Source organism: Microchirus variegatus, assembly GCF_963457635.1.
Source record: "Microchirus variegatus genome assembly, chromosome: 8".
NCBI classification, from domain to species: domain Eukaryota; kingdom Metazoa; phylum Chordata; class Actinopteri; order Pleuronectiformes; family Soleidae; genus Microchirus; species Microchirus variegatus.
This window is the reverse complement of record NC_139809.1, coordinates 15,542,552-15,686,730: the sequence shown is the minus strand read 5'-3', so window position 1 is coordinate 15,686,730 and position 144,179 is coordinate 15,542,552. Positions and strand designations below refer to the sequence as shown.

The 144,179-nt window shown below is 40.9% G+C and overlaps 4 protein-coding genes across 4 annotated transcripts; 3 read left to right on the top strand and 1 right to left on the bottom strand.

Annotated features, from left to right (window-relative positions):
* Positions 1 to 17,840: 17,840 nt before the first annotated feature.
* Positions 17,841 to 44,230, top strand: sema4ba (sema domain, immunoglobulin domain (Ig), transmembrane domain (TM) and short cytoplasmic domain, (semaphorin) 4Ba). Its single transcript, XM_083893223.1, has 14 exons — positions 17,841 to 18,052; positions 29,212 to 29,372; positions 30,332 to 30,394; positions 31,355 to 31,453; positions 33,342 to 33,453; positions 33,534 to 33,650; positions 33,771 to 33,928; positions 39,678 to 39,859; positions 40,032 to 40,182; positions 41,026 to 41,236; positions 41,337 to 41,452; positions 41,777 to 41,934; positions 42,029 to 42,120; positions 43,116 to 44,230. Exons 1-14 carry the CDS (start codon positions 17,944 to 17,946, stop codon positions 43,877 to 43,879), a joined length of 2,493 nt encoding a protein of 830 aa, XP_083749349.1. The 5' UTR covers positions 17,841 to 17,943; the 3' UTR covers positions 43,880 to 44,230.
* Positions 44,231 to 54,046: 9,816 nt separating this feature from the next.
* rasef2 (RAS and EF-hand domain containing 2) lies at positions 54,047 to 70,754 on the top strand (the record flags this gene model as incomplete). Its single annotated transcript, XM_083893799.1, has 17 exons — positions 54,047 to 54,363; positions 55,847 to 55,999; positions 60,380 to 60,470; positions 60,607 to 60,696; positions 64,189 to 64,266; positions 64,374 to 64,489; positions 64,582 to 64,650; positions 65,372 to 65,453; positions 65,555 to 65,625; positions 66,510 to 66,699; positions 66,795 to 66,896; positions 67,589 to 67,736; positions 67,813 to 67,894; positions 69,036 to 69,150; positions 70,244 to 70,354; positions 70,490 to 70,566; positions 70,652 to 70,754. The coding sequence occupies 17 exons, from the start codon at positions 54,047 to 54,049 to the stop codon at positions 70,752 to 70,754; spliced, it is 1,995 nt and encodes a 664-aa protein (XP_083749925.1).
* A 653-nt stretch (positions 70,755 to 71,407) lies between these two features.
* Positions 71,408 to 105,668, bottom strand: fkbp16 (FKBP prolyl isomerase 16; the record flags this gene model as incomplete). Its single annotated transcript, XM_083893798.1, has 8 exons — positions 71,408 to 71,494; positions 72,826 to 72,963; positions 75,095 to 75,172; positions 75,299 to 75,492; positions 77,249 to 77,466; positions 103,743 to 103,831; positions 105,060 to 105,229; positions 105,302 to 105,668. 8 exons carry the CDS (start codon positions 105,666 to 105,668, stop codon positions 71,408 to 71,410), a joined length of 1,341 nt encoding a protein of 446 aa, XP_083749924.1.
* A 3,393-nt stretch (positions 105,669 to 109,061) lies between these two features.
* Positions 109,062 to 140,898, top strand: LOC310930995 (RNA polymerase II elongation factor ELL; the record flags this gene model as incomplete). The annotated part of the gene is given in 13 exon segments (XM_083894066.1): positions 109,062 to 109,075; positions 109,077 to 109,227; positions 113,098 to 113,145; positions 128,801 to 128,928; positions 130,329 to 130,483; positions 132,667 to 132,908; positions 134,372 to 134,496; positions 136,725 to 136,839; positions 137,704 to 138,178; positions 138,596 to 138,659; positions 139,115 to 139,286; positions 139,421 to 139,465; positions 140,456 to 140,898. Coding segments are annotated over 13 exon segments (1,857 nt in total). The 3' UTR covers positions 140,579 to 140,898.
* Positions 140,899 to 144,179: the final 3,281 nt, after the last annotated feature.

The window sequence follows — 144,179 nt, the reverse complement described above, 5'->3', positions numbered from 1 at the left end:
AAACCTTGTTATGAGTTTAAATCACGTTAGCGGCGGTTAACGGCGTCAAGCTAACACCTGACGTGTTTCCATGACGACTGACTGGAAAAAGACACGCGCTACGTCACGTTTACGTGCCACGGCACCGGAGTCCAGGCAACATTTACCAGTTATCGCTGTTAGCTGCGTTAGCTACGTTAGCTCCTTTAGCGCCGTTAGCGTGCTCACAGTCGAGCTGGAGCGGTCTGTTTATTAAACGAAAAGAGCAGCGCTGCAAATAACCAGTGTACCTGTGTACGTGTGCCTCTGTTTTTAAAGTTTTGCGTTACTTTAGAGACTTTTCTCTGGTCAGTCATCATGTCTGCAACGTTGACGCCGTTAACGTGCCCAGCACTAATTTAGCGCACCATGGTTATGACTTGATGCACTTCTAGGCTGTATATTTTGAATCCCAATTGTTTCGATGACCAGTCATGTGTTGCATCCCTAATATGTTCCTCAAACTGTGACTTAACTGTGCTCAACTTTGTTCCAAGAATTAAATGATTTCCGTCATTGCACAGTGATTTAAAAAATAAATCATGTGATGGATGCGGATGGGGATTTGCCCGTATACCTGCAGCCAAGCACACTGAACTCTGCAATCTGATAGGTTCCTAATCCCCTTATTATGCTTGTCTTGTTAAATAAGAACGGGCAGTCGGGCGTTAAATCATCCAGCCCGGGGATCAGTATGTGCCCCATAATTGTTGCTGTGTGATACAGGGCACAGACATACAGTATACAGAGGAAAAGGAAAATTAATAAGAGGCCATGAGGAAAAAGAGAAGCAAAAATGATGTAGAAATGGACGCAGTTGGACAAATTGGCTGCATCAGCGCGAGCCAACGCCTCCTGAGTGACATGGACTCGTCTCCCTCGTATGGGTCTAGCAGATGCTCTGCCCTCTCGGGTCAGATGTGGTCGTCTAGGTTGTTAGATATCAATGACTGGAATTTACCCCAAATATTAGGATGTGGGATGGCCCGCATGTCTGAGATACCAACGCTTAAGTGTCTCCAGAGGAGCTGGACTGAGGAATGTGCTGCTCACTATTGATCTTTTTAACTAAGTGAGGTCAGTGCATGTGGGGGGGCATCTGCCCCCACTCTCAGACCCCACATAAAGGCAACAGCCCCTCCCCCCATATGAGTTATTTTAATGTGGCCTATCGGAGGTCAAATAAAAAGAATTTGACTGGAGGGTTGTAGAAACAAATTAACTTGACGCGACCACTGGCATAAGAAAGCTGACGACTCTATCCCTCGGTATCAGTTGTTCATCGTTTGTGCGCTCGTCTTCGCAGACTTGATTTAGAGAGTGTCACGCTGACAGATGCCCGCTGAAGTGCACTGCACACTATCTCCCTCCTTCAGAAGACGTTTCACCTTACAGAGCGTAATAAATCACTATAATGAAAATGATAGTTTGGTTGCCTGTAAGCACCGTGAATGGAATTTTGGACAATATGCAAGTGATGAAGGAAAAGATGTGTGGGGAAAAAATAGGGTTGAGACAAAACTATCAATAATGTGCAATTTTCCTGACTCGCGATATAAGGTTATCAATACACTGGCGCCAAATATTAATAATATAATTTCAAAACCACACAGCTCCATGAAGATGTTCCCGCCAAGTGTCACTACTTGATTTTTTCTCAAGAGGCCTTTTGTATTCTTTAATAACACATAAATCGTCGTCAGTATTCGGGTCTGGGCAGCAGCCTTAGCAAGGAACCCCAGAACCTCAGCTCCTCTGGTGGGATCCCAGGGTGTTCCTTGGCCAGCTAAGATATATAATCCCTTGTCCTGGATTGGACCTGAGGTCTCTTCTGGGAAGGACATACCCAAAACACCTCCCCAGGGAACCAATCCAGGAGGCATCCTCCTAACCAGGTGCCAGAACCACCTCAGCTGGCTCTTCTAGACCTGGAAGGAGCAGCGGTTCTACTCCAGAGCTATCTCTAAGGCTGAGCCCGGCCACCATGCAGAGGAACCTCATCTCGACTGCCTGTAATGCGTGATCTTGTGTTCTTTTGTGTCATTATTTAAAGCTCTTGACCAAAAGTGATGGTTGGAAAGTAGATCGCCCAGTAAATCAAGAGCTTTGCCTTCTGACTTAGCTCCCTCTTCCCCACCGTAGACCGGTCGATCTCCCGTTCCATTCGTCCCGCACTTGTGAACAAGACCCCGAGCTACTTAAACTCCAACACTTGAGGCAGGACCTCTTTCCGCCAGCCCAGGAGTGGGCAATCCACCCCTTTTCTATTGAGAACCTTGGCCTGAGATTTGAAGGTGTCCAATAAAAAAAACAATGCTAACATTTATTAAAGCTGCTATGCTATCTTTAGGCTAAATCCCAGGTAACTTCCTGTCCCCTCCCTCCTCCCTTCACAAACTTACCAACAAAACACTTAACTTTATGAGCAGAAAGCACCACCTCCTCATGGGATTCTGGTTCCTGATTGGACAAACCATTGGTGGGATAGTAGAAAAGTTTCTCTTGGATTTATTCTCAGACACACTGTTACTGAGAGACACCTCGCCAAACATGAAAAATATATTCCGAAGAACATCATAAATCAGAATTACTCTACCCACAATTGGATTAGTCTCACAGGTGTCAGTTTGAATTAGCTTGATTGAGGAGTGAAAATGAAGCTGCTCGGGTGATGAACGCGCTGCTCTCTGAGCTGCCATTGATCTTAAAGGTTAAAAAACATGACAGCTGACCTGGAAACATCACTTTTCATTCTTTCTCTTTTTTTTCTTGTTAATTAACTGCCCAAAAAAATCTGTTTTCATGAATATAGAGTCGCGCGGTTCGACGCGGTTTCATTTTTTTTCTTTTAGCGCGTCAACACCTAAATGACTCTTCACAAGGCTGGAGTGGTTTCAAGAGGCAGCGCCAGTGCATCATTTAAACCAGCGACCCTGTATCTTTATCATGAACGTGTGAAAGTGATTCAGTGTGAGGCTCGCCAATAACGCAGAAACAACGTGTCAATCAGTTTGTTAACTGAGAGAACTTTGACGGTGCTGTGTAAGAACTGTATTATATGAAGACTGTCAAGTTGATGTCAATAGAGACTATAGAGTGCAGCCAATATATTAACAAAGTACATTTGAATGTGTCAGCATCAAACTGTTTCAGTGTTCAGTGACCCCAATCAGAAAGACTGAGCGATACAGAAAATAGAAAGCCCCAGTGCGTCTCTCAAAAATGTCTCAACCAGAGGAGAAGCAAAACACGTGTCTGCAGTGGAGATACGTTAAAATGCTGTAGTGTGTTGTAGTGTAGCTGGATGGTGGAGGAAGACTACGTGGTGTTTTTACTCCATTTGTTTCATAAAAGTCTTTTTCTGGACTTCCACCAAAGTACATTATTGATCTTTCATCAACAACCATTCAAAACCCTTTATGATTTAAAGTATCGTTTTAACGTGATTTTGTCGACCATTTTGATTCTTATCTTGGTGCTTTTGTTGCTTTATTCATCGCTGTTTAATGTTCTGATCATTACTATGATGATTACGGAACAGGATTAGGGCCACATGAAAAAGATTCTGGAATTAAAGTCAGAAAGAATTTGATCCCTTTTTCCCCAAAATGTGAATCTCAGAATTCTGAGTTATTGTCTTTTAATGTTTATATACTGTATATATAAATTTTTTATTAAAATGTTTCTCAAAAATGTATAAATTCTGATATTGATCTATCAATCAACTGATCTTTCTATCTTTCGTACACTTTTTCAGTGGATATTTGATGTCTTTACAGTCTGTTATTGTTGTCTTGTCGTCATCATGATTCTCCACTGCTGCTCTGATGCAGACACACCTTTACTATCTCCCTCTCCCTGTTGCTGACACACTGTAATTAAGCAAGTCTTAATGTTTATGTTTATAAAAATAGCACAGATGGCACAGCATTTATGAATGTGTGTGTGTGCATGAACACAGTGCAGCTATTTTCAGAAATTCTGGCAAAAAAAAAAAAAAACTCCCCTGCAGCGTTTTGATTTGGAATTGTCAGTATTATTAGATGCTAATTTAGTTGCTCTGGTGCATATTTTGCATACATCACATAAGCTGGTTGGTCTTGAGCGTCTCAGACTCAGAACGACGACTCTTTGAGTGGTGCTGAAAGTGGGCGTGCAGCATTTTTTTTTGCATGGCTGATGACCATGTGGCGTTTTATCGGTCTCACACATCAGTGATGGATGTGCTCAGGCTCCTTGTGCCCAGTGGCCTTGTAGTCTTCTTGGCGTGCGTCTGATCCGCTAAGCTAGTGGAATGCGTGCAGCCTCTTTCGCGCTCTGGGACATCAGAGGGAGAACCCGCCACGCCGCTTTGTTTACGGCCTTTTCACGGACGCCACGTCGGCCTAATCGATTTCAAAGAGGGTGAATATTTCAGTGCATTGTTTGGCGATTGAACCGTTTGTGGAGCAGCAAATATTAACGCGGCACGTTAATTCTTTTTTGTTCAGTTATTTGACACAGAATTGCTATAATGATGGTATTTTCTATGGTCGGGTTTGGAATGAATGTTATGTTGGAATAGAAGAAAAACTATTTTATGAACAGAAAACAACGGACACTTCTTAAAGAGAGAATTTGTTTATTGAAATGGAAGGAAATTAGACCACATCATGGATTTTTATTGAATCCTTCTTCAAGAAGTAGTTATATTGCATTTGTTATTATATTGTTAATGGCAAATTCACTTCCATTCAAAAGTTTAGGGTCATCTATGCAATTTTTGTGTGTTTTCCATTAAAAGTCACATTTTTATTCACCAAGAGAGTTGCAAAATGAATAGAAAATATAGTCAAGACATTGATAAGATTGTAATAATAGTGTTGCCTTTTCATCAAAGAACCAGCATCAACAACATCAACATTAACTCATTTGAGTTAAAATCCTTTTTTTCAATGTTCAGTCTAATCTGACCCTTAGTACACCTTTTCTAAAGCATGAATATACACTGCCGTTCAAAGGTTTGCGGTCACCTATGCAATTTTATTGTGTTCCATTAAAAGTCACACTTTTATTCACCAAAAGAGTTGCAAAATTCATAGAAAATATAGTCAAGACATTTTGATTCAAAAATAATAATTTTGCCCTTTCGTCAAAGAACCAGCAAAACTGTTTTCAGCTGTGCTAACATCATTGCACAAGGGTTTTCAAGGGTTTTCTAATCATCCAATAGCCTTCTAACGCAATTAGCAAACACATTAGAACACTGGAAATGGGCCTCTATACACCTATGTACATATTCCATTAAAAACCAGACATTTGCAGCTAGAATAGTCGTTTACCACATTAACAATGTATAGAGTGTATTTCTGATTAATTTAATGTTATATTCATTGAAAAAAAAGTGCTTTTCCTTCAAAAATAAGGACATTTCTAAGTCACCTCAAACTTTTGAAAGGAAGTGTGTCTGATATAATTGTTACGACCGCCTTCACGGACATATAAAATGTATATTCAGAAAGTCCAGCATCGCTTTGCCTGGAAGGTCCAAATTATCTTAAAAAGTTTCCTTTAAGTGGGACAAAGTGGGACAGATAGCGCAAGCTAATGCTAACGTGAGTGAACAGAGACAAACGGGAGTCACTGGGAGTAAAGTAAAGGATAGAAGATGTAGGTTTAATCGTCATCGCCATCAGTGGAAACTTCTCACTTCTCACAGCTGTGACTCGCGGCCAAAGAAAGTGTGACGCGCCTACAGCTCTGTCCAGGCGGAAAAAAGAAAGCACAGCGGCAACATTCCTCCGAGAATATTTTTATGAGGAGACATAAAGCATACACTTTAATATTGTTCACTGCACTGTTTCAAACACAGAGGCCGGGCCGCAGGGTTTTTTTTTTTTTTTTTTACGAGGAGTCTGCTGGCTTCTGCCCGACACAGGTGAGGAGCACTTCTTCAGCCGCGGCTGCTGCTGCTGCTCTAAGTAGGTCAGACCTGCTCAAACACTCACTCACTCGGTTCACATTCAAGATGTCTGCACTTGTGCACTTACACCAGTGAAATATTGACCCTGATGGAGCGGGTGCTGATAACACCGTGTAGACGCCGTGTGCTTTATCTCCACACTTCTCGTTTACCTTTCGCCTGCACGATTTGTTTTTTTGGCAGATAAGTTTATGGCGCGAGTCGATGTGGTTAAAGAAACAAAGAAAAAAACACAAGCATGGATTTGTCACTGTGTAATTGCTGCAGACGTTAAAGGTGCAGTGTGTAACTTCAGGTGATTTTTGCCCGTGCTGGGCACGCTAACGGCGTCCACATTAACGCGTGACGCTAAACGTTAAAATCCTTATTTCTCATCTCGTCAATGTCTTGACTATATTTTCTGTTCATTTTACAACACTTTTGATGAATAAAAGTGTGACTTTTAATGGAAAACACAAAAAAAATTGTATAGGTGACCCCAAACCTTTGAAAGGTAGTGTCATCAGTGAAATATTTTTTGGGTTTGGCATCATATAAGCATCCGAAAGTAGTTTATACAAGCACTTATTTATCACACAGGGTTCCCACGGGTCCTTGAAGTCCTTGAAAGAGAATTTGTGAATTTGAAATGTTATTTTCCAGGCCCTTGAAAGATGTTTAAATAAATCGCCCTAAATAGACACAGGTCGTTAAAAAGTGCTTGAAATTTGTGCACGAAAGAAGTTCAGTTAATGTTTAGTTGTAAATGTCTTCCTTGTTTGTTTACGACGCCACCTACTGTTTCACACCCTGCATTGCATTGAAGAAAAAGTGCCCTTCTTCTACAAGGGCTGAGGTTCTACCTGGAACCATTTGCTTCTGCAAAACCCTTTCCCGAAGAGAGGGTTTTCCAAGGGTTCTTGATAACACTAATGGTTCCACTTAGAACCATTCTGATCCAGAAAACCCTTTAAAACCCCTTACCTGAATAAAGGGTTTTAAAAGGGTTATTGGTGGAACCCTCCAAAAGGGTTCCAGATGGAACCGTTATAAAAAAAGGTTCTACCTGGGGCCAAAAAGGGTTCTCCTGTGAGGAAAAGAACCTCATGGTTGGTTCTACTTAGCACTTTTATTTCTAAGAGTGTAGGAGCCCTGAGAGTATAAGTGATGAACTGTGTTTCACAGATATGTTGAAACACCGTGTTTATAAAATACCTCGGACAGCGTCTTCATCACCGAGGAATCACGGGACGGATCAGTGCACCGAGCGTTTTTAAAAAAAGCCCCAAGGAGGGATGTAGTTAAAGGAAAGGAGACATTATAGATTATAGAGGGGCTTTTTTAGTGTTTGCAGTAGCCGAGTAATGGCGTGTGAAATGGTTCCCTAAGTCGGCGTTTGAAAGGTATAACAAACGATAACAGTGAGCGCTCTCAAAAGACGTAGGTGTTCCCCTCGTCGGCGAAGGGTGTGACAACAGTTGAAAAGAACTAGGCCATTAGTGCGACATCAACAGGACAGGCTGCTTTGGAAAAAAAAAGTGGATCGGCTTACGTTTTTGGATTGTTGGAAACTGGGAGGAAAAGGAGTGCAGGAGACGGTGGAGAGGAGAGGAGAGGAGAGGAGAGGAGAGGGGGGGAAAAGTACGAAGTTCAGCCAATTCCTCATTATCTGCTGTGTCGGAGGCTTTGTTAATGACAACACATGAGTAGCTTTAATCCAGGTTTATGCCTACTCTGATGTGTTTTGACGGGGAGATTTGGTGCCGGGAAAAAAGAACGGCACAAAGCCAAGAGAGAGGCGAGTGACGCTCGGCACAGTAGTCGGGATCTCATTGAGTCTAGTGTTTGTCTGGTGGGATTAGTTACCCTCAGATGATCTCTCCCCCCCCTGCCTCCTTTTTTTATTATGCAAGTTCAGAAATTGGAGTTTGATGAAGGGAAATGTGCTCTTTTCAGGGTTTTAAAGCTGCAGTGTGTAACTTTTGGTGAGTGTTCTCTTCTCTCCTTGACTTTTGATATTATTTTGTACCTGTTTAGGTCTTTGTGTTCAGATAAAGTGTGGTATTTGATCGTGAAAACTGTCAAGCAATACTATCAGCAGCGGCGGGCTGCCGAGGTGTTCCATTATCCTGTTAAAATGTATATACAGAGGCTAGAATTATGTGCAAGAGTGTTGTCTTATATCCTGTTTTTTCAGCACAACCTATAGCAGGGGTGTCAAACTCATTTTTAGTTCAGGCGCCACATATAGTGCAATTTGATTTCAAGTGGGCCGGACCAGTGAAATAAGTATAATAACCCATAAGCGGTAAGGATTTTTCACTTTGTTTAATATTTAATGATGTTTCCTCGAGGAAAAAATGTGTGCAATTTCAACAATATTATGCCTAAGTTGACCATTTACACATGTGGATTACAACGGGACACAACATTTATTTACTAAAAATATACTATTAAATTCTAATCAAATTTTCGCAAATTCATCCTTGTGGGCCGATTGGGCCCTCTGGTGGGCCCGGTTCTGGCCCGCAGGCCGTACATTTGACCCCCCCAATCCTATAGGCAATCTGATGAAAGTATATACATTTTTTTTAATATAACAAAACTAAAAAAAAGTACTCAAAAACAAAAGAAAACTGTCTATTTTGTGACTTGTGCAATAAAATTAAACGCAACTTTGACTCAGGACGAAAAAAACACACGCCCCCAGGTGGTTGTCCATATAAGGAGTTGTGTAGAATTCCCACGGCAATTTAAGCACGCAAGGCTTACGCTGTAATCCAACCTGTTTTCAATCATCTAGCTTTACTAGCACAATGCTGCTATTGCCTCCACCTGTCTTGTTTCAGAGTTGTGTGGTGCAGGTACAGGCTTTATCAGCATTGAGTGACCTCATTGAACAGTCATTTATTTACATGAGGGTTAGGGCTAGGGCTAGGGCTAGGGCTAGGGTTAGGGCTAGGGCTGAACGTTACGTACCACAGCTTTAATGCACTTTTTCTTTCTCATAGCTCCGGCCTTGATCGCAATCGCAGGCTCTGTCACCTTATAAGACATCAGCGAGCAGCAGCCTCTGCTGGCTCCACATCTGCTGTGGACATTTGCACAGAGGGGGAAATGGAAGAGCATTTTAAATATTTTCTCTTCTGAGAGAGAGGGGGGTGGGGGGTTTGATTCAAGCCCTCGTGTCGGGTTTCAAAGGCAGAGGCGGCGAAAATGTGCTTATCCACTTTTACACTTGTACGGCGCTCTATCAATACGTTTTTATTGCTCTAATTGCCTCAAATGTGGGACGTCTCAGGAAGGCAGCAGCGCTGATAACAATTTAAAAACCCCTCTGACCGTGTGTCACGGGGCCTCAGAGGAGAAGAAAGCCTAATGAATTTAACTCCTCGAGTTCATGACGTTCCCTATCTCTGTTCGGCCGCTTTAGTACGAGTTTAATTAAGCAATTAAAAGTCTTTAGAATAAAGCATATAGTCCTAATGAGTGCTGTAAGCTCCGCGTCGCCGCGAATGAGCCATTAATTACTCTTATGTAGGTCTGGGAATTTGGTTTAAAATGGGTCAATCAGAAGGAAAGGATTGAGCTGAGGAAACTTTACCGTATTCTATCAACCTTTATCGACCTTTTTAGATGGCGTTTCCCATGGCAACAGTAGAAGCTTTGAGGCCTGGGATGAGGTCTGTGTCCACACGTGTGATTTCCTCCACATCAAACATCTGCTTCTTCACACATCTAAGACTCTTTGGAGGTGTCGGGGAGGCCAGAGGCGAGGTTGTCTGCTCCTCGCAGGTTGAAGGCCACAGCTGGAAGCTGGATTGTCAGCGTGTGGGGGTGGGTGACGAATTCGGTGGCCATGTGTTGGTGTTTATACGCGTTGCTTCTCGGCTTAAAGAGGTCGTATTTTTCAGCCAACACTTATCCAGTCAACAGGCTGTGGCGTTGACCCCTCCCGCTCCTCCTCGGAACGGCAGATGCTAATAGCGGCGCCACCTGTTCCGCCACCCTGCTATTTATAACGCTTAGTCGTAGCCGTGTACAGTAAGTAGCGCTGTCATTGGCCTGTCTGCAGTGATATAAATATATATATAGCGATGGATTTACAGCTGTGTTACAGGAAGTGGCAGTTTAAAAAGACTTCTGGGAAGAGTTCCTGTTTGGTTAAACATTACAGTAGCTAAAGTGTATTGACGATGACTGAAGGTAGTGGATGAGATGATGAGATGCCCGTTAACATTTCATTTGGATGTTTTACAGTCTGTGGTAAACAAAGCTGTGTGAGTGTCGAGCAGCGTCCAGTTTCACTGTGACAGCGTTAGGTCATCGACCATGTGACGCAGAATCAGTCAATCATTAATAGCGATTCGTCTTAATGTGTTGATGCTCTTTTGCACACATGATGGTTTTTTGTCCACTTTGGGTAAAGATAATCCTGTCTTTGACACTTAAATCATGCGGAAATGATGAGCTTTGGACATATTTAGTTGATATCACATGGCAGAAACACTCAACTGACACTCAAAATCATAATTTTGTGTTTATGTTGTGTGATGGTACACTCTTAGAAATAAGGGTTCCGAAAGGGTTCTTCTACAAGGGCTGAGGTTCTACCTGAAACCATATGTTTTTCAAGGGTTCTTGGTAACACTAATGTTTCCAGTAAGAACCATTTTGATCCAGAGAACCCTTTAAAACCCCTTTCCTGAATAAAGGGTTTTAAAAGGGTTCTTGGTGGAACCATCCAAAAGGGTTCCAGGTGGAACCTTTATAAAAAGCCAAAAAGGGTTCTATGAGGACAAGCCAAAGAACCTTATATGGTTCTACTTAGCACTTTTATTTCTAAGAGTGTAGACATGAACATTTTTGTTCTTTTGTTCTTCCAGACTCTGGACTATTAGAACTTACTATTCTACTATAAAGACATATATTGAGGCAGTGAAGAAGAACCATGTTCCTGGTTCTAGAACAGTTTTCGTTGTTGTTGTTGTTGTTGTTGTTGTTTTACATCTTGAAGTCTTTACATGTTGTCTATGCTATGTTCTTAGTACACTCTTATAAACGTGCTAAGTAGAACCATATAAGGTTCTTCAGCTTGTCCTCATAGGAGAACCCTTTTTGGCTCCAGGTAGAACCTTTTTATAACGGTTCTACCTGTAACCCTTTTGTAGGGTTCCACCAAGAACCCTTTTAAAAACCCTTTATTCAGGAAATGGGTTTTTAAAGGGTTCTCTGGATCAAAATGGTTCTTACTGGAACCATTAGTGTTACCAAGCAAAATGGTTCCAGGTAGAACCTCAACTCTTGTAGGAGGACACTTTAGGAACCCTTATTTCTAAGAGTGTATGTTCTTAGTAGAATCAGGTGCCACAACAATCTCAAAATAATAAATAAAATAATAAAAGTGACAAGAAATGACGAGCTTTGGACATAATTATTTAGTTGATATCACACGGCAGAAACATAAAATTGACATTCAGAATCATATTTTGTGTTGATATGTGATGGTAGGTGTGAAAATGAACCGTTTTTGACTCTCCCAGACTTAGGACTATTAGAACTATCTTTATTTATTTGAAAGAAAGACTCAAATACTATATTTTTCACTTCCAGATACCTGTGTCTAAATGTAAATAAACCTTTATAGATCCACTGTGGTCTGTTCTTGTTGTTTACAGGTTATTATTATGCTATTAGTTTACTCAAAATGAGTTTGAAGAACACTTGTTTCTCATATGGCTGGATGGACAGATGGACGGAGGGATTCTTTATGTTGGTTTAATTGATTAATTCAATTCAAAATGTGGTTAATAAATAATTTATCTATCAGTAAATCCAGACTCAAACTTATATGGAAACCCTTCTGTCACAAGCCAAGTTCCCTTTACTGCTATGGGCCGCCCCTATACATACAGTGTACATATATATATATATATATATATATATATATACATATATGCACCCCCCGTGTGATATAAAGGCATATAAAGGTAAATAATTAGCATACACTTCATGTGGTTGAAGAGTCCCCATACCATAATTGCTTCCCATACGACTAATAAAACCAAACGTGTGTCTTTTGGTGAGACCATCCGCGTTTTATAGCGCGCCGTAAAGATTTGCAATAATTATGTCAAAGTGATACGGCTGATATGTTGCTGCAGAGAGAGAGAGAGAGAGAGAGAGAGAGAGAGATTGGATACTATGGAGAAAGAAAGCGAGAGAGAGAGAGGGAGCACACTATCACGTCTGTGTGCAGAGTGAAAGGGATGATTCAGTTCATGCATCATGTAGGAGAGCGAGCAGTGAAGTGCAGAGTTGCATGTAGATTTCTGCGCAGTCAGAGGGGCCCTTGTTCATTTAGTCATGCCGAGCCAATCCCTCTGTGTGTGTGTGTGTGTGTGTGTGTGTGTGTGTGTGTGTGTGTGTGTGTGTGTGTGTGTGTGTGTGTGTGTGTGTGTGTGTGTGTGTGTGTGTGTGTGTGTGTGTGTGTGTGTGTGTGTCGACCACAAAAAAAACGTGAATTAATGTTAACTTTTTTTTTTTCCGGGTCTCTTCTCTATTCTCTATGTCCGTTATTCCATCTCCTCCATTTCGCTTTACCTGCTACCTCCTCCTGATTCTGCTTCAACCTCATGTTCCTTCGCGGCCTCTCTGGGTCAGCTGATCGGCGGCTGCTCCGTTGTTGTCATGGAAACCAGGTTGAATCTCGGGCGAGGATCAGGCAGGCAGAGAGGCTCCTTCGCCCGCCACCTGTTTTAGAACATTAACGCTTAGCTTTTATCTCACTTTTCTGTGTGTGTGAATAAAGCAGTGTTGACGTATCGGATGAGACTGAACGTCGTCAGACGGTGACCTAACCTGCAGATTTAAAAAGCAGCTTTTCATAATCTCGTCTGCTTTTGTCATTATAATCATTAAAAAAAAGTCCCAGCGCCACTGCTGTAGGTCGGAATACAATTCTCCAGCACAGCACAGACGACGCACTTAATGGTTTTTCCTTTTTATAGATTCGGATCATTTTTCCTGTTGACATCATGATTTTTTTTCATGAATTTCAACTCATTCTGAGAAACTCGAAGAAACTCGAAGAAGCTCTCTGTCAAAGTGCATCAGGGCAATTTCAATTTCAAAAATTCAGGAAAATTATTCTCTAAGATGTTTGCTAATATTTTCAACTGATCCTTGTTCAGGGCGATGCTGACTATTATGATGGTAAATTTCGTGTGATTCCGAGAAACTTTTTTTTTATTATGAAACTCAGCTCGCTGTCAAAGTGCATCAGAGCAAATGGATCATTTCCTGAATTTCAAAAATTCATTTAAATTATTCCTTAAGAGGTTTGCAAATATTTTCAACGGTTCTTTGTTCAGGGCGATGCCGACTATTATGATGGTAAATTTCAAGTCATTCCGAGATACTTTTTGTTTTTGAGACTAAAGTCAGCTCACTGTCAAAGTGCATTAGAGCAAGATCATTTCCTGATGTTCAAAAATTCATTAAAATTATTCCTTAAAAGGTTTGCAAATATTTCCAACGGATCCTTGTTCAGGGCGATGCCGACTATTATGATGGTAAATTTCAAGTCATTCCGAGATACTTTTTGTTTTTTAGACTAAAGTCAGCTCACTGTTAAAGTGCATCAGGGAAGATGGATCATTTCCTGAATTTCAAAAATTCATTTAAATTATTCTCTAAAAGGCTAAATTTGTCCTTTTTCTTCACTAAACATTGCTCTTCAACATTTCTCAGACGTAGTATGTGCCAAACAGTTGTATTTCTCTTTGGGAACAAGAGGAACTCCTTCCTTTCTGCTCCTCCTCCAAATGTCACCCGGCCCCGGACTTCAGATTTTCAGAGACATCTGTGTTTTGCGGCAAACGTCAGACTGCGTATTATTGACTAAGAGTCAGGAGGAGCCCCCTCGATAGGAACCAGGAATAGCTTCACTGGCGGGCTCTTGGCTATTGATCGCTATATACCCCCACATGAAACCGAGCCTCTTGTTGGTTGCACTTAATGAGGAGCTCCCTGTGGCAAGTGTGTAATGGGAGAATTTGCAGTTGGAAAGTGGGGTTTGTCTGTATCGAGTTTCCTTCGCCGCGTTCAGTTAATAAGCGTCAGCGAAACGTCTCATCGCTCAAAATTTCACCGCTATCGCAGTCACAGTATTGCGGCTTTGTTCTCGCGTATCCCTTGTGGTGTCGGCTCATAAAGGTGCAGTTTAAAACATTCATGAGGGGTTTGTTGGCAGAAATTCAAGATACCACTCTATGTTAATGCAAGCGCAATTTGCATTAACGTAATTACGCTACGGTTTGTGCTATCGGAAAGATTGCAACAGTTTCTGAACAGCTGGGGAGTTGCACGTCAAAGTACACGTGTGGTTATTACGGTAATTTCACTCGCTGTTACAGGAAGCCGGAGAATCAGTGTATGTGTCGCCAGAAAGTGGGGTAAAAACACCTAGTTTCAATTTTTTTTGGTCTGTTTTTAAGACGAAAACTCAAACTAAATGTTATTTTAAATATGTTTTATGCTGTTTTAATTTCACATTTAACATGCACAATGTGTTGTCCATGTATAACTATAGTGTGTTTTTTTAAATAACTGCCAGATATTAAAAGTTATTCTGGAAAAAGAATAACTTTCTGGCCCTTTTATGGTTAAAATAAGCAAAATACAGTTATTTTATTTACAGGACATTTATTTTTCTCATTTGTGAGTTTATGCACCAGGTTTTATGTGAGCGGAGCAGATCTCCTTCGATGGCGTTAGGAAGCTTCCGCCTCAGCACACACAACAAGCGTCTGTTTGGACCCTCATAAAACAAGGCCCTTATACCTCAAGTACATATAAAAGTTTTATTCTATGGCTTGTTAAAAAAAACACAACATTTTTTCATATATATATATTTTCTTAAGAGATTATACCCTCATAAAATGATGTTTATGGGTAATATATTCAACTTCTGCAAAGAAAACCCTCCCTATGGAGCGTGCATTTCACTTAGTCCTTATCCCAGGCCTCAAAGCTTCTACTGTTGCCATGGAAACTGCTGTTTTAAAGGTCCAGTGTGTGTTATTTAAGAGGGTTTCTTAGCTTGTCTAAGTGTAATTTCACTGTAAAATAAAACTGGTCTGGTTTTCGTAACCTTAAGCCCAATTTATACTCCTGCGTAAAGTGCTCTGCGTAGGCTACGCAGAGTCCTCTGCGTCGACGCAGAACCTGTCGAAGAGCCTCTGCGTCGTCTCCGGGTGCACGGAATATTTTTTAAGTGTCCGTCACTCCGTCAAGGGACAACGGAGACGGCAAGAGCTGCGCTTGGTCCTCAGGACAGGCCGAGCGAAGCTGCTCTGTGCCGGCTCACAGTGAGCAGCGACCGTCTGCAGAGGGCGGAGCTGATCACCGCCGACTTCGTCGCTGCCGAACTATAAATACGTCATATCTTAACACACACAGCATATTTAGACTCTAAATGGCCAATTTCTCGCCTCAAATTATCTTAAAACTGCGTTCCGGGACACAGAAAAGTGACAAACGGCCGCTGTTTCAACAACAGTCTTTCTCCCTCGGACACCATTGCTCACTGTAGCCAAAAGCACAACAACCTTGCGCAGCGACCCCTACTGATCGGGCGGGAAATTGCAGCGCCTATCCGTCACCACGACGCAGAAGTATAAAGGCTCGAGTGGTCTACGTGGTGACGCAGACGGATAACGCATTACGCAGTCGGAGAAGTATAATGTGGCCTTTACACGAAGCCTTTTATGTGTGCGTTCTTTCGGCAAGGGCCTTGCTCTACGGATGCCGCCATCCATGTCTCTACAGCAGCCAGAATGTACGTTTTAGTTTTTAAAGTAAAGCCTTACTGTAAGGAATTAAGAAAACAGCATACTTTCTGATATTTAAAGGCCACCCTAAAACCCTGATGCACGATCTCGCCATTGGATGTCACTAATTCTTACATATTGGACCTTTTAAAATGGCAAAAACAACTTATTATTGCGTTATTGTTTAATAGATTCGGTAAATTTCAAGTCATTCCGAGATACTTTTTGTTTTTGAGACTAAAGTCAGCTCACTGTCAAAGTGCATCAGGGCAAATGGATCATTTCCTGAAATTCAAAAATTCATTAAACTAATTCCTTAAGAGGTTTGCAAATATTTTCAACGGATCCTTGTTCAGAGCGATGCCGACTATTATGATGGTAAATTTCAAGTCATTCCGAGATCCTTTTTTTTTTTTTTTTTACACTAAAGTCAGCTCACTGTCAAAGTGCATCAGGGCAAATGGATCATTTCCTGAATTTCAAAAATGTGGCTTTGGACTCTTTTACGTCCACATAATATTTCCTCAGGACCACAATTGAGAATAAAAACAGAATTATGGCCGTCTGATGTTACCGATGTTGGAGTCAAATCATTTCACCGAGTCATTGTTTTGATATTTATAATGTGCACACACACCAATTCTCAGCGCACACACAGTAACACAACCGAGAAAAGCTGTGGCTTACAACTCCCCGTAACCTGAGCTTTTATTTCACTCCCCCCTCGTCATTGTCTTTAACCTTATTTCTTTGCTGAGCCGGACACAAACATGGCTGTTCACACTCGGGTGATTACAGCTTTTAAGAGTGTGAGGTTGTTTTGTCAGCGGCCCGAATCGACGACACAACACAACACAACAACGACAAACCCGATACGCACATTTGTTCGGAGTCCTTTGCATCACGTAGTATAGTGTTCAGCGTATTCGCACTCGCGCCACGGAGCAGAAACTAAAAGTAACGTCGTGTTAAATCAGATAGAAGCTGAGCTTTGGCCTCCGTTTGATAGAGAATGTACAAACATACATGTTTAAGCAGCTTCATAGTGGAGGAAACTCGGCCGGATCAGTTTACTAATCTCTTAGGTTATTTGTAGCGCTGCTCTTTTCCTTTAATAAACACACCGCTCTAGTTAACGTGCCCAGCACTAGAAAAAAGACAATATAGCGAAATAAAACTGCAACATTACAACAGATAAACACATATAAAAGCAATGATGACACTGGGTTAAAGGTACGAAGGATAAGAAATTGCTTGTATTATACAGTAAAGTGTGATCCTGGGGGTGTGTGTTTATAGGTCATATATTCAGGCTTTAAAAAATTTGTTTTGCTGATGTGTTGTTCAGTCTTCAGTGTTTAACAGTGATATAAAGTAGCAATAATTGTGCAGAAATCACAAAAAAAGACTGATTTTCTTTTGTGTTTTTTTTTCCTAAAAATTAGCCAAGTGAACTTTGAACGTCTTATCCTTTATTGTTTTAACTTTAACTCCGCGACGTATTTTCCAAATTTTAAACATTTTGAGCACTTTTTGCTCAGGTGTGTTGATATCGTTGGTGAAAGTTACGCATTTATTTCAGGTTGTGCTGAAAAAAAAGGGTAAAGAAAGGATTCTATGGGTTAAAGGGAGGATATTCTTAACTTTGGAACCAAAACAATGTCGTTATTGACGAGGGGAAGACGTGATTAAATCTCGGTGCTGATCCTTGGCTCTAAATTTGCTCGCACGCTCAATAAAATTTTTTGAAAATCTATGTTTGCGTTTGCACAGCTGATGCTTAACCACATCTTTTTCCCTCTGTTTTTCCACAGATCTGCCTCGGAGACGCCGCCGGGCTTGTGTACTCACAGAAGGCTCGACTGGCGAAGGAGGCTATCTGTCTTGTTCTGAGGTCACAGATCATCGTTTTTTCAAACCGGCCCTCGTCGCCTACAGCCCGTGAAGGAGTTCCTCGACTTTACAGCGGCGCATAAAGCCTTCCATTCAACGAGCCCGGAGCTGCAGCCAAGACACAGAGAAGGAGAGCGAGAGGGAGGGGAAAAATAAACACAGGTTTAAAAAGACTCTCTCTCTCTTCATGAATTCCCCAAAACCCTGAAAGGCAAAGATACAGCCAGTTGTTTGGTGGACCCGAGGGAGACGTGGACAATGAGTATGGCTTGGCTCTGTCTCCCAGCCTACACTGTCCTGCTTATAGGCTGCTTTCATACGGCAGTCGCAGAGAGTGATGTCACCCCACGCCTCACCTTCTCCCACAGTAAGTTTTTTTATCCGCTTCTTGACTTAAGAATGGCTCTGACATTGCAGTAAGGAAAGAAAGATGAGTATTACTGTATGTGACACACTGTTCCTTCAAAGACTCAGTCTTCTGAGGACACTGCATTGACACAAAGCTTTATCCCTAACCTTTACCATCACTAGTTGTTGCCTCACCCTAACATTAACCCTTTACAGGGCACTCATAGAGCAATTTAGAACACTGTTTCCCACTCCTGGTATTCGGGAACTCCTGTACCTCCATGTTTTAGATCAGGGGTCTGCAACCTTTGGGATGAAAAGAGCCATTTTTGTCGTCTCTCCACCCAAAAATTCATTTGGAGCCGCAAAAAAACCCACAAGATGAAGATAATAACACATATAAAGGTTTTTATACAGACAAACTATATACGATAGTAATATTCTCTTTCATTTATGACATTTAAGAACTACAACATGTTCAGTTTATACCCAACCTCTAGACCCCGTAGACCTGGTTCTTCCATTGGGACCGTATCTATGTTCCCCGGGTCCTATGTTCCCCGCTTTGTATGTGACTGGGGAACATAGGACCTTAACCCTAACCCTACCCTTTTTCAAAAAAAGGGTCCCATGTTCCCCTGTCACATACAAAGTGGGGAACATAGGACCTTTTTTGGGAAAACGGGGAACATAGGTACGACCCCCTTCCATTGTTTCATTGTTTGTGGCAAATTAAAGAAATTAAAATGAACCCACTTTGAAATAAATGAAGCAAATATTTGGATTGTATGTTGTTCGTGCTCAAGAAAAAACGGTATGTGGATCCAAAGATGGACAGGACACATCCAAACATGTACTGAATATTGCATTTTACGTCGACATTGGATGTTGCACAAGATATTAAAACACTATTATTTGTCGCCTTGATTTCTAAAGCTACAAGGAGCCACTCTGCAGTGGCTGAAGAGCCACATGTGGCTCTAGAGCCGCAGGTTGCAGACCCATGTTTTAGATGTTTCCCTGCTCAAACCCGCCTTCATCAACTTACCGTCGTTAGTTTCTGAGATTTTACCATAGATGTAGAAGAAGACAAAACCGTACAGTATGAACCATACTTTTTGCCTTCTGGAAGTTTTGAGCACTGCGGGCCTGCGCTAATTGGTCAAATTTCACGACGGCGCTTTCTGTGACGTAGCTGGATCTCATGACGATTAATTAGCTTAGTGAAGTCCACATGCTTCTAAGATCTTGCAGACTTTATTCAAAAAAACAAAAAGTGACCTGAAATGACTTGAAATGTTCTATTATAATAATCAGCATCACCCTGAACAAGGATCAATTGGAAATATTTGCAAAACTCTTAAGGAATAATTGTAATTCATTTTTGAAATTGAGGAAATTATTCATTTGCCCTGATGCACTTTGAAAGGGAGGTGACTTCATTAAAAAAAAATATCTTGAAATTACTTGATATGTTCTATAATGATAGTCAGCATCACCCTGAACAACGATCTACTGAAAATATTTGCAAACCTCTTAAGGAGTAATTGTAATACATTTTTGAAATTGAGGAAATTATTAATTTGCCCTGATGCACTTTAACAGTGAGATGACTTTATTCATAAAAACAAAAAGTAACTTGAAATGACTTGAGATTTTCTATAATGATAGTCAGCATTACACTGAACAACGATCTACTGAAAATATTTGCAAACATATTAAGGAATGGGCCCACGGTTGGTGTAGTGGTTAGCACTCTTGCCTAACTCTTTGCAGCAAGAAGACCCGGGGTTCCTGGGTTTGAGCCCCGTTTGGAACAACTTCGGAACAAGGGCCTTTCTATAAGGAGTTTCCATGTTCTCCCCGTGTGTGCGTGGGTGAATTGGTCACTCTAAATTGACCGTAGGTGTGAGTGTGTGAGTGTGTGAGTGATGGACTGGCGAACTGTCCAGGGTGTACCCTGCCTATCGCCCAATGTCTGCTGAGATCGGCACAGCACCCCCCGTGACCCTCTGGTGGAGGATAAAGCGGTAGATAATGGATGGATGGATGGATGGATGGATCTTAAGGAATAATTTTAAAGAATTTTTGAAATTGAGGAAATGTCTTCCATTTTCTTAGCAAAACAACGTAACACCACATTCAAACAAGATGTTAGGCCAAGCTTTGCTCTCAGAGACTTTGTGGTGTTGTGAATAGGTTGGATATTTTGAACTCCAAAGGGTTTTCAAGGTTCAACTTTGAAAATTTCAAACAAAAAATCTTGATTTTTGGATAAAAAGTGACAGCCTTACATTGCAGTTATGCGTCACTATCACGTGTCGTGTATCACCTTCTTCTGTGTTGTCTGAGGCCTCATTTGGAGCTTTGGGAGACCGTTTTCTTCCTTTATCTACGTTTGTAAAGGTTACAATTGGCCAGAGGTAAAACAACACCGTAGAAGCTTATTTTTCTTATAAATATAGCCTTGTTGTGAAGTTGTTTGATTGATGCTGATTGAGTTAGATTTATGTGTATGACCTACATTTCACATCTTGCCTATACCAGACTAATTCCCTGGGTGTTCTTGTTTATTGACTGGACAAAAAAATCTATACATTCACACATGAGTGTTGGCAGGTGTAAATGTCATTAGGACATGAACAGACTTATTGTGATTCAACACAGTCTGTGACAACAAGCTCTCAAATAATCTGTATTCCTGCACAACACTGTACCCTACCTTCGTGTTCATTTGTTTAGGATTTTTTTTTTTGCTAAATTAGCCGTCAGCGGGGGGATTTCTGTGCAGCTTTGGTTCATATTCCCAGAGGAGTATACGATCACTGCTGATTTAATTACCGTAATGATGTGCCGCAGCGCTGCAGTTGACATGTCGGATGCGCTTGTGTCTCAAGAAAACTCAACAAAATGATGGATTAGATGAGATCAATGCGGGATCCGCGGTAAGTCGAAATGTGGCCGGCGACTCCCAATCAGCCGTCATTACGGTCTTAGAAAGTCAGAAAAGCTAAACGCAGATAAATCTGTGATAAAAAAAAAAAAATCCAGTAAGTGGGTCAGCGCCGAGCAGGTCGGCCATCTTTGCCTGCCCGAGCCTGTACCTGCCCACATGAAATACCTGTAAAGCAACAGGTAAATCTCCAGCTTCAACAAAGCCCCACAGCTCAGCCCTGCTGGAGCGTTTCACAACAACACACATCATCAATCACTTACTGAAGATAGAGAGGGAATGAAAAAAAAAAATCACACTTCTCTCTTTTGTGATGGAAAGATTTGCTTTGTGGGCGTGGCCACATGTATTCAGAGTGACTGAGGTGATACGAGTGTGGAATGAGTCAGGGGTTATCTTTAAAGCTAAAATCCTCAGTCATAAGCTTTGTTTTTTTCATCAGATTTGGCCTTTTCCAACAGAGGGGGTCATGTAGGGAACAACCCCAGCTTTAACAACAACAGAGGTTTACGTGGTTACGATCGGCCAATAAAATCTAACAAGTATTCATTTGATCTGGTCCTGATCTGGACTCTTTACTCACTTCGCCAAGTGCAGTGAGTCAGACGCAGGGAATCAACAAAGACTGTTGATAAACCTGATGACCTCTTTTATTTTTTTATCTCCAATGCAAATATGAACCCAACTATATGACTAATATTGACAGTAAACATGCTTTGTAATACATTTTAGTTGGAAACTTTAATAGCCACCCTGTTTTTTTTTTTAATCCATCACAATAATTTGGTTAAATTAAATCAAACAAAAATCTTATGTTAAGATTTGGTCAGGTAGAAACTCGGGATGACTTGATACCATTTTTTTTGTGTTCTTGAGTATCTACCAATATCAGTCATTTTAGACCTTAAACATGACTCAACTAAAATGCTGCTGCTGATTTTTATTAGAATTTTTACACTTGTTACACATAGTGAAGCATGCGATATGTAGTATTTTTTTATTTAGATTTTTATCAGTATCGGACCAATCGTATAGGCTCATCCTCAATGCCAGTGATCCAATGGGTGCAGGTGTAGATCACATGACTGAGTTCAAATACAAAGAATGGCCAAAGAACTCAACTCGAAGCCTCAAAAACAGTGTTTCACCAAACAATAAGTTGACGTTACAGTGGGCAACAAACTAACTTTGAACCACCTGATCAAAGTTAGCTAGCGGACACTTTGACTGAATATGACTTGTTTAGTCCAGGGTTCTTCACTCCTGGTCTTGGGGATCCACATCCCCAGGATCCAACACGCCTGATCGGTTTATTGCCGTTATCGGTTTTTGAAAAAACCTGTTTAACACACGCGGTTTCTGTCAATAATCTGATTTCTTCGAGACATGTATACACTCTTAGAAATAAGGGTTCCAAAAGGGTTTTTCTACAAGGGCTGAGGTTCTACCTGGAACCATTTGCTTCTGAAAAACCCTTTCCCAGAGAAAGGGTTTTTCAAGCCTCAAAACAGTGTTTCACCAAACAATAAGTTGACGTTACAGTGGGCAACAAACTGACTTTGAACCACCTGATCAAAGTTAGCTTACGGACGCTTTGACTGAATATGACTTTATGGCTTTAGTCCAGGGCTCTTCACTCCACTCCAACACACCCGATTCAAATAATCAGGCTTCTGCAGAGCTTGTTGATGACCTGAACAGTTGAATCAGGTGTGTTGGATCCTGGAGATGTGGGTCCCCAAGACCAGGAGTGAAGAACCCCGCTTTAGTCTATGTCTGTTCGACCATGACCAGCATTTTTCCAGCCTCCACCAGAAGAGTCTTTGTCACACAGTTTACATAATCAAAGCAGAACGAAGAGCTTTGGGGGTTTAGGGAGCTGAGCTGAACTTTATTCTGCAGGAACTGGAACTGCTCTCATCCTGGTTCCTGGTCCCTGGTGTCCAATCCCTGGATGCTGGTCATCTTGGGTGGGACACAAGGCCTTGTTTGGCTGCTCCACATCCAGGGGAACTTTACATAGACTGACTTCCCCTCCACGTCTCTCTGTCCCTTGGTCCCCGGCTCTGCCTTAATGAGGAGGGTAATCTTCCGTGAATAATGAATGGGGATTTGTATGTGTTATGGTGTGAACACTTGTCTGGTTCTCATTATGCGCCTATCAGGACGGATCACGGGTCTGCATCTGCTTCTCTCTCTCTCCCCGCCCTTTTGTTCCAGAGCCTTTAATGCGAACCGTGCTGAAGCGGCTTAGTGTGCCGGAACGCTCTTTAAAGGTACACCTATAAGCCGTTCATGTTTGCCCGTCTTTAGCCCCCCCCCGCTGATCTTCTCTGCCCTCTGCGAGACGTCAGGCAGCGGCGGCGGTCACACTCTGATTTCGCGTCGTGGGCCGTGCTGCCCGCGGCCGCCCGCGCTCAAGAATGAAGCTATTCACTCATTTGAAAGCTGTCATGTCCAGACTCTTTGAACGCGGGATCCTCGAGTAATTCAAAATGACACAGGTGTCAAGTGAGATAAAGGCGCACAGGAGTACCGTGTTTAGTGGTGTAAGGAAAAAAACGCTTGTTAAATCCTGTTATTGGTCTACAAAGTACTGTCAGTAAGTACATCTCAGCGTTAGCTACGGAAACATCCAGCCCTCTCAGCTCATCGGGAACAGGTTTACTCAATGTTCTCATCCTGGTTTCTGCTTAATAAGTGATTAACATGCTTTTTGTCAACGTCTAGGCATATACAAATATAATAGAAATGGAATAGAATCGATGACGTAGAGGATGAGCGCGAGTGTAAAACCTTCGTTATTGTTGATCCCTGCTTTAGTTCACATACTTACCACAGTTTCCTGGACAATTACACCGTTTACAGCCTCTTCTCCTTTTTCAAGCTGTGTTGAAAAATGTCCACCATGTCTCATCATCATCATCAGTGTGACGCAGTGGAGACAATACCCAGCTAACCGACACACACACACACACACACACACACACACACACACACACACACACACACACATCGTAGGGCTTCTCTAATGAATCTCCCGCTGAATTGACCCTCGGCCTGTTGCGGCGATGCGTTCCAGATGTTCTCGTGTCCGTCCTTCTTCAGCTTTCTCCCACACGAATTACTACGATTCGGCGGCAGCTCTTGATATAGCCAGTTTGGAAATTGACTTGGGTGTAATTCAGGTTAATGTTTCAGTGTGGGCCTGTTTTCTGTCTCCATGTGACACTATCTGTTCAGATACCGTGGAAGTTTGCATGTTCTTCCCGTGTGTGCATGGGTTTTTTCCAGTTCTCCGTTTTCCTCCCACAATCCAAACACATGTAGATTTGTGAATTAGGCAAATTGGACTAGAGTGTCCCTGTGATGGACAGTCCATCACAGGGACACTCTATATCAGTGGGGATTAGCACTTTTTTATCACACAATTAGAACTCTTTATCTCATAAATTTGACTTTTTGTCTCATAATAATAACTTTTTTATCTCGTAATTTCAACTTTTTATCTCATAAATTTGACTTTTTGTCTAATAATAACCTTTTATCTCATCATTTCAACTATTTATCTCATAAATTCGACTTTTTAGCTCATAATTTTGACTATTCATCTCATAATTATGACATTTTATCTTATGATTATGATTTTTTTAATCTCATTATTTCGACTATTTATCTCATAAATTTGACTTTTTTTATTTCAATTATGACTTTTTTATCTCATAATTTCGACTATTTATCTCATAATTTCGACTATTTATCTCATAATTTCATTGTTTTAATCTCATAATTATGACCTTTTATCTCATTATCGACTTATTTTGAGGACATTTCTTATCATCAAGGCTAAGTTTTACCTCTTGGGGCTTCCATAGATTACTGATCACAGGTGGCTTTGATTAGAACCCGCTAACAAGAACAAGTTCTCCACAGAGCAGAGTCTGATCCACTTGTAAGGAGAGTCTTTTTTTTTGCTGTTTGTGTCAACGATTTCTCGTAGTTCTGCAGAACTTGAGCAGGAACGATCGATTTAAATGCGGTTACGCAATCGTCCGATCTTCTAGGCTCACACAGCTGTACGAGCTGATAAAGGCTTACACTGGAGGCCACTGATTGAAACTGAGATCTCTGTCGACCTTAGGATAAATTACTCCAGAGTTCCTCACTGGAGGCAATTGTTCACACTTTTAATTATCTTTCTTTCTTGTGTTTTTTTTTTCAGATCAGGAAATCAGCAGCGAAAAACAGAGAAGGATTCGTTTAAAAGAGCAGCCTAATTAATTTCTAATCTAAATGCATTCGTAAGACAGTCGACATCGAGTATTGGAGTCCACTTAGCTGTGTCATTTGCAGAAATTGCTTCCAATTACATAATAATGGTAATGATCCCACATTACTTACTTAGAGCCTGAAACCGTGGAGTGTGTTTTTTCTATAAAGAGGTCACAGATGAAGAACCATGTGTTCTCTCTCTCTCTTTAACTAACATGAGCTCTTACAGTGATACAGTGACGTTTGGAATCCTTCTGCCTGAGAGCGTTTGCACCGTTTATGGACGTAGTTTTATTCAACTTGTTGCCAGAGACCGAATATTCAAAATGGACAAAGTCTTCCAGTTTCCACCTGAAGCCAACCGGAATGTACACTCTTAGAAATAAAAGTGCTAAGTAGAACCATATAAGGTTCTTTGGCTTTTCCTCATAGAAGAATCCTTTTTGGCTCCAGGTAGAACCTTTTTTTTAAAGGTTCCACCAAGAACCCCTTTAAAACCCTTTATTCAGGAAAGGGGTTTTAAAGGGTTCTCTGTATCAAAATTGTTCTTACTGGAACCATTAGTGTTACCATGAACCCTTGAAAAAACCCTTTCTTCGGGAAAGGGTTTTTCAGAAGCAAATGGTTCCAGGTAGAACCTCAGCTCTTGTAGAAGAACCCTTTTGGAACCCTTATTTCTAAGAGTGTACGAACATGTTCGACGGAATGTTTGCCTGATTTCCCCAAGGAGTTAATGGCCTCAGTCGCCAGTTTTAGATCTTCAGTCGCACATGATGTCCATCCATTCATTGTCTACTGCTTTATCCTCCACACGAGGGCGCTAATCCCGGTTGACATAGGGTTAAAGGTCCATCGCATGGACAACATTTAAAGACAAACAACCATTCACTCAACCGGCAAATTTAGGAACCTGGAGAGAACCAGAACTTACAAACTCCAGACAGAAATGGCCTGGACTTGAACCAGCAACCTTCTTGCTGTGAGGCAACAGTGCTAGCAGCCACCATGTGCCACTGTTAGTGCTTTCAGACGGACACAATTCTGGTTCTGGTGCCCATTCCAGAGCCTCAGAACCTCGGTGCTTTGTGTTCAGCTTCCAAGTTTAAGAGGAACCAAAGTTGGACACCATGTTTTCCGTCTCTTTTTATCTCATAATTTAAACTTTTTATCTGATAAATTCAACTCTCTCAAGAGAATGAAAACAGACATGGACGGGTAAGCGCATCGTGTTTGTTTGAGCTCCAGTCGATGACACAAAGGTTCACTTGTGTCTGCGACCACTGGGGTTTCTCGTCCCATCTTTAGCTCGTGCTCTGATCTGTTCTGTCTGTTTCCACCACAACATTTCTGGGGCTGCGTTGTCATGAACCGGCTCCTCGTGAATTATTCGACCTCAGACAGTCAAACAACAACAGAGGGGGATTCTTTATTTAAGACGCTCTGGCAGACTCAGAGGGAGGGAGGAGGGAGAGAGTTCAAGTCGGATACGCTCGTCGTCGACTTTGCGATCTCGTTCCCCCCGACCGTGACCTTGTGTGTTCTGTGTTTGAACTTTCTGAGTTATTTGACCCTGGTGTTTGTGGTCTCTGAAGTGGACCTGTGCTCGCGAACGCTCTGTTTTCAGTGTCTCCGCAAACTCCCGCGGGAAAACCTCTGGCTCTGGATGAGAGATGAGTTTGCAGACTGAGAAGTCGTCTGAACAATGAGTTCTCACATAATCATTTTCTTTATTATTGAACATATGAGTTGATATAACTGCTAAGAACAGCTTCAAAATCACTGATTTGTAATGGGAAGAATAGGACTAGGGTTAGGGTTAGGGTTACCAGAAAATTACTTTGGTCGAAGTTGGAGTCACTTTGATGCACATATTGTTTTTTTGATATAAAAGTACTTTTAGAAGTAAAAGTATTAAAGAAAAAGTGGCTCTGCCAATCCATGTGTCCTCTATGTGAATGACAGATTAGGACTGTTTAAGATTGGTCTATACTGGTCCAAAAGCAAGATTGGTCAAATTTGCACCAAATATTAAACATCGGGCACATTAATGCTATATATGTTTTGGTTCTGTCCAAAATGAATAGACTTCTGTCAAGATATATTTAAAGAACATTGATAGAAGGTACCACGGCACCTCCATTTCAATAAATGTGGGAGATAATGATCAATTCATAGATTAGAGAGCTTGTATCGTCTGCATAGAGTGAGAGTATTTAATCTAAACTAAATAGAGGCCCTGAATGAACATGAATTAAGAGTTGTAAACCACCTACACTGACATATGATGAATGTTTTCCTGCCGTATACGTGTCGTACAAGTTGTAAACTCTTTCATTCTATTCACTTAGAGGCCCCTCTTTTTTTTTGATGTGGTCACCGCAGACGACAGCGATGATCTTATTACTAACCGGAGAATAATCGGGTCGATATCCTTCCCTCAGAGCTATTGTTTTGGTTTGGCTTTCTGGCCTTGTGGCTTCTTCTTCTTCTCCTCTACGTATAAATCACAATGAAGTTCACTCGAGTCTCTGTGGGGGGAGGAGCGGAAAATGAAATAACAAAAAAAGGCACCATCATCGCATCAGCACTCCTATTATCCCCTAACGAGCGAGAAGGACGTAGAGCGTCCTCGGTGGGTTTATCACTATTATGTACAGTATGCAGAGAGAGGCCTGGGAGTCCCTGGCGGTTTTCTCACAGACGGATTTAACGACAATATTCTCCGTCGCCGTGGCGACGGGCCGCTATTAACGTGTTATTTACCCGAGGGAGAGGAAATCTCTGAGCCTCCGACTGCACCAACCCGCTGAGGTGAGGTTAAAGCAGGTCGCATGTATACTGCAGGCTACAGTACAGAGTGTGCTTATTATCACTTTAACATCACAACACTTTAGTCCATTAGTGGACTGGATTAGCTTTTATGCTGTGAAGTGAGCAAATTGTAGTTCTAATCCTCTTTTAACCTAAATTAAAGCGGAAGTAGAACTAGACCGGAAGTTCCTATTATCGCTGTTTTTTTGGTGTGTATCTGCGTCATTACCTTGTTTATGAAGCCCTGACGGTTCTAAACAAACAGTTCAGCCACTGCTGAGAACTTTGTGTTTTATTGTAATCTCGGGGCTCAACGAGATCACTGAAAATCACGTAATAGTTACGTAAGCGGTGGTTCTCCTGAACAACCGATCCTCCTGCTCCGGGCACTAGTCCGGGCACATCCGGTTATGTACATTGAACCGCAGAAGAAGAATAACGTCCGTTGTGGAGGTGTTTCACGAGCAACAGTGTCTTCTGACTCTGGGTCTGACTCCGGTTTAAAGTCATAAAAGGGACTGTGGCGGGGAGTCGTGACGAAGCTATTTTTAAACACTGTTAAAACAATGTTTTGATAATGAGGAGCAGTGCATCCGCCGTTCCAGAGGGGGGCGCTGCGCTTCTGAGAACGGATGTGCTGGATAGTACTGGCCAATCACAAGACTCTGTCTTCTGGGGGTGAAAGTTCACTCTGAAATCTCGCAGCAGAAAAAACCTCAGGAAAAGAGGATTTCTATCGGCTAGTTTACAGCAACTAGGAGGTTTTTGACCATAAAAACAAGTTAATATATGTAAGTAGACCTCCATAACTAACATTTATGTGCAACAGGACCACTCTATGTGAGCTTTAACTATATATTCATTCCCTAATACAATATCATTTGTTAAGGTTCTGTTGATTACATGTCGATCAAATGTCCTTATTGGAGATAAAGTGGTAATAATACTCACTAATGTTTTATTTTGTAGTAAACTCTTTTATTTCACAGGTTTCTTGGACACATTTATTAATGAATTTGTTTGATTGTGTCTGAGCTGTTAAAAATCCCTTCACACTGTCATTAAGTTTCATTTCCTCAGGTTCAACTCGAGCTCTTTTTGAATCTTCTTCTTCTTCTCGTCGTGTTTTTTTTCCCGCTCAGGTGCGAAGGAGAGAACCACCAGAAGTTTCTCGGCCCGTGGCGTGGTGAACTTCACCTCGCTCCTCCTCAGCAAAGAGGACGACGTGCTCTACGTCGGCGCCCGGGAGATTCTCTACGCCCTCAATCTCTCCGACATCGGCGCCGGCAAACTTCAGAAAAACGTAAGAGGGGAGACTTGAGTATCTTTACCAGAAAATGACTTGAAATCAGGTTTTTTTCATATTTCTTAAGTAAAAGTACTTAAAGTATTTGACTGTACTATACAGCACTAGTATCAAAAGTCATTTTCTGATATGAGATGTAAATATGTAATATATATATGTTAATAAAATGTAAGTATGTAATATATATATTACACATTTACATGTTCTGATATAAAATGTAAATTTGTAATATATGTAAATAAAATGTAAATATGTAATATATATTACATATACACATTTTTTGATATAAAATGTAAATATGTAATATATATGTAAATGAAATGTAAATATGTAATATTACATGTTTACATTTTCTGAAATAAAATGTAAATATGTAATTTATATATTACATATTTACATTTTCTGATTTAAAATGTAAATGTAAAATATATGTAAATAAAATTTAAATATTTAATATATATTACATATTAACATTATCTGATTTAAAATGTAAATGTATAATATATGTAAATAAAATGTAAATATTTTACACGTTTACATTTATATCAGAAAATAACTTTTCATACTTAAGTACTTTTACTTAAGTAACATGATATATAAATATATATAATATAAATACAGACCATAATACCAACTCTATATGTATAATATATATTACATATTTACATTTTCTGATATAAAATGTAAATGTGTAATATAAATATATATTACACATTTACATTTTATATCAGAAAATACCTTTTGATACCATAATACCAACTCTTCTTCTTCTGATTTTATTTGGTAGCAACCAGTAACAAAAGACAGTTAGAGGGAAATGCATTGGAGTAAAAGTAAAAGTCTCTCGAATTAAAACGAACAAAGTAAAGTACGGATATGTTAATATTGTACTTAAGTACCTGAAACAGTAGTATTTGTACTTTGTTACATCACCGCCCTGTTTCTCTCTGCTGCAGCTGACGTGGAAAACTCCAGAGAGCAAGAGAGACGAGTGCAGCTTCAAAGGCAAAGATCTGCAGGTGAGTGAAGTTTTCTGCTCTGAAACTCTGGAAAACTTCAGGAAATTTCCTGTCGGGCTGTAACTTTCCATTCAGCAACAATGGGATTTTTTTTCCCCCTCCGCCTTAAATCCAAATAAACGTTTCCTCTATTGCACTTTTTTCTCCTCCTGCTGACTCATTTATATGTAAACACATGAGCCAGACCATGGTTTGTTTTCACTGGAATATTCTGATGAATGAGGGGGAAAATGATAGCACAAACAATACTACTATTTTGACTCGTGCATAAATGTATTTAGCTTTTTACAGAGTTGATTATTTGTGGGTTTTTGGAGGAATCTGAGGGATTAACATCTTAATCTGACAGCTGCATCGTTTCTTTTGTCATTTATAGATAAAGAAAAAAATTACTTTTTTTTTAAGATACAACACCAGATAATTTAATACAAACCAACAATATTTCTCACGTACCACTGGTGGTACACGCGCCACAGTTTGAGAAACCATGGAACTAGAGCAAAAAAAAGAACTGTGGCAAAAGTTTCAAAATGTACAGAAATGCTAGAAAAAAGTGGATTTATGTAACGGATATGAGCAATAACACGTGTTTGTCATGTATTTATCAGTTTAAAATCACTATATATATATACACACAGTATACAGGATATACGTGTTTGTGTTTAAATGTATATTTATGTGTGTGTATATCAATACAGTATAAAATGGGATTTATGCTGTGCATTTTTAACATATTTTACTGTATTATACAATAGATATGTAAATATTTAAGTTGGGTTTCTTTGTACAGTGTAGTATAATAAGAAATTATACGACATAATATAAATATAAATATATATATATATATATAACAAATAAAAAAGGGACTTCCTGTGTTCTTATTTGCATAAATGGAGCACAAACCCTGATGTCAGTATATGTGTGAACTCACTTTTCCTCACTTTTCCATGCCGTCCAAAGACCGACTGCTTCAACTACATCAAGATCTTACTGCGCATGAACAGCACTCACCTGTACGTGTGCGGAACGTACGCCTTCAGCCCCATCTGTGCTTACATCGTAAGTGTTTTCACTGTGTTCAAATCTGCGTCAGAGCTAAAATAAACGTGTGTTGTTACTTTTAGAAACACAGAGTGCAACTGAAGTGCGTCGTCATACTGTGTTTTATTAGATCCTGTGAGGAAGAGAAAAGTTGCTTCCTGCCTCTAAAGCTCACTTCGCTGCATTACTGTACATTAATTATGTTGTTATATCTCTTACTAAAGGGATATGGATCAAAATATTGGACCCTTGTGATCCCATTAAACCACAGTTGATCCAACTTTCAAATTCACTCCTTCAAAATTCCTTGCATTTATCTCAATGTGTTATCTTCGTGTGTTTATTATCATAATTTGTCTTTATTTAACTCAGAAAAAAAACCTCGTTGAGATTTTAGAGACAAGACGAGACAAAAATAACAAGTTACAGTAATAAGTACAAAAGAAAAACACAATATTATTACAAAAGAGTTGAAGAGAATCATAAAATTGTCTCTAAATCACCAAACCAAAACATAACGTGGGTTTGCAGCCTGATTTTTGCTAATTTTAAGTCAAAAATAGTCAATTTTGTTAAATATATCTCCTTTTAAGAAGGATTTACTACCTTAAATAAGGGATTAATAAGCCCAAAGTACACTTACAGATAAAAACAACAAGTAACAATCATAAGAAACGCAAGAAAACACAATACTAACGCAAAAAAGTTGAAAAGAATCATGAAATATAATTTTATGATTTAAAATAGTCCATTTTGTTGCATATGTTTAATTTTAAGAAGGATTTACTACCTTAAATAAGGGATTAATAAGCCCTTAGTATACTTACAGATAAAAACAACAAGTTACAGTCATAAGAAACACAAGAAAAACACAATACTAACGCAAAAAAGTTGAAAAGAATCACGAAATATGATTTTATGACTTAAAATAGTCCATTTTGTTGCATATATTTAATTTTAAGAAGGATTTACTACCTTAAATAAGGCATTAATAAGCCCTAAGTACAATTACAGACAAAAATAACAAGTTACAGTCATAAAAAACACAAGAAAAACACAATATTAATGCAAAAGAGTTGAAGATAATCATGGAATGTCCATTTTGTGACATATATCTCCTCTTAAGAAGGATTTATTACCTTAAATAAGACATTAATAAGCCCTAATTACACTTACAGACAAAAATAACAAGTTACAGTCATAAAAAACACAAGAAAATCACAATATCAATACAGAAGAGAATAGAAGAGGATCATGAAATGTAATATTATCACTTAAAATAGTCAATTTTATCACATATATCTCCTTTTAAGAAGGATTTACTACCTTAAATAAGGCATCAATGAGCCTTAAGTATACTTACAGACAAGTTACAGTCACAAAAAAACAAAAGAAAATCACAATATTGATGCAAAAGAGTTGAAGAGAATCGTAAAATGTCCATTTTGTAACATATGTCCTCTTAAGAAGGATTTACCACCTTAAATAAGGCATTAATGAGCCTTAAGTATACTTACAGACAATTAACAGTCACAAAAAACCAAAAGAAAATCACAATATTGATGCAAAAGAGTTGAAGAGAATCGTAAAATGTCCATTTTGTAACATATGTCCTCTTAAGAAGGATTTACCACCTTAAATAAGGCATCAATGAGCCTTAAGTATACTTACAGACAAGTTACAGTCACAAAAAACCAAAAGAAAATCACAATATTGATGCAAAAGAGTTGAAGAGAATCATAAAATGTACATTTTGTAACATATGTCCTCTTAAGAAGGATTTACCACCTTAAATAAGGCATTAATTAGCCCTAAGTACACTTTTTGGCCTCAAAAGGAAGACAAGACCAGATTTTAAATGTCTTTTATACTCCAATGGGCTAACTGTGCTGCGTTTCCTCGACAGAAAACGGCCGACTTCTCCCTCGTCAGGAGCGACAGCGGCGAGCTCGTCACAGAGGACGGACGCAGTCGCTGCCCGTTCAACCCGGAGTATAAGTCGACCGCCATCATGGCCGGTAAGTCTGAGCGTGTCACTGTCACAACCCTCTGGATCTCACTGGTTAGTGTGCAACTCAGAGTCTTGTTTGTGTCGCAGATGGAGAACTTTACGCCGGCACCGTCAGTAACTTCCAAGGAAACGAACCCATCATTTACAAGAGTCTGAGCCAAGGCACCGCTCTGAAGACGGAAAACTCCCTCAACTGGCTTCAAGGTAAACGCAGGCCGTGTCAGTGCAGCAAATGTCAGAATATCAGAGGGATCACAGGGATCATGTCGTCCACGGGGTTAACAACATTATTCCCTTCTTTTTTTTTCTCTCCTCCTCTTTCAGACCCGGCCTTTGTCGGCTCTGCCTTCATCCAGGAGAGTCTGCCCAAGGGCAACCTGGTGGGCGACGACGATAAGATTTACTTCTTCTTCAGCGAAGCGGGGAAGGAGTTTGATTTCTTCGACAACACGATCGTGACGCGCATCGCTCGCGTCTGTAAGGTGAGCGGCCGGCGCTTTGATGAAGCGGAGACGTGACGAGGCTTTGAGCTTCACCTCCAGTTTGACCCTGACGTGGTCTTCTGTCAGATTAGGAGCACGAGGGACGACGTTTGCTGTACGCTCACTTCCTTTGAAAGGTTCTCAGAGATTAAAGGACCAGTGTGTGAGGATTAGTGGCATCTAATGGTCAGACTGCAGGTTAGGGCACTACAGTGGCCTTCAAGCTCCAGAGAGTATAGAAGGAAGGTAAGGAAGGAAGGGATGAAGGAAGGAGGTAGGTAGGAATGATATGGGTAGATAGGTAAGTACATATGTAGAAATTTGGTAGGTAGGTAGGTGGGAAGGAAGGAAGGAAGGTGATGGCTAGGAAGAAGGTAGGTAGGAGATGGGTAGGTAGGTAGGGAGGTAGGGAGGAAGGAGATGGAAGGAAGGAAGGATATGGGTAGGTAGGTGGGTAAGTTCATATGTGGGTAGAAAGGAGATAGGTAGTTAGGTAGGAAGGAAGGGTGATGGGCAGGTAGGTAAGTGCGTAGGTAGGTAAGTGCGTAGGAAGGTAAGTGCGTAGGTAGGTAGGAAGGAGATTGGAGGAAGGAAGGATATGGGTAGGTAGGCAAGTACTCATGTAGGTAGGTAGGTAGGTAGGTGGGAGGGAAGGAAGGTAGGAAGGAAGGATATGGGTAGATAGGTAAGTACGTATGTAGGTAGATAGGTAGGTAGGAAAGATAGAGGGAAGGCTTTGGGTACGTATGTAGGAAGAAAGGCGATGACTAGGAAGGAGGAGAATTTGTCTGATAGCACAAACCGTCACAGAATTACGTAGGTAGGTGGATGGGAGGGAGGGAAGGAAGGAAGGAAGGTAGGAAGGTGATGGCTAGGAAGGAGATGGGTAGGAAAGAGGTAGATAGGAAGGAAGGCTATCGGTAGATAGGTAAGTATGTTTGTAGGTAGATAGATAGGTAGGAAGGAAGGAAGGAAGGAAGGATATGGGTAGGTAGGTAGGTAGGTAGGTAGGTAGGTAGGTAGGTAGGTAGGTAGGTAGGTAGGTAGGTAGGTAGGTAGGTAGGTAGGTAGGTAGGTAGGTAGGTAGGTAGGAAGGAAGGAAGGAAGGAAGGAAGGAAGGAAGGAAGGAAGGAAGGAAGGTATTGACTGGGAAGGGGGAGAATTTGTCTGATATCACAAACGGTCACATAATTACGTTAATACAAAGTTCTAGTACAAAGTCTAGTTTTAATTTCTCCTAAATGTTAGATACTGGACCTTTAGATGCAGTTCTGTCGCACACATTCCTTCTCGGTCAATGTTCTCGGTCAAGGATCTGTTAGAAAAACATTTCTTTTGTAACGTTTTGCTCTGTTTGATTCTCCTCCTCCCTCTCTTCTTATCATGTTTCACCCAAATATTTGTGTTCACACAGGATTTGGTCGCCAACTCAAATGTATTTTAGGATTACAGTAGTGGGGAGGAGGAGGGGGGGATTATCACCTGTGGAAACACACTGCAGACCTCACACAGTATTTTTGGTTAAACAATGGTGTTCACGAGTGTGGTGATGAGGAGAGAGAATGAGCAGACAGTTTGAGAACATGACAGAATCAGAGCTCTGCTCTCACACCTGTTTCACATCACTGCCGAGCACAACTCTGAGACACCTACAGAGACGTTAGTATCACTTTATTTATTTTTATATATATATATATATATATATATATATTGAGATTCACATGGAGTCTGCATGCGACCGCTGACGTCAACCTGTGTGAGGCAAAAATATCAAAATATCACCACCTACAGAGTTCCTACATTTCTGTTTAAAAACAGACTAGAACAGGTTATTAGATACATGCAGGTAGGTAGGTAGGTAGGCAGGTAGGTGGGTAGGTAGGTAGGTAGGCAGGTGGGTAGGTAGGAAGAAAGAAGATGGAAGGAAGGATATGGGTGGGTGGGTGGGTAGGTAGGTAGCCAGGTATGTAGGAAGGAAGGTATATAGGTAGGTAGGTAGGTAGGTAGGTAGGTAGGTAGGTAGGTAGGTAGTTAGGTAGGTAGGTAGGTAGGTAGGTAGGTAGGTAGGTAGGTAGGAAGGAAGGAGGGAGATGGAAGGAAGGTAGGTAGGAAGGAGATGAAGGAAGGATATGGGTAGGTATGTAGGCAGTCAGGTAGGCCAGTGGGTAGGTAGGCAGGTAGGTAGGTAAGTAAGTAGGCAGGAAAGTAGGTAGGTAGGTGAGTAGGCAGGTAGGTATGTGAGTAGGTAGGTAAGTAAGTAGGCAGGTAGGTAGGTAAGTAGGTAGGTAGGCAGGTAGTAAGTTAGGTAGGTAGGTAGGTAGTTAGTTAGTTAGTTAGGTAGGTGGGCAGGTAGATAGGTAAGTGGGCAGGTAGATAGGTAAGTAGGCAGGTAGGTAGGTAGGTAGGTAGGTAGGCAGGCAGGTAGGCCGGTAGGCAGGTAGGTAGGTAGGTAGGTAGGCAGGCAGGCAGGCAGGCAGGCAGGCAGGCAGGTAGATAGGTAGATAGTTGGTGGACAGGTAGGCAGGTTGGTCGGTCGGTCAGTCGGTTGGTTGGTTGGTGGAGTCAAGTATAGAGTTGTGTAGTGCATAAGGGAAAAGCACGATGACACACCAGCCCTGGACTCATCTTGTGATCCGTGCTGTATCCGAACATAAATATAATTTAAAGGGTGAAAAATCGACACATTTCTTCCCGATGGATGCATCGTTTCCTTGAAGTGAAAGTGTCATTGCTGTTCACAGTCTTCATCAGTCCTCTTCCTGTCTCTCTTAATGTCCTTTTTTGACTTTGACTTTGCCTCCCGTTGCTTGTTTGTGTGTTCAGCACACAGGTTCCACTTCATCGAGCCTAACTATGGGATGATAAACAATGTTCTGCCTTCAGAGAACAACAAAAGCGTGTTTGTTATTTCGCTGGATTGTCGTCAGTGCTGCCATGTTCATAGCTTTTTGAGAAGCCTGTTTGTTTTTTGTTTTTTTTGAACGCACAATAGATGCTTTTATGAGGGATTATTAAACGGCGATGCGCTTGCCTGGAATATTTAGGAGTCAATTCAAGCTCAGAGTGGCATTAATCTACAAAACCAGGTTCAGGGCCAGAAGGAGCAGTGGAAATGCCGCGTGTTCTTTATTATCTGCCTGGGTTACTACAATAAGTGTTTGCGTCGGAAGCCCGGTATTCGGTCACGTGTCATTTCCCTTCTCATCAAGCTCTGCCATTTCCTCTGATGAACGTAATACAATAGTGAACTCAGGTGAAGGTTCATCTTTAATTGACTTTTGATCGTTTTGTGTTTCTTTTTTGCTCCTGCACATTGAATTAAAATGTGAACTATTTCTGTAGGAGAGCTTATTCCTCTAAGCTACGCTAAGACAACTAGACGTTAACTAGCTTTCGTTTCAAATGCTTCCCCTACAAACTCTTAACCCTAATGAATTTCACGTAGTGGTGTTGGCGTTCCCTCGGTTGCCAGGTTTGTACGCAAGGCCGCAGAGGCAAGCACCCAAATGTTTTCCGTCTTTCAAAAACAAACTGCAACAAAAAATGAAAGTTCTATTAGTGCTGGGCATGTTAACGCGCCAACTGTAATGCACATCGCGTTTCCATAACGACTGACCGGAAAAAGACGCGCGTGACGTCGCGTTTACGTACCGCGGCACCGGCATCCAGGCACCGTTTACCAGTTAGCTGCATTAGCTCCTTTAGCGCCAATAAGCAGCGCTACAAATAACAGCGTACCTGTGTATGGTATTGGTCAAATGTCATTTCCCTTCTCATCAAGCTCTGCCATTTCCTCTGAGGTTCATATTTGATTGACTTTAATCGTTTGGTGTTTCTTTTTTGCTGCTGCGCATTGAATTAAAATGAAAACAGAGCTGTTTCTGTCGGAGAGCTTATTCCTCTCAGCTCAGCTGAGACATCGTCGTCACCTTCGAAAGTCTGCGGCGCCACGCTTTGCTTGTCTTACGGTCGTCGTACGTCACGGACCGCTCATCGCTGAGGTTTTGACGACGGTTCCTCTTAGTCTCCGTGTCGCGAGAATCCCCCCATCTCACTTTGAAGGCCGCTGCCAAAGGCGCTGGATCACAGCGGCGGTGACAGCGGAGAGGAATCGTCAGGAGGGGAGCGTTCATTTTTCTCTCTCTCACTGAGCCTTTGCTGTTATAATAAAACATTGTTTCGCCGCCTCGGGTCGTATCCGCGTCGAGGGGACAATTGATCATGAGGTTAAAAATGTTTTATTCACGTTCACTTCAAGTATCAGACACAGTCTGTGTTTTGTTCGGAAAAAGGCAATTGAATGCTAATGAAATGAAATGCTCTATTGAAACGTGAGAATGAAATGATCAGAAATGAGTTGTCTAGTTGCCTTAAGAGTCGATTTAGATCAATGTTTTTAGACCAAAGCGTGGATATATACTGTAGGTCATTTAAGAAGGGGTTAGTAAAGTTATGTAATCAAGTAAAATCAGCTAAATACAGTCATTTGTATTATTCTTTTTTGAAAAAAGTATTTTGCACATTGTTACATTATCCTGGCTGGAATAATACAAATGATTTCGAAGTAAAAGTTATATAAGTTATAACACGGTAGGTGGCGCCACATGCCAAAACATGATTTCAAAACATAAACATGATTTGCAGTCTGCAAAATATTTTTTTTAATGCAAATATTTTGTCTGTACTGTTGTTGTTGGTGAGTTCAGTTTGTTATATGAACATTATTCCTGAGTCTTTGTGACATATTAGGAGGATTTTATGGCCAGTTGCTTTAGATTTATTACATAATGCACCTTTAATCCTAACGGATGTCACGTAGTGGTGTTGGTGTCGCTTGGTTGCCATGTTTGTACGCAGGGCCGCACCCAATGTTTTCTGTCTTTCAAAGACAAACTGTAACAAATATTCGATGGCTAGGAAGGTAGGTAGGAGTGAGGTGGGTAGAAGATGGGTATGAGGGTAGGTAGGTAGGAATGTAGGAGGGCAGGAGATAGGTAGGTAGGTAGGAAGGAAGGAAGGAAGAAAGGACATGGAAGGGAGATAGGTAGGTAGGTAAGTTGGTAGGTAGGTACATATTCTTAATCATAACAAATGTCCCGTAGTGGTGTTGGTGTCGCTTGGTTGCCAGGTTTGTACACAAGGCCGCAAAAGCAAGACACCCAGTGTTTCCCGTCTTTGAGAAACAAACTGTAACAAAATATTCTATTTTTTTTTTTTTGTCTTTTAAATAGGCCTGTACATACTTCGCAAGAACAGAGAAATGTGTTGTTAGTTCTGGTCAGGACATTTCATACTTCTCGAGAAACTCAAGTGCAGAACTCCTGGGAAGTCCTCATAGGCCGAAATTACAACATTTCCGCTATAACCACGCCCACTTCCAATTTGTGGTCAAGGACAAATTTCAAGTCATTTCGAGTCTCAGTCGAGCCTGAAGTCATGAGTGTCAAGTCTTAGTCAAGTCGAGTCTTTGACCAACGTCAGTCAGGCAAGTTTCAAGTCCTCAAAAACAGCCTCCAGTCAGGTCACATGATAATATGCAGTTATAATATAATATACATTTCATTAAATATCTACTGTATGTTATATTATAGTGTTATTTCCCCTGACAATGCACTAAACAGTTTGCATTTTGCTCACTTGTTGAACTTGCTGCAGTCAAATCTATGTCAAATATTGCTGATGTTGTTGCGCCCTCTGCTGGCCACACGTAGGCACACCTGACATTACCTGTCATTGGTGTGTGTTGCAGGGCGACATGGGGGGCGAGAGGGTCCTGCAGAAGAAGTGGACGACGTTCCTGAAGGCTCAGCTCCTGTGCTCTCTGTCCGATGACGGTTTTCCCTTCAACATCATCCAGGACATGTTCGTGTTGACGCCCGGAGCAGAGGACTGGAAGGACACGGTGTTTTACGGCGTCTTCACAACCCAGTGGTGAGTGGACCGGTCGGGGTTTTCACACAACACGTGATCATATACACTATATTTAAATAAATCATTCAATATTTGTACTCTTTCATCCATTCTATTACCGTCAAAGATTGACTTTATTGGACTTATTGTGACATGATCGACCGGCGGTTGTGCTGTTTCGTGTCTTTAAAAGGTACAAAGGGGCATCGGGAAGCTCTGCAGTTTGTTCCTTCACCATGGACCAGGTGGAGAAGGCGTTCAACGGCCGATATCGAGAGGTCAACAGAGAAACGCAGCAGTGGTACACGTACAACCATCCTGTTCCTGACCCTCGGCCTGGAGCGGTGAGTGTGTCCACCACCACCTGCTGCTGCTGCTGCTGCTGCTGCTGCTGCTGCTGCTGCTGCTGCTGCTGCTGCCCTCTGCTGGAAAATCTATATATAAACACACACAAACACATCTGTACTGACAGAGCAGCATGCCAAATACTGTCCACTTTAGCACCATTAGTGATTTCTGCTGCTGTAGATAGATAGATAGATAGATAGATAGATAGATAGATAGATAGATAGATAGATAGATAGATAGATAGATAGATAGATAGATAGATAGATAGATAGATAGATAGATAGATAGATAGATAGATAGATAGATACTTGGCTAGCTGTGTTTTCTTGTCATCAAAAATTATAGCTTGCTAGCTAAAATGATAGCTTGCTAGATAGCTTGCTTGTTAGATAGATAGATAGATAGATAGATAGATAGATAGATAGATAGATAGATAGATAGATAGATAGATAGATAGATAGATAGATAGATAGATAGATAGATAGATAGATAGATAGATAGATAGATAGATGTGTTTTCTTGTCATCTAAAATGATAGCTTGCTAGCTAAAACGATAGCTTGCTTGTTAGATAGATAGATAGATAGATAGATAGATAGATAGATAGATAGATAGATAGATAGATAGATAGATAGATAGATAGATAGATAGATAGATAGATAGATAGATAGATAGATAGATAGATAGATAGATAGATAGATAGGCTAGGTAACTTCAGCCCAAGTTGCCCTTATTCATTCAACAGTCTCTTTACTTTAGAGCTTCTTAAAATATTGATATTTGCCCTGGCGTTCGATATTTTTGACCCATTTGACCCCTGTGTGTTGTTGCCTCCCACAGTGTATCACAAACGCAGCCAGAGAGCAGGGCATCTCCTCGTCGTTGCACATGCCCGACAAGGCGCTGAACTTCATCAAGGATCACTTCCTGATGGACAACGTGATCCGCAGCCAGCCTCTGCTGCTCAAGCGCAACGTGCGATACACGCAGATCGCCGTGCACCGGGTTGCGACGGCACGCAAGGCCTACGACGTGCTCTTCATCGGCACAGGTAAAACAAAATCAGCCCCCACCCCCCCGCCAGCATTCATCACGGTCTGTGTTTCCACGGCAGCCGAAGTGTTTCAACTCCAATCTAATGTCTGTTCCAGATGACGGACGGCTCCATAAAGCCATTAACGTCAACAACAAAATGCACATAATCGAGGAGATGGTGCTTTTCAGTGGCTCGCAGCCCGTGCAGCACATCGAGCTGGATACTGAGCAGGTACGGCGGGGTGTTTGTTTTTGTACGCAGCGTTTTTTTTCTCGCAGTGTGAACTAATAATGAGGCTCTGTAAATGCATTTATGGGCAGTTTAGAGACTCCATGGACCGTGACGACGAGTGAGGAGTCGCAGCTTTGAGCGGGGCCTCGCGCTCGATGTGCTAATTACTCGCGAATACAACTTCCTCTCCAGGGGGGGATTTGTAAACAGCTGGAATTGTGACACTTTGTGAATCCTGTCATGTTTTTTTTGGCTCAGAGTTGAGACAGACTGTGTGTTTATTGGATTTAGATTTAGAATCTTTGTTTTGTCTTTCTTCCACAGGCTCGGCTTTACGTTTCCTCCTTCTCAGAGCTGGTGGAGGTCCCGTTCGCGAACTGTACGAACTATCAGAGCTGCGGGGAGTGCGTCCTCTCCAGGGATCCGTACTGCGCCTGGAACGGGAGGCAGTGTCTGGACGTCAGACTGGCTCCCGCCAAAAAGTACGTATAAAAATCGTCGCTAACCGTCAACGCAGCTAATAATCCTTGAAACGAGACGTTTTTTTTTTATGACGGACTGCGTTTGTGTTTTCAGCGCGTGGCGGCAGGACGTGGACGAGGCAGACACGTCGGCCATTTGCAACAGGACGGCACCAAGCCCACGTTTTGCTAAACCTCCACCTACACGTGAGTGAACTCCGCTGAAGTGCAGCAGTCTGTTTTGTGTTTGTTTCATTTACACATAAGGTTTCTTTTTTGCGAATCCAAGATTAGCAGAAGAAGCAAAACAATATAAACCTGGTGCTTCAGCCTGTTTTTGGTTAGTGAAATGGATGTCCTAAATATCCTATTTCAGGTAAGATGAGATAAAATAAGGATAAATAACATTAAACAATGTCGAAAAAATATACCGTATAAAGGGAAACTTTGTCATGATGCTATCTCACGTCAATGTTCCCAGACGTAATTTTGCCATTTCTTGACAAAATATATTTTATTAAACATTAAAACATCTAATCAGTACACCAGATATCATCCCAAATGAAAGATTACAGCTTTTAAATACTGTATGTAACACACATATATACATATTTTAAGAAAACTCAATAAATGATTATTATTATTAGTTATTGAGCTTTATATCAAGATGTACTGAGATATGTGAGGCATATCATATCTAAGGCTGCAACGAATGTATTAATCAAGTACTTGTTTGGTCCATAAAATGTCAGAAATGATTGCCAATTATTTTGCTCTGTGTTTACCAAACCTGGAAATGCTTGTCCTCAAACCTAAATGATTCAGTTTTGATGATTTTATGGAACAAAGAAACCAGAAAATATTCACATTTCACTAATAAATTATCAAAATAGTTTGAATCGAATCATCGTTGCAGCCCTAACAGATATCATACTGCTTGAATTCAGCACCATAAGGTAACGCTACTTATTTAAAGGAGCTTTATAGAACAAAATGTGTTGTATTTACTCCTAAAATGACAATGATTTGTCTTCAGAGATTAGTTTCACTGATAACAATGGTACAAATAGTTTATTCACCATTTAAAATGTAATTTACAGCCAATTCTGTTTATGTCGTTGAAATGTGTAGCTCCTCGTAGATCTGTTTTACAGATTTTTGCAGGATAGCTCTAATCTCGCGTCTGATCTGTCTTATGACAGGAACGTCTTTGTGCCAAGTGATCATCATCCCCGCCAACACGTTCAAAGTGCTGCCCTGCAAACTGCGCTCTAACCTGGCCAAGAGGAGGTGGCAGTTCAGCGAGAGCGCCGGTCACTTCCACTACCCCAGCCCGGAGGGGGGGCTGGTGGTGGTCGCTCACGCCGACAAGCAGGAGACCTACGAGTGCTGGTCGGTGGAGGAAGGCTTCAGGCAGCTGCTGGCAAACTACTGCGTGAGGGGCGAGGCCAGGCAGGAGAGCACCACGCTGACGGGCCGCTCGCGTACGCCGCACATCACCCAGGAGGAGTTCATCATCCTGCCAGGGAAGGCCCGCCTGCCGCAGATGGACACAAAGACCTACTGGAACGAGCTCATCGTCGTCTGCGCTCTGCTCGTCTTCTCCCTCGTGGTCTTCTCGCTCTTTGTGGTCTACCGCAACCGCAGCCACATGAAGTCCATGCTCAAGGAGGGCGAGTGCGCCAGCGCGCAGCCGAAGAAGCCCGGCAAGCCGGCCGAGAGCCTGCCGCTCAACGGCAACGCGGTCGCCGCCTCCGCCTCGGACCACAAGGGCTACCAGACCCTCAACGACAACTACATCTGCAGCACTCCGCCGCACGAGTGCTCGTCGCCCGACAACAGCAAGAGCTTCTCCGAGTCGGAGAAGAGGCCTCTGAACGTGAAGGAGAGCCACGTGGAGATCTCCTCGGCGTGCCCGCGGCCTCGAGTCCGACTGGGCTCTGAGATTAAAGACTCTATAGTGTGAGAATTTGTGACTCAAGGAGACAAAATAAAACCCTACAAGAGGGGGAACACTGAGACGCATCAGACTCGTCATGGAGGAACATTTCATTTCCACAGAGTTTTTGCACTTTTGTTTTTGTTCGTTCTGTCCACGTGGCCCATGTATTGTACACTTCATCTGCGTCTGTTCTTCCTCCTCGTTCAAGTGCATTCATGAAGAAGTTTCCAGGTTTGCCTTCACACCTTTTGATATACGTTCACACGAGGCTCACAGGAATGTAACGAGCGACGGCAGCGCGAGCCGTCTGACTCGGCGACTGAACCCCCATTGCATCGAGCCGACTCGCTCCGTCCATTTCACGAAGAGGCGACGATGTTTTGGGAGTAAATCTGTCTCGCCAGATTTTTAGTTTTCATTTTGTGTTCCTTTAACGCTGGAGAGTGTGTGACTTTTAGACTCCACCATTTCAATTTCTGCTCTCCACACTCAAGGAAGTGACCTGCAGATGGAGGCAACAGCATCATTGAGCGTGTAAAGCGAGACGGCTCGGCTGCGAGCAGGAAAAACACAAAAGAAGTGACTTCTTTTGCTTGAAAATCAAGACTGGTTAAATGTCCCTGTGCTGCAGCTGTACACACACACAAACCCTCACTCAGTCAGGTCTGATAGTTTTGCTTGACAGCTAACAAATAGTGTTGTTTCTTTTAGCAAGAAGACCCAGGGTTCATGATCTCCAGGTTCTCTGGTTTCCTCCCATCACTCCAAAAACGTGCAAATGTGGGGGATTAGACAAATTGGACACTCTAAATTTTGCCGTCCTGTAAAGTGTGATCATGAAAGTGGACGGTTGTGTTTGTCTCTCTTTGTGTCCCTGACCCCCGCCTTTCACCCCATGTCAGCTGGGATTGGCACCAGCGACCCTCATGTGGAGGATAAAGTGGAGTGAGATGAATGAACGAGTGAGTGGATGAGTGTTTCTGTTTAAGAAGACCACACAGAGGCAGGAATATGGCTCCTCAAATCCTATTATTAATATGTTTACCTCTTTATTTTTCCATTGTTTTAAAAAAATTTGTTAAAAATTCCAGGATTAAAAAATAAATAAAATTGTATAAATTGAAATATGTATGTATATATACATATATGTGTGTATATGTATATATACATATATGTGTGTATATGTATATACACATATATGTGTATATATATATATATATACACAGCAATATTTTTTTAAAAAGTAAAAAATAAAAATAAGACATTGAAAAATCCAAGTTAAAAAAAATCTAAATTACCAACGAGGTTCCAAACTGTAAAATCCGGCGGGACAGATTCACGTCATTATATTTCCACTAACAGCTGATTAACAGCAGTATTTGTCTGTCTTTATTTTCTCTCTTGTCATCTGATGCTGACGCCGTACGCACTATTGTTCTGCTGCAACACTCACAGACTTGACACTAACAAGTCCACGGTTGTTGGCAAGAAAAAGGCGAGGGGAAATAACCTCTTAACACAAATATAACAACACAACAACAGAGGAAGAAGAGGAAGAGGAAGAGCGAGAGATTGAGAAAAAGAACCAAGAATCCACCCAAAACTGTTACCATCTTAACCGTTTCGCTCCCTAAAACAAGACGATTGTAAAGTTTCATGAATAATAACACAAAGGTATTGGTATTACTTGTTTATACAAATGTTAATCTGTGGTAACTTTTTTTTTGGTTTTTCTTTCACAAAATGTGATATATATATATATATATATAAAAAAAAGGTTCATTCCAGGTATTATTATCATGCTGAGACAGGCAGTCTATGCAAAGCAAATAATGTGAAGTGAGGTGACGACCACAACGACGTGGAGGAGGAGGAGGCGGAGCCTCACCTCCAGACTGACGAAGCACAAAGAGGTGTTGGCACTGTTGTTGACGACTCTCAGAACAGAATCACTGCAAACACACACACACACTGTAACTATATGCAAGAGCTTTTAGCCATTTTATCACCAAATGAGAGGAATATAAACCCACAGCTACATGATATATACATACATATATTTATTATGACTCTGTGACCCAATATCTCTTTTAAGGAGTGATATTTAGTCATCATTTTAACAGAGGTCTTAAACTCACGGCCAACTTAAAGTGACTTATTTATGTTTTTTTTTATATTTATATGTATAAATATGTTTTATTATGAACTACAGTGCTTAACAAATGTATTAAACCACCATTCAAAGCCACAGCTGCACTAAATTAAGAGCATTGGTGATTTTTAAAATGTTTCTCTAATGGTTAAAGCTTTTTAAGCTCTCAGAAAAAAATAGATATGCATTATTTCTTGATTAAAATGTAAAATTATAATTTTTTACTTGATTTAAGTGAGTCAGCTCAATTTGTTTTGGTATAAAAAGGTGAATTCACTTTTTTTGCCAAATAAATAACAACAAAAGTTTTCAGTTTTAAATACGTTTTTGAAAGATTTCTAAAATATTTACGATTTCATTCTACATCAAAATAGACTTTTATTTTGAAATTCGGTGAAATATTGTCACTTATATCGTCATTGGGATTTAAAATCGTATCACACTTTTCCACCCAAAAAAGTAAAAAAAAAAATTATTCTTATTTTTACAGACTAGATGCTCATTGGCCCATTTGAGTTTAAGACCCCTGGTGTAAACATCTACCACATCTCACAGCAGCAGCAGCGTAAAACCATTTATCATAACCTGAGTTCAATAACACACACATGTGTATAGTCTCAACTTTAATATTTAATAAACATATGAAGCGATGACCTCGGCCTCCGCTTGCTGAAATGGTTTTTAATGGCAACCATCGAACCAATAATAACCTCCATTCTCATAATATAAGTAATAACAAACTTAAATACTGTCCATCCTACAAGTTTTGAGAATAAAAAAAAAAAAAAAAAAGCATATTCCACCAAATTAGAACAGGAAATCATCATAAAAAAATATGTTTTGTTTTCAAAGTTTGGTTCTGGAATTGCAAATGTGACAATGCAGCAACAATTTAAAGGCACACGCTCAGACTCAGAATGCATAGGATTTTGCACATGGTGTTGGGAGAAGGGGAGGGGCGGGGGAATAAAAGCCTTAGTGTAAAAAAAAAAAAAAATGCAGGTAATAGATTTGAGAACAAATCTGCCTTGGAGAAAACGGACGATGCCTTCGAAATAATTATAACAATAATAATAATAACAGAACCAGGTCGTAGTGTTGTAGGTGTTTGGCCGAGCTCAGAAACCGGAGTGAAAACAGTGATCACGTGTAATTTGATACTGTCACAGTATGTGCTCATGACGTGTTTATTTATTTTTTTATTTTGTTTTAAATAATTATGGTAGCACATGAATTACCACTGGCTGATTTTTTTTTTTTTTTTTAAATACTGAATATAGAGCATTTCTTGTAAATGACTTTGAGCACATGTGAAAAAGAGCGGTTGTCAATAATCAATCATACAGTACAACTGTGAGCGAGGATGCAAACAAACAAAGGCAGCTTTTGATAAAAAAATAAATAAAATAACATAATAATAGTAATAATAATAAAATAAAAGGCTGTCAGAATATTAAAACAATACTGAGCTGAGTGCAGAGCAAACGGAAGAATGTGGTGATTTTTTTAAATAAAACTTCATGTGCAGAATGAACCACTATAGTCAGGCCTCATGTTTGTGGCAATACAAGTCGCCACCATCTCTCCCCAACATGTATTATATTAAAAAAGGAAAAAAAAAGTTTAAGTGTAAAAAAAAAAAATAAAAGAAACAATTTTATGTAAAACTGTTTTTGTAAATTCAGCTGCCAATGTAAAAAAAAAAAAAAAAAACTATTGTGAAGTGTATTTTATTTTGTACGATACATCACTACTGTTTTTGTTTTCTTTTTGTACTGTATATAAAAAGCACTTTATTTTAATTTTTCAAATAAAGAACAACAAATGGATACATTTTTCTTTATTTGGGTGACTTGTCAGTTTATTTTTAACCACACAGCTTAGCAGTAACAATGACATTTCATTTCTACAGCGCAATAAAGGAGGTTATAAAGGTATTTATGAATGCATACAATGTTGGACTTTTAATTTGAAATGACTCAAAAACCATACAGTAAAAATGTCTGATTTCCAGTGTGCGAGGAGTCAAAGATGTCTGAATCACAACACAGCCAGTCTTGTCCAGAACTTATGTGTAAGTAATATGTTGGAAGTTGGAACTCCATGTGACAAAAAAAGTTTTTTTCAAAATTCAAATTTTGGAAGAAATAGTATAGTATGATATTTTTGTCACATTTTGGACGACATAGTATAGTATGATATTTTTGTCAAATTTTGGACCAAATTTTTTTTTTTTTAAATGGTCACATTTTGGACGACATAGTTTAGTATGACGTACTACATAGTATAGTATGACGTTTTTGTCAAGTTTTGGACCAAAAGAATGTTTAAAAAAAAAAAGGTCAGATTTTAGACGACATAGTATAGTATGTCGTTTTTGTCAAATTTTGGACCTAATATTTTTTTCAAAAAATTGTCAGATTTTGGACGACATAGTATAGTATGTCATTTTTGTCTAATTTTGGACCAATTTTTTTTTTCAAAAGATTGTCACATTTTGGACGACATAATATAGTATGACGTACTACATAGTACAGTAAAACGTTTTTGTCAAGTTTTGGACCAAAAAACTGTGTTTCAAAAAAATTGTCCGATTCTGGACGACGTAGTATAGTATGACGTTTTTGTCAAATTTTGGACCAATTTTTTTTTCAATAAATGGTCACATTTTGGACGACATAGTATAGTATGACACTTTTGTCAAATTTTGGAACAAATTTTTTTTCCAAAACATTTTCACATTTTGGACGACATAGTATAGTATGACGTACTACATAGTAAAGTATGAAGTTTTTGTCAAGTTTTGGACCAAAAAAATGTTTTTAAAAAAAAGGTCAGATTTTGGACGACATAGTATAGTATGTCGTTTTTGTCTAATTTTGGACCAATTTTTTTTTTCAAAAGATTGTCACAATTTGGACGACATAGTATAGTATGACGTACTACATAGTACAGTATGACGTTTTTGTCAAGTTTTGGACCAAAAAACTGTGTTTCAAAATAATTGTCAGACTTTGGACGACATAGTATAGTATGTTGTTTTTGTCCAATTTTGGACCAAATCTTTTTTTTCAAAAAGTTGTCACATTTTGGACGACATAGTATAGTATGACGTACTACATAGTACAGTATGAAGTTTTTGTCAAGTTTTGGACCAAAAAAAGGTTTTTCAAAAAAAAGGTCAGATTTTGGACGACATAGTAAAGTATGTCGTTTTTGTCAAGTTTTGGACCAAATTTCTTTTTCAAAACATTTTCACATTTTGGACGGCATAGTATAGTATGACACTTTTGTCTAATTTTGGACCAAATTTTTTTTCCAAAACATTTTCACATTTTGGACGACATAGTATAGTATGACGTACTACATAGTAAAGTATGAAGTTTTTGTCAAGTTTTGGACCAAAAAAATGTTTTAAAAAAAAAGGTCAGATTTTGGACGACATAGTATAGTATGTCGTTTTTGTCTAATTTTGGACCAATTTTTTTTTTCAAAAGATTGTCACAATTTGGACGACATAGTATAGTATGACGTACTACATAGTACAGTATGACGTTTTTGAAGTTTTGGACCAAAAAACTGTGTTTCAAAATAATTGTCAGACTTTGGACGACATAGTATAGTATGTCGTTTTTGTCCAATTTTGGACCAAATTTTTTTTTTCAAAACATTTTCACATTTTGGACGACATAGTATAGTATGACGTACTACATAGTACAGTATGACGTTTTTGTCAAGTTTTGGACCAAAAAACTGTGTTTCAAGATAATTGTCAGACTTTGGACGACATAGTATAGTATGTCGTTTTTGTCCAATTTTGGACCAAATCTTTTTTTTCAAAAAGTTGTCACATTTTGGACGACATAGTATAGTATGACGTACTACATAGTACAGTATGAAGTTTTTGTCAAGTTTTGGACCAAAAAAAGGTTTTTCAAAAAAAAGGTCAGATTTTGGACGAGATTTTTGTCTAATTTTGGACAAATTTTTTTTCGAAAGATTGTCACATTTGGACGACATAATATAGTATGACGTACTACATAGTACAGTATAACGTTTTTGTCAAGTTTTGGACCAAAAAAATGTGTTTCAAAAAATTGTCAGACTTTGGACGACATAGTATAGTATGTCGTTTTTGTCAAATTTTGGACCAAATCTTTATTTCCAAAAAATGTCACATTTTGGACGACATAATATAGTATGACGTACTACATAGTACAGTATGAAGTTTTTGTCAAGTTTTGGACCAAAAAAATGTTTTTCAAAAAAAAGGTCAGATTTTGGACGACATAGTAAAGTATGTCGTTTTTGTCTAATTTTGGACAAAAAAAATTTTTCAAAAGATTGTCACAATTTGGACGACATAATATAGTATGACGTACTACATAGTAATGTATGAAGTTTTTGTCAAGTTTTGGACCAAAAAACTGTGTTTCAAAATAATTGTCAGACTTTGGACGACATAGTATAGTATGTCGTTTTTGTCCAATTTTGGACCAAATTTTTTTTTTCAAAACATTTTCACATTTTGGACGACATAGTATAGTATGACGTACTACATAGTACAGTATGACGTTTTTGTCAAGTTTTGGACCAAAAAACTGTGTTTCAAGATAATTGTCAGACTTTGGACGACATAGTATAGTATGTCGTTTTTGTCCAATTTTGGACCAAATCTTTTTTTTCAAAAAGTTGTCACATTTTGGACGACATAGTATAGTATGACGTACTACATAGTACAGTATGAAGTTTTTGTCAAGTTTTGGACCAAAAAAATGTTTTTCAAAAAAAAGGTCAGATTTTGGACGACATAGTAAAGTATGTCGTTTTTGTCAAATTTTGGACCAAATCTTTTTTTTCAAAACATTTTCACATTTTGGACAACATAGTATAGTATGACGTACTACATAGTAAAGTATGAAGTTTTTGTCAAGTTTTGGACCAAAAAAATGTTTTTCAAAAAAAAGGTCAGATTTTGGACGACATAGTATAGTATGTCGTTTTTGTCTAATTTCGGACAAAGTTTTTTTTCGAAAGATTGTTATATTTGGACGACATAATATAGTATGACGTACTACATAGTACAGTATAACGTTTTTGTCAAGTTTTGGACCAAAAAAATGTGTTTCAAAAAATTGTCAGACTTTGGACGACATAGTATAGTATGTCGTTTTTGTCAAATTTTGGACCAAATTTTTATTTCCAAAAAATGTCACATTTTGGACGACATAATATAGTATGACGTACTACATAGTACAGTATAACGTTTATGGTCCAGTTTTGGACCAAAAAACTGTTTCAATAAACTGGTCAGATTTTGGAGGACATAATATAGTATGTCGTTTTTTGTGAAATTTTGGACCAAATTCTTTTTTTCAAAAAAGTGTCACATTTTGGACGACATAATATAGTATGACGTACTACATAGTACAGTAAAACGTTTTTGTCAAGTTTTGGACCAAAAAACTGTTTCAAAAAAATTGTCAGATTTTGGACGACATAGTATAGTATGACGTTTTTGTCAAATTTTGGACCAATTTTTTTTTCAAAACATTGTCAGATTTTGGACAACAAAGTAAAGTATGACGTACTACATAGTATAGTTTGACGTTTTTGTCCAATTTTGGACCAAATTTTTTTTTCAAAAAATGGTCACATTTTCGACGACATAGTATGTATGACACTTTTGTCAAATTTTGGACCAAACTTTTTTTTCCAAAACATTTTCACATTTTGGACGACATAGTATAGTATGACGTACTACATAGTAAAGTATGAAGTTTTTGTCAAGTTTTGGACCAAAAAAATGTTTTAAAGAAAAAAGATCAGATTTTGGACGACATAGTATAGTATGTCGTTTTTGTCTAATTTTGGACCAATTTTTTTTTTCAAAACATTTTCACATTTTGGACGACATAGTATAGTATGACGTACTACATAGTACAGTATGACGTTTTTGTCAAGTTTTGGACCAAAAAACTGTGTTTCAAAATAATTGTCAGACTTTGGACGACATAGTATTGTATGTCGTTTTTGTTCAATTTTGGACCAAATCTTTTTTTTCAAAAAGTTGTCACATTTTGGACAGCATAGTATAGTATGACGTACTACATAGTACAGTATGAAGTTTTTGTCAAGTTTTGGACCAAAAAAATGTTTTTCAAAAAAAAGGTCAGATTTTGGACGACATAGTAAAGTATGTCGTTTTTGTCAAATTTTGGACCAAATTTCTTTTTCAAAACATTTTCACATTTTGGACGACATAGTATAGTATGACGTACTACATAGTAAAGTATCACGTTTTTGTCAAGTTTTGGACCAAAAAAATGTTTTTCAAAAAAATTGTCAGATTTTGGACGACATAGTATAGTATGTCGTTTTTGTCAAATTTTGGACCAAATATTTTTTCCAAAAAATTGTCACATTTTGGACGACATAATATAGTATGACGTACTACATAGTACAGTATAACGTTTTTGTCAAGTTTCGGACCAAAAAACTGTGTTTCAAAAAAATTGTCAGATTTTGGACGACATAGTATAGTATGTCGTTTTTGTCAAATTTTGGACCAAATCTTTTTTTTCAAAAAATTTTCACATTTTGGACAACATAATATAGTATGACGTACTACATAGTATAGTATGACGTTTTTGTCAAGTTTTGGACCAAAAAAATGTTTTTCAAAAAAAGGTCAGATTTTGGACGACATAGTATAGTATGACGTACTACATAGTATAGTATGTCGTTTTTGGTTTTTTTCAAATTTTGGACCAAAAAAATTGTCAATTTTGGGACGACATATTATAGTATGATGTTTTTTTCAACTTTTGGATCAAAAACTTTTTTACAAAGGAAATTAAAATTTAGGACACCTAGTATAGTATGACATTGTTGTCAAATTTTGGACCAAAACATTTTTTTCAAAAAAAATTCAAATTTGGGACAGCAGTATAGTATGACATCTTTGTCAAATTTTGGATCATTTTTTTTTTTTTAAATCAACTTATGCACGACATACATTTTGACGACACAGTAGTATGACATTTCTGTCAAATTTTGGACCAAAAATTCCTTTTCAATTTTTTTTTCAAATTTTGGACGATATAGTATGATATGACATTTTTGTAAAATTTTGGACCAAAAAAAAAAAAAAAATTCAAATTCTGGACAACATAGTATAGTGTGATGTTTTTTGTCACATTTTGGACGACAGTTGTATGACATTTTTGTCAAATTTTGGACCAAATAGTGTTTTTTCAAAAATAAATTTCTAATTGTGAACGACATGGTATAGTATGATGTTTTTGTCAAAGTTTTGACGCAAATTTTTTTTTGAAAAAAAAGTCAGTTTGGACGACAGTATTGATCACGTTTTTGTCAAATTGTGGAATACATAGTATAGTATGATATTTTTTGTCAAATTTTGGAACTTTTTTTTCGTATGTCGTCCAAAATTTGACAAAAAAGTAAACAAAACAAAAATCCGAAATTAGTATGTCGTCTAAAATGCCAGTATAAAGTACACAGTATAAAAGTCGGATTTCCAGTATAAGATGTCTTGTCCAGAACTTATGGAATAATAGTTTTTTTCTTATTGCAAATCAAATTTGTTTTGTTTTGTTTGGACTTTTAATTTGAAATTTCTCAAAAAGTGTGCCTGTATAATGTGATGGTGTCTTCTCGTGTCTTATAATTGGAGCAGTGTAATGTCTCAGGGTGGAGTCAGAGTGAGAAAGTACCCGCAGAACAAAGAGGAGTGACTGATAAAACACACACAGACACACACAGACACACACCTAGAAGGCAAACAGACGCGAACACTTGTTGTGTTGAGCTCGACTCCCGAAGATGAAGACAGAACAGCGGACACACACTTGTCTCCGCTGCTGGACACTGACACGAAAAACCCGCCTCCACTCAAATCTGGACCAATGACTCTCTGTCTCTCCTCCGTTCCGAATAATTAAACTATTTCTGCCGAGTTCGGCTCATTTTTAAACTTTGTTCGGTTTTATTTGGCATGTTTTAAACTCGTAAACATGGATAGACCGAGTCTCCAGCGGCTGTTTTCCGCCTGCGACGTGAACAAGTCCGGGAGGATCGAGTTCGGGGACTTCACGGCGGTGTGCCGGGAACTCAGCGTCCCCGAGGACCAGATTAAAGCCTTGTTCCACCGGTTCGACGCGGACGAGGACGGCTTCATCGACTACGGCGAGTTCTCGTCCCGGTTCCAGGAGGTCTCGCAGACGCTGGACGTGGCGGCGTTTGTGTCGAGCTCCGCGAGCCGAGCGCACGGCAACAGTCCGTGGGAAGAGTTCGTCAGCAGAGTCGATGAAGAGTCGCTTCTGTCCGACAGGTAGAGCAATCACATCCGGCTGTTCACACACCGACTGTCCACCATGACGGGACAGCAGGGCCGGACCGAGCCTTTTCTGGGGTCCGAAGCACAAAACGACTTTAGTCATAGTTGAGTTCATGCACAAATGAAGTAGTTCTCCTTCATAGTTCATTAAATTAAGTAAATTCACCATTCCAAAATGTAATTCCCACTAGTTTTTTTGTATTTTAGCTAGGTTTTTAGCTAGCTAAGTTTTGTATTCAAGCTAACTACTTAACATTTATAGTTAATTATTTTGTTTTTAAACTACATGAACTACTGCTCATAGACAGTTATTTTTTTTAATTTTAACTAAGTTTAAAGTTCCTTAAAGAAGTTAGTTAATGGTAATATGTTTTAAATGTTGACCTAAGATGAATTAGTTCACATGAATTGTACTTTTTTAAAAGTTTATGTATGTTTACAGTTCCAAATAATAATGTATTCACTATAATAGTTATGTTTTGTGTTGTTTTAAATACATTTATTAAATGACTTAGTTAACATTACTAGTGTTTTTAATTGATGCACGTTCACTATTCTTTAAATTAATTAGTTCACATGAATAGTTATTTTCGTTTACAGTTACAAAAATTAACAAATAGTAAGATTTTAAATTTGAAATATGTTTACTAAATTAGTTAGTTGATATATATATGTGTATATATGTAATATGTATATATATATATGTATGTATGTATATGTATATGTATATGTATATGTATATGTATATATATACATATACATATACATATATACATATATGTGTGTGTGTATATGTGTATGTATATATATATATATATATATATATATATATACATTAATTTGAAGTAAGTCTACTGTTCCTAAAATGAATTAGTTCACATGAATTTAGGTATTTACACTTCCAAAAATGATCAAATTCACTTTAGTATTTCTATTTTAAAAAAAATAAAAAATAACTTCACGGTTCCTTGAAAGAACGAGGTAACTTTAATCTTAACTTTAATCTTAACCTTAACCTTAATCGTTAGATTGCATTTGCATAAATTAACTGATTCAGTATTGATTGCTCTGTTTTCTTTTGATTTTGAACTAAGTTTACTTTGCCTAATGTGGTAGTTTACATTTAAAGTTCGCCTGTTTCACATTTTTGAACTAAGTTCACAGTTCCAAAAAGTAAAGTAGTTCACGTTATTGCCGTACATGTTTATAAACAAAATGAATGAAGTTTAATATTCCTAAAATGAACTAGTTAACAACACAAAATCACTAATTGTGTACCCCTGTAGAAACACAGACATGTGATTAAAACAAAAACAATACTTTTTTAACCATCTTTATATAAGCTTCTGATTTATAAAACATACAGTAATCTTCCCTGTAATCTCTAACACGTGGAGTTTTGACATTAATTACACGTTGCAGTGTAGTGACTGGTACCTGATGATTATATGAATGCTGTGTTTTTCTTCTGCTGCAGCCTCAGGGAGCAGCTGGCTGATTTGTACCACACCATTCATTCGTCTGCCAACATGACTCTGCTCCAGGAGTACGAGAAAACCATCCACACACTGATCAGTCAGAGCCTGGATTACAGACTGGAGTGTGAGCAGCTGGAGACCAGCATGAAGCGGTAAGATTACAACAAACATGAGGACTCAGTGGACAAGATTTAAATGACTTAAAATCACATCTTTCTGTTATAACTGTCCAACAATTGACAGGCTTCAAAATGGACGTTTGGATGAAAAAGAAATGCAAAAGATATCGTTGGAAATCACCAAACGAGCCACTTTCACCCTTAAAAAAGTGATTTCACAACAGTTATTTCATTATTAATCATAAACTATTTTAGGTTGTCGATTAATCAGTTTGAGTGTTTTTTTTTTTTTTCAATAATTAAATCAAGTGGTCAACTGGTTAAATGTGAATTTTGACCACAAATGTTTGGTTTGTGGACAAAACAAGACATTTGAGAGTACTCAAATTAGAGGTGCAACTAAGGATTATTTCCGTAATGGAAGAATCTGTCGATTATTTTCTCGATCAATCCATTAATTGTTTGGTCCGTAAAATGTCATCTGCATCTAATGTTGTCATGTTGCATCTAAAACCATGGAGGAGACCAAAACATAGCTAAAAGGGGAACAAAAACATGTTAGCGGTAGAGCTGGAACTAACGATTATTTTCTTGATTGATTCGATTAATCGTTTGGTCCATAAAATGTCAGAAAATTAGAGGTGGGATCTAGGTCAACGCGCGTTAACGCATGATGCCATTTCCATGACGACTGACTATGTTTGCTTTTTTAAAAATAAAAAATGTTTTACGCGCCGTGGCACCAGAGTCCAGGCACCGTTAAGCAGTTAGCTCCATTAGCTGTGTTAGCTCCTTTAGCGCCGGTTAGCGCACCTACAGTCGAACTGGAGCGGTCTGTTTATTAAATGAAAAGAGCAGCACTACAAATAACCAGCATACTTGTGTACTGCGTATGTGTGCCTCTGTTTTTAAAGTTTAGCCTTACTTTAGAGACTTATTTTAACAATTCGGGAGTCACGTAAACATGACGTCACACGCGTCTTTTTCCGGTCAGTCGTCATGGAAACGCTAACGTTGACGCGTTAACCACCGTTGATGCGAGTTAACGTTGAAGCATTAACCGCCGCTAACGTGCCCACCACTACAGAAAATGTTAAAAAACAATGATCAGTGTTTGTCAAACCCGGAAATGACAATGTTCTCGAATGTCTTGTTTTGTCCACAAAGCAAAATTCAGTTTTAATGATTTCTTTGTTATGTGGAGAAAAGAAAAATAGACAATATTCACATTTTAGAAGTTAAAACAATCAGAAATTTTGTTTTAATCATGAAAAACGCTTCAAGAATGATTAATTGATGAATTGTTTCAGCTCTAACTCAAATGAATCAAAAAAATAATCAAAACAGATCAATCAATTATGACAATAATCATTATTTTCAACCCTTGTTTCTAATCAGTCATCAACAAAAGCTTTGTTTGACAAAGGAAGGCAAGGAGAACATGACACTAATTGTCTGTGGCTGAGCATCTTCACAATGACAGCGAAAGCACAGAGACTGCTGGTGTGTGGACTGTTAGCATTTTAAGCTAGCGATCTTTATGCTAACGTGTTAGCAGACTTCATCGTCACAAAAACAACAAACGGATGGATTATTCAGCGGCTGAAAGAGCAGGACACACACGGTAGTTGTCTGAGATGACGACGTGACGCCAGCACCGCGCTATACTGTTATGGGTGAGTTTCCATATATGTATATGTCCTGAGGGCTGTCGTCTCCTCCTTCGGCCATGATTCCAGATTCGATAAAGTTTGAACATCAGGTTGTAGGCTACAGAATGCGCCTGCGCGGCAAAGACGGAGACGCTGGAAAGGCCCACGGTGCCTACACCGCGGGCACGGTTATTCACCGAGATAATAATTTCTTTTTGAAATGAAGACGGTAATTATTTCGTCAAAAATGTTATCGTGGTTTACGTTACACCGTTAACCGTGACATCCCTACTCGTGACCCAGTTTCACTTTCACCTCCTTACACAAATCTTTGCTCTGGATTTTCACATATACTTCCTGAAACTAAGCAAACATGGCAGACATGAACACCGTTGTTTGCCTTTATGCGAACTCACTAAAAAAGAGATGTTGTTGGTGGTAGCAGATTACAGATTAGTCTCTATCTTTTTTTTTTTTTTCTTTAAATATAAAAATGCATTTATTTTAAATAAAAACATAGCCGTATGGATATAGCTTAAGTTTAGTAGCACTATCTTGGCTAAATCAATATTCGGCCACTAGGGGAAACAACAATCCAAAACAAAAGTCATTATTCATTATTTTATTACGTACCATTTAACTTCTTAGGCTCCTGGGTAGGGAACTTTGGAAATATTCCAAATTGGAAAAGATCCATGGGGAATTAATGAGACGTTTAAAGGGGAAATAAGTAGTTTATAGTGCCATCTAGAGGAGAGGCTGAAATTTACAACAAAGACCTGCTGCTCTGCTCACCCCGTCCCTTCCCTGAGCGCTACGGTATCCGCAGCTGGTCAAATGTCGTCCTCGTCGTCTTTCTCCCTGTCAGCAGATGAGGTTCGTGAGGCGAGGGAGAGGGCGAGCTACCGCGGCCGTAGCAGACGAAGCGGAGAGAGAGGAGGCGGGACTTCCGCTACAAGTAAAGAGACGCTTGTTTTGTTCTCTCGCGTTTGTCCTTACAGGCTCCGGTAGAAACATGGCGTCTCGCTGCTAACAGTGGCTATGCAACCGCGGTCCGCGGTCATGTTATTTAACATGACTTTTTGAAACACTACGAAAATGAAACAAAAACTATTATACAGCGACTAGACAATGCAGGAACACATAATATGTATAAAAAAGTGGATTTTGGGTTATATAAACCCATAAATACTACACATTGTACCTTTAAGTTTCATTAATTCTTAAAAATTGACATTTTTGGATGATTTTAAAGAAACTGTGTTGTATATAAAATAAGGCAAACATTTTTGTCATTCGTTGATAAAATATTCCTTAATTCTGACGGAACATTTCCAGTTTTGGAAATTTCCCAGATTTCCGATTAGCCTGTTTTTAAAAAGAAAACCTTTTGAATAATAAAATAAAATATATATAATAAAATTAACATTTTCTCTTCACTGTTAACTGAAGCTGAAACAATTAATCGATTATTAATCAATTACGAAATGAATCGTCAACTATTTTGATAATTGATTAATTGCTGTGAAGCTTTTTTCATGATTAAAACAAGATTTCTGATTGCTTTAGCTTCGTGAATGTGAATATTTTCTTTGATTCTTTGCTCCACATAACAAAGAAATCATTAAAACTGAATCGTTTCAGTTTGTGGACAAAACAAGACATTTGAGAACATCTTCATTTCCAGGTTTGACAAACACTGATCAATGTTTTCTTTAACATTTTTGGATATTTTATGGACCAAACAGTTAATCGATTAATCAAGAAAATAATCATTAGCTGCAGCTCTGCAGCTAACATGTTTTTGTTCCCCTATCAGCTATGTTTTGGTCTCCTCCATGGTTTTAGATGCAACTTTTAGTCAGGTAGAGTTTGTTTTTCTGGAATTCTGTCAGGTGTAGTTGTTTCAATCTGAGACAGGTACTTCTACTTATGTAGATGTTTGAATTTCAGTCGCACACATGTGAACACCACATTGTGTGTTTACAGCACACAAAAGGGGGGACATTCCTTATTCAAGGAAGTAGAAATACTTAAAGTAAAATATCCTGCCCTTCCTGTTCTTTAAATAATCCATTTACAAAAAGGTGGTTTTAGTTTTTTTTTAGTCTACCTATGTTCCCACGAGGAAATTCATGTTGTTGTTGTTTTTTTCCACGTAAATGTGATTTAAGTTTCTATAATTGTTAAGAAGTAGTTTGTCGTAGGTCTTAAGGGTAGGCACAAATGACATTGGTCAGGCAGAAATGTCTTCAGTGATGATTTTTATTTGTATCATCAAAAGAGGTTGATCATCCAGTGCAAAATCAATACAAAAAAAAGGAAAACTCTAGAAACGAAATACTGAATAAATAAAACAAAAAACAAAAAAACTAGGACTATATTCAGTCAAAGTAAATAAAGCACTAGGTGCAGCAAGGCTTTACTAAGGCATAACCACAATACCTTTTTAGTGATATAGGGACTAGCGAATCTGGCATCACCTCCATTCCCTCCGAGAGCCCCCCTCCAAATGAAGCTCCACTGCATTATCCCCTTGAGCACGTGTGAGGACGTGCTATATCCGCGGCGTCACAACTTAGCGCACCTCTGGAATCTGCTATTTAAAGCCTGTCCCATCCCTCGCCTCTGGGTGGTTGTTGTCACAACTCGGTGTAATCAGTGCGGTTCAGTCGTCGCACGAGCAGCGAATGGGTGAATTCATTCTACCTGCTCCGCGGCACAAACTTAAATGTAGTTTTTTTTTTGTGTGCTCAAACAGAGCCGAGGAGATGAACAGCAGTCACCTGGCAGAAGTGGAGGACGACCTGCAGCAACAGCTCGTCAGGACTGAGGGCAGGGTGAGAGAAGAGGTGAGTGAAGACACTCGTAAGTAAGAAAGAGACTAAAAGTTGTTGGGTTTTTGGGTTGTTGAGTCAGACGAAAGCCGCTCTTAAAGTCTTCAAGCCTCTTAACTGCTGCTGCTGCTGCGGGTTTCATGTTTTGTAGGAGCAAAAGAAAATGGAAGACGCGATGGCGACGATGCAGAGGAAGCACAGGAACGAGGTGGCAGAACTGCAAGCGACGATGGACAGACTGGTAAATCTACACACATAACTACTTTGTGTGTGTGTAACCCTAACCTTTTGGAGTTTTGGACGACATACTAAAGTATGACTTTTCTCTCAAATTTTGGACGACATAACTTTTTTTTGTCAAATTTTGAACTGTCAAATTGTTTACTTTTTTGTTAAATTTTTGTATGACATACTAAACTATGACTTTTTGTCAAATTTTAGATTTTTTTTTTGTCAAATTTTGCACAACATAGTAACCTATCACTTTTTTGTCCAAATTTGCACTTCTTTTTTTTTTTTTTACTTTTTTGTCGAACTAACTCTTAATTACCTAACTCTTGCGCAGCTTTTCTTATTCTTTTCTTCATAACCTGTTGAAATCAAAATTTTTCTGCATATATATTCCGGTTACTCGCCTATTTTTTTTCCCTTCCTACATTTTAATATCAGGTCAAAACATTTTATCTTCATCAGTTTTATTCTACTAATCTGAACTTTCAAATCTTTCACATAAAAAAAAGACTAATTTAGGAAATGTGTCGTTAACCACAATTTGCTGTTGCTCGTGTCTTAAATCTTCTTCAGTGAGAAACAAAGACTAACAATTGTCACTCTGGTGATAATGTTCTTCAACCACCAGCATGTTATTTTAAAACACAAATGTCAAAAGAATGAGAAATACTGCTTCCTAAATCTATATTTTTGTAATTGTCAATTCTCGCAACAGAATCTCTCTTTAAGTTCTTTTTTTTCAGAATAAAAGCTCTGAATTCGGTATGAAATTGCAATTTTTGTGAAAATAAATACATAGCCATATGTATACCATAAGACTACTGGTCTCGTTTAAGCCAGAAAAATGTCCTAAACGGTGAACATTTACTTTGTGTGGAGCTGGAGACAAAAGAAAGCTATTTTCCCACAATGCTTTTCTTCCATTTCTACATCTACATTCTGAGGACAAACAACATAACCCTGGTTAATTCAGAGTAACTGGGTTTACATTAAAATATAAATATTACAAATCAAATGTCCGTCTAATATTAGTAATTCACCCAGATGAACAGCAGGTGGTGCAAATGAGCAGGTTCACCATAGACGATAGTGAGATGGATAAATGTTTTTTTATTGTTATAAGAACAGGAGAGAGTTTGTTGTGCAGGAACTTTAGCATTCAAAAAAATGTTAATAAATGTATGGAAATGCATTTCTGTAAAATATAGAAAGATATATGCGATAAAAAGAAAGTAATAAGCAGCTGTAACTAATTTGTATTCTATTTCTATTGCACTTATCCATATTTAACTTTTTAAAGAATATCTCCACTTCTGGCTCTTCTTTTATATATATATGTTTTTTATAATTCTGTTGTTTTTTTTAACTTTTATTTTGTAGAAGAAACACAAGTACGCTCTGATTGGTTAAATCTGTAACTGTTGGAGACTAAGGAAAGTAAATTGCACGTCTGCCGTTCAAACGCCTTAAAACGCTTGCGTTTGAATGCATTGCAACCCATTTTAATGTAACGTGTGTGTGTTAGACTTATTAAAATGAATCCCACTGACAGTTAAAAGTGAGACCGATAAACCAGTTTGGCCTATGTACTGGGCTATAATATTTGCTTATTGCTGTTATTTCTGCACTGACGTGTAGAAGTCGGCCTTATGCAGCGAGAGATTACAGTGTGAGATTACAGTGATGACAGTGTTGTTTTTTTTAAACTGCAATATGTCTTCTCGTCCAGTCACAGTCGCTCTGCAAAGTTCATTGAAGGGTATCGGTAAATGTCAATGTTTATTTTCATGTAAAAAAATAATAAAATATGGCACACAACGTTGCCGTGCGACAGTCGGAATCAAAACACAGCCATTTTGGCAGGAAGACGCCCTCGTCGTATTTTATAGCAGGCAGTAAATACTGCATGTCAGGCAACACGTCTTTTTTATAGCTGTTCTCATAAAAAGTGAAGATGTGGGGATAGATGACTCTGTTTTCTCTCAGGATCTTTGGTGATCCGGTAAAATGTTCTTCCCACATGGACATTTTACTGTGTTCCTGCCAAAATGGCGTTTAGAGCTGCAACTGACGATTATTTTCATAATCGATTAATCTGCCGATTATTTTCTCGATTAATCGATGAATCGTTTGGTCCATAAAATGTCAGAAAATGTTAAAAAAAAACGTTGATCAGTGTTCGTCAAACCTGGAAATTACGATGTTCTCGAAAGTCTTGTTTTGTTCACAAACCAAAATGATTCAGTTTTAATGATTTCTTTGTTTATGTGGAGCAAAGAAACAAAGAAAATATTCACATTTAATAAGCTAAAACAATCAGAAATCTTGTTTTAATCATGAAAAACGATTCAAGCCGATTATCAAAATAGTTGGTGATTAATTTAGTAATAGATTAATAATCGATTAATAGTTTCAGCTCTAGTGGCGTTATTTGATTCCAGGTCTTACAATAATGTCAACTACCAGAGCCTTTATACCCTGTAACTAATACTTGAACGTCTGTACAGGGGATCCCACAGTCCTTGAATGTGTGTTAAAAAAATGTCAAGGCCCTTAAAAGTGTTGGAAAACTTTCCTACATAGACATGGGTCATTGAAAGTTCTTGAATTTTGTGCAAGAAAGAAGTTGATATTTGAGTAAATGTTTCCCCGTTTCATGCCTTGCATTGCTCGGTGTACGTGAACTACTATTACTACATTGTGGACAATGTCCACCGTCTCCGCCGTTGACGTGAGATTCCATGCAGAACAACGAGCGAGTAAAGTTAAGCAAGAGGAAGATTGACTTTGACCAAGATCCCAAGGACAATGACTTGAGCGTGCTGCAAATCAATAAGAATGGACGCCGTCCTCCCGCTGTTTCGGTCCTTCAATAATGAGGGAATTGGTCCTGAAAAGTCCTTGAATTTGATGTCAAACCAAAGTGTGGGAACATTGGCTGCCAAAATGGCGTTATTTGGTTCCAAGTATTGTAATAATTTCAACTACCAGAGGCTTTATACCCTGTAGCTAATAAATGAAGGTCTGCACAGGGGTTCCTACAGGTCTTTGAAAGCCTTGAATGTTTGAAAAAAGGCCTTTGTCAAGGCCCTTGAAAGTTTTTGAAAACTGCCCTACATAGACATGGGTCATTGAAAGTTCTTGAATTTTGTGCAAGAAAGAAGTTTAGCAGATATTTAATGTAGGTAAATCAATAAGAGTGGACGCAGTCCTCCCATCTTAAGCTGTGTCGGTCCTTGAATAATGAGGGAATTGGTCCTGAAAAGTCCTTGAATTTGATGTCAACCAAAGTGTGGGAACCTTGCCAGTCAAAATGGTGTTTGTTTTGGTTCCAAGTGTTGCAGGATGAGATTCTTTGACCGTTTAAACTGCTGCTGCTGCAGTTGCTTTGTTGGCTAATAGGTGAAAGTGCAGGTCTGGAAATTCAGGTCTAACACGGCCCACGACTCACTGCCGTTGCTTCACCCCCACCTAAGAAAACACTTGTGTGTCTGTTCTGCAGAGTCAGCAGGACACCGAGTCCAGCCAAGCCAAGGAGGACGTGGTCAGACTGAACCGACAGATCGGCAGCCTCTCGATCGTGAGTCGCGTTAAAGTAAATCACAACCACGTCTGCGTGTGGAACTGTTCTTCCATCCATCCATCCATCCATTATTGGATTATTCTTCAATTCTCTCCCCCCGACAGGAGAATGAGCAGCTGCGCTCGTCTCTGCTGCAGGCCCAGACGGACATCGCCGTCCTGCGCTCGGAGCTGGACAAGCTGAAGAACATGTACACGGAGCAGAAATCTCAGCACGACAGGTCAAGCACTGTTGGCAAAAAAAAGTCCCTGAGGTCTGATTTGTGCACAAATTGCAATATCGCATGTTTATCTTTTTCTGTATTTCATACAGAGAAAAAGAAGATTTGAAGATGATGTTGATGGAATACCAGTCATACTCGAGTCAGATTCAGATTCTCCAGTAAGTCTGCTTCCATGGCTACAACCTCATACCTCAAACACAGTGTATATACTTAAAAGAAATTGCATTTTAACAAAGATTTTATGTGTTGCAATAATAAAAGGAAGAAGAAACCTTTCAAAATAAGGTTACACAGTGCTTGAAAGAATAAAACCAGAGCAACTAAACATTATCTATGTATAAAATATATAATAAAAAACCCTCTTCTTTCCGCATCTGTAGGGCCACAGCGTTATAATGACGCCATAAACAATTAACACACTCATCCAATAAGACAGTTTGCGAAGATTAAGATTAAGATTACAAAAGACTTAAATAAGAAAATAAATGTGATTTAAACGACGTCAGTGATATTAAATCTTGATTATTAGTAATTTTTTTGTCATAATGGTCTCGTAACATCTTTAAATCAACAATATTTGTTTACTACTATATCAGTATCACATTATTATTATTATTATTATTATTCACACCCCTCCCCCCAAAAATTAATTAATTGAATTAAAATTCACCTTTTTATCCCTTATTATGTCAGGTTAGTTGCCAATATAACAGTTTTACATACACACACAGTCTGATTTGGACTTTATATTGAATTACATTCATTTCCTGTAACCTTAACTACTACTTGCATAATCCTAACCCTAATTTAACCCTGACCTCATCCTAAATCCTGCATAAAAAGCAACATTTATTGCTTTTATTCCCTTGAACACTTTAGGGAAATGAACCAAACACTGTACGACAGTAACGACGGGCTTCGGTCCGCGTTGGCCACTGAAGTGGTCGCTGCTAAAAGGAGGGTAAGTCAAATACAAGCTTTACTTTTAACTACTTAATTAATTAAACATTTCCAGTCGATGATGAAGTCGTAAATAAAAGTTTCTCACTCTGCTCTCCGTAGCTGCCGCCCCAAAACGAAGTCCCTGCCCGAAAGATGAAACCCCTCCGACAGAGCACGCTCAACCTCAGCAGGTAAATGTAAACGAAGTTCCTGTCAGTGTGTAGGATTCAGCTCCCTCTAGTGGTGAAATTGCACATTGCAGCTGAATATCTCACACACTTCAAAACATGAAAGTATCGTAACCTTCACTTATCATTAGATTAGAGAAGATTTTCACCTGAATCTTACACACTGGACCTTAAACTTTAACTCGGTGGTTCTCAAAGGCGGGGTCATTTTTTGTTAGATTGTCAAATTCAGTTTTAATTCATTAATTTAGTGAAAATTAGGGCTGCAACTAACAATTCTTTTCAAAATTGAGTACTGGTTTGGTCCGTAAAATGATGATCAAATAAATGATGTTCTCAAATGTCTTATTTTGTCCACAAACCAAAATGTAATCACATTTAATGATTTCTTTGTTCTATGGAGCAAAGAAACCAGATAATATTCACATTTAAGAAGCTGAAATCATCAGAAAGCTTATCTTAATGATTGACGTGTGTAGGATTTAGCAGCCTCTAGTGGTGAAGTTGCACATTGCAGCTGAATATTTCACACAAGAATAAATGAAGGCAAACCTTTCGTGAAAAACCTTCACTTATTAGATTAGAGAAGATTTTTACCTGAATCTTACACACTGGACCGTTAACTTTAACTCCATGGTTATCAAAGACAGGCTGGAGGTCCACAGATGGCTCGCTGGCTAATTTTTTTGGGCCCCCAAACACATTTTTTGTTAAATTGTCAAACACTCAAACCAATAATTGATGGTTAAGTTCCTCTCTTAATAATTGATTGAGTAATTAAATAATCTGGTTAACAAACCTTGGAAATTATTCATTTATCCAATCTTAAAGATATCGGGTGTCACAGATATGGCTGTAAATTTGTACATTTGTGACATTTTTTGCAGGTCTGAGTCCGATCCCACCAAAACCACGTACTCCCAAGTGGCCACCTGGGCTGATAAATACCTGGACAGCGGCGTGTCTCTGCCCATGGACACGGCGGACATTTTAGGCAGCGACTACGACAGCGACGACAGCCGAGGCTCGGCAGAAACCGTCCACCACAGTTACTCCTGCGTTCCGTCTGATGTGGAGGTCAAAGCAAAAAAAAAAAAAACATGAATACATGAATGGCAATTTGACAATGAGTTAAAGACTTAAAATAAATTCTGTTACATTTTCTTTTCCAGATATCGGAGGTCAAATCGGAGGCTGCAGTATCGATGACTCCCAGCAGGGGGACCTCCATCACGTCGTCCTTACGCAGACGTTTGTCCGTGTTTTCCTCAAAGGTAAAAAAAATTGTGCTGGGCTCACGCTAACGGCGTCAATGTGCGTTAACAAGCGATTCTATGACGGCTGACCGGAAAAATATGTGTGTATATATATATGTTTACTCCCGATTGTTAAAATGAGTCTCTAAAGTAACGCTAACCTTTAAAAACAGAGGCACACATACACAGTACACAGGTATGCTAGTTATTTGTAGTGCTGCTATTTTCGTTTATTAAACAGACCGCTCCAGTTTCAACTGTAGGCGTGCTAACGGTGCTAAAGGAGCTAACGGAGCTAACTGGTAAACGGTGCCTGGACTCCTGTGCCGCGGCACGTAAACATGACATCATGCACGTCTTTTTCCGGTCAATCGCCATAGAAATGCGCTAATGTTAACACACGTTAGCGCATGACGCGTTTCCATGACGACTGGTCGCAAAAAGACGCGCGTCGCATCATGTTTACGTGACTCACGATTGTTGGAATGAGTCTCTAAAGCAGGGGTCACCAACGTGGTGCCCGCGACACCTGGTAGCCCGCGGGCACGTAAACATGACTTCACATGCGTCTTTTTTCCGGTCGATCGCCATGGAAGCGCGTCGTGCGTTAACGTTGATGCAGTTAACGGCGGTTGCCCAGCACTAAGTAAAATACTTAAAATTAAAGAATTCTCACATCATATTTTTCTTTTTTTTTTAAATCCAAGCAGCCCGTGGAAGCAGACGTAGAGCGAGAGACCGAGGAACCCGTGCCGATGTACCGTCTGGTTTTAGCCGGAGACGCCGGAGCAGGAAAGTCCAGCTTCATGCTGAGACTGACGCTCAACGAGTTCAAAGAGACCATTCAGACGACGCTGGGTGAGCACCGTGCCACTGACACGTTGTTGATTTGAGGCCTTTTCAGTGTACAACGTGTGCTCTTTTGTGTTCTCAGGAGTCGACTTCCAGATGAAGAGAATGTTGGTGGACGGAGAGAAGACGAGCCTCCAGATATGGGACACAGCCGGGCAGGAGAGGTACGCCGTTTAGTCTCAACCGCCAGTTTATAACTAGACTAGAACAGGGTTCCTGTGGGGTCCTTGAAAAGTTTTTGAAAATTCCCCTAAATAGGCATGATTTGTTGAAAGTTTTTGAATTTTTGAAAGAAGTTAGCTATCAGAGGTTAGCATCATCAGTTAGCAGTGGCTAACTATGTAGCGAGACTTGCTAATGTTGCTAAAGTGATGGCAACGTGATCGCGATTTGTACGACAACAAAACACCATCATCGTCAACAAGGAGGAAGACTTTGACAGGGTTCCCATGGGTCCTTGAAACCTTTGAAAGTCAGTGAATTAGAAAACAAGAAAAATTCAAGGCCCTTGAAAAGTTTAGGAAAATCGTCGCAAATGGACACGGGTCATTGAAAGTGCTTGAATTTGATGCATGTTTGATACAACGTTTGTTACGACGCCACCTAGTTTTTCCACGCTCTGCATTGCTTGGTGTACGTAGACTCGGCCTACACAGGACAACCGTTGAGTCTTAATTACTAGCAGGTGTTGTGGACACTGTTCGTCTCTCTTTCCATTCCATGCAGAACAACAACGAGCAAGTAAAGTTAAGCAACAGAGCGAAATGACGACATGATGTCTGTGAATTGCAAATTCCAGGATCTTGGTCTCATCAAAGAAAAGTTTCAAAGACTGATTTGTCCAAGATCCCAAGGACAATCACTTGTCCAGATGCAGATTTGCGTGCTGCAAATCAATAAAAGTGGACGCCATCATGGACGAATTTGTCCTCCCATCGTAAGCTGCGATTTGGTTCTTGAATTTGAGGAAATTGGTCCTGGAAAGTCCTGGAAAACGCCTAGAATTTGACGTGATGCCCTGGGAAATGATAACTCCAAGATCTCTGCGTCGCCAAAGAAAAGTTCCAAAGACTGATTTGTCCAAGAACCCGAGGACGATCACTTGTCCAGATGCGGATTTGCCACGCCGTCCCATCTTGAGCTGTGTCAGCACATTGTCAGCCCTTGGATTTGAGGGAATTTGTGCTGGAAAGTTGTTGAATTTAGTGTCAAATATTTCTTCTTCTTCTTCTTCTTCTTCTTCTTCTTCTTCTTCTTCTTCTTCTTCTTCTTCTTCTTCTTCTTCTTCTTCTTCTTCTTCTGTAGGTTCCGCAGTATCGCAAGGTCCTATTTCCGTAAAGCTCACGGCGTCCTGCTGCTCTACGATGTGACTTCAGAGAGCAGCTTTCTGCACGTCAGGGAGTGGGTGGATCAGATTCAGGTGACTATAAAATGTAATGTATTTTTGTGTATTTATGTGTATATTTATTTATGTTTGTGTGTTTATATATATAGATATATATGTAGATATATTTGTGTATATATATATGTATATATATACACATAAATATATATGCATATAGATATATATGTGTATATATAATATATGTATATATATACACACATATATATATTATATATGTGTATATATATATATATATATATATATATATATATATATATATATATATATATATATATATATATATATATATATATATATATATATATATATATATATATATATATATATATATTAGGGATGCACCGATTAATCGGCCAGTGATCGGAATTGGCCGATTTTCACGTGATCGGCTGAAATCGGTGACCGGCCGATCAGTCAGAATATTCCGATTTTATTAAGCCGATCAAACGCAGCCGCATCGCGCAGCATCAGCAACACACGTGCACGCGGCTACACGCACATGTAGTGTAGGGCTGGGCGGTATACCGGTTCACACTGAATACCATTTTTTTCTGTTATGATATGAATTTTTAATATATACGGCCGTACCGGTGTATTTGATTACACAACATCCGCGCACCCGCAGCGATGTGGCGGTCCTGCGCCGCTGTTGTCTGCTTTGCGAGTGAGCGCTCTGCATGTTAACATTAATCGGAATCGGCTAAAATTGGTATCGGCAGGTCAAACTTCTTGAAAAATCGGTATCGGCCCCAAAAATGGCAATCAGTGCATCCCTAATATATATATCTCTACACATAAATATATATATGCATATACATATATGTACATATGTGTGTGTTTATATATATCTCTACACATAAATATATATATGCATATACATATATGTACATATGTGTGTGTATATATACATATATATGTATACATACACATGTGTATATACATAAGAAATATATGTTTATGTATGTATGTGTATATATATGTATGTATATATGTATGTATATATATTTATACATATATATGTATGTATATATGTAAGTATATTTATGTATATATGGTTGTATATATATTTATATGTATGTACATATATGTATTTGTTATTTTTAAACAGGATTCCACGGATGAGAAAGTCCCCATGTGTGTTATTGGAAACAAGGTGGACCTCCGAGAGCTGGTGGAGGGGAGGTGTGTGAGCACTTCTCATGGGGAGAAGTTGGCTAAGGTTTGTCGCTTTCATTCCAGCTATTGAACAAAAAAAGAAAGAAAAGTGTTCACACAGACACTGCTGCCGCCCAGGTGCTTAAATAAACTGACTGCACACAGGTTTGCTGATGCTCGATGCTTTTCCCCCTCGCAGGAATACGGAGCCTTGTTCTGCGAAACGAGCGCCAAGGAGGGAACCAACGTCGTCGAAGCTGTGCTTCATCTGGCGAGGTTTGGAGGTTTTAATGTTTGGTTGTTTTTTTTTTCTTATTCACACACCATCGCAATACTCAGCCTTTTTTCTTTCTTTCCACAGAGAAGTCAAGAAAAATGTGAAACTGAAGGATCTGTCAGACTCTCACGTCAAACTGAGTCAATCCAGCTCGAAGAAGACTCTGAACAACTGCTGTGGACTGTAGACGCGTGGACAGGAACAACCGAGCGAGGAAGGACACGTCATTTACACGAAGAACTGAACCTTTTTAAAAATATATATATATTTCAATCTTTTAATCCTTAATGTTCATAGATGTACATATTTGTAATCATGCTTATGTTTGTCTCAGGCTTTCTACTGATTTTCATAGTGATTTTATGACGAATTAATAAAGAATATGAACGTGTGAGTTCAGATAAACACTTTTTAAAAGGTTCGTAGAGACAAATAATAATAATAATAAGCATATTCTCTTAAATCAATGCACTTTTTCCCCTTTGATACAAAATCCCAAAGACCAAATCCTTTGAAAAATGTTTATTTTATTATTGTTTTAAGCGTCAGTGTAAGCCATTACAGGGCAGCTTTACTGAAGGAAGCAGAGGTTACAAAGAATTGCATTGTTGTTGTTGTTTTGTTTACTAAAATACTTGTGTTATACTACGTTTCTCAAAATAAAAATACTTCACCTTACTGCTATCGTGATGTCACTAATTCCTCACTTTCATAAATACTGCAACACAAACGTAAACACACACACACACGTAAATAAGAAAGAGTTCTTCTCCGAGCTTCCACGCTCGCACATGACCGCGGTAAATGATGATTATTATTTTTTTCGACCAGCGGAAAATCTCATTGTCTTGCAGTGATTATCACTGACGTCACTAAGCTTCCCAAGGCCACCACCAGAGCGCCGAGGACAAACTTCCAGGAAAATCCCTAAAAAACAAAAACACAGCAACAAACACACACATGGTTTTTACACAGTGGAAACTCCGGCCTGGTGTTTATCAGGATAGAGATTCTACAGTAGCTGCTGCAGGCAGAAGCCGACCTCAAGGCATGAAAACCTCCAGCTTAGTGTTGAGCTTAAGTTATTTGGTTTTATTTTGAAGTTGCAAATTAAAGATACACTACCATTCAAAAGTTTGGGCTCACCTATACAATTTTTTGTGTTTTCCATTCAAAAAAAGTAGTGCTGTCAAACGTTAACACGCCAACGTTAACGCACATTAACGCATGGCACGTTTCCATGACACCGTCATGTTTACACTCCGGATTGTAATAATAATAATAATAATAATAATAATAATAATGCATTTTATTTGTAGGCGCCTTTCATGACACTCAAGGTCACCTTACAACAACAAAATAATAATAACATTAATAACAACAAACGGGTAGAGAGTTAGAGGGAGTTAGGGCTGTTTAAAAATGTGGGTTTTCAGATGGGATTTGAAGATGGGGGATGAGACAATGTTCCTGAGGGGGTGAGGGTTGTGCTGCTCTTTTCGTTTAATAAACAGACTGCTCCAGTTCCACTGTAGGCGCGCTAACGGCGCTAAAAAGAGCTAATGCAGCTAACGGTGCTAACGTGTCATGCGTTAACGCAAATTAACGTACATTAACGCGAATTAACGTACGTTAGCGTACGTTAACGCGCGTTACCCTATTGCACAGCACTAATTAAAAGTCACACTTTTATTCACCAAAAGAGTTGCAAAATGAATAGAAAAAAATATAGTCAAGACATTGACAAGAATGGAAATAATGAATTTTATTAAAAATAATCATTTTACCCTTTCGTCAAAGAACCAGCAAAACTGTTTTCAGCTGTGCTAACATCATTGCACAAGGGTTTTCAAGGGTTTTCTAATCATCCAATAGTCTTCTAACGCCATTAGCAAACACAATGTACCATTAGCACACTGGAAATGGGCCTCTATACACCTATGTACATATTCCATTAAAAACCAGACGTTTGCAGCTAGAATAGTCGTTTACCACATTAACAATGTATAGAGTGTATTTCTGATTCATTTAATGTTATAGTCATTGAAAAAAAGGGATTTTCCTTCAAAAATAAGGACATTTCTAAGTGACCCCAAACTATTGAACGGTAGTGTACATCTGTTCTAAGTTTCAATGTCATTAAACTGGTTTACTTGTTTAATTCTAATGTTTAAACAGACAAATAGTCAAGCACTGGCTCCACCAAAGGCTGCTTAGGGCCCTATTAAGGCTTGGAACAGGCCTGGTTTTAAACTTACAGACGGCGTCTTCTTGGAAGGAATCACAAAGGGCGGGACGTTTTCTCCGAGTATCTTTGCTGGTTTGGACTTCCATTCCTCCGTGTCTTTGTCTCCCAGCTGTCTCCTGACGAGTTTGGATAACTCCAAGTGGATCGCCTGAGGGAAAACAAGGAGAAACGGCATCTCATTTATTGACAAAAGAGAGTAGGTGCAGTTTTACAAAACGTCCAGCAGGTGAGAGCAGAGCTCTGGAATACAAAGCCCTATGTCTTTTATTCATTTTTTAAAAAAGCTCTTTATATCATAATTTGCTGTGATGAGACACAACAGCTCATGAACTCTTTTGTCCGATCACGACGATGTCCTCGAGGGGTCGACTAAATCAGGTTTCTCCAAAGTATTTTATGCAGCATTTGAGAGAAGGGTGCAATTACCAAGAGCAGCAGATATTTTCGTTTTTGTCTAGACAAGACCAGACATACTATTTGTGTGTGTGCTCCATAGGTCAGGTCATGGAGGCAGTGTTTTGTAAACAGCTGACGTGAAATGTGCTCCTGACACAACGTCCGTCTCGTTATTATATTATTGTTGTGAGACTTTATCGTACTTATATATATAGTATAGAGAGAGCGAGAACAGCTCTCTCTTTTAGACTCCACGATGACAATATTTAGCTCCGTGTGCTATTTCTACCGCGTTTGCCAAAACGGCTCGGAGCACTGCGGTCACATCTGTATCAGACTGCCAGATGTTTCGCAGAGCCAGATTCTCTGCGGAGGATTTGGCAGATTAGACAAACCGCACAAACAAGACAGAACAGAACCCCCCCCCCCTTTTCGCTGGGATAGCTCCCGGTTTCTCAGGCTAACGTGGCTAAAAGTGTGAAACGTGTGGGTACACAAGTGTCTGACAACAAGTTGGAAGATGTCGGTGAGGACGAATTAATTTCCAAACCTGGGAATAAAAGGGAATTACCTTTTGTACATGGACTGCAGAGTCGTCCTTATCAAGCTACCGTCCACAACGACAAAGCAAAGAGAACATTACATTTCTTCTTCTTCTTGTCGGGCGAATTATGTTGAGGCACACAGAGCAGCTGAAGACTTCAAAAACAAAACTCAGCTGCACTTCAAGAGCAATGTGGCCTCAGACATGACGTTTGAGACTCGGAGGACTCTCTTTGTTGCCCGCTGTGAGACCAGAGCTAAGCATTTGCAGCAGAAGAAGGGCCTTGAACATGAGATGATTAAAAAATATGATGGTCACTGTCGCTGAGACAGACACAGGGACAAACTGTCAAAAGGACGAGCGTCGATTTGGAAGTCCACTTAGGTCAGGATGAGACTTGTCTGACGGAAACTTAGGGAGGACAAAGTGTCTCGACACAGGATCCCAGAGTGACCATCATGTTTTTGGTGAAAACAATTGTCTCTACTGCAAGTATCCTTCTTACCAACCAATCTATCTACAGTACCTGTCTATCTACCATTCTGGCCAATCATATCTCTCAATCTACCTAGCAATCTAAATACCAACCCATTACCAGTCTATGTACCAATCTATCTCCCTACCAATTTACTTACCTACCAAATCTATCTACCAATCTACCTACCAATCTACTTTCCAAACTACCTACCAATCTGCCTAACAAACTATCTACCAATCTACCTACCTACCAATCTATCTACCAGTTTACTTACCTACTGATCTACCTACCAAACTACCTACCAAGCTACCTACCAACCCACTTACCAGTCTATGTACCAATCTACCTAGGTACCAATCTATCTACCAATGTACTTACCTATCAATCTATCTACCAATCCCCCAACCAAACTACCAACCAATCTACCTACCAACCCACTTACCAGTCTATGTACCAATCTACCTACCTACTAACCCACCAACCAAATTACCAACCAATCCACCAACCAAACTACCAACCGATATACCTACCAAACTACCTACCAATCCACTTACCAATCTATTAACCAATCTGACTACCAATAAATCTACCAATCTACGTAGCAATTTAACTCCTAATATTTATACTAATCCATTGACCAATTTACTTACCAATCTATCGGTCTACTCATCCACTGCTCTACCCATTTGTTCTTCATTCCTTTCTTTCCTACCCACCAACTTTTCTCCCCTTCCTACGTACCGACCTACCTATCAACCACAGCCATAATAATAATAATAATAATAATATTGATGATAATGATAATAATAATAACGAGGCCTACTTCTAGAAAGGAGACTCACAGACAGATGATAATCTCACCTTGGTGGACGGCTCCAGCCTTAAGGCCTTTTTCAGCAGATCCATCGCCTCCTTGTATTCGCTCTTGTCTGACAGGAGCTGAGAGAAATGAGAAAAAACACCCAAAGTGTGAGGTAGCAGAGCTGGAGGAAGGAAGGACTGTCATATTCATTTATATGAAGACCAGGTCGCACCATGTGGCCTCTGTCTCCGTCTCTGTCTCACCTTTCCGGCCCGGTACAGGGCCTTGACGTTGTTGGAGTCGAGGACCAGGACGTCCCTGCTGGTGTGCAGCGCCTCGTCGTGCCGCTCCAGTTTGATCTGAGCCGCGGCCAGGTTGTTCAAACACTTCACCTGGGAGTCCCGCACCTCCTCCTCCTCCTCCTCCGCCTCCATGCTTCTGCTGCTCCTGCCGCCATCTGCACAGGGACGGAGCAACATGGCTGACATGTCTTTGTTCTGCTGTTGGACAATTTAATCTGAAAGATCTCTCTGAGAACCACGTGTAAAAGTTTTTATTATTATATCAGCAGATCCCACTTGTCCCACAGTTTAAGGGCCAATTCCAATTCCTATCTTAACCCTCAAGCTCAACCCTTAATCTTAACTGGCCCTCAAAACCAAGGGTTATTTTGTCACTTAGAAATGGGACACCCCTTAAATGCAGATACATCTTCAGACTGTAGGGGGCAGAATAACGCGAAAGCTGCGTCCAGTCTGTCGACTCCAAAAGAGAAGAAGAAGAACACATTTACGTTACGATTATTTATTACGATCCGTTTGTCAGTGAAGTTATTAGGTTGTCAGTTAGTTATAAGATGATACTCATACAAATACCACAACCACGGACATATTCAGCTGACAGTTACCACACACCACGGCTTATTGAAAAGTGAACCATAGCAAACGATCGCTTGTCCGCACCGGCCGGCTATTGACAAAAGATCATAAAATAAAAATAAATGTTACGCAACAATGACGTCAGTAATCCATAATATGGGCCTAAACTAAGATAATACAATGGTTTTCATCATTTTTATATCTCTATTAACAAAGAAAATACTTAATTTGTAGCGTACTCGTTTTGCTGCTTTCTGCGCCATCTTTGTTATGTCAAAACACACAATGCATTCTGGGTAGCCCTTGCTCCCAAGGGTCGTCTCGGAAAATCTCAATATTGAGGGCGATACAGCTCTTAAACTTGCCCCTCAACTTAATTTTTCGGGACAGAATCATGACAGCACTTGCACTAGAGGGAGCGCACATTTTTGTGATTGAGGGTTAAGCAAGGAATTGGAATTCACCCCAAGTTTTATTAATTATCGGTGAACTCGTGAAATTATGGCGCAGATACAGAGAATAAAAGGAAGAATTATTCTTCTACTATCGTCAAAATAACTGTCCCACGACCTTTGAATAATCCAATGAGTCATCGTTCAAATCAATGACCTTTAATAATACCTTCATTTATTTAGATTATCCACTTATTTAAAAATGGATGGATGGATAAAAAAAACCAAGAGTTGGAAGGTTTTTCCTCTTTTTTCTAAACCCTCTCCCTCTCAACAGTTATCGCCAATGTCAGTTTGTAAATTAAGCTCAAAATGAGCCAAAAATGAGTTAAACTGCCGCCGTCTCTGCTTCATTATACTCATTTTTTTTCTTTTTTTTTTTTTATCCCCTGGCCACCTTCTCATCTGCTAATTAGATGATCTCGATGCCCTGATGAACTCCCTCTCTTCAGTGCCACCGCGAGTTCACTCCGTCATTGACGCATTATGAAGCAGTCCATGTTTTTCCCTCCCGAGGCCCGCGCTGCCTCGTCGGTGATCAAAGGCGTTAAGAAGGTGGAAATAATACGGAGGTTGATTAGCTTTAATTATGCTCAAGAATTAAGAAGAAAATATTTTTTTTGATGGGGGGGGGGGGGCACCCCTGGGGGGGGCACCCCTCGGGTGCATGTGGCTGTGCATGATGATGCTGTGATTAGTGTGATGGCAGCAGCACTGAGCTGGTTACGTCATTCTGGGCTGAGATTGGACGTGGAGATGTTTTTCTGCTTTCTTTTTCAAGATAACACTCAACGTCAACTATCGATATACACTTTCCAGGTAAAGCTGACACTGTGGACGTTTTCTTTTCTTGAATCTTCCATGAATAAATTCAGTGCATTACCTCGGCCACATGTGGTGAGCACATCCAGAGCCATACAATAGGCCCGAGCCGCCGCGCTGTACTCCTCTCTCTGGAAATGGAAGTTTCCCTGCTCTCGTTTCTGGTGGCCGACGCGGATGCGGTCGGCGATGGGCAGAGTTAATGGGTCTGGTTTGTCTCTAATGTCCAGCAGCTGCAGCTGGTAGAGGAGAGGAGCCCAGGCTGGAATATCAGGCTGTCTGCACACACACACACACACACACACACACACACACACACACACACACACACATACACACACACACACACACACACACACACACACACACACACACACACACACACACACACACACACACACACACAGATATGAATAAGACCATTCATCACTGTTGAAATCCATCAAGAAATCAATCTGTTTGTTTGTTTGTGTGTGTGTGATTTTGCTCTGGTAGAAAAGGAGCGAGGTTCACATCCTGCTCAAAAAAAAAAAAAATCTTTTTCAACGGTACTATTACTACTATTACAAAAAATATAAATATCATAATTTCTTCCCTTTGAATTTTTAAAGGCTACATTTTGTAATTTATAAAATAAAATAATGATGATTTCTTATTGCCTATATCAAAAAAAATGTTTGATCATTATCCTTAGTTGAAATCTTAATATTGAGTCACTTAAATTAACACTAATAATTGAAAAAATAAACATTGTATGAGGTATATTTATGTCTTATACTTACTGCTACACTCTTAGAAATAAAAGTGCTAAGTAGAACCATATAAGGTTCTTCGGCTTGTCCTCATAGGAGAACCCTTTTTTACCTTTTGGAGGGTTCCACCTGGAACCCTTTTAAAACCCTATATTCAGGAAAGTGGTTTTAAAGGGTTCTCTGGATCAAAATGGTTCTTACTGGAACCATTAGTGTTACCAAGAACCCTTGAAAAACCCTTTCTTCCGGAAAGGGTTTTTCAGAAGCAAATAGTTCCAGGTAGAACCTCAGCCCTTGTAGAAGAACCCTTTTGGAACCTTTATTTCTAACAGTTTAGGATACATTTTTCATTTTAAACCCAACAGCATCAAGCGTCAACATCAATTCCACTCACAAACGCAAAAAAACATCTAACAAAGCATGCAATAATGCTTTAAATTCACATTTTGCTGATATTTATATATTATATTTGAAGTCATTTTGGTATCTCTCTCCGTGTGCAGTGAATCATGTTTTATCTCGACCCTGAATCACACAAATGTATTTTATTTGCAATTTCCCTGTTTTGTTATTAAAAAAAAAACATCAGTAGGTTTTTTTTTATCTCGTGCTCAGACCCTTAATAAAGACTGCACTATTGCATCTGCTGCGGTTTCGCTGCAGCTAAGAAAGCCTCGAGGAGGTTTGGTTTAGAGGCCGTCACTCTCTCTCCAACCAGGAAGTCTTAAAAAGAAAGATTCAAAACTCATAAATAAATCATAGCAAAAGCAAAGCAGCATTTGTGTCAGTTTTCCTTTAAATGAGCTTCGACAGCTGCTCTCTTCTGCGTCTTAAAAGCAACAGTTTAAATAACAGCCCGAGTGACAGCGACTCTCATTCGAGCAAAACAAAGAATTTGAAAGTGATACGACGACGAGCGTCTCACTCAGGAGTCACTCAGAAAGAAAGCTAATTTGGGTTTTCAGTCGTTTGGCCGCCGTAACCACACACACACACACACACGGTCCATTATTATCAGTGACTCTGCGGTGAGCGAGTGAGAGTACATGAATGCATGTTTGAAAAAGATATCATCTTGAGGTGGTTTCCGACAAATGTGACTGAAAACGTATTATGTTTCAGGTTTAAAGATAGTGTGATTAAAAAAAGAGTCAGAAACTGGCAGAAATTAAATAAGATGCATAAATATGTTTGTGTAAGTGTTAAAATAAAAACAGCTTGGTTTTGTCACGGTGGACTCACTAGTTCATGACGCTTTAACTCATGATGCTATCATGGAGGTTAGCAGAGGCTAACTATGTCGCTAGACTTGCTAATGTCGCTAAAGCAATGGCTGAGGTTGTGGCAATGAGGTTGTTTCCCGACAGATATGACTGAAAAATATGGACACATGAAAGAAAACATTATGTTTCAGGTTTAAACGTAGTGTGTTTAAATGTAAAGAGTCAGAAAATAAACATACAGCGCTTAAATATGTTTGTCTAAGTGGCAAAAAATAAAAACAGCTTTGTTTTTGTTGCCTTAAAACTATTATTTTGAAGCAGAAGCTCACGGTAGACTCACACGTTCATATCGATTTAATGCTTGATGCTATCGGAGGTTAGCATCACAGTTAGCAGTGGCTAACTATGTAGCGAGACTTGCTAATGTCGCTAAATCGATTAGTGATTTGTGCGACAACAAAACACCATCATCGTCAACTAGGAGGAAGACTTTGACAGGGTTCCCATGGGTCCTTGAAATCCTTGAAAGTGTGACTCTGCGGTGAGCAAGTGAGAGTACATGAATGTACGTTTAAAAAAGATATCATCTTGAGGTTGTTTACCAACAAATACGACACATGAAAGAAAACCCTTTATGTTTCAGGTTTAAACATAGTGTATTTATATTTAAACAGTCAGAAATTAGTTATTAATTAATTAATTAGTTATTATTAATTAATTATACAGCGCATATATATTTGTGGAAATGTAAAAACAAAAAAAGTTTGGTTTGTGTCGCCCTTAAAATTATTATTTTGAAGCAGAAGCTCAGAGGTTAGCATCATAGTTAGCAGTAACTATGTAGCGAGACTTGCTAATGTCACTAAAGCGACGGTGACGTGGTCGCGATTTGTACGACAACAAAACACCATCATCTTTAACAAGGAGGAAGACATTGACAAGGGTTCCAACGGGTCCTTGAAATCCTTGAAAGTCTGTGAATTTGAGAACAAGGAAAATTCGAGGCCCTTGAAAGTTTAAGAAAATCCCTGCAAATGGACACGGGTCATTGAAAGTGGTTGAATTTGATGCAAGAAAGGAGTTAAGTTGTAAGTTGCTGGAAAAGCATTGAAAATAACCTTGAAAGTCCTTGAAAGGTGCTTGAATTTGACCTTGAAAAAGGTTTACAGATACACGTCGGCTAATTGAGCTGTGTAAGCACCTTTGGTCCTTAAATTTAAGTAAAGCGGTCCTGGAGAGTGCTTGAAAATTCCTTGAATTTGATGTTAACCAAGGTGTGGGAACCCTGCGTTGACTGGTCGTGTAATTCGATTGGCTTTCACCAGTGTAAGAATATTAGCATAGCCTGATTTGCTTAGCGCTTAATATGTACACGTAGAACGACGTCTTTTCTGGTATGTGAAGGCCACCGTAGTTCCCCGACATGCCGCGGAGTCACAATAAATTCAGGATCCTGTCATTTTCATGGGTTCGACAAAATAAAGGTCTAAAAACTAATGGGGACAATCGAAGTTCGACCTCGAACCAGCGACTGTTTCCTGCAAAGTGATAGCGCTGGGAGTCGTGTCGAGCCATAAATTATTCAAACAGGTTGTGTCAGTGACACAATTTTTGCCTGTCAAACAGAATTAGTCGTATCCTTAGTTACTGCGAGGCTTTGTCAGCAGGTGGGATATGAGGTTACCCTTTCACCTTTTCTCTCCGGAGACGTCGCCCACTGTCACCGGAGTGTGAAACCAGCAGCTGAGCCAAGGTCTCGGAAACCTGAGCCAGATCCAGGGAGGTTATCTCCGAGAGCTGTGAAAGCGTAGACGCGAGTCTCCCGGAAGCCGAGCGCTCACTGCTTTTATCTGACAGCAGCGTTTTTTAGGCCGCGCGCAGCTTGTTTTTTGTGCTGCATGTTTACGAGGATCAGAGAGACCGTCTGCTGTCACGGTTGTGTAACAGGCTTTTTGGGGAAAGCGGCAGACGTGGATTCATTTAGGAAGAACGTTTAGGAAGTGGAGCACACGGTCCAAATCCTAACTCAAAGAAAGTGATAACCTCCATCTACAGTTTGTACAGTCGATGCACTGTAGCTTTGCACGGTCCTTGAATACTTATCTGAAACTATTGCACAATATTCCAAAGGCTGCTTGTTATGTAACTCCATACAATAAAAGTACAGTGTGAATAACACACTCGGTGTCCTGCGTGTACAGTGTATATCGTGAACTACAAGTTCTGCAAATTCACTCCTGAGGCCGCTGAGAACAGAATAACTTCATATATGGAGAGAATGATTCTTATCCGTGCAGACAATTAGGAAATGTTGAGTTTTAAAGTAAGTGACGCTTATATTCCAATTCTGATTCTCCGGCTTCCTACAACAGTGCGAGTGAAATGACCGTAATAACCACAACTTAGGCTTTAAATGTGCAACCGCTCAGCTTTCAGAAACAGTTGGGATGTTTCCGACAATTACTGCAATGCAAAAACATAGCATCAGAAAAAAAAAGAAAAAAAGATTAAAACCTGCAAATATATGCAATCCCCTTTTCAATTTTGAGGATTCAAACGCAGCAAATATCGTGCAACACATCAGAACATACTGTATCTGTTGCCTTTTACTAACAGTCTTAAGTCAAACATACCTGTCATGACAGGATATTATGCTACAACCACACAATCATGTTTGGCTGATCTGCTATTTGCTCTGCAAAGAAAACACACTTACTCATAATGTCACTACAGATACTGATTCCATTTCCAATACGCAGGCACTCTAACTCTCACTCTGCCGCTCGTGACTCACGCAGGTCGGACACATCAGAGGAGAAATGATGAGTCATTGCTTATTGATGACTCGCGAGGTACAGCTGCTCGCTTTTCAGCGCAAACAAACTGAATGTGCGCCCGCCGGAGAACGGAACGGGAGGAAGACGACATGCAACAGGAAACAGGGATCTGAGAGGCAGAGGCAGGATTCAACAGGTGACCTTTAGGCACGACAGTACGCTGTTAAGCTCAGCAAATAAACAAACAAGCGCTTGCAGGACCACAGAGTACAGAACACCCTGCCCACTGTATTAGGTACACGCATGTTGGGGTAGGGTTAGACAGGGTAAAGACAACCTGGTGGATTACAGATGGCATACCCCACCTATCGCCCTATGTCAGCTGAGATTGGCCCAGAACCCCGCTCCCCCCCCAGCGACCCTCCTGTGGAGGATAAAGCGGGTAGAGAATGGATGAACATCGGTTGTTGGTGCCAGACTGGCTCGTCTCAAGCACAATCATCTCTAAAACAATGATCCACAAAAGAGAAAGAGGGAAAATCTCCAGTGAGCAGCAGTTCACTGGAGATAGCATCGACTGGTTTGAGATGACATAACTGCTCACGACAACCAAGGTAAGACCGTCTCTGAACACGCAACACATCAAGAACCCTTGAAGCGAACGAGCCACAGACCACACTGCCTACTTCCTGCCTTCAACACAGGACACGTCAGGTGACCTGTGAGCCATAATGTCATTAAGCTCAGCAGCTAATTAGCAAGCAAATGGCTAGAAAGGCTACAGAGTTCAGAGCGACGTCACAGGAACATCGTGAGGAGCTGAGCGTCCGTCATGAGAAGCAGAGTCGGCGCGAGACGCCGGTCATATAATCGAAAGGATGCGGCACGGTCTATTTAGCGATCTTCATGTGGGGTCACTCACTGGTGATTAGTGCCACACACACACACAGAGAGAGAGCTCAGCCAATGAACCCCCAGGGTCCTATTAGTGCAAACAGGAAGCAGAGGCTGGTCAGACAGGAGTGAGATCCCTGCACAAGATCAACTGTGAAACGTGAACCTGCAACTTTATCCCGGCTCCTTGTTTTTAAAAGTGAGCCGTGAGCTTTTCGAACGTCTATTGACACTTGGTGGCAACAGAAGTAGCTCTTTATTCACTCTGTATTAATAAGCACTGAACATCCGTCATCCAAAAGAAGCTCCTGAGTCAGTTAATGAAGGACAGGAACAAGTGGCAACAGGTTGTGACGTCACCCGAAGGAATCCTTGAGTTTTGCAAGTTGACATGCTGTCAATCACACTGTCATCTAAACAGGAACATCTTTGACAAACGTGACATCATGTTCACTTGAAGAAGACCAGAAACCAGCAATTGAGAACATTAAGTATTTAGGAAGCGCTAGCATCGTTGCGTCACAGCTAGAAGGTTTTTGCTTCACCCAAAATCTGGCACTTACCGCACAGGGTTCTGGTCGGGTCTCTGGTTTCCTCACGTGCAGAGATTAACTTGACACTCTTAACTGACCGTAGGTGTAAATGTGCGAGTGAATGGTCATTTGTGTGCGTGTCAGCCCCGTGTTGGACTTTAACCTTTGACCTTTAACCCCGTGTCAGCTGGGATCGGCTCCAGCTGCCCCCGCAAGCCTCGTGTGGAGGATAAAGTGGATGAACTCTTTAGGAAAATACTTTGACACTGTAATCACTTCAATCTCTGTTTCAAAAACCTTTTTTAAAAAAAAAAAAAAAACAGAGTCCCTGCTAGTTGCCACCTGACCCTGACCGGGGTTAAAGGTCAGCGAGATGAGACAGAGCAGTGCAGAGCCTGAGGCCTGAAGAGATCGGGACTGAGCTCAGGGTCAAAGATGAGAGACTTTCTCTGCTCGTATTTATGGTCACCGAGTAAAAACAGGTCTAAGAATATACAAAGACAAAGCTAATCAAAATCTGGTCAAGGTTACCAAAAAGGTCAAAAGGTCTCAGAACCTTTGAGGCCTGAGGAATAGTTTTTTTTATCAGATATACTGAGAAGAACAGGTTTCTAATCTTGTGACTGCAAATATGAAGTTGGAGCAGCTAGCTTACCTGAGCAGAAAGCCAGCCTTTATGCTATTAGCTTAGCTAGCTAACAGCTAGCAGGTGGAAACATGTAGGACTGAGTCAGTCTGGAAGTAACAAAATCAGCCTGATTATTCACTACATTATATTATATATAACTTGCCGCCCTACAATGGATTTAATTTGGCCCGCCACATAATATCAACCTATAAAAACGTATTTCTGTATGGTTTTATGAATAATCAGTTTTTTGCATCATAAATACATTTTTATTATTAACTATTTGTTGTTCCACATCAAAACAAACGCTTTTATTTTGAAATTCTGTGAAACATCACCACTGATAAACTGTCATTGTAATCTAATTGTAATATATTTTTTTTAATTTTACAAACCAAACAAGTACTTGACTAATTGAGAAAATCATCAATCATGAAAATAATTCTTAGCTCTATTTATCTGGGATGAAAAGGAAAGACAAGAGCTACAGTATTTTATTTGCTGGTGAAAAAAAGGGATGTGGCACCAGTGAAATAACACAAAATAACGGATGGGATTATCCAGATAGGATTATCTTTGGACTGAATAAAAGCATATAACCTCATCTTTGAGGCCAGAAGAACTTTCAATAACAAAAACAGGCACTCGCTGTTTCCTCGACTATGAACGGATCAGATTTCCTGTACTCCCATGGATGACGTGACAAGGAGGAATCGCTTTCCCCTATTGTGTCACGGGAAGTTATGCAGTCATTATAAACTTCCTCATTGAAGGTGCACACATGTCCGTGCGGCTGACTCACCCTGTTATCTCTCTCGCAGACCCCACGCTGCTCTGGCTGAAAGGGAAAAAAGTGAAAACAGTGGTCACTTTGACGTCACGCGCTCCGTTTTGAAAGGATGGAAAGGACAGTGATCCACCTCGTCGCCGTTTCTATGGCTACGGCCCGAGACGGTACACTGATATGCCGTAATAAATGTGGTGTGTGCGGCTCGTATGATAGTGCAAAACCTGTGGAGGATTTATGAGCCTGTTTATGTTTTTTACAGCGGTAACAGCCACTCTGCTGCTGCTGCTGCTGTCGTTCAGTGTTGTTCTGTTTTGACTCCAGGACGGACACGAGGCACCGATGCAGCCGCGGAAAGCAGCTTAGCTCTAATCCCAGTATTGGTGAGACGTCACAGCTGTTTTTCCCTCGCCTGCTGCCGCACAGCAGCCAGTTAATTTGCAGCCTCCTATTACAGAGTCGGAGACCTCGGGAAAGCGAACGGCGAAAAAAGGGCCCTTTTCAGCTGTCGCCTCACCAACCATGTGCTTCTCCTCCCCTGTTTTGTTTTTATTTCCTCTCGCAGCAATGGGCCCAATGAAAGTGTGCTCGCCCGGGGATCAAGGGAAAGCTACATGCTACATCCTGGCTGTTGAGCTCCTCAAAGGTCCCAATATAATCAGCCACAGATTTGCTCAGCCTGTTAACATGAATCCAATCTCACCCTCCCGAATAGCTTCGGGGCAAATAGTGGTAGCTTTTTAAAAAAATTTTTTTAAAAAGGCAGGGATGTGTAACTGCTCGTCTGCTGTGACTTTACAGAGCAACTCGTGAGGATCGTTTAGTTACACAACTCTTGAGCAGAGAAGGCTTCACTATTTACTGTAGTTACTGAAAAGAGACTTTTCCTCTTAACAAACAGTTATTCTTGTGCATTCTTGAGGTCTGAGAAACGTGTAAATCACGTAAGTTACCTCACGATACCAATAATATCACCAATACAACGATATTGCAGGACAATCATATAGCGATACATCGCGATATATGTCTAATTTTCTCTATTTATTCACAACACAGAGAACAAAGTGCATAAAGTCTATGTTTTGAACGTGGATAGGGCATCTCTTTACGTAGCTATCCGGCGACTTCCACTGTGAGGAGACATGAATTAGCGACGCTGTTTGCGTTACAGCGCAATGATGTTAGCAAGAAGACAGCATGAATCTTTTTGGACTTGAAATCGTGAAATATACCCGGTGATAAAATGAACAGATTGATAATCTCATTACTGCAAATATGAAGCATGGAGCAGCTAGCTTACCTCGGCAGGAAGCCAGCCTTAAGCTAGCTAAGCTAGTTGCAGCGGCTATCGCATTGCACGACGAAGGAGGGACAGCGATATTTTGATATCTGCGTCGCTACAATTCTGGATGTGTGGGCAAATGTCGCATAATCTGCTTGTCATTTAATTTCTGAATCACATTTAATAAGCTTTTAAATCTTAGCTTAAACTGACTCTTTAGATCCATACACTACCGTTCAATTGTGTTGTGTTTTCCATTAAAAGTCACAATTTTAGTCATCAAAAGAGTTGCAAAATGAATAGAAAATATAGTCAAGACATTGACAAGATTAGAAATAATGAATTTTATTCAAAATAATAATTTTGGCCTTTCGTCAAAGAACCAGCAAAACTGTTTTCAGCTGTGCTAACATCATTGCACAAGGGTTTTCTAATCATCCAATAGCCTTCTAACGCCATTAGCAAACACAATGTACCATTAGAACACGAAATGGGCCTCTATATACCTATGTACATATTCCATTAAAAACCAGACGTTTGCAGATAAAATAGTCGTTTACCACATTAACAATGTATAGAGTGTATTTGTGATTCATTTAATGTTATATTCATTGAAAAAAGTGCATTTCCTTAAAAAAATAAGGACATTTCTAAGTGACCCCAAAATGGTAGTGTATGTATAAGATGTCATCTGCCTCCACACCTGCACTCCTGAGAACATACAGTGCTGTATATCACGTAACCGTTGGCGTGTCAGCGCTAACATGAAACATATGATCCACTCTGTGCAGTTATTTGCTTTGGAAAAACAATGGTAAAAAGAGCTGGGATGTCTTTTCTTGGACGGACAATGAGGAGGGGAACTGAAACTGAAAGCCAGTGTGATGTTTTCTTTTTCATCCTCCATCAATGGTTAGGGTTGGGGTTAGGGTTAGTGATAAGTGATAAGAACCGCTGCCACTAAAGTGCAGCACTGAGGTTTTCCAAACTAAAATTTCTCAGTTTTTAGCAGCTTAAAAACTCAAAATAGCAGATGCCATGTTTGTACCAAATTCGGTCGAATTTTACCTCATGTTTTATCGCCACCAATTTAAAGAACTATTAAAGCAGCTTGTGATAATAAAGTGGTAATATTATGAGGAAACTACAACCTGCGATGACACGAGGAAGGTCTTTTTTTTTCGCTTTTGGTTCTTCGCAAATAAGGAAACACTTAATCTTTTGGCACATCGGGCACCACATTAACAGTAATCAGTATCAGGGCTTTGAGAGGAAATCCTCTCTTCTGTGGAGGAGGAAATGGCCGCTAGTGGTCGAATGCAAGACACTGACGTTTATATCTTGTGTGTGCGCGCCTACGATAGTTATCATTTTGGATGCTTTCCTCAAAATATTCCATGTATTCATTCACGGATGTGCAGACAGTTTAAAATCTGTTTCTTGCCGTTTCCCCCTCCTGTCACCTGATGCAGCTTATTACAATAAATCCTAACAAGACACTGGACACACTCAATAATGAATAGTGTGAATGAATGAATGAATGAATGAATGAATGATATCCAAAGCTCTACGACAAAAACAACACCTTTGCTCTGACTCACAGCTCATTTATCCAGGGCAGGTTTTTAGTTTCTACCTTATGCAATGATCTGAAATCTGTCTCTGAAAGTGTGGCAACATTTTCACCGAATTGTTCCTCACACAAAAAAAGTTCAAAAAGCTTTTCTTGCGTTCCATGTGACCGCGGTCATAATCTGGCATATCAGCTTCACAGCTTTACGTAGACGACATTCTATCCCACGCAGGACTAATGATAAATATTACATTATCAATATCAACGGGGGGAAAAAAGGGAAGGTGTGGTCAAGAGGTCGATTTCCGCGAGGGATTATGTGAGAGGTAAAAATGTTAAACCTGGTAATTCTCTTTATGTCACTGTCTGTTACGTCTAAACTTTGCCTTCTGAATCACAACAAATCCTGAGCGACCAAGAACTCTTTAAAAGATGAAAGTTCTCGTCTTCCATTACTGTCATACCTCGAAATAAATGTCCGTCTACCTCAGCCATGAGTCGTAAAAAGGGAAAGAATGGAAAATAGGAAAAAAAAGTAGGCCAAGTGCTGAAAAAAGAAATGATGATGGAGACGTGACTCCTTAAAAAGGAGTATTTTGTGCTCTCTTTTTTGTGTTTTTTTTTTTTTACCCCCATCTAAACATAAAGTAATGGCGAGACATTGTCATTCTGCAGAGAAGGCTGTTTGTGACCACAAGCTGTGATTCGCTGCTTTATGTACGATATTCTGGTCAGGAAATAAATGTCATAAAGAGATACTGATCAGGAATTAATTTCCCTTCTCAGGCTGAGCTGTCGCACACACACACACACACATGTGCTGCAACCAGATAACTGCTGCCAGAGAAAATGTCACCGTTTTCTGGAATATCATTTTACAAATTGAGCAACATAGGAAACAGCGAGCAGTCATCACGCTCCCTGATTGACTGGACTGAATCTGATTTTCCATCAGCTGCACCTGGCGTTCACACCTTTACAGCTCACATAGAGTGGTCCTATCGCACACATATATGTGAGTTATGGAGGTCTACTTACATACATTCACTTGTTTTTATGGTCAAAAACCTAGTTTCTGCAAACCAGCCGATCAAAATCTCTCCTCACTGAAGCTCTCGTCAGCCGCACTGTTTCAGACTGAAATCTCACCCCCAGAAGACAGAACTGTGTTGTGATTGGCCAGCCAACGAGAGCTTTCCCAACTGTCTTGTGATTGGCCAATACCTGGAAGTGACGTAATTAGGTTTTAACGGTGTTTAAAAATAGCTTTGTCACGACTCCCCGCGGCAGTCCCTTTTATGACTTTGACCCAGAGTCATAAGACAATTTCGCAAGTGAAACACCTCCACAACGGACGATCTTCTTTTTCTGCGGTTCAATGTACGCAAACCGGATGTGCCCGGACTCGAGTCCGGAGCAGGAGGATCTGCTGTTCAGGAGACGAGATCCTTTACGTCACGATTCCATGCTTTTTCAGACCGAGAATACAATAAAACCCAACGTTCTCAGCAGTGGCTGAACTCTTCGTTTCCAAACTTTAGGGTTTCATAAACTAACAAAAATTAGCGTTAACTGGAACTTCCGTTCTATGGGAGCTTTAACGCCGGACATACCCTGCGTTTCACCACTAGTGCACATCAAGCAGAAGCTTCGTTATTATTCGTGGTCGCCCTCCCTTGTCATACGATGACTGTAATCTAACCAAATAAAGATCCAGCAGCAGCAGCAGCAGCCGGCTCTGTTTCCCCCTGTGCAGCCCTGTGAATCAATACCCAGCACACTGTGAACTCTCCACTTATTAGTTAAGGTGTCACCGAGGCAGGAGGAAAGCCAGAGTACAAAGCGATGGCCATTTAGCGCCGTCCCTTTTGTCTCTTCGACCTGCAGCATCAACGATAAGTCTTAAAAGTAAAAGGGCACGACTTTACTCGGCTGCAGCCAGCAGCTGTGGCATAAGGTCACGGAAAATAACCCACGAGTGCGCACACAGAGATCCTCTTTTACGAGGAAATGTCAGCCTGTTCTTGCTCACGTTACGGCGTCAAAGCGATCACTCGGACAGGCCGTCATCATCTGGAACGACTGTATTAAACACATAACCCCCCCCCCCCCCCCCCCCGGTGGCAGCTAATCCCATCGGTGCTATCAAGCCACCACGATCTACTTTGTTAATTCCTCGAGCCGAAAACAACGCACATCTGACTCTGGTTTTTGCAGTGCAGCCTCTGCCTCAGTCATTAACTCTGTGAGCAGCGTTGTGAAAGTGTGCGTCTGTGCCGGTGACGTAGCGCTGACGTCGGAGCGGGATGAGTCACGCTTCCACGTCCTCACCGACGGTGCCTCTTCATAATATTCCTAAAACACACACACACACACACACACACACACACACCAGGGCCACTCGTCACTCTGCTGTACGTCTGCTCGGCTCCAGGCAGCATTTATCACCTCACACCCCTCCACCGCAGCAACACCACAACACCACACACACCCACATACACACCCACATACACATACACATACACATACACATACACATACACATACACATACACCAAAGTTTGTTGATGCCACGTGTGCCAAACCATAAAACATGGCACATATGGCACATGCTGTTAACCTATAGATACACCTCTGGGTCATGTTTCACACATCCCATATGTCTGCAGATGCATTTCCAAATTCTAGAGTCAGTCATACTATATGTTGTGCATCGCTTTCTTGATGAAATTCACGAGGGTCATTGGATGCATTTCGTAGCTGCTTCTCTGTGAATTGACCTGCTCCTCTCAATCTTAATCTACATGAAAAAAAAAATCTTTATTTCGAATCCATGGAGAGTTAAAGGTGCCATATGTAAGAATGTGGCCAAAAACAGTTACTACATTCAGATTCAAAATACCAAGGTCTTTTAGGTTTCGTTTTCTGACGTAACTGGCAACCCGTGGTTGCTCGGCAGCTGAGACTCTACTGACTGCAATGATTGGTAGACGGCGGTAGGTAGGTGGCGCCACATTCAAAAACATGATTTCAAAACATAAACATGATTTGCAGTCTGCAAAATATTTTTTTTAACGCAAATATTTTGTCTGTACTGTTGTTGTTGGTGAGTTCAGTTTGTTATATGAACATTATTCCTGAGTCTCTGTGACATATTAGGAGGATTTTATGGTCAGTTGCTTTTGATTTATTACATAATGCACCTTTAAAACTTGTATGTGAACCATGGATTTTCATCAATATCGACAAATTCTTTTATATTTATTTATTGACACGATTCGTTTTCTTACGGCTTCCGTATCACTCACACAACAGGATGTGATGAAACGGTTTGTTACGACGTCGCCCTGTTATCTGCTCCTCTCTTCTCTCCTCGTCTATTGTGTGGTAAGAGCTCTTACGTGGACACGGATTTAATCGTTTTGTAACCTCACACACATCCCTTCTGTTAAAAGCCTCGCGCACCAGCACCAGCACCACCAGCAGTGCCATCACCAACAAGGAAGGAGTCAACAGTAACAACACTCACAACAGCTACTGTGAGGTTTCTTGTGTCCTCATGTGTCCTGACTTTTTAACCACAATAAATGTCCTAAACTGAACTGTATTCATACAAAAAAGGAAAAGCACCTTTTTCTCAATGAATATAACATTAAATGAATCAGAAATACACTCTATACATTGTTAATGTGGTAAACGACTATTCTAGCTGCAAACGTCTGGTTTTTAATGGAATATGTACATAGGTGTATAGAGGCTCATTTCCAGTGTTCTAATGGTACATTGTGTTTGCTAATGGCGTTAGAAGACTATTGGATGATTAGAAAACCCTTGAAAACACTGAAAACAGTTTTGCTGGTTCTTTATTTTGAATAAAAATCAATATTTCTAATCGTTTCAATGCCTTGACTTTATATACTATTTATTTTGCAACTCTTTTGATGAATAAAAGTGTGACTTTTAATGGAAAACACACAAAAATATATTGGTGACACCAAAACTTTTAAACGGTAGTGTAAAAAAATGAAGTTGAACAATAGCATAACAATAAACTGACACTGCCTCCAGTGACTTAATGACTTGTTAAATACGTGGTGCATTTCTTTCTCGATGAAATTCATGAGGGTCATTGAATGCATCTCGTAGCTGCTCCTCTGAACTCACCTCTAAAACCCTACAAAAAACTACAGGATTACAAAATCCGACTTGATTTTTTTTAAACGTAGCAGACAACACACAGAACAAACTTTGTAACTGCTGATTTGGGCACAATGTTTAATAAATCACTATATTTTCTATTCGTTTTGCAACTCTTTTGATGAATAAAAGTGTGACTTTTAATGGAACTTTACACCATATGCTCTAAAGAAAACACAATCTAAAAGTCAATGAATTTGAGTCGAGGTTTACTGTCCTCCTGACTCGCCCTCAACCATGAAAAGCAGAAGTAACTGCGGCTGTTACGATGACAGAGATAACGCTCAGATAAACCTGTTAGCAGCAGGGAAAAAGGTAAACAACCTTGAATATCAGCTGGACGGGGGTGAACGTGCACACTTCAAACTTCAAAAAAGAATACTGATGCAGCACCAAAACAAGGCAGCGTCTATTTTATTAACGCTCCGATTTCATTCCTCTTTTTTTCTCCAGCTGAAGGTCGAGCCATGAAACTATAATGAGCTCACTGAGTCTATGACGAAGAGCATGCGGAGTTCGTGTTCCTTCAGAGAGGAGATCTTATCTGAAGCAGCGCGCTACAGCTGTAGTGCAGCATGACGTCTGGGCGTGGCTACTCCTGGCCTCAGCCTGCTGTGTCATGAATAAAGAAGCACGCAGGACCCAAACTTGTTTAGGTCACATAACACACACACACACACACACGGCCAAGAGTTTGGTGGTTGCAGCAGGAATCCTTCACGGGCAAGAAAAAGAAGTATGTTAGCATTACGAGGTGACACGTAACGCGTGGGGGGGGGGGGGGTGATTCATGGCTGTGTTTTCCAACAGAGGAGAGTCTCAAAGGTCATGTTCTTCATTTGTCTCAGGTGGTTCTGCAGAGTGACTCACAATCACAGCAGAGAGGAACCCCACCTCACTGATTTTCCTGAGTGGACAACATTATGTACTGTATCTGGAGACGTGGGGGTTGAAGTGGAGGTGGAGGTGGTGGGGGGGGGGGGGGGCTTGGTTTGCATGAACGTGACGGACACCAGCACGGCTCTGTGGTGAGTGAGTCATTGTACCTGTCTACTGGCAAGCGCCGACGTAATGAAAAGCAGAACTGCCAGTTCTCGGGGGGCTTGTATCGCGTCACACTGGGCGATAAGAGGCGAGATTGGCGTCCAATATGAGGAGGGACACAACGTCATTGAAGTCACTGTACACTCTTAGAAATAAGGGTTCCAAAAGGGTTCTTCTACAAAGGGCTGAGGTTCTACCTGGTACCATTTGCTTCTGAAAAACTCTGGAGAAAGGGTTTTTCAAGAGTTCTTGGTAACACTAATGGTTCCAGTAAGAACCATTTTGATCCAGAGAACCCTTTAAAACCCCTTTCCTGAATAAAGGGTTTTAAAAGGGTTCTTGGTGGAACCCTCCAAAAGGGTTCCAGGTGGAACCTCTATAAAAAGGTTCTACCTGGAGCCAAAATGAGGACAAGCCGAAGAACCACTTTTATTTCTAAGAGTGTATCCTCGCAAACAACATCCTCCTACAACTTTGACGTTGTAACGCGTACGATATCTGTAAATATATCGGTAAAAGAGGCACACCTTGGCCTTCGCTGCTCTACTGTAGCCATGCCCCCTTTCACTCAGGATGAGCTGGTCTCGAGTGCAAGATCTGTGGGTGATTATTATGGTCTGACCTCAACAATAAAGACTCCCTGAATGCTGTTTGCTTGCATTACAATGATCAGCCGATTTTTGCAAAAACACGCCGAAAACACAGGTATGCAGTGGCTGCTCAAAACTATGTAAAACACGATGTGCAATAAATTGACACTGTCAAATAGACCCACCTACTTTGGACAGTAATAGGCAAAAACTCTCAGTGAAGGAGAGTTTAAACAGCCGGTAAAAAAGCAGAGAATGTCCAAAGTGTGGGACCAGTTTAGCACGTCCTCAATGATTCAGCATCTGAGTCCGAAAGCGTCCAGTTGCTAACGCTTTCGGCACACGCTAATGTAAACATTGATGTTAGCTGATTTAATGTAGCTTATTGGGAGTACAGTTATCAAATATTTTTGTAATCGAGTATTTGACCAATTATTTTTCGGAATAATTGGTCAAATACTCGATTACAAAAATATTCGATAGCTGCAGCCCTACAAAACGACTATTCCGACTGCAAGGTCCCAAATTTAAACGAGCGATAACGGTCCCGAATTTAAGGGCGTTTCAGAATTCCACATGAACGTAAGCGCAAAGATTCACACATCTCGGGATCCAGTGAGTCTGCACGAGTTAAATAAATGACAGTTACGTTCTACAAAGTAGACGAAAAATATGAATGCTAACAGCTAATGTTTGCACAAAACAAAGCAATTTGACGGCCATTAAAACTCATGGTAACACTTTAGATCAGGGAACACATATTCACGTTCAGTAAGCACGTTTTTATTTGTTTTGAATGAATAAATGTTAACTTTTGCCTTTGTGTGATCACATTATCTTACACAAACTGTATTGTTTTAATGCCATCATTTGCCTGAACACACTACGCATTGTATCAGTTTTTTGAATCGAGAATCATGTGAATTGAGATTCGGAATCGAATCGAATCGTGAGCCACCCAAAGATTCACATCCCTAACATTAGCCCTTTATTAGTAAATATTAAGCATGCATTAACATCGTATGGGGGGAAATTTTTAATTCATGTCGTAAAAGAGGTAGAATAAGGTGTTACTACGTGATAAATGCTTACTAATAAAGGGCTAGTATGCTACTTATATATGTTAATTAATGCTGAATATGTGTTCCTCCCAAACTCATTTAAACCCGGCGGGTGACCGATTGCTGATTACTGATTATTATAAGTGATTAGGCCCCGCCCCACACACAAACACATGACTCCACGGATCACTAACAGCCTCAGGTTGGCTGCTCTCCGTGAATCACTCGGGCCTACCTGCCCGTCTGCTCAGACAAATGTCACTGTTACATTTTTTCAGCGCACATTCCTCCCTGGATATGGGTGCGCCTCCGTACAGGAAGAAGGCTTCTGCAACTGCCAACTTCTTCCAGGATGTAAACAAAGATTCCCCTTGAGCACTTCACCAAGAAGTCATTTCATTGGTCATTGTGTGTTTTTTTTTTTTACCCCCCCCCCAAAAAAAGAAGTACTGGGTTTATAGTATTTGCACACTGATGTTTTATTTAACAGTTGGATTCAATGTACTCTGAGATGCACTGAAGTGAACTGTGACATGCTCAGCCTTAGTCTTAACCCTTAACACAGAGCATGTTGGCTTATACACTATATTACTATATAGAGAGGTTATAAGAATGTACTCAAAATGTTTAATATCGGATTGAATTTGTAAAATTTGGAAATATTTTAGCACCAAAAAACCCCACAAACAGGTCTTATTTTCTGCACAATTATTGCCGCTTTATAGCCCTACTAAAAATGTAATATAACATTTATCATAACCTTGATTAACCAACACACGGAAAAACCCTGAATATATGACCTATAAACACACACCCACACCCAGGATGTCCATAAAAGGAGTTGTGTATTATTCCCACGCCAAATTACCATGGGGTAATTACCAACACACGTATGGAATATTGGGCTTTAACTTCTGCTTGAACACGATCCATTTACATTATTTATTAATTCATTAAAATGACAGTTTATCCAGTGTCTTGTTTGTGTGGTGGCAATGTTAATTATGCCGTTACGAGCTTCCAACCGCATTGACACTTATATATTATTGGGTAATATTTCAAAAACACTGCCAATGTGTCAAAAATAAATCCAAGTCTTCTTTTTTTTAAATGCACCCTTGTCGATGTTTGTTTTGGACAGTGAGAGCCTGGCAGTCTGACAGAACCTGGAGTAAAGTACGGATCATATAAAAACTGCAGGTGATGAAAATTGCACAATAACAATCCATCATTGGGGTTAATGTCACTGTACTTTCCCATGAAGCATCAGTCAACAACAGGCTTTGCCCTGCCACTATAAAGCCCGATCCGTAAGTCTAGATTAATCACGGCTGCAGCAGCCATCAGACCCACATCCCCTGAGGTCAAAGAGAGGGAGATTCCTCTCTCTCTCCTCTTCCTAGTAGGACTTGTTTGTTTTTTCCTCTCAGTAACTGACAATGATAGCCATCTGGTGTGTCTCCGAACTCTTTCTACGGCTCCATTAAAGTCTATAAGACGAGCGCAGGGCCTGTTCCAAACATGCCTGTTTCGAAGTGGCCGACCTCAGTCTACCTTTACAACTTCACACACTCACACAACACAGCTCCTTGTTCAGGTCCTGACCATCACAGCTGCCAAAACACAGCATGGAAAGTCCCATGGCAATGGCAATCTCAGCCTTTCTTGATGACATTAATATTAGCATTAGCATAACATTTTTCCTTTGGAGATGTTCTACTTACTTTTGTAGTACTAGGAATTCTGGTTCTGGCACGAATATGGAGAAAACGGCGCTAAGTGAGCTAACGGAGCTAACTGCTAAACGGTGCCTGGACTCCAGTGCCACTGCACGTAAACATGACCTTGCGCGCAAAAATGGAGAAAACGGCGCTAAAAGAAGCTAATGGAGCTAACGGAGATAACTGGTAAATGGTGCCTGGACTCCGGTGCCAATGCACGTAAACATGACCTCAAACGCAAATACGGAGAAAGCGGTGCTAAAGGAGCTAACGGAGCTAACTGGAAAATGGGGCTTGGACTCCGGTGCCACTGCACGTAAACATGACCTTGCGCGCGAAAATGGAGAAACGGCGCTAAAAGAAGCTAATGGAGCTGGTGCCTGGACTCCGGTGCCAATGCACGTAAACATGACCTCAAACGCAAATACGGAGAAAGCGGTGCTAAAGGAGCTAACGGAGATAACTGGTAAATGGTGCTTGGACTCCGGTGCCATGGCAAGTAAACATGACCTCATGCACGAATATGGAGAAAACGGTGCTAAAGGAGCTAACGGCGCTAACTGGTAAATGGTGCCTGGACTCCAGTGCCACGGTACATAAACATGACCTCACGCGCGTATATGGAGAGAACGGCGCTAAAGGAGCTAACGCAGCTCACGGAGCCAACAGGTAAACGGTGCCTGGACTCCGGTGCCACCGAACGTAAACATGACCTTGCGCGCAAATATGGAGAAAACGGTGCTAAAGGAGCTAACGCAGCTAACGGAGCTAAATGAGCTAACTGGTAAATGGTGCCTGGACTCCGGTGCCGCGGCACATAAACATGCCGTCGCGCACGTCTTTTTCCGGCCAGTCGTCATGCGTTAATGTGCCTTAACGTTGACGCTGTTAACTAACCTGGTTAGAGCTGAAACAATTAATCGATGAATCGATTATTAATCAATAACTAAACTAATCGTCAACTATTTTGATAATCTGTTTGATGCTCTTTGATGCTCTGATTGTTTTAGCTTCTTAAATGTGAATATTGTCTGGTTTCTTTTCTCCACATAACAAAGAAATCATTAAAAACTGATGACATTTTGGTTTGTGGACAAAACAAGACATTCAAGAACATCATCATTTCCAGGTTTGACAAACACTGATGAACATTTTTCGTGAAAATAATCGACAGATTAATCGATTATGAAAATACTCGTTAGTTGCAGCTCTAGGTTATTGTTATAGTTAGATGAGATGATCTCATATACTCGAATGTTGCATTTTTAAGCCACTTCTGGTGATGTGCCATTATTTTGTTGTCAAATCTGGATCACACACGTTGTGGTGTCGTGGTTAGCACACTTGGAACAAGGGCTCTTCTGCATGGAGTTTGCATATTCTCCTCCAGGTTCTCCAGCTTCCTCCCACAGTCCAAAAACATGCACAGTCTAAATTGGACACTCCAACTACTACTATTATTACAGACAACATTGCTATTTGTGAATCCCCCAGACTGACGTTTCTGTGTCTGCACAGAACCTGATCCTGATTAAACATCTCCATCATCACACACTTGCTAATGCTACAAAGCGACTAAACTGGCCCCGGTGGTATGTGTCATAATGACATAATGCAATGATGCAAACAGATGCATGATTAACGATGAGTCGAAATTGTCCATGTAGACTTGGATTCAACTATTGATTTAACTGTGACGGATGCCAGTAATTCAACTAATTCCACTTCAACGTGCACCATAGAGCTCGTTCTCAAACGTGCCAAGAGGAGTACGCTAACGTGTTTGCTGCCAGCGCCGGGGTTTAGGACTGCTTTTAATTTGTTGACACGCGGCCAACGTAACCATTCAGCGAGTGCACTAATTCACTGTGTTGCGATGGAACGCTGAACTGTGTCGTGTACGCTCTCTGTACAATGGAGATAGTGCAGCCTCTCTCGGCTGCGGTTTTCTAGTTTTGCGAGTTTGGTTTTTGTTGAGATGTAAATAAAGCAGCTGCCTGTGACATTTAATGTTGTTGACTTTGGGACTGTCCAGTTCTGATGAGGCAAACTCCCCCTGAACATTTGTGAGTCAGTACTTTCCATTTACAGCTGTGCCAGTTCACTTCCAGCGTTGTACTTGTTCCCAGTAAACAAACACTAGTAGTGGGAAATCGATTGACTGAATGAGTTGTGTCTGCCTCCTCTACACTAGGTGGCGATAATCCCCCTTTTAGCTTGTGGTTTTAGTCTTCCTACAATCCATGAACTTAAAATAATTTATACTACTGGTCAAAAGTTTAGGGTCACCTATACAATTTTTCTTGGTGTTTTCCATTAAAAGTCACACTTTTATTCATCAAAATAGTTACAAAAAAGACATTGACAAGATTAGAAATAATGATTTTTATTCAAAATAATAACTTTGCCCTTTCAAAGAACCAGGAAAACTGTTTTCAGCTGTGCTAACATCATTGCACAAGGGTTTTCAAGGGTCATCCAATAGCCTTCTAACGCCATTAGCAAACACAATGTACCATTAGAACACTGGAAATGGGCCTCTATACACCTATGTACATATTCCATTAAAAACCAGATGTTTGCAGCTAGAATATTCGTTTACCACATTAACAATGTATAGAGTGCATTTCTGATTCATTTAATTTTATATTCATTAAAAAAATCCCAGACTTTGGGCCACTTCGTCCAGCTCTTCTGGGGGAATCCCGAGGCGTTCCCAGGCCAACCGAGAGACAATGGGTGAATTCCAATTCCTTGCTTAACCCTCAATCTCAAAAATGCGTGCTCCCTCTAGTGCAAGTGCTGTCCCGATTCTCAGAAAAATTAAGTTGAGGGGCAAGTTTAAGGGCTGTATCGCCCTCAATATTGAGATTTTCCGAGACCACCCTTGGGACCAAGGGCTACCCAGAATGCATTGCGTGTTTTCACATAAGAAAGATGGCGTCGAAAGCAGCGAAGCGATTGTGATACAAATGAAGTATTTTCTTTGTTAATAGAGATATAAAAATGATGAAAACCATTGTATTATCTTAGTTTAGGCCCATATTATGGATTACTGACGTCATTGTTGCGTAACATTTATTTTTATTTTACGATCTTTTGTCAATAGCCGGCCGGTGCGGACAAGTGATCGTTTGCTATGGTTTACTTTTCAATAAGTCGTGGTGTGTGGTAACTGTCAGCTGAATATGTCCGTGGTTGTGGTATTTGTATGAGTATCATCTTATAACTAACTGACAACCTAATAACTTGACTGACAAACGGATCGGAGTTCACAGACTGGACGCAGCTTTCGCGTTATTCTGCCCCCCGCAGTCTGAAGACGTATCTGCATTTAAGGGGTGTCCCATTTCTAAGTGACAAAATAACCCTCAACACTTGGTTTTGAGGGCCAGTTAAGATAAGGGTTGAGCTTGAGGGTTAAGATAGGAATTGAAAGTGGCCCATAGTCTCTCCAGCAAGTCCTGGGTCTTCCCCAGTGCCACTTCCCAGCATTCAGGAGGCATCCTAACCAGGTGCCCAAGCCACCTCATCTGGCTTCTCTCAATGCGGAGGAGCAGCGGTTCAACTCTGAGTCTCTCCTGGATGACCAACTCAATTCAATTCAATTCAAATTGTATAGCACCAAATCACAACATACATCATTTCAAGGCACTGTACATAGACGACATCATGCAGAGAGCAGAGAAACCCAACAATTCACAAAATAAGCAAGCACTAGGCATCAGTGGAGAGAGAAAACATCCCTCTTAACAGAAGAAGAAATCTCTGACAGAACCAGACTCAAAGATGTGCAGCCATCTGCCTCGACCGGTTGGGGTGAAAGGGAAAAACGGGTGCCTTGAGATAATGTATGTTATGTTTGGTGTGACACAAATAAATTTGAATTGAATCGAATTGACTTGAATTGTACTTTAAATGTTTCATTCGTGACTGTCCACAAACAGATGCTAGTTTCCACTTTCCTGTGATCGTGAGATGCCAGCTGAAGTGATCGAGTGCATGCCTCTGACTAAGCAGTACGTCTCAGTGGGGAATGGTTTTGACGCATGCTGCCGTGCCTTGTAAAGACAAGCACGTTTAGTCATCGCTGCTCTCCAAGTCACGGGGGCTTTAATGTCTCACAGGGAAAAATGTCGCAGTTTCTTGAAGTCGATTTAGTCCTGACGGGCATGTCGGTTGCAATCAATCAGGTACATTCTAAAGACTTTTCCATTAGTTTCATTATCATTATCACATGAGCGCGCAGCAGCCGGCCCATCCCCCGCTCACCAAGCAACAGACCACTCCAGTGAGCAGTGTTGAATCCAACCGTCTGACAGGCTTTACCCACAGTCTGATAAATAACTGTGAAGTGCTCTTAGCGGCACTGTTTGCAACAGACGACTGACAGAGTTCAATCAATGTATCTCCCCCGAAAACAGAGAGAGGCTAATGAGATTTTCCCTCATTGTGTTTCTGTCATTTTACAGCACAGACACACTGAGCCTGTCAAATCAATCCTGAAACATGATGCCTCTCTCTCTCTCTCTCTCTCTCTTCCAGTAATCTTTGTCTGCTAATATGTTCAAATACTTCCTCTTTTTTTTGTGAGTAGAAAAATAAGAAGTTCAGCCCGATATTGTGTTTGTTTGTTTGTTTGTCGCGTTCAAAGCTACAACAATCTAGCTTTAGACATGTTTCCACCGAGCACTTAATATGCTGTTCTCTGTTCATGCTAAGGTTTGGAACACTAAACCCTAAAGTAAAAGTAAATGTAAACCCTGATCTCGCTTCAGTTTCCATCGTAGGTAGAAGTGAACAATGATGGCTGTGTCAGCTCAGCAAAAACCATGACATCATATCAGCGAGGAAAACAAATGGACTCTCTGTTGTAATACAAGATATATTTAAACATGGCGCATGGCGTCTGTTTCTCATTCCACTACTGTAGTCGCAAGAAAATGATATTTCGCTGTCAACAGACCATTCTTTGGGTGCTGGACCACTACATTAGTGGCACGTTTCCATTATGGTACCGTTCGGTTTGGTACAGTACGGTAAAGTTTGGAACGGTTCATGGCTGTTTGTCTCAATACGATGTCGAGCTCTGTTTGAGAACATACCGCGAAACACTGGTCGCAAGGGACTAACTTTTAGCTTTTTCTGTTGGTCTTGCTCCACCCGTACCATAGCGTACCGTTGCTCTGGTACCCCAAGGGAAGGGTACCAAAACATGGAACAGTTGGGGCCAGTTATTTTGGTACTGTTCCAAGTGGATACACAGATTTTGGAAACATAAATAATTTACCAGTTGCTGTAATTTGTTCCACTTAGAACACAGATGTGTGGCTTGTTTTCCTGTTTTTTTGTGTTACCAGCTAAGCTGAGTTAGCCACATATTGGTTTTAAGCCCAATTTATACTCCTGCGTAAAGTGCTCTACGTAGGTTACGCAGAGCCCTCTGCGTCGTCTCCGGCTGCACAAAATATTTTTAAGTAAGTGTCCGTCACTCCGTCAAGGGACATCAAAGATGGCAAGAGCTGCGATTGTCCCTCAGTACAGGCCGAGATAACGATGCTCTGTGCCGGCTCACAGTGAGCACCGAGCGTCCACAGAGGCGGAGCTGATCACCACCGACAAAGTCGCTGCCAAACTATAAATATCTTAATACACAAACCACATGTTTAGACTCTCAATGGCTAATTTCTCGCCTCAAATGATCTTAAAACTGCGTTCCGGGTCAGAAAAATATTAATTTCAGGTGAGAAACGGCCACTGTTTCAGTCTTTCTCTCTCGGATGCCATTGCTCACAACCTTGCGTAGCGACCCCTACTGATCGGGAGGGAAATTGCAGCGCGTATCCGGCACCACGATGGAGAACTATGAAGGCTCGACGGGTCTCTGTTGTTACGCAGTCGGATGACGCATTAAGCAGTCGGAGAAGTATAATGTGGCCTTTAGCTTCATATTTAGTGCACACTGTTGTTGACAAAAAAAAAAAACAACCAATCAAAGGACGCTCCCCAAAAGTCAAACAATTCCTTTAAAGCTCCAGTGTGTAAGAACTGGCATGTGAGACAGGGAACTACGATGGGCCATCATATGCCTTCATATGCCTTCATTAGCATAGAACGCTTCCACTTCAAAATGTAAAACAGGACAAGATGGTGGCCTTGTGTAAAGTACATAGGTTTGTGATTATACACTTACACAAACATAATTATCAGTGGTATATTCAGTATTTGACATTAAATGACCCCTTCAGTCCTTCAGCTGAGACAGTGAACGGCCTTAAAGTTCGCAACATAGTATTTTCAAGTATATTCCAATTGATTTTCACATATTCATGTACGGGACCTCAGCGAGCGAATCTGACGTTTAAAGACCCTGGCATGAATCGCTGATTGTCTGACACGCAAGATCTGACTCCACAGCACACAGACCCTAATCAGCTGCATCAAAACAATCATTACCTAAGCTCCCACTGTCTCTCTCGACCCACCCCCCCCTCCCTCCCTCCCCCGCCTCCCCCATTTTCTCTGCCACTTAAGACCGAGGGCGAGACTCCAGACACCAACTCCACACACACACACACACACACTAAGCAACAACATAGTGTTTTCAGAACATGTGAGCAGCGTTTTTTTTTGGTTTTTTTTATGTGCCTTCACCGTCTGCACTGAGCTCGGCATGACTCGTACAGCTCGGCAGTTTGGGTCCGTTGAGCTTTTAAATTGAAACTGCTGTGCACTCACAAACCACACATGGCTGCACACTGAGTGTTTGTAAGTACCGTTGTACCCTAATACTGTTAATGACTGCAGGAGTTGCATGACTCATCATAATTTGGCTATTTATATATATATAAAAAAAAATAGCTTCATATACTGAAAAGCCTTATATATACTGGTGATAACGTGCAGACAAATGAAATCAAATTACACACATTTTCTCCTGCAACATTCAGAAACCAATGTTTTTAATGCCACACACACAATTTCACCTAAAATCACGACGGCGCTCACTTTATCTTGAGTCAACACGAAAACCCATAAACAATGGGTTCTCAACGGCGCGACACACCTCCCACCCCAACACTGTGTTTGCACTGGCTCGTAAATGGTGTAAAGGTTATAAACCTAAGCCATTGGCTGTAACATGAGTGGTCTCCTCCCATAGGTTTGTGAGGTTAGACACACACACACACACACACACACACACACACACACACACACACACACACACACACACACACACACACACACACACACACCACGGATAGGCTGCCTCTGAATGGTGTCAGGAGGAAGCCATCTGCTCCTGTTTATGGTTCATTAACCCTGCAACCCTGGGATAACCAGGCTGCACCCACACAGCGGCAGGTATAAGAAGCCTGGCTCTCACAAACTGAGATTACAATCAGATCAGAAAAAAAAAACATAAAAGAACATAAATGGCCCAAATCGTGCCTCGACTTGTACTCGTGTCACACGAGCTGGAAAGTCCTTACCTTCCCAAACGTCCGTACGCGTACTGTGAATCAGCGAGCAGTAATGTGATCTCGCCCTTCTGCATGGATATGGCGCACTCCTCCAGGGCCTACAGGTGTCAAAGTCGCAACGTGTTAATTAAAAGTGCCCGCAGCTTTTTTCCCTATCAATACACAAAAATAATACAGTGTGTTCCACATTTTTTTTATTGCCCATGAAAGCTGCTGCCAGGGAGTTAAAGCTGCAGTGCGTAAACCTGTAACGTCAAAGACGCTCGCTGTCAAACGGGTTCAAACAATAGTGGAAACTTGAGTAAATTTAGTCTTTACTTTTTGATAAACAAAAACGCTGATACGTGCGTTCATCTTCCGGCCATTAGCGCAGTCGTGGCTGTAAAAGGAACTTTTTTTACAACTTGGTTCAGCAATCACTTGATTTTATGAGCACCTCAGATGTTTCCCTCACCTCTGAGTTTGACTAAGCGACCAAAATAAAGACACAGGTTAGTGCTAGCTGACATATTGCAATAACTACTGCATGATTAATCGTATTGATGTGGATGGTCATCTGACTTTTATCTGGATTGATTGTCCTGGAAAATGATGCACACATTTATTTCAATACATTTCATTTACTTGGATCCACAAACACATCCTACAAGTTTGGGGTCCCTTAGAAATGTCCTTATTTCAGAAGAAAAAACACTTTTTTTCAATGACTATAACATTAAAATAATAAGTAAACGACTATTCTAGCTGCAAACGTCTGGTTTTTAATGGAATATGTACATAGGTGTATAGAGGCCTATTTCCGGCAACCATCTCTCCAGTGTTCTAATGGTACATTGTGTTTGCTAATCGCGTTAGAAGGCTATTGGATGATTAGAAAACCCTTGAAAACCCCTTTTGCAAGTATGCTAGCACACCTGAAAACAGTGTTGCTGGTTCTTTGACGAAAGCAAAAATTATTATTGTGAATAAAAATCATTATTTCTAATCTTATCAATGTCTTGACTGTATTTTCTATTCATTTTGCAACTCTTTTGATGAATAAAAGTGTGACTTTTCATGGAAAACAATTGTATAGGTGAGCCCAAACTTGTGAACGGTAGTGTATATATAGCAAGTTGAACAATAGCATAACAGTAAACTGATACCACCTCCAGTGACTTAACGATTTCTAAGTATGTGGTGCATCTCTTTCTTGATGAGGGTCATTGGATGCATCTCGTAGCCGCTCCTCTGAACTCACCTTACCCTATTTTTATAGCCAATAATGCGACATAAGCGTTCCACCCTGATGAGACTTTTTTTGGGGGGTGTTTTTAAAGGACTCACCTGGTTTACGTCGCTGTCTCCGATAACAAACACCAGCTTGCAGTCCTTCTCCACCACAGTCCGGTCCTCCAGTATGGATTGCATCTTCACGGTGACCTCCAGGCCCGAGGTGGGGCGCGCGGCGTGCATGGACACGGGCTTCAGCACCTTCTTCCTCAAGAGCTGGTCCTCTGTGTCAGGAATAATGAATAGTGTAGGTTGAACACAATTAAAAGTAGTCACTCTCAATGATGTGTCCTCACCTGTGATGTCCTGCCAGTCATCTGCCACAAACAGCTCCTTAAAGGTCGAGGATGTCCACTCTTTTACGGCGTAATCCGGGAAGAGACCCTCTGCTGAGCTGTCCCTCTCCGAGATTTCGTCGTCCTGCGATGGGTCTTGAAATCTCACCATCTTCCAGCTGTTTGTCTTTTTCAGTTTCCTCCTGTCCTCGCACTCCGTTTCTCCGCCTTCTGGCGGAGGATCGGAGACGGCCTTTATCTCAGCGCTCACAGTTTCAGTCTCCTTGCCTTTGCCTTCCTTTGAAGGCCCACGGTGCAGCTCAGTGTCACCGTCCTTGTAGACAGACGCAGAAATGGCTCGCCTTACCACTGACTCTGCGGCCTCCATTGCGGGGTCGTCATGCTTTTCACGGCGTGGCTCTGTCTCCATTTCACCTCAGAGAGCGATGGACACCATCTACGAAAGAGCTAATCCTCCTTGTCGAGGCCAATCTTCCGCCACCTTTATGATTGTCCTTCTGTCGCCAACCCAATTTCTACCGCCTACGCTCTGTAAAAATCCAAAAAATCCATGCTGTGATCCTTTAAATCCAACTCAGAATACATCCCTCAATCCCGGTTTCCTTCACAGTTTTTATAGCCGTGTCCCACTCGCAGCCCATCTGCACTTTGACCTTCTCCGTGTCCCGCTTTGCGTCCGTCTTAGTCTACATTAGTCCAAACGATACGGCGGCGGCGACGCCATAAATTATCAACGCAGAGAAACGGGCGAAGCACAGTTGCAGCAGCAGCGGCAGCAGCAGAACTCTCAGCCAACAGGCTAGTGCAGAGGTAATCTGCAGGATTTAGAAGAGAAAAACCTAATCTGTCAGAACGCCTGTAAGCTTCTTAATGACTTCACCGCTGCGTCCCACAACGCTGTTTCCATGAATGCAATCTAGCAGGAAGATCTGTGGAGATACGAGCACTAACTTTAAAACTACAATGGGACTTTTCTTATTTTCACTTTTTAAGAAACAAGACGCTGAAGAGTGCACGCTCTAAAACACAGATTACACAGTTGTTTGCTGCATTTACGGCACGAACGTCCCGGAGAATCACATTTTCTATGATTTTCATACTTGCTATCGCTGCTAAAGAGATGCAGGTTAAATATTTACAATTTTGTATATCAGGTAGCGTAATTAAAATTGAAATTGAATGCATTTAATGCACCAGCACTCATCATATTTCCATTTCAGTACTATAAGAACATATATATATATAATACTTAAAGGTGCCATATGTAAGAATGTGGCCAAAAACAGTTACTACATTCAAATTCAAAACACAGAGGTCTTTGAAGTTTCGTTTTTCTGACATAACTGGCAACCCGTGGTTGCTCGGCAGCTGAGACTCTACTGACTGCAATGATTGGTAGACGCCACATGCAAAAACATGATTTCAAAACATAATCATGATTTTCAGTCTGCAAAATGTTTTTTTTTATGCAAATATTTTGTCTGTACTGTTGTTGTTGGTGAGTTCAGTTTGTTATATGAACATTATTCCTGAGTCTCTGTGACATATTAGGAGGATTTTATGGCCAGTTGATTTAGATTTATTACATAATGCACCTTTAAACTTCATCATCCTCCTTGTAAACAAACACGTCTTTATTGGACGTGCGGATGTGATCTTTAATCCACTCTCAAAGCATTGCTTTCCATCTGGATTAAATTAATCCAGATCCGCGTTTGCCTTTTTAAATGATGAAGTATACACTTTAAGTTGAGGTTGTTTTGACTTGATGGCGTTGCTATGTCTGCTCAACTACATATCAGAATGTCAGAGGAGACTATGAGGCTTTTCTTTTACTCTCGGTTTTTCTCGACAGCTAATTTCAGATTAGTACGTGTGATGATGATGATGATGATGATGTGAAGCACAGTATGGTACGTTCCTAAAATCATCAAAAAAAAAAGGATTAAACCACTCAACAGTGTGGAAACTGGCCTGAACCAGATAACGTAAAACGCCATTCAAGCGTATATTAAATGTCAAATTAATCAGTTCATTAAATAAGAAGACAATCAGTTCAATTATGCTGTTAAAAATGAATGATTTCGTCTTAAATTTGAGTATTGCTAGTAAATTTAGTCCAGATTCATACTTAACAATCACCTGTGGATAAAAGCAGGTTTTCATGATTACATTTACATTGAATATCGTTATCATCGACTGTGTGTTTAAACATCCACGTCTCTCAGCTTCAAAACTACAGCGTGTGTAAAAGGGTGTATTTTCTAAAATACAGTTGGAAGAGGGCGACTTGGATTGAACACAGGGTGAAAAAATAGATCAGAGACCAGATAAATACAGGCTGGAAACTCTGGGGGCCCGAGTGGCCAAAGAGGCAAAGAGGGTGACCTGAAAAGCTTGAGTCAAAGTGTGTGTGTGTGTACATGTGTTTATATCTTTGTGAGGTCCAAAAAACAACAACATAAAAACCTATCTTTAAGGGTTCTTTTGGGGGTTAAGACCTGGTTTTACGGTTAAGGTAAGGGTTAGGTACTTAGTTGTGATGGTTAAGGTTATGGTACGGAACGAGGGAATGATGTGTCATCACTAAGATATAAAAACAACTTTGTGTTTGTGAACTTGTATTTGTTGCCTCTTAAGGACCTTTTCCCTGCAGTAGTAAGGCAGAACCTAGTTTCTGAGAAACTTGTTAAGTTAAGAGATGACATTTTAATTTCTGCTGCGAAGTGTTAGGGTTAGGAGCGAGGGAATGTAGTGTCCCCACTAAAACATAAAAACCAGTTTGTTTCATTTCTTAGGAACTGGTTAACCCTTTAATACAGTTTGCATTAGACTCACTCACATTTTCTGGCCCTTTTATGACTAAAATAAGTCTTAAAGTGCAGACAGACATTTTGAGCCGTAGGTGTTAAAAGGTTAAGTTAACAAGGGCTGCAACAATTACTCCGATAACCAAAGCATCCAGTCGCTAGCACTTCCGGCACATGCTAACGTAAACGTTGATGTTAGCTGATTTAATGTAGCTTACAAGGGCTGCAGCTATTCAATATTTTTGTAATCGAGTATTCTAACGATAATTTCTCTATTAATTGAGTAATCGGATTTGAAAAAAAAATATATATATATATATATATATATATATATATATATATATATACAGTACTGTGCAGAAGTCTGAGGCCACCGATAGATTTGTTGTTTTAGCAATGCTATAACGATATATATATATATATATATATGAGGGTGGAACCCTATATATTTATATATATATATATACATATATACATACATACATATATATACAATACATATATATACACACACACACACATATATATGTATATATATATATATATATACATACATATATACAAATAATTTTTTTTTAGAAAATAATAAAGAAAAATAATAATTTTGCGTCCTCGATTAATCGAAAAAACAATGGGAATGGGTTATATCTATGAAGTGTCCCTGCTAAAATACAAAAACGAGTTCGAGTGTATGCGTGTGTTTACTTGTATGTGTGGCCTCTTGAGGACCTTTAGCCGGCACCGACCTTGTGAGGACTGCAGTGGACTCACGGAGACTCGGGACAATGCTATATTTAGTCTGTCCGTTAGGAATGGAAGTGAATGTAGTGTCCTCAGAGGAATAGCTGTGTGCCAGTGTGTGTGTGTGTGCGTGCGTGGTGGTGCGTGTGTGCGTGTGTGTGTTAGCCCCGCCCCCTCCCTCTCTCTCTCTGTGACGTCTCTCAGGCTGAATGTCACCAGTGAGGCTCAGTTGTAGAAATGGCAGCGCTCACACAGGAGCATCGCTATGGACTCTCCTGTGGACAGATCCACAAAAACGCTCCCAACCAAACTCTGTACCACGTCAAACTCACTGACACCGCCATCCGGACCCTGGAAGCCCACCAGAACCTGAAGGTACTAGAAATGACTCAACTTTTGTCTGCGTATATATATATATATATATATATATATGTATATATATATATGTGTGTGTGTGTGTGTGTTTTCTCTCTCCGTGTATCCTCTGTCTCTAACTCCGGAGACTGCAAACACAGTCGCCTCTTCCTCTTCTTCTTCTTCTTCTTCTTCTTCTTATTGTTGTTGGAATAACAAAGTAAAGTTAAAGTGACACTTTGATGTGGACGGATCAATGCGTCTCGCGCACAGCTCGCGGCACTGGTTTATTCTGGCTCTGTTACAATAGACGGCAGCGCGAGCTTGATTTATTGTCATCATAATAACATCATACACATGGATTCACGGAGGGTTAGTGCATTAAACCACACAGTAAGCAATAATAATAATAATAATAATAATATATATGTAATTATTTTTTTTTTTTTATTATTTTGGAGCTGTAAAGGATTTAATTTAAAGTTCCCATGTGACAGTGGTTTGCTTTGGAAAGCATGTTGTTGTTGTTGTTTATATTTAACATACAGCTGTTATTGTGATTGTCACAATGGTGGACAATGTTGTTTTTAACGCGCTGATTCTGCTCCTGTGTTTTAGTTTTTATCGTTTGCGTTTACGGTCCATTAGATTACACTGGAATCATTTAGTCTGCCCTCGCTCCCTTCCACAGAAACGCATGATAAGACAGTTATAGTCTCGCAGCAGCAGCAGCAGCAGCAGCGTTTGCTTTGCTTTTTCACGAGCCGTCAAAACAAATAAGTGCATTTGCGCGTGCGTCACGTTCCAGGACCATAATACAGTAAGAGTTAAAACAACACACAGTGTTCTATAAAGTACCTAAACGGCATACTTGAGTAAAAAAAAATACAAGTACCTTTACCAGAAGTCACTTCTAAAAATAATAGTAATAACAATATTACTTCAGTAAAAGTCTTAAAGTATATGACATTTACTGTACTTAAGTAAGTATCAAAAGTCATTTTCTGATATAAAATGTAATTAATTAATGTGCAACGGTGGCTCTTAAAAATAAGGGTCCTTCTACAAGGGCTGACGTTCTACCTGGAACCATTTGCTTCTGAAAAGGGTTCTTGGTAACACTAATGGTTCCAGTAAGAACCATTTTGATCCAGAGAACCCTTTAAAAACCCTTTCAAGGTTCTTGGTGGAACCTTTATAAACAGGTTCTACCTGGAGCCAACAATGAGGACAAGCCGAAGAACCTTATATGGTTCGACTGAGCACTTTTACTTCTTAGAGTGTAGGTCAAGTTGTCTTTCAGTTGGAAGGTTGCGGGTTCAATTCCTGTCATAGTCTATAATACGTGCCCTTGAGCAAAGACACTTAACCCCCATGTTGGAATGTGTGAATGGTAAAACTGTATCCAATCAAATTTTTATTTAAAACGCACAGAGTTGCACAAAAGTGCAGTTAAGTCTAAAATATGGGGTTAGGGTTAGGTTTAGGGTTAGTAAGGGTTAGGGTAGAAAAACAACACTGTCAAAATGAGTAAAACAACACGAATAAAAGTTGAACTCGCGTTGTGGTGAAAGCTCATGAAACCAAATGTGTCTTTAAATATATATATATATATATATACATATATATATACAGGCCATAATACCAACTCTTCTTCTTCTGATTTTATTTGGTAGTAATGTGCAGCAAAGACAGTTGGAGGAAATGTAGTGGAGTACAGACGCGTACACTGAAGTAGAGTAGCAAAGTATTTGTACTCTGTTACTCTACAGCTGTGTGTACACATGTGTGTCTGTCGTCTCTGGAGTCTGCAGTTGGCCCACAGGGCTCGGCAAGTTGCTGCTCAGCCCTTGTGTATAATTGTTTGTTGCCCTTTACACGCCTGGAAGCCCGCCCAGCTCCAGAGCTCATTGGTCTGTGAAGAGAGAGTAAACTTCACAGAGCTCACACACACACACACACACACACACACACACACACACACACACACACACACACACACACACACACACTCTCGGCCTGTGACAGCTTCCCTTCAGCGAGAGAAAAAAAAAAAAAAAAAAAAGTTTTCCCCTGTAAAAGCGTCTCACTGTGATGTGAGATTTCCTATTAAAACACATGTGTTTGTTTTCTGATGATCACGGCTTTGTGTTGTCCACATTACGCTGTTATTGTGTCAAAAAAAACAACAACAGCAGCACATAAATCCAGCTCTGGGTGTTGTGCGCCTGCCGTCCACATTACCGCAGTGTTTTTGGAATCGGGGGAAGTTTAAGAATGCAGCTGGCCCAGTTTGCGTTTGAACACTGCGTTTTTAGTCTGGACCAGTAAATTAAGTGCCAGTTATGCACACTTTATGTCAATAAAAACAGAGCTGCAACTTCATTTTAGCGATCATTCATATACTTGTCTGGGCCATAAAACGTCAGAAAACGCTGATTGGTGTTTCTCAAGCCTCGAAATTAGGTCTTATTTTGTCCAAAAGTTAAAATTTAACAACAACCCTAACCCAGCATGTAACGATTATCGTATTGAGCGACTATTTATCACCAAATCGACATATTACCCACCCCTAATATCAAATGTGAAACAGCAGAACTTTCCCTGAAAGGTTTTCCATAAACATAAAGAAAAAAATGACTTTAAATGACTGTAATATCTATGCCAGGCCTGTATGTGGTGCTGTAATGGTTACATGACGCGTCTCTGTGGTGCTGGTATGAATGCAGACGGTCTTCAAGATGAACGTTTCACTGCATGTGTGATTCTTAAACACGTCATCACATGAGTTAAAAATCCAAAAACGGTGAAAAAAAACACCTAGCAAAAGTGAGTGTTACATCCCCAAAATGTCTTCCAGTGCTAACGGCGCTAACATTAACGCACGCCGCGTTTCCATGACGACTGACCAGAAAAAGACGTGCATGATGACGACGTCATGTTTACGAGTCCAGGCACCGTTTACCAGTTAGCCTCCGTTAGCTCCTTTAGCGCCAGTTAGCATGCCGACAGTCGAACTGTAACGGTCTGTTTATGAAACGAAAAGAGATACATCGCTACGAATAACCAGCGTACCTGTGTACTGCGTATGTGTGCCTCTGTTTTTAAAGGTTAGCGTTACTTTAGAGAGTCATTTTAACAATCGGGGAGTCACGTAAACATGAGGTCACGCGCCGCTAGCACCAGTTATCAGTAAGAGTATATCATCAATTATTAATTGACGTTGAGAATTGAAATTTTTTAAACAAGGGAGTCTTACAAATTAAAATTAGGAGCATGTTAATCGACCAGTTATTGTGAATTTAATCTCACTATATAACTAAAAATAATTAATAATCCAATTTTTAACCTGCTAATCTCGAACCCTCTCGTGATCCAGGTTTTATTCAGCTGTGTTTGAAAAAAACAAAAAAAACCTCACAAACATACAGCACTATATTACATCCTTTAATATTTATTATTCCATTCAATATTAAATGCGGCGCAAAATCAGAGCAACGCTCCAAGATAAGGGGGGAGATTTCCACCCAAAACCATTAATAATAAATTAAGAGTGCTATCAATCATCATAGTCTCCCACCTATTAACCAGGTATCATGCCGACACTTTATTGATGATTTTAATAGAAAGAACCAGGTTTACTGTGATTCTAAAGAGGAGTGAAGTAGAAACCCACAAAATAAACCATAGAAAGAGTTTCACTGGGATCTGCTTTTTGATTTCACGAGCTGAAAACGACACATAAATGAGAACTGAGAGGCTTTTTATGAGGAAACTTAACCACTGAGCAGAGCTAGAAAAAAATAATACACTGTATGTTCTCTTTGTAATTTGATTATCAAGCTTTCTGAATCAATGACAGGTTCCTTCTTGTTGTCTCTCTTTCCTCAGGCACCGCTGTCGAGTCAGCCAGCGATTTGCTTCAAGGGGAGCCAGGGGGTAAGATGTTTTGCATGTTTCTTCCCTAATGCCTCAGAAATTGAATGCTCTAATTGGGTCTGATTCACCACGGAGCTGATACTTGTGACGGTTTTCTGACGCTCACGTGCGTCCACGAGCACGAGGAAGAGGAGGAGGACGTAGACCTTCCAAATGTCAGGATGAGTTTAGTGGTTCGCATACACCGGCCAAACTGAAGTCACACACTTGGCCTTTTTTTTGTTTAGACTACCGTTTAGTTTTGGATGCTTTCCTCACGTCGTCGCTTCGAAATGCTTCAAAAATGTCACACACGTTTAGTTCGGTCCAGTGTCGTTCATGTTTTTGTCTTCTCCTGGTAAGGTCTGGACTCTGTGGTGGACAATCCATGTGGTGAAAATGACATCTCATGTTCCCCTGAACTGCTCTTTCTTAATTTGAGCCTGACGAACACTGGCCGTGGGCCGCACGAAGGGATAGTGGCAAGAAGGGAATCGTGGTTTGTCCACGGTTTGGCCTTTCTGTGTAGAGTGTGCACGAGTGTGAACGGTTGTTTTTGGCCCCCTGAGATGGAACTGGTGACCTGTCCAGGTTGTTACCGCACCATTTTGTATTATGTCATGTGGGATTGGCTCCAGCAGACCCTGCAATGCTAATGCTGGAGGCATAAAAAGACCTCATTCCGTATATTTTGGTAGTCGCCTGTTCCCAATTTCTGGGCACATGAGGTTTGCTGAACCTAGGACCTGACCTACTAAAGCAACCCCGGACTGTGTGGACACAGAACTAACTAAACTGACATTTTACTTCCTCGGTAAACACGAAAGAAAAGGCTTCATAGACACGAAAATCCCCAAAACGACTCTAACCCAGGGACGGCATAAACTCTACTGATTATCTACCGACAAATGTATGAACCGTGGAGCAGTTAACGACACATTCACTAGAATTCCTAAACTAAGAGAAACAAAATACATTTTATGAGATAGAAAAAAAAACGGTAACGTTTTGTGGCTTTGGGGACTTTTTTTGCCACCAAATTGTCATTGGTGTGGTTAGCAGGATTTTTTAACCAAGAAATAATATAACCCAAGCAAACACAAATAATTGTACAATTGTATTACCTCCTGATATCACTGTTTCTTTATTTTTTTTAACAATCGTAGTAGGCCCTAATGAGAATATTACAGTGTCTACGCATGTGTCTGTGACACAGCAGCAGGAGAATGTGCGGAACTTCCAGGCAAAGGGTGGCCCCAACGTACGCAAAAAAGTACGCTACACAAACTTCCAGCCTCAGAGGATTTACGTGTCCAGTGGATACATTTTATATATGACGGCAATGTGCCGGCTACAGTCCGCAAATGATGGCTTTTCCAAATGCTAATTGCTGTTAGCTGCCGGAGTTTCCTGTGTCTCATTTGCATTTAAAGAGACAGGCACTCAAAAGCGAGCGTTCTGAACAGGGCTGTTGGGCAGGGTGATTGAACTTAGGGCTGGGCGATATGGCCTCAAATCAATATCACGATATGTCGAGCAGCTGACCTCGATAACGATAAATGAACGATATGTTTGAAGTTGCTAAATCGCCTAATTTGAATAACTGACCATTTGCCTGATATAAGTGTCTGAGTGTCTTAAAGGTACATGAACATACAGGTAGCCTGCCTACCTACACACTCTGCCAAAAACTACTTTTATTTTTATTTTTTTTTGAATTATCGAATATATCGATAACGGCAAAATGACGTCGATTATCGTCGTAAATTTCGATAACGATACATTTTTCCGATATATCGCCCAGCCCTAATTAAACTGCTGTGGTGCTTCATCCTTAATATATTTTGACCAAAGCATGTCACAGACATGTTCATTAGGGCACCAGGGAACTAGAAATAGGGTATAATATGTCTACTTTAAGCTCCTTTCTGGACAATTTTTGAGGGGAACGTCGGAAGCCCAGATCCTATGGAGAAGGTGTCACAGATTTGCGGTTTTGTCAAATAACCTGGATTGCATAGTTTACATAGAAAGCAGGTACCACGGAACATTCCTGCGGAACGGAGGTAAAGAAAGACGCCAGTGTCGAGGCCAGGTTAGCACAAACCCTGCCTGCCATTGCTGCTTCTAGGACTACTACAGGTTCACCGCACAATCAGGGCCCCCCCATCTAAAGAGAAGCTGTTCTAAGCTGTATTGACGGAAAAGGACTGTACACAAACGTTGGGGCGCCGTGTGCTCACACGAGCCGTAAGACACGGTACTCTATACCCTCAGGCTGTTAGCCAGGTTACTGGGTCAGGCTCGCAACTGGGAAAGCTTTGTTCAGGGAGGGGGGGAGGAGGAGGAGGAGGAGGAGGAGGAGGAGGCAGGGGAACTGGCGAACCCCAGGGAGCCCTCATGTCTATCTGCGCCTGTTGTCTCTGTGCATGAAAGACTTAAAAGACAGTTTTCGTAGCGGAGGTGCATTTTTTTATTTATATTTTTAATCCAGGAACATTTAAAAAAAAAAAAAAAAAAAAAGCAGAAATAATCTATATGTTGTCATGAAACATCTGTGAGGGCGGATTAACCTGCTTATGAAGTGATGGTAAGTGAGTGCAATTTAAGTGCGCTTTAATCATCGAATGGGATTCGGGTGATAATATCTCAGCCGGTGCATTACATATTCAAATTGCTTTGCGGAATTCAAACACGGGGGCTCCCTCCCTCCCTCCCCCCACCGACTCCCTCCTCCGACAAGAGTCCCAGAGCTGGACGATTGGGCATTAATGAGCTAGCTGCAACCACTGGTGGTGGTGGTGGATGGGGGAAGCCAGATTAAGCCGTTAGTGGGGGGAGGATGTTGGTGAACATGGCAGTCTGGCATTTTACAGACGAGAGGATAACCAGTATCTGTGTCTCCAGGTCGAAAGGGTTACAGCATCACGGGCGTAGCAGGGTAGATGACGGTGTTCCCCTATTTTTCTTTTCGTGCTCATAACCTTCGCACAAAAACGCAGCACACAAGAGGTTCAAGAGGTCATGTGAGGGAAGCTTGGCGTCCGTTGACAGTTGCCAGCTGTAGAGCTGCGACTGCACAAGCTGCGACTGCCTCTCTGTGATCTTTCTGCTTCTTTTGAGTCGCATCGCGTGTAAAGAGGGCACTTCAAGGCCCACGCAAACCAGAGGAATTCTTCAAATCACCGTCCTGGCACGGCTCCAGGGCTCAGCGGTATCGGGGGGCCAGGGCTCCCCATCGAGAAACAGAACACTGAGGTTTTTTGGGGCCTGCCATTTTTCTCTTACCCGGCGGCATTTGGTGTTACGATTGTAATCGTCTGCCAACGCTCAGTGTTCGAGGCACGATTTCTACTATAAGTTTTACTCTAAATACAGACTTCAGAGGATGAGGAACTGAGTGAATAAAACAAGTGATGATAAAAATGATAAAGAAATAAAAAAGCAGGAGTGTTTTCTTGTAAAAACTCAAAGCTGAGCAGACGTTTTCATTCTTCTTTCATTTGAAATCACCAGAAATGAGATTAACACCAGTCAGAGTTACTCAGGAACCACAGGAAATCTCTTTTTGTGGTCCCTCAAGATATTGGCAGACGTGTGTCAATACAATACCGTTCAAAAGTTTGGGGTCACTTAGAAATGTCCTTATTTTTGAAGGAAAATCTCTTTTTTTCAATGAATATAACATTAAATGAATCAGAAATACACTCTATACATTGTTAATGTGGTAAACGACTATTCTAGCTGCAAACGTCTGGTTTTTAATGGAATATGTACATAGGTGTATAGAGGCCCATTTCCAGTGTTCTAATGGAACATTGTGTTTGCTAATCGCGTTAGAAGACTATTGGATGATTAGAAAACCCTTGAAAACCCTTGTGCAATTATGTTAGCACAGTTTTGCTGGTTCTTTGACGAAAGCAAAGAGAATAAAAATGTATTATTTCTAATCTCGCCAATGTCTTGACTATATTTCCTATTCATTTTGCTCTTTTGATGAATAAAAGTGTGCATTTTAATGGAAAACACAAAAAAATTGTATAGGTGACCCCAAATTTCTGAACGGTAGTGTATATTGTGAATTGCAATAGTTTAAAACACGTGAGTCTCTAAAAGGAAAAAAGTCCTGGAATGGCCTGGAATTTCACATACTAGTGCCAAGCCTATTCATACAGGGTGCCCCCCGCCCCACAGCCTGTGGTCCCACCAGAAACACTGAGAAACAATATATTTCACTGTCCCTCAAAGATTCATTCATTCATTCCTTAACTACCTACAGTAGAAGTCATTCTTTTATATGTACTGGGCCAAATAGGACAAGCACATTTATATTTTATATATTATATAACCAGGTTCAGGTTTATTTCTTTTATTCTACGTGCCAGTGTCAGATGTGTCCAAATTTTAAAGGAGGGGAAATAACATGACATTATACTTCTTTTACCAATTTGTGCTTGTTTAAAATGATTATTTCATGTTTTGAAAATTTGGCCCAGGTGGGTTTGTATTTGAAAAGTAGTGTGTCAAAGTGCCCTTAGCATAATCTGTAACCCTAACCCAACCCTAACCCATGTGGCATAACATTGAATGGTTCAATATTTATTGTACACTCTTAGAAATAAGGGTTCCAAAAGGGTCCTTCTACTAGGGCCCTTTATAAAAAAAGGTTCTACCTGGAGCCAAGGAGGTTCTCCTATGAGGACAAGCCGAAGAACCTGAGCACTTTAATTTCTGAGTGTGCGCCACAAACAGTCATCGTGATATTGTCGGACGTTAGCGTTGTTTTTGCTGCGTCAGGTGTGAAACCAGCTCCCGAACGTTAAGCTGCAGTTTCCAGCGTAATTGTTTCCTTGTTTCTTTACGAGACGTTGTCTTTTATGTGCGCAGCTGTCACATAAAGGCAGCGATAGCAACGGCGGGACGAGGGGAGAGTGTGTGTGTGTGTGTGTGTGTGTGTGTGTAGTGTAGTGTAGTGTGCTTTCTCTTTGAGATATTCTCATGACGACTGTGTGTGAATGCTCAGCTTCCTTTCAGCTCCCTCCTCCTCCTCCCCCCCGGGCTCTTGATTATTGTGCCATTTCACCCCCGTGTCTTGGAGGCTGAGGTAAAGGCATCAGGGCCTCTACCTCACACAAGACTGCTCTAACTGTACACAACCCCCCACCACCAACATCACCACTACCACTTTCACCTCCCGCTCACACACTATAAATAAGCCTTTTGCTCCGTGTGTCTGTGCGTGCACACATCATTTTCTTCCCCCCCCGTTTTTCCTTTTTCTTTTCTGGAAGCTAATTAGAATAACAATAACAGGAATGCGGTTGGAGAGCCGTCCTCTCCCAGTGGCACAGCAGCGAGCCGGAGCGCTGTCCCACGTGTTTCTGAAAGGGCACACGCCACTCTATTCATCCAGATGTGTTAAGCAAGGCAAAGTCTGTGTGTTCGGCGCTCGGCCTCGAGGCCCACGGTGTTTACGCAGAGGCACTCGGGCCCTCTGTTTTTTTTTATAAAGATCATACTGGTGTATTTTGGGGAGAAGCCTCATGGGATCCCTGTATGGTTACAGACGACATCTTTAGTTAGCTCCTTCTCTGTCATTATTGTGTTTTTCGGCTTTCGCACAGCCGATCTCGAAGGATGCCATGGCGACCGTGGGAGTGTTTTACGAGTGTTTTATGGTCACAGGGGAGCTGTAAAAGATCAGACGTCAGTGGCACAAAAATCGAGACGGGCAGAGTGACGAAAAAATTTGCAATTTTCTAGTCACAGTCACAGCATATTTACGTTTAAGTTGTGCACTCTTGTTATAATTCTACAATAATCACATATTTTTCCAATTTTCTACAGGTATGTTCAACCAAACACAATGAAGAGCTTGAAAAAAACAAAAACATTTATATAAAGGAACACGTATTCACCATTAACTAGGTGCTTACTAACATGCATATAAGTAGCATACTAGCTAGTGCTGGGTACGTTGACGCCGTTAACGTCATGTTTATGTGACTCCCAATTGTTAAAATTAGTCTCTAAAGTAACGCTAAACTTTAAAAACAGACGCACACATATGCAATACGCTGGTTATTTGTAGCGCTGCTTTTCATTAAATAAATAGACAGCTCCAGTTCGACTGTAGGCGCACTAACGAAGCCAAAGGAGCTAATGCAGCTAACGGAGCTAATTGGTAAATGGTGCCTGGACTCTGGCATCTTTTTCCTGTCAGTCGCCATGACAGGAAACGTGTCATGCATCAATGTACGTTAACCTTGACGCTGCTAACCACCGCTAACGTGCCCAGCCCTAATACCAACCCTTTATTAGTAAAGATTAAGCACGTATTAACACCTTATGTAGGAAAAAAATCTTTATTCATGTCGTAATAGAGGTAGAATAAGGTGTTTAAAGATGACAAATAAAGGGCTAGTATGCTAATTATATATGTTAGTAAGCACCTCGTTAATGGTGAATATGTGTTACCCAAACATCTCTTACATTTAATCCTTTGTCAAGTAACTTCACACAATGCTGATTAAGCTTATTAGCTAGGTTAAGACGTGTTTCTGTCCGGCAACCTTAGCTTACTTGCTACACAACGTGCTAAGCGAAAAGGTTGGAGTATGGACTAAAAAACACGTCTACGAAAAGGTTCAGAAGTGAATTCGACAGCACACTTACTGCCCTCTGCGCTGCTGCCGTATACACGCAAATGCTCCCTCAACCGGGTCACCAAAAGGTTACGAACTGCAGCTTTAAAGTTAGGAACGCCGACCTCGGAATTGCATCCAATAAATCATTCTACGAGAAACAACTGTTGATTCTCTCTGGACAGAGTTCATACTAACATTTAGGAGAGGGAGACTCTGAGGAGCTGTTATCGCAAACATTTTCTTCTCTTTGACTTAAAAATGCAGAACAACAGGATATGAACAACGTAGACAGTACTGGCAGTGTTTGTGTGTGTGTGTGTGTGTGTGTGTGTGTGTGTGTGTGTGTGTGTGTGTGTGTGTGTGTGTGTATGTGTGTGTTTATGTGTGTGTGAGGAGCCTTTAAAGACTAAAGCCCAAGAGCATTAAAGACAGAGCTACTGTTTAACCTCAAGACACGGTGATTTGCCACGGTTATGTAATCCTTATTAGGATAGGGTTCGAAGATGCACTCTGGAAAAAAAAAGGACATCATTCTCGTTACTCTATTTTTTTTTCTAACAACAGCTGTCTTTATGTTCCCCCCCAACAATAAATCCCAACGTATCAAGGCTTAACAAGAGCATGATGGCAGATATGGAAAGTCTATATTTACCCGAACGGTCACGCCACGCGGTCAATACTGCACATATGCAGTATAGAAAAAAAAAAAAAACACCTAATCAATAGTTCCCGTCATTTTCTCGAAACAACAAATGTGTTTATGCAAACTCATTTTTATACGTCTCATCAGAGCGGGCCTGCGATGGATTTCCCCCTCTCTCTTTGCCTCCAAGATAATCAGGCTCGAACATACTTTCCAACACACAATCTGTGAATTGTTAAAGGATTACAGAATGCGTGCTTGCATGGGGAGAAACGTCCAGTCGTGGGGGAGAGAGAGAGAGAGAGAGAGAGACAGAGAGTGCAGCGTTCCAAGTGGTTTCTGGGGGTTGCCACAGTGAAACGGAGAGGCATCAACAAAACCTATTCCTGGCGTCGGGTGCATCTGAGGGCCGACAGCGAGGGCCAAGTACAGCAAAGTGCAAAGGGAACTTCCAAACACTGACACCATCAATTGCAAATTAGGAAAAAGAACAATAAGAAAACACAGTCTTAGACGACCTGAGTGCTTTATAAAGCGTTGAATGATGTTGTTATTTTGGAGAACACCAGCCTACCACAAAGTTAAATAGGGAAATTGTGTGTTTTTTTTTTAAATGGTCCAAAGTTAGCTAAAGCGCTATGCTTCATCTAAGTGTCACCCTATCCACATAGAAACATAATTCAGAACACCCTATCATACATTAAATGGCATTACATAAAATTAGCGATGGGCGTCAACGTCGGCACACATGACGTGTTTCCATGACGACTGACCAGAAAAAGACGTGTGTGACATCATGTTTACGTGACTCCCGATTGTTAAAACAAGTCTCTAAAGTAACGCTCAGCTTTAAAAACAGAGGCACACATACGCAGTACACAGGCACGTTGGTTATTTGTAGCGCTGCTCTTTTCGTTTAATAAACAGACCGCTCCAGTTGCGCTAATTGACGCTAAAGGAGCTAATGCAGCTAACGGAGCTAACTGGTAAACCGTGCCTGGACTCATTGACACCGTTTACATGCCTAGCACTATTTAAAATATGTCACACTTGACAACTTGTCGAGTCTGCCTCTGCCTCCTTAGGTGACGCTCTATAAGCTAGCGTGTATTGTTTTGAATCAATTGACCTTTACGTCACAGAAAAACAAACGGCGAAAAAGTGAGATGGATCGTGTTGTAGTTCTGTATGTTTCCTACCTGCTGTCAGACCGGGGGAGGAAATATTGGTGCATACACAGAATGCCAAGTAATCGGACTATGAATCGCATTACCCAGGTATGTTGTATGTGTATAAGTACTAGTTTGATTTTAGTCAGACTAATGCGTTTCCCTGACATCATTAACCAAATGAAATTCAAATGAATATCTTAGTCTGACTAAAATCAGACTTTACGTGCATGTAAACGCACTGACAGCGACTGACAATGCAAGACAACAAATGATGCTACATTTTTAAAACGTGAATGGAAGAAAACATACAAAACAGAAGCACAAGAGACACGGTCTTAAACATCAAATAGACGTCTTTACAATGGTCGTCTTTTAGTCCCCTGTCCCTCTGTGTATAAAGAGGAAGGCACTTACAGGAAAGAGGGGTGGGGTGTCTGGGGTGAAAGGAATGAGTGTTTGTTAAGGTTGACAGATTAGCCACAGCTTCTTGGGGATAAAAAAGGACCGATTCTGCTTGGCATAAGAGGCAGTACCTTGGGGGATCCTCCACAGTTGCCCATCCCCATATCACCACACTTACTCCTGTCAGTTCCCCCACCCCCCATCTTTTCCCGTTCCTGTCTTTACCAACCCCCTCAATGAATAGAACCTCGAGCACAGGAACAACCACACACACACACACACACATCCAGGCTGACGCTGAAAGCATGATTTAAACCATGAGAGGTGATGTCACGTGCTTTGTTTTTAACAAATGAGTCACCGTGGAACCGTGGCACAGAGTGGAGGACAAAGAGAAAATTGGACCCTGACCCCCTCTACTTCCAACCACTTGACAGCGTCCGACACTGTACTCGCAGAATCTGTTATGTCAAGTATCAAATCTGCCCTAATACATTGACCTAAATAAAGAGTGAATCAGGGACAATTACACTTGCTCCCGTCAGGATCCTCCTACCCCCCCATCTTCTCTCCTGAGTTGCACATTCCTACAGGAAGACTATTTAGGACAATCTCCTGGCTCCACTGGGAGCCACAGCTGACCCCCTCCCCTCAACACACACACACACACACACACACCCAAACCCCCAATCCCTGCTTTACCCCCCAACAACACACAGCCACACGTCCCTGCTGTTCATGAATAATCCAGGCAGACCGACAGGCCACTGCACTCAGCTTTGTGGGGGAAGAAGCGAGAACAAAAGACGGGCGGCTCGTAGAGCAGCTATGGCTGAGTAGGCTAAGATGAGAAGACAATGGTAACTAGTGTCAGTAGAGACAGGGCCAGGAGGCAAAGACTTCAGAGTAAATCACATATCCAGGCGCCTGCGTCCACAGCAGTGCTGCCATGCCAAATACCAGAGCTGGGAACCCTGCCTTCGCTTCGCCTTCGTCAAAGACAGAAAGAGTTGGAAAGAAACCGAGATCCTCACAGCGTTCCCAACATCTGCTGGGAAAGCTGGAAAAAAATAATAAAAGAAGAAGAAGCACACAGGACGAAAGGGAAAAAGTAGATTTCTTTTGTGAAGAAATTCTTCCTTCCTCACTAAATCTCAGGGCAAAGAACAGTATTTAACCTTCTTTAAAAACGCTGAGGGAAATCATGCAAGAACATCACAAATAGTGGCTCCCGTTGTTGTAGTCGTTGAGATGCCGAGCGCCCTGCTGAGATGTTCTGTTCCAGTCCAGTTCACACCTTACAACAGCTTGAAAGTATTTGACATCTCCCAAACATGGGAGGCCTGGCTGGGAGCAGCAGATGTGGCCGGGCCAAGGCCACAGAGGCAGTTATTTCATCAGCCTGCAGGCTCCATGGGGGGGCTGCACTGACAAGGTGCTAAGGATCGCTGTTTCCGATGCCATTTGGTTGCTCTGACTCACAGTGGAGTCACGCTACAGTTGCTCGTGTGTCTCTTTGTACCGGCCGTTGACTTCCAAGATTCTTTGAGCGAGTCGTCAGTCTAAAGGGGCCGGCACGCGCCAGAACGAGTTTAGCAGAATCTGCAAAGTTTTGTGTCATATCGGCTTTTTATCCACATGGTACTGGCCTTTTGATAGCCCTCAAAGGTTGTCGGGAAAATGGGTCCAAGTGTAAATATCCTTGTGTTTCCAATACGGAAAACGATGATGTATAGGCCCACCGCTCTATCCTAAAGGCCACATTATACTTCTCCGACTGCGTAACCACGGAGACCCCTCGAGCCTTCATAGTTCTTTGTCATGGTGCCGGATACGCAATGCAATTTCCCGCCCGAACAGTAGGGGTCGCTACACAAGGTTGTTGTTGTGCTTTTGGCAACAGTGAGCAATGGCGTCCGAGAGAAAAGACTGTGGTTGTTGTTGCAGCTGAATAACATTGAAACAGTGGCTGTTTCTCACCTGAAATAAAAAAATTTCTGTCCCGGAACGCAGTTTTAAGATCATTTGAGACAAGAAATTTGCCATTTAGAGTCTAAACGTGCTCTGTGTATTAAGATATGAAGTATTTATAGTTTGGCAGCGACGCTGTCGGCGGTGATCAGCTCCGCCTCTGTGGACGCTCGGTGCGCACTGTGAGCCGGCACAGAGCAGAGTTAGCTCGGATTGAGCTGAGGACCAATCGCAGCCCTTGCCGTCTCCGTTGTCCCTTGACGGAGTGACGGACACTTAAAAAATGTTTTGTGTAGACGGAGACGACGCAGAGGCTCTCTGACAGGCTCTCCGTCGACGCAGAGAGCTTAAATTGCTGGCTTAACCCTTAACCACGCTAGCTTGTCCCATGTCTTTTGTTTTTGGTGTATTCCTGTGGTAGCTTTACGGCGCCACATACAGGCCTTATACTACAGCGTTTAGAGCTGTTTTGAGTGTTTTTTGTACATATGAAGAAATGCCTCAGGAACAAAAAGTTGTTCTTCTATTACGTTTTGCGTCAAAGGTCTCTAATGGTAGCTCAGTGGTAGAGTGAGTCGACTCACAACTCAACTTGTGGGTTTGATTCCCGGCTCCGCTAGTCTATGAGTGGTCATCAAGACTATAAATACAGACCATTTAATATATCATTTTGTGGGAAGCGCACAGAGCATCTCGGCCCGACTGAATCCAGTCGATTGTATACATGCAATAGTATTTATAATAACACCAAATTAAGCCTCTGTCTTATTAGTGATCAGATGAAATAATGGACACAATCATAATTGAAATATAAATAAAAATAAATCTACAGAGCATAAGGAACTTAATGAATTCAGCCCCGCACACAAATGTAATAGTTATCGGCGTATGAATTGGCTTATGGGAGAATTCACCAGAAATATTCTGTACAACAAAACAAAGAGATGATTCATACTGCATGGATGCATGGATATTAATTGTACGTATACGTGATATTGAAGATATATAATGTCCCTTCCTGCATGTGACCTCTTTGGAGTGTTAGGCTTCCTCTGCCTAAAAAAAAAAATGACTATACAGCAAAACACAATACTCCGGCATCAGGAGCCTCAGGAGGATCAGACCAAAGCTCCATATGAAGATGGCCATGACTCAGCATTTCCATGTAAATCTACACTCACTTGATTGACAGCACTTTCCGGATCTTTGTGCTGTTAGCAAACGTTGAGTCACAGACTAAACACAGTTAATTTGGGACCAAATTGGCTGCGATGGTGACTCAGTGTTTTAAGCTAATCTAGTCACCTGGACTAAAACGGACTGTTCTGACCGTTCAGTTTGTTCTTTTTCAGTTTGTAATTGTTGGCTGTTGTCTGCAATAAATGTCACCGACTGAGCACGTAATGTGATCTTGGATGTTTCCTGATGTGGTGAAGATACAAAGCAATGGCATTGTCAGTCGGTGACTTGATAAGCGAGAGCTTTACGGAAGTCAAAAAACAATGACGTCTTTTAGAAGCATTGCAGATTGTAACTCAACATCCCAATGTTTTGCTTTCATTTTCACAGAAAGACTTATCATTTGACAAGTGTATATCATAAGGAAGTTACTGTTAAATCAACATGCTTGCCTTGGCTCAAAGCTGTTACACTGCATTGTGTAGTTACAGGATACGATAAACAACAAATGGTCCATGATACCAATAATATCACGATACAACTATTCTGTGATAATCAACATATTGCAAGAAAATCGTATAGCCTTAGGTCACGATATCTGTCTAACTGAAGAAAACAAGTGCAGAATTTCTCTATTTATTCACAACATAGAGAACATCGCTTAATGTAGCTTTCTCCGTAGCCATTATCCCGCTGCTAACTCTCTCTTCTTCAGCCTTGTAACTTCCACCCAAGTTTCCCTCATTCATTTGAACAGCGTCTCCGTGAGGAGACATGAAGTGGTGACGCCTAGCAAGAACTGTTTACTTTATATCACCTTAATGTATTAATTAAAATATCGTTATTTGCTCTGGTGTATCAGTTAGCATGTCGCACAAGGAAGGATATACAATATATATTTACCAAATCAATTATATATTGACCCACTCCAATAAGAGATATGTTGGTTTTGTGTTAAATAAATAAGAGCATTGCTAGCTACTTTGAAAGCCAGGTCAGTTTCTCCTCCCTTGTTTTTAGCCTTCGTTGTAAGTTAAGCTAACTAGTTAGAGCTTGTGCAACACTTGTGGGGACTGTGTGTGTTTGTGATCCCATGTTTAGACGGTTGGGAGTCAGGGACTGGGAGTTATTAATATCGTTATTTGCTCTGGCGTATCGGTTAGCATATCGCACAAGGAAGGATATCCAATATATAACCAAATCAATTATATATTGACCCACCCCAATAAGAGAAATATTGGTTTTGTGTTAAATAAAAAAGAGCTTTGCTAGCTACTTTGAGAGCCAGGTTAGTTTCTCCTCCCTTGTTTTTAGCCTTTGTTGTAAGTTAAGCTAACTAGCTACAGCTTGAGCAACACTTGTGGGGGCTGTGTGTGTGTTTGTGATCCCACGTTTGGACGGTTGGGAGTCAGGAACTAGGAGTTGATGGGTTAAATGACATATGGTTATAAAGCTGGAGAGGGAAGCTGTGAATAAAAACCGGGGAACAACCTCTGAACAGTCTGACCTGAGTGACATCGATTAGAATGTGAATGTGAAGTGTGCATGGTGGCATGGATCGGGGTGACAGGCAAAAATAATGCATTGCCAGAGGCGGCTCGTAGCGCTGTCATGGACTGAAGCAGGGGACGGTGGTGGCGCTATTGCAATGCTAATGCTTAAATTGAGCACTCTCATTGTATTGCGTTCTCTTTTAGTTGAGCACTTTAATTTAAGAAACAAACCCAAATGCGCGTCCTCTGCAGCACGTCGCTTTTGGGTGACTGGTTTCTTATCATTTTGGTCGAAGTGGCGTCTGCTCAAAAACATAAAGTAATAGGTCCTGAGGGCCGTGCTCACGCTGATGCTTTTTTGATTGATCGCTCCTAATTAGCGTAAAAAAAAAAAAAAAAAACTGGAGCAGACATATGCATGACTCCGCTTTACCACTGCATGTGAACGGTCAGACATAAATAGGGCAGAATTAATGGTCAGCTGTGTTCCTCAAGTATCCATGGCCTTGTGGGCTGCTTTGTGCTTTATGTTGACACGAATGGGCTTGTGCACATGAAGAAAAGCTGGAGGCTGACGGGGGGAGGGTGAATGGCATGCGTTGGGGTTTTAGGAGAGGCGGAGGAGGAGGGGGTTTTGGGGGAGAGGAGTTGTTCATTGGCCCCATGCTGCAAAAAAAACTGCTTATGGCTTTGCTGCATGACTGGGCATTTGTGACAGCTATAGCCCCTGCCTGCCACATCGGGCCCGCAGCGCCGCACTCTCAGCCGGTCGATTTATAATCAATCACTTATGACTGATAACTAAAAGAGACAGCTTCAAGTCCGTCTCACTGACGTTTTGGCTTCTTCAGACCTGCACTCAAACACGCTTTGGCCTGAGGTGGTAACACAAGAAAAAAGAGGACAAAAAAGGATTCGTCATTAATAAGCACATACTCACGCTCGTGACGGATGGGGGATAATAATTGGGGTTCGGGCAAAATCTAGGGCAACATTTAACCGTGCATTTTCAGGCTGAAACACAGCTGCGGGCGGTGAATAAAAAGGCAGCAATAACAAAATGGCTTTTAAAGGCACACGTTACCTGATAGTGATTTTCAATGTTGAACTGTCCTTTTTAGCGGAAGTAGGTTTTTGGGTCATTTTATGTAACAGGTTTTTCTGGCGGAAATGGACTTCACCCTGTTGTTGTCTTGTTTGTTGCTACAGAGACACGGACACTGTGTTTGACGGAAGAGGTAGATAGTCATACAAGGGATTTAAAACTATACTATATTGTCATTTTGGTTGCAGGTCACTTATTCCTGACCTGGTGATAGATTATTCAGGCTCAAACAAACAAACAAAAACAGCAATTCAAGATTGTTCTCATCAGTTTTTATTAAAACTACGGTGGCCTTTGCGTGCCAAAGACAATGCTGTTTCTTCTTTGTTCTGCTATAGATACTTAGTGGCCTAAGATGGCAGCCTCCGTAAAGCAACGCAAGTGACTCAAACACATAAAAAGGCTTGTTCTAAGGCTTCAAAGACCAAAAACAGTGCTGGGCACGATAACGGCATCAACGTTAACGCATGTTAGCATGACGAATTTCCATGGCTACTGACCGGGAAAAGACGTGCATGACATCATGTTAATGTTAATGTTAATGTAATTTTAAGTAGCATTCTAGCTAGTGCTGGGCACGTTGACGCCGTTAACGTCATGTTTACGTGACTTCCGATTGTAAAATGAGTCTCTAAAGTAACGCTAAACTTTAAAAACAGAGGCACACATATGGTTATTTGTAGCGCTGCTCTTTTTGTTTAATAAACAGGCTGATCAAGTTCGACTGTAGGCGCCCTAACGGTGCTAATGGAGCTAATGGAGCTAATAAAACTAACTGGTAAAAGGTGCCTGGACTCCTGGACAGGTAAACATGATGTCACGCGCGTCAGTCGTCATGGAAACGCGCTGTGCGTTAACGTTGACGCCTTTAGCGTGACCGGCATTAGTTTTAACACGTCACTCAAATTAGCAATGCTAGCAGATACAAAACTGCACCATGGAAAAGTACACGTTCACAAACTTGCATCTACTTGGGTTTTGTAAACACAAGCAAATGACATGGAGATTATATTTTTACCTCTTTCTTCCTCTAATTTCATAATCCCTGTGTTTGTGTTTGACAGTATATAAAGATCCCAGCACCGACCTCGGAGTCTCCCGATGGACTGCGAGTCTTCTCCTTCTACTTGTCCAGCGACAGCAAAGACAAGCCTCAGTCCAGCTTCGACTGCATTCACCAGTATGTCTCGGGGTAAGCAGCAGCACGCTCAAGTCTTTCCACAGCCGAAATGGAATTTGTAGTAAATTTGGTGCGAGACTGAAACCACACACTGAACACTGGCCTCTCTCTTTTCATACAACAAGCGCTCAGCATCACTCGTCAGACGACGCACAAACAACACTACAATAACAGCCAAACGCGGTTATGTTATGTTATGACTGAACCTAAGAGGTGTGACCTGTAATAACTGAGAACAGAGAGACAGTGTCTGTGGCTATGGAAGAGGGTGAGAGAGTCACATTTGCACCACAACTGCACACTTATTGATAAGATTGAAGCGAAGTGGAACAGGACAAGTAATCACACGGAATCGCAAGTCCTAGTATTCGGGGTTTGTCATTCAGTGCTCTTTGCGTAACGTTAGGAAACAAAAGATATTATTGTGTTTGTCCAACTAAAACTTTTAAGGCTTATATAATTCATGTAAAATGAAACTGGGAGACCAACACACCCAGATAATGTAAGTGCGAGTCGGATTACTTCTGCATAGTCTGACTCGAGCTAGCCCAGCTTGCTCTGCGCATTCCACACAATTCCAAATCCGGGGCTTTGACCCAGAAATAATAAAATAGACGCCGGTAAAAAAAATGATGAATCCAGAGAGAGTTTACGCTGTACCAGCTTTAAGAATTAAAAACTGTGAAGTTTATGGATGGTACAAATACATGGGATGACATGCTAACGTCTAGCCGGCAGCTAACTCTGAGTTGTAACAAGCCTTAACTAGAAACATCAAATGCTAACAAGCTGAAAGCGCGCATGTTGCCACCTATGCTGTGTTTTCATCATGGTACAGGTCGGTTTGGTACAGTTTGGAATGGTAAAGCCCTGACAACATGAACAACAATGGAGGGCATCCAGCAGCTCTTTTTTTTGTCCTGCACGGTTTGTGATCGTCTCAACAAGACGTTAATGTGTGTATGAGAATAGACTTCCATGGGATATTTACACTGATCGCAAGGGAGTAACCAATCAGCTGAACATTTTACTCTGGTATCCCAAGGGAAGAGTACCAAAGAACAGAATGGTTGGAGCCAGTTATTTCGGTACTATTCCTAATGGAAATGCAAAAAAACATGTACCGTACTTTACCAAACCGTACCCTTCCACTCGGCGGGAACACTCTCTAGTGTACTAGTGGCAGAGGCAGACGCACTTTATTCAATAAATTGATTCCCCGGCTACTGCTTGCAAACTGGGTCAAGGACAATAGTCCCAACGAAGAGGGCGTAGTCGAGCTGCAACAGTAGCCTCACATAACTATGCGTGGAATGGTTACGGATTGTGTGACAGCTCCTTTGGTTTGACAAAAATGTTACCTCATAGAGTTGAAAGTTCAACGTCTTCGTTGCTTGCTCCTCCACACACAGGGAGGGCAGGGATCACCTGGAGGGCCAGGGCAGCATCCAGGACAAGATCACGGTGTGCGCCACGGACGACTCCTACCAGACGACCAGGGAGCGCATGTCTCAGGTGGAGAAGGACATCTGGAGCCGCTCGGCAATCGAGATCAAACCGGGCCCGAGTAAGCTTTGTTTTTCCGCTTAATGTCTGTAACTACACACTGTTGTATTTCCAAGCCTCTGTGTTTGCACGGCAGCCTTCAAAGCACGTAGGCATCAAGGACAGATAAACGGACAGACTTTTCATTTGCCCATAAACCTTCTAAAGCGTTGCCTCTCACCATGTCATCCCGCTGATAATTGCCATATGGTGTGGAAGTTATCACATAATTAATCAAAGTGCTGGGCTGCCATTATTCATGTGTGCGGGACGCGTCTCTTTCTTGTAATTTTCCTTTCATTTTGACCAGATTGCTCAGGCTCTGTGCCAGCTTGCCTGCCAGCATCATTAATGTGATTGAGTTTGCCAGAAGTGTGCCCTATCGAGTCTCTCGCTGATGTTTTATCTCGCGCTTAATTGCGCCGACTGAAAAATAATTTGGTTTTCACTTGATAAACTATTTCTGAATAAGATCTTAAAGAAGAAGAGGCCGCACTCAACCTGGAGTAACATGAGCCTTTACGTGTGTGGTATCACCGTAGCACAAAACACCTTGGTTTTAGTGTCACTGTCAATTGAATTCACCGCTCGCCATCTCCGTAGATGGCAATCAGAAGTCTCACTAGTTTAAATGCTTGTCGAGAACATTTTAAGGACGGAAACATGCCACGCCGTCCAACGCCACAACATGATGTTTAGCATAATTGCTGTAGCCAGCTGTTACAGAGGAGGAGGTGGGAGCAGCTTTTACGCGATGCGTTTAACATATCTGTGTAACACACGTGTCGTACAAATCATGGCAAAGGCATGAGCCGACATGAGATGTCCCATTTAACTTGAAAGTTATTCACAAGCCGCCGTTCACTTCTCTTCAAAATTAATGGGTTATGGATGCAATGAAAAGCACAGGGTTGTTTTTTATGGTCCTCGGCACGCCAGAAAACCTGCAATTAGAGGTTTCAGAGTAGACAAATGCTCTTAATGTGAGATAACAGTGCATGATTTAATGTTTCATTGCAATGCGTGGTCACCAGGTGTTTTACAACCTGCCTGAAAATGAATTCTCCTGAGTCATAATAATCATTTTTTTTGCTCACTAAAACTCGTTGCCTTTTCCTCATGCCTGGTCACTGCCATTAAACAAACACACAGTTATTACTGTAAAGGACATCAGTTGCTGCAAGTGAGATATTACGAGTAACTGCGGCAAAGTATAATTAGACTTAACTTTTCAGTCCAGACTTCCTTCAAGCTACGTTTAATTTATTACCGTCAAACAATGGCTCTAGTCGCTGCTTGTTTGAAATGTGGCCGTACAGGTTTTTTAGTGCAGGAAGGATACTCGCTTAAAACATCTTCATGCTCGGTTGTTCAGGACAAGCTCATGCAAGACTCTACGATTCTCTGCAGGGCAGATTTAAAGGGACTAAAATACACCTTTTTTTTTTCTTTTTTTTTTTATCTAAAAGAGTATCACTGCACCATAAAATGTCGTAGACACACATACGTCTGCCAGTTTTTTGACCTATAGCAACCTGAAAAGTAAGGCTTAAAGTCGTAATGAGATTACACTGTGCAGATATCTATAGTCGCTGCCTGTGCAGGGCCGAGTGAATTAGGTCTTCGACGGAGAGAGAGAAAGGGCTTCTCTGTGTGTTCGCTGGTTGAGTTTCCATTCTCGACTGTTTACTCAGCAGCAGGCTCTAACCCTACTGTCAACCCTTTTCCACTCGCAGGAGCCTGGGCCCTCAGGTTCAAAGTATTTACTGTACATGCGTGCGCTGTTTCTAGAGCTCACTGAAAGTGCTGCACGTACTGCAACTGTTTGCGTTTGCACGAACAGAGAGGCGTAGGGAGAATGAAAATGCGCGCGGCCAGAGTTGGCGCTCGCTCGCGTGTGGAGCCGTTTTTCATAATCAGCATAATTTGACTGTCCTGAGGACCGGATTAGGAGCGGTACACACAGGCCGCGCTGTTATTGGATACTGTCATCATATGTGAATCCTGTTATCAGAGCGGTTATAATCTCTTTGCTCCTCTGGGTTTTACGTTGGGTAGCGACTGTACCGCCAGTCGGAATCTGCTTTTGATTTCTGCCGCGATAACTTTTTTCCGATTTAGCCGTCTCCACCACTGCCCTCATCACCTTCCACACAATCGAGTTCACGTTGAAACTCATCTGTGCGTCGCTTTGTTTTGATCCAGGCAAGTGCGTGAAGGTCCAGAGGAAGCAGGGTCTGGTATCGGGCTCGGATGGCAGCAGCAAACACTCGCCCAACAACAAGAGGAACCTGGTTCCCAGCCCTGTTGCGCACCGCCCCCTGAGGGATCGCATCATTCATCTCCTGGCCTTAAAGCCCTACAGGAAACCTGAGCTGCTACTGTGGTTGGAGAGGGAGCGGGCCAGTCCAAAGGACAAGAGTGACCTGACCTCAGTTCTAGATGAGGTGAGACATCTGGCACACGGCCAGTACTTATATTACATAACTTTGGAAGAAAAATGATTGTGTTACACAATCGTCTTTCACTGGATTTGACAAGTTTGACGACTTATGCCCCACAGTTGTCTTTGACCTGGAAATCATGAGATACGACGGCAAGAAAAAGGAAAAACTTGGCAAAATGAATTAGATATAAATGTTGTAGTGCGAGGCACATTAGTGCTTAACGGCGTTAACGGCGCCAACGTTTAACTTTAAAAAAAACTTTAAAAACAGAGGCACACATACGCAGTACACAGGTACGCTGGTTATTTGTAGCGCTGCTCTTGTTGTTAAATAAACAGACCGCTCCAGTTTGACTGGAGGCGCGCTAACGGCGCTAAAGGAGCTAGCGCAGCTAACTGGTAAGCGGTGCCTGGACACATTGACGCCGTTAACAAGCCCAGCCCTATTTAAAATATGTCACACTTGCCACAACTTGCCGAGTCCGCCTCCATAGGTGGCGCTCTATCACTCTATAAACTAGTGCGTGCTAACGGCACTAAAGGAGGTAACGCAGCTAACGGAGCTAACTGGTAACCGGTGCCTGGACCCGGTGCCACGGCACGTAAACATGACATCACACGCCTCTTTTTCCAGTCAGTCGTCATGGAAACGCTGCATTTGTTATTGTGCGTTAACGTTAACGTTCCCAGCACTAAAATTTTGTTTATAAACTGCCAGTTCAAGAAAATTTATATTTTAAAGTTCAGGGACGGTAGGAAGTCACAAAATGATGCCCGACATGCTAAAAACTAGCTGCCACGTAAACCGGAAAGCATTTAATACGAAAACGCAGAATGGGGACACATCGCCACCTAGTGTCTTGGAGGTGGACAAGCTTCTATAAATGCATCCCCACTGCAACTTGTAGCTCAAATGAATCGTCTTTCATGTGAGCAAAAACAGCTCTTTAGCGTGACTTGATATCAGGTAAAATGCTTTAAAGCTTCAACAATAATTTAGTCCCCCCGCTAACTTGCTGTGTTGTAACACGTACATAACGTACAGCCGTCTGCCGTGCGGCACAAGACAAAAGTCAGTGAGTTTATTTCAGGCGTATTTCCTGTGTTCACAACGTTTCGAGTGTCCCTCTGCAGTCGTCGAGTGGAGACTGTGTCGCCACTGGTAGCTGTAATTAGGGCTGAGCTGTAGTTATCTTTAGAGGAGAGGATTGTGTTTTGACAGGAGAGGGGCAGGCTGTCTCCAGCTGGGATCGCCGACTGCTTTGAAAATTGAAAGTTGTTGATTTGGGCAGATCTCTATCAGTCGTTTATCCGCAAATTAAGTTGTGTAGAGGCGGGGTTAAACTGCAGAAACAATACAGACCCCCCCCCTGAGCAGTGTTAACACACATATCCAGTTCTTTTTTGGCCTCTTTTTCTGTCCTCTTCTTGTTGATTAACATTGCGTTGTTGTCGCGGTTACAGGTTGGGAAACTGAACCCGAAAGACCACAGCTACTCTCTGAAGGATGAGCTGTACAGACACGTTCAGAGAGACTGGCCTGGATATCTAGAAGAAGAAAAGCAGCTCATCCTTAGGCTCCTGATCAGGTGAGTTAAAAAAAAAAATGAGTTCACCATTTTGCAAAATATGTAATACACTACCTTCAACATTTTTGTTTAGTTTACCATTGGAACTCACACTTTTATTCATCTAAAGAGTTGCAAAAGGAATAGAAAATATAGTCAAGACATTGACAAGATTAGAAATAATGAGTTTTATTCCAATAGCCTTCTAACGCCATTAGCAAACACAATGTGCCATGAGAACACTGAAGAGATGGTTGCTGGAAATGGGCCTCTATACACCTATGTACATATTGCATTAAAAACCAGATGTTTGCAGCTAGAAGTTTACAACATTAACAATGTATAGAGTGTATTTTTGATTCATTTAATGTTTTATTCATTGGCAAAATGTGATTTTCCTTTGAACGGTAGTGTATAATAGTATGTCAAGAAAATCCACTATTGGTGCTTTTCCATGATACGGTTCTTGCGCTACTTGACTCTACTTGACTCGGATTGGTCTGGACGTGTGGTTTTCCATTACTTCATAATACCTCTACAACGTGGGAGGGCCCGTCATAGGACGGTTGCGCAAAACTGCTGTGACGCCGTTTTATACGAGGCGCAAACAAACAAACTAGTAGCGGTCAAAGCAGTTGTTTTCGGTGTAAGTGAATCATTAGAATCAGTTCATTATAAAAGATTTGTTTGAAAGACACAGTCAATGAACAGGTTGCGATTCGGCTAACGATCGCAGTGCTGGCGCTGAATACGCCTCTGTTAAATTTTAGGGATTTTAGACATTTCCTTGCTAAATGTTGGCGATTCTTTTTAATTGATCTACAGTTCAGTATTGTTTGGTTTGATTCAAGTGCCGGACGTGGGGCTAGGTACAAAAAAAAGCACCAGGTATCAGGTACTATCACTAATGGAAAAGCAAAAAAATGCCACATGGTTTGCTTCTATTTTACTCTAAATGGAGCTATAATTTATATAATGGTAATTGTGCGGTCTTTAAGGAGTGATTGACACCATTAACCTGACAATCAGTGGAGTTGCCAGCCGATCTCTGTTCACCTCTGTGAACACTGTCTTTTTGACACATTGGACCCGGAGATATTGTCTTTATGCTTCAGAAGCAGCCAGTCGAGCTGCATCTCCACGTTCTAAGTCTTTGCTCTTTATGCTAAACTAATCACCCGGCAGCTACAACTCTGTTTTCCCAGCATAAAACTGACAGCGGTATCTTCGTTCCACTCTTGGCAAGCAGGAGTACAAACATATTTTCCAAATTGCCTGTTGCGTAAAAAAAACAAAAAAAAAACTTCTTTTTCGAGTTCCATGCAGGCAGATGATGCATTAAGGACGGACTGAGGGATGAACGCATAGTGACAGTGCTGCCAGTAATAGAGAGAGAGAGAGATCAGAGAATGAATGCAGACGTCTTCTATGATCACGCTGAAAGGGGAGCTTCAAAAAGACGACTGCTCTGCGCTGATGAATCTCTTAATGGACACATCAAAGCGGAGGGGAAAGTATTCCGTGCGCAGTTTTGCCAAATGGCATTAGCATGGAGGAGTTCAGAGTAGCACGGCGGAGTTTTCAGGCCGAGTCTCCTCCCTCTTCCCCCTCCCTCCCATGTTCTCTCTCTCTCTGCCTTGCCAGTAAACATGCAGGCCATGTGCTCGGAGAGTGTTTTGGAAAAAGTGCAAATCCCCACTGCTGGCTGATTGCGTAACCCCCCCGCTGTACGTGTGAAAGACGTCCATTTGTTGTTGTCATGGAAGTTTGTTCGCCAAGTGTGATGAATCTGTACAAGGGCTCCGTGTTTATGCGCTGTAGATTTTTACTAGTTTATGTCAATGAGTAATAGTTCTAGCTAAATGATTCAGAGGGTGTAGCTTTTTATTTGTAGTGGCGTCTGCTTGAGGAAGAAGCTGTAGGAAGCAGATTAACTGAGAGGGGTTTGGTCCCACAGAGGTTCAATCTGCTGCCATTGTTGTGCCGTGCTCGGTCTATGTGGTTTCCTCTTGCAAAAAATACATTTGACAAAGTCATTTGCAATGCCGGCGTTGACTCCTTTCCACAGAAAGTAATATTTTCTTCTTCTCTGGAAGTCGTGACGCTTATCAGCTTGCTCATAAATCTGCCCCGACCAAGATGGATGACCTGCATGGCTGCCTCTTCCTGTTAAGCTCTGCAGGTGACTGACCTTGTCCGACCAACTCATGTCTCGACTGAACGTTCCGTGTTCCCAATCTTTTCCTCAGGAAGCTCCAGCCGGTGCACAGTAGCCAGCTGAAGAGTCCTCAGTCCAACAATTCATTCCACAAAACACCTGGGGACTCGCCTTCACAACTCAGCCCTGCCAAGAATCTCTCTGTGGTAATTATCCTCCTCCATTTGAAAGAATTCTACTTTGTGCCATTTCTACTTTACTTTAAAGGCAAATAAATATACTGATTTTTGCAGACAGACAGACAGTAAAAGCAATTTTTAATATCGCTGTGTAGATAGTTCAAGTTCTAATCAGTTTTATACTACCTATATCACATATAGATATCGATATATATACAGTATATATATCATAGTTTTATAGCCAAGTGCTCATGGCAAAACAGTTCAATAACATTTTACATGCCATGTGAACACGAGGAATTTGTTTCTTGTGAACACAGCCAGCAAAGCAATTATGCTAAGCTAGCATGCTGCGGGCCAGAAACAAAAAAGCAAACATGCTAATTGTGCACACAGTTCTGAATTAATAGTTTACAAAGGGAAGTTAAATTGATGATTTAGGTAAATATCTCCCCATGTTTGTTACGACGCTACCTGCCCTTTCATGCTGGACCTACGCAGAAAAAAAACGTAGAGTCATAATTGCTAGCGCTGCCACTCTCTACCGTTGGCGTGAGATTCCGTGCAGAACAATGAGCGAGTAAAGTTAAAGGAAGAGATAGCAAATTCCAAGATCTCCGTCTCGCAAATCAATAAAAGTGGACGCCATCATGGGGGCGGAGTGGGTCTTACAAGTTGCCCTTCTATCTTAAGGCTGTCAGCACATTTTGGTCCTTGAATTTGGTCCTGGAAATTCTTAAAAAGTCCTTCAAATTGATGTCAACCAAGGTGTGGCAAACCCGTTCTGTTCTTATAGTTAACTGTTCTGATGAATATGCTATGGGTACGTTTGGCTAGCAGCATGTTATTCATGGTCGTTCACGATGTTCTGTTTTGTTCCCCCCCCCCCAGAAACGACCATTACCCTCGGACACATCCAGCTGTCAAACCCCCAAAAAACAAAGACTATTAGACCAGCAGCAGTCGCCCTCTCCTGGAGACTACGGCACCAATGGGGCTCGTAGTGCCAACAGTCACGGGAACTCTCGCATCCCGGTCAAACTGGAGTTTGACAAAACCAGCAGTCGCCTCCCGGGGAGCCCGAACGGCCCGTACTCGCCGCACAAACTCAGCGTATCGTCCCAACCTGTCCCCAAACTGCAGAGGACAGAGCCAGAGCCAGCGCCCGCCCCCGCCACGCCGACCACCCCCAGCCCCAAGCCGCCGCCGCTCGCCGAAACCTCCATTTGCATGAACCAACAGCTCAACAACGGCCAGCATAAAAAGAAGAAGTCCAAAAAGCACAAAGACAAAGAACGCGAGCGCTTAAAGCTGGACTGGATCGAGACCAGTCCGGACCTGAAGCAGAAACAAGAAAATCTCAAAGGTAAAGGAAACTCTCTTCGTTTTTACCGACACGTTTCGTGACACCGTTTGCTCAGGTCGTGAGTGTTATCAGCTTATTTCAGCAACAACAACAAAAATCTGGGTCGACTCGCTGGAAAGAGCAAATATAGAGCACGGTGACTGTTGTGGGCACTGTAACACTTTCTCCAAACCCTCCCCACTCAAAGTCTGTTGATGATTGACTGAGCAACAGCTGGGTGACCTACGGTCGACCGAGTCAGCAGGCTGCTCTGCCTCCTGCTCTGGGGCCTGTTGACGTCACAGCTTTACCTTGGAATCAGATCTCTTATCACAAAGCTGTGATAAATGATCCCGTCAGCCTTGATATGATGGACATATTATCGCTTTTTACGTACGGCTAATGGCTTTAACCTTTTTCCTCTCTCTCTCTACGCAGACCACGAGGGAGAGAAAACACCTGTCAACGGAACGCCGGCGGAGGAACTGCCCGATTATTTAATGTAAGATGTCGCAGCGTGCGCTAATGTTATATTCGCTAGATTTAGAGAGTGAGATCCAAGTAACTGAAAGCAGATCGGCGCATTTATTGTCCTTGTTGATTTCATCCGTCACTGGGGAGTTTTAGCCTTTTATGCGTCCAAAACCGCAAACAGAGAGAGAACAGAACCCCGACTTGTCTCTGAAGGGTTTAGCTTCTAAACATTCGCATAAATACAGGGGGAAATAAATAAAACACATGTTTAAATGAGCTGTCACAACGCATCACAGAGACTGACTTTGAAAAAACAAATGGTCTCATGCCTTGTGTTTGTACATCTGGTCGACACATCAGGCTGTAAAAATCAGTGACGTGTCAGTCGTCTCTGCGCCGACCTGCAGTGCCACCTGCTGGACGGACCGGGTCACTATCTGCTTTTCAACAAGCTGCTGTTTTTTGTGTCTTCTTTTTAAATAGAAAATACAGCAGCATAACGGCACTGGACCAGCGTCAACAGTACAAGGACGACTTCTGCGCAGAGTACGACGAATACAGAGCTCTTCACGACCGCATTGGGGCAATCACGGAGATGTTTGTTCAGTTGGGATCAAAGATCAACACGCTCTCCCCGGGAACACAAGAGTACAAGGTACTTTGTGGACACAGCGACATACGTGCTCGCTCGCTCGCTCGCTCGCTGCTCTTTGTGTTTCGCCAAAACACGTCCAACGCGTGGCTCCACTAACACTTTTATTTTTTTCTTCCCATGTTACCCTTTCACAGCTCATGGAGGAACAAATACTACAAAAGTACCGAAAGTATAAAAAAGTAAGAAACTATTTCAATCCTTTTTTTTATGTGATACTTGATGCAAGAACCACTCATATGATAATATCAATTTTTAGTGTTTGATATGAACATTATCAGTGCTTAAACCTTAATGAATTTGGAAAATAAACTCATAAACTTAATAAATTGTACACGACATGCCATTTAACTGAGGTTATTCGACTTTTGCTTGTAGATTTTTGTTGATAATTTCACCAAAACAGTTTAAACAATGTAGAAATTGCCTCTTGTAATATATAATATCGCCTGGACTGGCAAAACTCATGGCATCTAACTCCATATGAACATTTCACACAATAACTGTAAATATAAAGTGTTTTAACACAATTATTAGACCACCAACCAATATAGGGTTCATGCCACAGCTGCCCTATCAAGGGTTAGGGTTAGAAACCAAAAAAATAGTAAAGCACATTATTATTTCTTGATTAAAATGTCAAACTATAGTTATTTACATGCATTCTTCATCAGGAAATGTTGTTATAGTGGTTGCATGTTGTGCTTGATTAATTCCCAAGTGAGTCGGCTCAAATCTGGGTCCATTTTTAGTTTTAAAACAAGTTTTTTTTAAAGATATTTCAAATATTTTTTTACTTCAGGTGGTATAATACATTTGTTATCGCTTTACATTGTTGTTTTTAATGTGCAAAAATACAATATAAGACAGAAAAATATGCAAAAACAGGACCTGGAATGACTGGAAAGATGGAGGCTCCCCCTTGTGGTCATTCAAAATAAAACCCTGACACTAAATTTGTTGTTTGTGAGATGTTAATCATTTGTAAACATGGATAATCAATTTATCGTGAGTGCTTTAAAAAAAAAATCACAATGGACGATAAATACCATAAGTAGTCCGATCCCTACTCCATGTCACTCAAAAATATCCAGTTTGTGAACGACTGTAAGAAAAACCTGGAAAATGTTCTTGACCTCACTCACTGGTTCTTCCTCCGTTTCCTCTTGCAGAAATTCCCCGGCTATCGGGAAGAGAAGAAACGCTGTGAGTACCTCCATCAGAAATTGTCGCATATCAAAGGCCTGATCACGGATTACGACCGAGCACAGGGGTTGTCGTCGTCGTCGTCGTAGTAACCGGCGTTTGTCATGTGACTGGACCAAAAGGCTCCTCTGAAAACAGACCCAAAGACTGTCCAGCAGGGTCGTTGGGAGTTTCGCCGAGACACTTTTCACTTTACTGCTCCTGATAATGGATTCCAGGTCAGGAGTGAGGTTCTTTTTCCTCAAAAGTGGGCTTAGACCACCGACTCGTGATCAGATGTTGCCCTTTAACACTATCTATGGTTATTATTATTATTATTATATTATTGTTGCTGTTGCTGTCATGGCTGGATTTTTTTTTTGTTCTGCTGTAAAATGGTCACGTGACACAGTGAAAAGCCAAATTTTCATCCTCCTGAAATGCAAAAACAGACATGATCCTTCTTGCCTAACTGTATTTGTATCTTTTATCTCATCAGAGCTTAAAAAAAAAAGAAAATAACAATAAGAAGAAGAAGAAGAATACAAGTTCTGATTTTTTAAATAGTATTATAAATTGATGGTACAATCAATCTTTCGGGAGGGAACAAACGGGAGTTGGTTTGTCGTGTCGGGCTGCAACAATTATTCGATCGAACACACTTTCAGGATTTTTCAGCTTCTTAAAAATGTCAATATTTCCTGGTTTCTTTGCTCCATTTGACAAAGAAATCATTCAAAGTTAAAGAGTTTGAGGTTTGGTAAACATCAATCAACACTTTATGGACCAAACAAATAATCCACAGGTTAATCGATGATGAGAATAATCCTTAGTTGCAGCTCTAATATAACATAACGTGTCCTCAGACCACATCAAAGACCGACCAAAATATCAGTGAATTCAGATTCCACTATCAACGTGAAATGAAATGTATCATCTGTACACGAAAAGCCATATTTCTTTCTGCAGGATTAGGACCGCGCAAAGATTATTTGCATCGACAAAGAATATGTCGAGTTACCTCAAAAATGAGACTTCCTACCTGCACATGCAGAGTCTGAAATAGATCTCAAATTGAGCCTGTTCAGATGTGGTATGAACATCCGTCCCGAGTGATCTGATCACATCCAGATTGCACAACATACAGCTCTGCTAATCGGTCCCCGAAGGAATTATCACACAACACAACTTTCGGATTTGGTTTCCACATTTCCTCAGGCTGCGTGAACACGATCCGTCCACCTCAGCTGACGTTAGCCGCTAATCCAGCGGTTCTCTAACTTTTACAAACCCGAAGTAGCTCTCTCAACAACCTAACCCTTCCTTTTAGTATTATCATTAGTGCTGGGCACGCTAACGGCGTCAACGCTAGCGCACAAAAACGCATGACATGCTTCCACGTCATGTTTACGTACTGCTTTACCGGAGTCGTGGCACCATTTACCAGTTAGCTCCCTTAGCTCTGTTAGCTGCTTTTAGCGCTGTTAGCGCACCTACAGTAGAACTGGTGTGGTCTGTTTATTAAACGAAACGAGCAGCGCTACAAATAACTAGCGTACCTGTGTACTGCGTATGTGTGCCTCTGTTTTTAAAGTTTAGCGTTACTTTAGAGACTCATTTGAACAATCCGGAGTCACGTAAACATGACGTCAAGCGCGTCCTTTTCCGGTCAGTTGTCATGGAAACGCGCCATGCGTTAATGTGCCTAGCACTAATTATTATTTAATTTATTATTTGTATTATTTTCTACACACTCCGGTTTAAAAATCCCACTCACATGGTGGCCCTTGTATGTACACAGTAGAACAGTATTTCTGGTACGTACCACTGATGGTACGCGTACCCCAGTTTGAGAACCGTGGCTCTAATCATCAGCTCTCACACACACACACACACGTTTATTTATCACCGATTCAATATCAACACTAATCGTCATATCAGTGCCTCCCGATGGCGTAAAATCGTATTATTCGTGTGTTGCAGCAGCGTGAGTAGAGCCACGTTTTACAAACAAGAACTAAACATGATTTAGTTCTTGCAAACAAACATAATTTCAGTGTTTATTTGAATAAAAGGACGCAGGAAGCTTCGTCTGATCATGTACGGAGACACATTTCAATACCGGGGTGCGTACAGTACAGTCACAGTATTTAGCACTTTCATATAGCACATGTGATCACATGACTAAGGATGGATGTTTATCCCTGGGTGCTGGCGTTTTCCTCTCTGGCCTCAGATCATAGGGAGTTCATCATAGCCTGTTTTCATTTTTGAAGAAAATACTGGAATGCCACAAACTGGAGAACCTACACTACAGTATCGCAAACTAACACTGCCTTGTCGCCACAACATGAAAAAAGAAAAAAGAGGTTTACTGAAACTACAGTACTTATATAGTAACGATGCAGTATTTTTCACTGTTGTTCTAAAAACGTCTTTAAAGTATACAGGGTAAATATTTAGACCAGTGATTCCCCAAAGACAGATCACGGGTCACGGAAGTTTTTTTTTTTTTTTAGTGGGGGCCCCCAAACAAACCTTTTTATGTGTATATATGTATGTGTATGTTTTATATAATTTATTTACCAAACATCTCTTTTGCGAATGAGTCATTTATTAGGCTGTAAATGAGTCGCTACGTCATTATTATTATTATTATTATTATTATTATTGTTATTATTTGCAGGTTTTTGCCATCTTTACAAAGTGGGTTATGGAAAGTTTGGGAAAAGCATTATTTAGTGTGTATATTTTTTTTTTTGCTTTGGTTGAAGACTTGGTTGAATAACAATAATTGACATTTCGATGTCCTTCTGCTGACTGTGGCTTCAAAGACTTTAAAGACCTTTTCCGATTCTTAACCCGCGCGTGAAGTGGGTGTGGATGGCTCATGTTTTTTCATTTTACTTCTTTATCAGCAGGTATTTGAATTACTACGACCTGTGATTTTTATATCATGTTCACTAGCTGTGGCCTGAAGTCGTGGGGGAGGAAAACGATGTCTGGACATGTTTGCGTCGTTGTGTCGGTGTAGCTGTGCAAGGGCTGGGCGATAACGAACAGCTACCACGTTCAAATAAGTCGATATCGTTTAGAATTATTGCAATAAATGTCGGATCATTTCTTGGAAGAGGCCCCGCCTTGTTCCACCCAACATTTCCAAGAACTTTTATTACCAGGATTACGTTTCCACTGAAATTTGGTCGAGAGCTGAAACAATTACACAATTAATAGTTTTGAAGCTTTTTCTTAGCTTCTTAAACATAAATACATTCTCTCGTTTCATGAAGGAATCATTCAAACTCAATAATTTTTGGTTTGTGGACCAAAACGAGAACATTCGAGAACATTGTCATTTCCAGGTTTGACCGACACTGATAAACATTTTTTAATGTTTTCTGACATTTTATGGACCAAGCGATTTATCGATTATGAAAATAATCGTTAGCTTGCTAGCTCGCGATTACGTCAGCAGTCATGGGCTTTGTTTATAAAGTTCATGAGTTCAAACGCTAACTAGCGAGGTAGCTAGCTAAACTTCGCTCCAAACTTGATTGAAGGTTTTCACTTTTAAACTGTTCTTTTTAAACTCACTTTTGGTTTTCAGAATCCCAGGTAATTGAGAATCAAGTTCCCGCGGTGGAAAAAGGGTGGAATATTTGTACGAAAACAACAAAAATGACGCTATGCTTAAACGCTATATCGATACAC

What these genes read in the sequence shown, in the direction of transcription:
- sema4ba (XM_083893223.1), top strand. Translation starts at nt 17,944, where the DNA reads ATGAGTATGGCTTGGCTCTGTCTCCCAGCCTACACTGTCCTGCTTATA. An exon ending in CTCCCTCAACTGGCTTCAAG is followed by an intron (nt 33,651 to 33,770) that starts GTAAACGCAGGC and finishes CTCCTCTTTCAG; the next exon opens with ACCCGGCCTTTGTCGGCTCT. An exon ending in CGTGCTCTTCATCGGCACAG is followed by an intron (nt 41,237 to 41,336) that starts GTAAAACAAAAT and finishes TGTCTGTTCCAG; the next exon opens with ATGACGGACGGCTCCATAAA.